Source organism: Sinohyriopsis cumingii, chromosome 10 (assembly GCF_028554795.1).
Source record: "Sinohyriopsis cumingii isolate HCF-2022 chromosome 10, ASM2855479v2, whole genome shotgun sequence".
In the NCBI taxonomy this organism is placed as follows: Eukaryota; Metazoa; Mollusca; class Bivalvia; order Unionida; family Unionidae; genus Sinohyriopsis; species Sinohyriopsis cumingii.
The window spans coordinates 86,747,363-86,869,258 of NC_142970.1; the positions used below are offsets into that span (position 1 = coordinate 86,747,363).

The window sequence follows — 121,896 nt, forward strand, 5'->3', positions numbered from 1 at the left end:
AGAGAAACCGTGTAAATTATCCTATACCATAATTTGGCAAGTAAAGTTCTCTTAATTATCTCGGGAATAATCAGTTAGAAGGAATTTACTAATCATATATGTCATTTCTTTTATGAATACATATGACCATGACGGTGATCTAGCATTTATACAAGTATCGTGTGTTTTCCCTATTTCACCTCTGTCCTTTTTTCCGAATCTTTGCTTGTTAAAGTTTTTGTGTGATTTTGATGCCTGTTCAATTTGCTATACTGATATTTTATTCCTGTTTGTGTTCTTCTTATTCATAGTTTTGTATTGAAGTATCGACTGTTTCACACACGATTTTCAAAGTTGCTTTGGATCCATTTAAGCAGTGTGAAATGAAACTATCGAAGTGGAATTTACTTAACATCCAGGACATAGTGATTACATTTACCTTTAAGATACAATTGATTAGAATCCGCTCACAGAAACATATCTAACGAAGGATTTGAAACTCGTGTATGTGCAGAGGATCAGTAAAAAGGTACCTAAAAAAGCCATATTAGTAGAGCAATAGAAATTATTCAGTGGTCAATTCGTGATTGCACAACATAATTGTATTACCAGGATGTTGACAAAGGTCTGATTTCTCAAACGAATAAACCTATTAAAATTATATGGGCTAAGCAAAATAAACGCAAAGATTTTAACAGAACTTCAAGTTGAACAAAGGAAGAACATAAGTTGACGTAAGTGGAAAATATCACCACATACATATCAGTTTACAACAACCTTCGAGCTTACTGTTTAAGCAAAACTAACAAATACAAATTCCAGGGAAATTAAAAATACAATGAATAATTAACATAAATGAACCTTGGAATATCAAGCAATGATGTATTAAATGACTATCCGAAAAGAATTGGAAGTCGACCAGCTTCTAGATTAAATACGTTGGAAGAAGAAAGGGAATAAAGTGGTTATGACGATGTAATGAATATAGCTGGATAAAACATAATAGCTATTATATCATCTGTTGACATATTACCAACATATACAACATATACTGGGGGATATCAAGACGGAAGCAAATGCAGCTAAGAAAAGATAAATTTTAAATATGTTTTAGAATACTGAAAACAGATCAGCACAAATTGTTAGACCTTAAATAAATTAAAATAACTTCATAGAACACGATTCACATAATGCATATCAGAGTTAGAGAATAGTTCCATCAGGCAAAATGTGAAAACAATTATTTAAAGAAATAAGAGTAATAAGAACAATTTTTACAACTAAAGATATAACATAACTTGGTATAACCATGGCACATTTTGTTAACCATTTAAGAGAAGGAAGCCGAGGAACTACCGGTAATGCAACTGATTTTGGTGACAAAGCTAAACAAGGAATGAAATATATTAGTTCTTTGTGTCAGCGAAAAAAAGCATCATCATTGCATAGTATTATTAGGGGTGTAATAAGCTGGCTTTAAATCATATGGATGAATTCTTTATGTATTACCTGACTATATTACTTTGCTTTGCGTAGGTGGTTGTATTGTTTTTCAATTTTGATCCTAAGCGTAAACACTACAACTAAACAAAACGAAAAAGGGCGGAAAGTAATGTAAGCCTTAAAAAGTGAATCACACCTGCTCTTGCAACGTTGCAGCAAATATTAATTTTTTGCCTGTTTGCAACGTGATTTATTCATTTTAAATCATTTGCTTGCAAGAATTACGAGACGTTAACCCCATTCATGTTCTTCTCGTCTACTTACGTTTTAATCACATATTCTTCTTTTGTATCAACTGATTTTTAACAGTCCATTTGCATCAGCTGATTTGTAATCGTTCTTCGTTAAAGACTAGTTATCAGCTGCTGAAATTCCATGTGTTACCACATTGACATTAATAGCAGAATTTATAACTAGATTAAATATATCTGATGAGTTTTGTAAATTTGTACAGTAGCCTTTTATGTTACCTATTTGCTTCACCATATCACAATGCAACAATATAAACCATTGCCAACAAGAATATTGTCTATACTAAATCCGAAATTTGACATATTGAAAACATGACCATGTTTACAAGTTTATGAAACCTTCCGTTTGAAACCTATTACGTCGCAGATGAATTGATAGTCGTATATAAAGATTTTTAGTGACCAATTATTAATTCCCATTTAAGTGATCAGTCTGTTGAACCATCTTTAGTTGCGTTCACATACATTCTGAGAGGAATTAATTATTTAAATTATTCATTAGCATTCGATTTGGTTGACCATTCGGTGCTCATTAAAAAACTTTCAGCCTACAAGTTTTCTCCAAACTCAGTTGCCTGGTTCACGTCGTATCTCACAAACAGAAACCAGGTTGTTTGCACAGGTAAACATATATCCGAACCAAGTCATATATTAATTGCTGTTCCTCAAGGATCTATATTAGGGCCTCTTCTTTTTTTACTATTTATCAATGACTTAGCCTTGTATCCAGCGCACGCTCACACATATCTTTTCGCTGACGATTCGACATTGCATTTATCATATAAATCTCTAGACTCTATTAAAAATAAACTTCAAACCGACCTCAACAATATATCAGTTTGGTGTCATCAAAACAAAATGCATATTAACATCTCTAAAGCGAAATGTATGACAATTGGAACAAGGCAGCGTCTATCTACTAACACGGATTTGCTTTTAACTCAAAATGGCTTAGACGTATCTATTGTCAAAAATCAAAAACTTCTTGGTATCTACATTGATCAACACCTCAGCTGGAATGCGCAGATCGTTCATTTATGTGCAATGGTAGTCAAAAGAATAACTCTATTAAAATTGTTTTCAAAATTTCTACCTCCACAGTCACTGAAATTTATTTTTCGGGTTATATACTACCACTGATAGATTATGGCTGTACCATATGGGGAAACGCATCAAATTATAATCTGTCCAGAATTGATAGACTCCAGAAAAGGGCAGCCCGAATAATACTGAAACTTTCTGTTATGACTCCCTCAAATGTTTTGTTTTAACGTCTGAAATGGCTACCTATACAAAAACGTATTCTTTATATTAAAGGAATCATGACATACAAGTCTTTAAACGGTCTTTCTCCAGATTATATCTCTAACATAATTGAACTAAGATCATCGAATACTGAGCGTAATCTCCGATCGACGACAAACAACGATCTCCAGATTCCTTGGTCGAAAACCAAGCATTACAAAAGCTCATTTTCTGTATCAGCACCTACTGTATGGAATTCCTTACCAATGAGGATACGTAATTCAACTTCCCTTGCTTCTTTTAAAATATCATTAAAGATATTCCTTCTAGACCAGCTGGAATGACATATTAAAAGCTCTGAATAGAAAACTTTAAAATCATATCCATAATTGATATATTATTGTATGTTTCCCAGTATAGTCACACATAGTCATTCATGTGAAATACGTACGAATGAGAGTGCGACGATACATGGTTATGTGCATGAACTTCTATTTTTATTTTTTATTACAAAAACTAAGGACCACATGGCAGATGGGTCAGCCATGACCAAATGTGTTATCCTCGTTAAAGATAGTTTATTATTATTATTATTATTATTATTATTATTATTATTATTGTAATTACAAACAACTAATTGACAATTTTGAAGAAAACACTACTTTAGGATTTCATTCACAATATTGGAAGTATCATTAAAATTTTCACTTTATATGATATGGAAATAAATTGTTTGTTAGTTTTCCTATATTTGAGGGTTCAGATTCTTTTATGTTATATATATCTATATATATATATATATATATATATATATATATATATATATATATATATATATATATATATATATATATATATATATATATATATATATATATATATATATATATATATATATATATATATATATATATATGTATGTATGTATATATATATATATATAGAGAGAGAGACAGACAGACAGAGACAGAGATACATAGATACACACACACACATAAATATAAAAAGCACACAACATACGTATACCACACGATCATGTGGTATAAAACTTATAAAATTCACCAGTATATGATGGTAGAAACACGTCTCATTGCTTAGATACAGTCATATTCGTAGAGGACACAGCACGAGTCATGATTATATAAACAGTATAATGTTATTGCAATCTCATAAGAAGATCATAAATTGCTCATCATTGAAAGCAGTGAATGTATTAAATAACGAAACTGCCAATATGGACATGAGAATAACAGTGAATATAAAAACATAACAATAACAGTAATAAAAATAAAGACAATGAAAAGACAATTCATGTTGTAACGGCTGAGTATTGAAAGATACTCTTCAGTAATAAGACTGCTTTCAAGTCAGCTGCTGTGGATGTCAGGTTGGCACCGTATTCATTCATTCATTTAAACCCTACATGCTATCATAAGAAGCCTTAAAAATGAAAACCACTTATAGATATGATATTCTCTTTTTCAAAAGACTAACGGTAACAAAAAAAAGATTTTCAAGCTGGTGGCAATGCTGATTTTCGAAAATATTTTTGGCACCATTGGAATATATTATGTGTATCGTAATAACTTATTTTTCAAGTGTAGATAAAATAACAAAACAGCTCATTATCCTAATGCAGAATCGATTCCGCTTTATTTTAATTTCTTGAACATAAACATCAATCAATACGTAAGATATATCTTTATCGTAAACATTTGGCAGACAAGTTGAATAACACAAGTTTCAAACAATATTGAATTTCCGTGGTTCAATTAAGTTTATTTGCTGTCAGATTTTCGGAACTTTGCGCAAAATTCAAGTTTCATTCTTTCCTCGTTTTTCTATGAATATACACAGACGGTCTTCACCAACTACCATGGGCACGTGTAAAATATTCTCACAATATTGGTCCAGGAAGCGAAACATCATTTTTAAAACTTATCTTTCTTTTCATTTACCTCATTAATTTTGACCTAACAATGTTAAAAGTGGATACAAAACAACTTTCATCCACCTTAATGAACGTTGTATTCGAAAATGTACTCTGGAGAACTTGGTTCTTTTTCGATTTCCAATAATGTGTGTGAGTAGAAGGTCTTTTGCTCGTTCAAATTAAGAGTACATGGACTTTCAGGACTATAGGATATTAAGTGAGTAGAGAGTCTATCACTGTATATATATATATATATATATATATATATATATATATATATATATATATATATATATATATATTATATATATATATATATATATATATATTCAAGTTGTATACTCACTGTTATTTGTTGTATATACTCTTGATGTGTTAATGGGCTATATATAACGTATATCACATTAATATAATGTGCGTTGGTAGATACTGATACAGACACATCCAGATACATACACTCTCTCGAGTATTATCTATTTTAAAATTTCAAATATATTAACCATGGGTTAGATTGCCAATTTTATGAGGACAGAACGAGGTATTCCGTTGCATTAAAGAGAGATAACTCTGCTGGAATTAAAGAAGGGTAAGAGATATCCAGTCAGAACAGATATGTTTCAATGATGTTTATCACATTATTAGAAAATCATGACAGATACCAAATATGTTAAGGTTACTCCCATATTTCCTTATATTTTTACATTGGCACATTTAGCAACGGGTTGACAAAATGTCAAAGGAATACAAAATCAATAATACGAATATTGTATCTCTCAGTGTGTATATATCGCATTTATTAATAAATCCTTAGAGCCTGTATATATCGCCTTTATTAATAAATCCTTAGAGCCTGCCATTGACCTCTTCTTTTACTATCCTAATTTTTTGACATAATATCAATATTGATAAAACTGACGTTACCTGGTTTGGAAGTAATGTTGAAAGGGATCGATTATGTCAGGTTTATCAAATAAACTCAAGGGACAGTGAGTTTTCATTACTGGTGTAATAGTTTCAGCTAAGCTTGCAAATTTAGTAAAACTCAATATGAAAATAAAGATTTGAGGAATTAGTGTATTAAATAATAAAGATATCATAATATTTGGCAGAATCAAATTTGTAAAACATTTAACATCATATAAAAGTAGCCATCTACTGATATCCTTACCGTCATCATGAAAACAAATTCTAATTGATTCTAACAATATATTTTAATAATTTATGTAGAAGCAGTCATTTAATCAATTCAGAATAATCATAGTTATTATCATTATCACGATCTAAAAGTTCTGAAAATGATAAATGTACTTGCATGTGTTGAAGCACAAAAATTGCTTGGACTAGATGTACAAACTGGAAGGTACATTGTATAGGCATCTTCCACAAATATCAGCAATATCCACATGTTTGGGAGTAGACTACCTAAAGAATCAAACTGAGTTACTAAATAGTTTTTGGATAGATATTTGTATGCTTGAATCAATTTTAACAATACATTTTCAGTTGATACACCTGCCTACTTATAACATAATTTTAGAGTAGGTGGTAAATCTGTTTTCATTTTCATACAAATGGTCTCGACACGCAGTTATGAAAATCGATGACTTAGTTAATGCTATTGAACTCTTGTCCGATCGATATAAACCAGTTTCCGCTTTTACAATAGAAACATATGTTTTAATATGCCAGATATCGCAAAATTAAAATTATGTGAATAGTGTTAATTTCACCTTACTTGTTTCTAAAATTGCATCACGAGCTGTTTCATGTACCCTATGATAATACGCTAGTAGTAAGGTGGGGCGCATTAGGGACAATGGGACTTACCATTAAAAACAGGGTCCCGGCCCTTTGGGGACTATGTAAATTTAACATGGGGAAAACTGGCCCGGCCCTTTAGGGACAATGGGAATTAACATGGGAATCTATTTTGGGTTAGTCTAGGGACAAGGGAAATTTAACATGGGAGAAAAAGCAAATCTAGGGACAAGGGGAATTTAACATGGGATTTTTTTTGTTTTTTTTAAAAAAAATAAAAATTAAAAAAAGGGTAGGCAATTGAAAGTCTATCTCTTTTCGAAAGATTGGAGTGGCCCTGAAAAGGGCCTTTGGGTTTCTTCTTCTAATTTCTTCTATTTCTCCACCAGCTTCTTATTTTCTGTACTACACTTTTTCTCTTCTTTACTTTCTTTTCTTCCTCCTTTTTCTTCTTTTTTTCTCTTCTTTCTGCTTCTCCTCCTCATTTTCTTCCTCTTCTCAATTTCTTCTTCTTTTTCAATTTTTTTCGTTCCATGCTCTCATCCTTATCCTTTCCTCTTCATCCTCCTTCTCCTCCTTTATTTCTTTCAACAGATCACTGATGATTTCCTTTAGTTTTCGTAAGTTGTTAATCTCCATCTTCACTCGATGGGGACTATGAGAATAGTGATCCTCGTTTAGGTTAACCAACATTTGCTCCATCATGCCCAAATTGTCCAGGACGTCTTGCAATTTTTTCATTTTATCAAGATGGTTCGAAGCCATCTTTTTTATTCTTTGTGGAATGGTGTGATTGACGAACGTTGTGGGTTCTTATACGAAAAGTTCGGACGTGAAGGAAAACATCCCTCTAAGACACAAAATTTATATTACCTAGATCATTACTTAAAACGCGCGGACGTGAAGGAAAACATCCCCTACTTTTCTCATTTCATATTATCCACTATCTACGTACGCGAAGCAGCAATAAACAAACCCCAAATCTACTATTCCCACACCTCAAACATCAAAAAACATTATCATTATCTACTATCCACACAAACTCTTTTTTGGGGGAGAGCAGAGGCGGAATGAGTGGCTTCAGAATCCCAATCTTCTGTCTCTGGGATTCTGATATTTCCTTCTTGTGGCTATGGTACAGCCATTCCTCTCCCCTTTTCCTCCTCTTCTTTTTTTCTTATCTCCTCCTCTTCTTTGTTTCTTCTCTCCTCCTCTTTCATCCTTCCCTCTTCGACGATGGCTCCGCGGCCAGTTCATTTAGTATGAGCCTGGCATATTCCAGGTGAACATGAAATTCCAACAGTTTCGCTAGCCTTCTGCTCATTCTCTAGTGTTGATCAATCAACAAGGGTAGCTAGACTGCCGAGCGATTTTCAATTTATCTTACCTAGATCATAACCAAACAACTCGCGGACCAAAAAGAAACACTCACTCACTTTTTTACTACCCATTACTATTTTAAAAATTTTCATTAAAAATAATATACTATCCACATACGCGGAGCAGCAATAAACAAACCCCAAATCTACTATTCCCACACGTCAAACATAAAAAAACAAAAAAAAAAACATTATCATTATCTACTATCCACACAAACGTACGTGAGTGCTTACAAACACAAACACATACAATCACACCAGAAAAGAGTTAGTGTTTATATTCACACTACTCTACATACACACATTGTCAAATTGATTGTTATTTCTTTTCTAGAGATTGGGGTAGCCCTGAAAAGGGCTGTTTTTTGTGTGCGAAGTTGAAGCTAGAGCGATCTTTTATATTCTAAGAATGCGACGTCCTCTGACGATAGACTTTCTGATGATAAGTCTGCTTCTTCGGAAAGAGAAGAAGAACTCTTTGGTGTCGATACAACAATCGACAAAGCCTCTGTCAGGTTCAGGTTGCTGCTGCTGTTGTTGTTGCTGTTCCTGCTCTCTCTGATGTTTCTGAAGTCTGTACTTATCTGTCCATTCTTCTTTCTCCCTGTTCACTTCTTCTCTGAAGAGCCCTTCTATCAGTTCTTCAGTGACTTTTAACATTCTCACATTCTCTATCTCTTCTGGCTTCGGTATCAGACTGTGTCTGACCCTATGCAAATTCACGTAGGCTTCGTTTAGCTTAGCTAGTCTGGAGCACATCTTCGTAGGAGGATGAGTCGACAGTGGATGGTTAGACTGGAGGCTACCCCGGCTTTAAAGTCAAAGCGCGGACGTGAAGGAAAACATCCCTATACTGTTTTCGAGCCGGAACGTTCAATGAGTGTCATGAGATTGATAGTAAGAAGTCAAAGAGCATGAATCAGGATTCCTATAGCAAAACAAACCACAAAGGCATTTTTTTTAAAACACAACATTTTTTATTCAAAATCACTTAACACTAACAAACAACTCTAACATTTTTTAACAATAATCAAACAATATAACATCAAATATTTTTTTCAAATCACAAACATTTTTTTTAACTAACACATTATTTTGGTCAGGGCTGACAACGTTATGAATGAAATTGTGATTTCACTGTTGGAAATCATTAGGCCATTGATGGACACTACGTTTCCTAGCTTGAGACAAAAGATAAGCATAATGGTCACAAAACCATTGATCTACTTTCACATCGTTTCTAGAAGAAGAACGAGGATCAAAATGAGTCACTAAATGTTCTAAGGAATAGCCCAGGCTGCTATGATGCAGAAAATACACACAGTACTGTCCACACACCAAGGAATTTGTGCCTTGTAATTTCACATTATTGAATCGGGTGGTTTGAGCATTTCTTCTCATAAAGTCAATGATATCGTCTTCCAAAGGAGGCAATCCATACGAATCGAAATATTCCACACATCCTTCTTGAGGAAAGTAGACGGCTACCCAACGGGTTCCTGGGAGATGACTGTCGTCCGTGTTGATCACATAAGCTAGATGGTCTTGAGGTTTGCGATGAGGGAATTCATCTTTAGCACAGACGACAGGATTCCAAGAAGCCGTGTACGAGCTGTGGTTCAAAAGGTAATAAAGTTCCCAGGTATCCATTGATTTGTGTGTTTTTTTTCTTCACAGGTAATAATAAGTGATCAATTCGATCCCGACTTTTTGTTTGAAAATGTCTGACAAATAACCGTTTCTTCGTTTCTGATTCAGGAGAGCTTCGATACGACTTCGTCCGAGATGAGACTCCAAGATTCGTCCAGATACTCGTCCAATTTTTCTTCTTGACTCAGCATCAGGCATTTATCGTGTTGAATTTGACTGGGATGGTCGTTTTGACATCCATAGCAATCTTTCTTGATCAGTTTCGTCATTTTTTCGACCAAGTGTTTGGCAAAACAGGAGACTAAATGCGCTTCTTGTTCTGGCCATCGGGACTTCATCATCATCATAACTTCGTTGTCTTTGTCTTGAGATTCTTCTTCTTCGGTCTCCTCACATTCCATGTCTAAAGTTTCTCCACTAGGTAAAGAGGGATAACAGTCTTCCATAGCTTCTAATAGTTTAGAATATCTTCTCTCAAACTGTTGATTTCTATGGTATTATCGAATTCTGCATACAGGATGACGTTCACTGTCTCTGGCAGCTCTTTTGCAAACTGAAGTTCCACACGAATCCGGCCAGATTTTATAGGGTAGAAATGTCCCTCTTCACTGCCTTGGTCTGGAGTGAAATCGAAAGCCAACAAAGCATAGCCTCCTGCGTAATCCTCGTACGTAATGCCGTGACTGATGTTGGTTCCTAACTGGCCGGTGGCTTCGTACAGGGAGAAGTACGATCTCAAGTAATTCATCTTCTCGTCACTAAAGTCAGGTTCGAAAGGTCTGGTACACAAGGTCTTGCCATCGCTACTGACTTCGATTTTCTTCACCTTAAAGTGTTTAAACTTAAAAGGATTTTTAGTGAAGTCTCCGTTGAAGGCTGAATTCTTGACCATACCAAGGATTAATCGTTTGGGTAACTGTCCTTGAAACAGATGATCTTGGATCATGGAATGATGGCTAGCTGGAATGGTGAAGGTTTTCACTTCCACGCGTCGTATTGGATACTTGGCGGTCGTTCTGCTCAACGTGTTACTGATGTCGTTTCCCACTTTAGGTAACACTTCCAAGCGTCGTACGTAGAGTTTGGCCTCCTCGATTTTGCTTTTAGGATTGCCACCAGTAGTAGCATCAGCATCAGCCAACAAATGGAAAGCAGCACTGCTACGATTCAGTCTCAAGCGAACATTTACACCGTTCAGCAAATATTTCTCTTGCAACCACATGTCCAAATGCAAACGATCCATCAGTTCTAAACTCTTTCCATTTAATATTTTGTTTCTGCGTTCTACAAATCCCTCATTGTGTGGTGTTTTGCTTGCATCCGGTTCGGCTGTGTCAAACTGGCCCGCATCGTCAGGTTCCCATAGTACGCAGGCATTGAGATGGGTGTTTTTGGAGTATATTCCGTACGTCAAGAGATTTTCCAGGTAGGCACGATAAGGGTAAGTATCCATGCTGCTGCTGACCAGTTTGTTATTCAAGTACAAATCAAATGAGCTGAACAAGGAATGCATGAAATTGTTGACGGGAGCTACTTTCTCGTCTACTATAGTATCTCCTCCATTATCTAGAACTTTGACTTTCAAGTACAAGTAACTGCTATTCAGATCGATGTAATCTTCGGGCTGTCCCTTGATTTCAAACTCGATGGGAGCGGAATCTGTCAATGAGGAGACAGGGTGAAATTCCACCCATTGGGATTCTTGTATGGTCATCATGGTGGGGGGCATGGCAAACAGATCCATTTCCGACTTGGAACAGGCGCATGACTCTCGGTGCATCATTTTGCCGTTTCTCAATAATCATAAACGTCTAAGTCTCGAAAGGTTCTTCTTTTCTTAGTCTTTCTAGCTTTAGACGTGTGATGTCTGGTAAAAGGGTGTTTTCTTCGTCGTCTCTTTCTGCCTTGTCCTTGCTGTGGAGTCAGGGAAGCGGGAATGCTTGACTCGGTAGCGTGCAGGGCATTTATAGGTGTTTCTCGTCGGCCCAAAATGTCTTTACCCGTTTGCAACAAGACATTTTTGCCTCCCCTGAAGAAGGCTTCTTTGGGGTTTTGTTTGCCGATGATGACATTTTGGAGAAATTCTTTGCCTTGCGTCAGTGCGGCATCTTTCAAGGCATGCAATCCGCGTGTCACCATCGGTTTCAATACCGGAGCCACCGAACGAAAGGCTGATTTCAACATATCTCCTTAACCGTGTCCTCGCCGTCGAGCAACCCCTCGGTACACTGGATATATGACTTACGAGTCGCTAGAGAACCGTTTTCGAAAATGGAGTTTCACCGTGACTTTTCCTCTGGTGAATGGAATATTTTGTCCCAAATCTCTTTTTATAGCAAAGTTGACCGTGTCCAAATACGACTTGCTGACAGGCAAATAATGAGGATGTACAAATTAGCGGTGAACGTGATAAGTGTTTCCACCTTCCTCGTCAGCGTTCGTGGCAGAATTCACTTCGAAAGGAATGACACGCAGTAACGGCACGGAGGTGTGTCCCACCACTTTGTATTCCACCACATCGGAGTACACAAAGATGAAATTCAGTCCCTCGTTCAGTTCTACCGGGAAACGAAAATACCTCGTAAAATGCCCATTGTTGTCAATGTCTGCGATATGAATCCTTTTGGTTTGTTTATCCGTGGCCATATTGAGGTCTCCACCCAAAATGTTATACAATCCAGGGCAAAATTTAATACGTATACTTTTTTCCTCACTTGCAAATTTGATTAGTAGACGATGAGACAATTTATGGTACTCAATGGTGACACGTTTTTTTAGTCCGGTCAGAACTTGGTCAAATGCTGCATGGAATTTGTCAGCGATTGCCTCCACCAGATGTTGACCACTAAAACAATGGCCTGAGTTAATTTTAAAGTGATAAACGTAAAAAGGAGGAGAAGTGTCACTGCTGCTACGGGGTACTGTGTCCTTCGGAAGTAATCTATGTTGATAAGTGGTAACCATGGTTTGCTGCATTGTTTGGTCCAGAATTTCGACGTCAAAAGTGTTTTAAGTTTCAGTGATGTTTTTGATTTGTGTTGGGTAAATCATTTCTACCAAAGCCACGTCCCAATGGGCTTCGTGATCTAATTGGATGGCCTGAGGTAATTTGGCCGTGTAACAGCACAACGTGTTGTTGGGAAACACCTCCATGGAACTGTCACTGGGTACGGTTAAGTAAAATTGGTTTTGGTGACTCATAATTCCAGAGTTCTGTGGCTGTCCGAGGGGTTACTGGACGGCAGAGGAGTGTCTCCGCCCAAAATGGGGTTGTTGTTGTTGTTGGAGTCGTGACTGACACTGGCACTGGACACAAGGTTCCCGTTGTTCCCGTTCGAAGAAAATTTCAGGGAGGGATTGGGAAGCAGGTAACCGATGCAACTGCTTAATAAAATGATCCACAATTGTTTGTCTCCTTGTTGCATACTCAAATTGGCAATGGCTGCCCCGATGACACAATACACCACGAAGATTTGGCAAAAAAGACGATTTGCTTTTAAGGCACAGGTTCTCCACACCACACCCACAAGGGTTGTTTTTATAAAACTTGCAGAGAAGAACTGGGTGAAGGAGTGGTAGCAGTAGTAGCTGCGTCTGTGTGAAAGGGCATGATGGTCACTTCTTTTTATAGTCGATGACTTACGAAGCGTCGATCCAAGAATCAAAACTGGGTGGATATCCTTTGCAACGTACTTTGACTTCTTTGACACGTCGTTTGCCTACTTTACAGGTTCTGCGTTCGAGAATGCTTTCAATATCGTACACGTCGTCTTCTTTTTTGGTGACACGTTGTAACTCGGGCAAATAAAACTTTCTTTTGAGCACTTCTCTGTTCATGTCTTCCAATTTATAGACGGCAGGATGACGGCCATGCACTCGTCCAGTGACACGAATCAATTCGGTCGTCCAGTTAGGTAAGTAACCTTTGTCGAAAGTGCGTTTGGTTTTGCCAATGCGTACCCAATTTCCTAAAGCCAACACTCCACTTTTCTTGGGGACAGCCCTCGTCTGGGACGTACCAAACAGGCGCTCAAACAGCAGCACTTCGTTCTAGGAAGTCATTTCTTGCGGGGCACGTCCAGTGTTTCGATGGTAAGATTGGTTGTACGCTTGCACCAGGTGCGGTAAGATGTCGATGTACTTCAGAGTGTGGTGATGCTTAAAATATTTCCACATGCGTTCTTTCAAAGTGCGTTGAAAACGTTCCACGATGCTGGCCTTGGTTTCGGCATTTTCGGTGGTAAAAAAAATGAATGTCACGTTTCTTTAATTCTTTTTGGAAGCATGGTTCAGAAATTCGGTGCCTTTGTCCGTTTGCCATCGAAGAGGGTGACGACCGCTTTGTTTCAACACTCGTTGCAGGGCTCGCACTAACTCGCTGCTCGATTTGGAAGTCAAGGGCACGACCCAGGCAAATTTGGAAAAGACGTCGGTGACACAAAACAAATATTTGTAGCAACGATTGTAGCTGGCCAAATGAGAGACATCGGTTAATCGGCTTGCCATTGATGATCGATGCCTTCCACTCGGGTGCGACTTCTGGAAAACTTGCCTCGAATGGGTTTGTGTAAAGTGTAAGTAGCTTGTTCTTGTAACCATCGTTGCACTTGAGGTAAACGGAGACTTTTCAGTCGAGTTTTGGCAGCACGATACAATTTTGGAACTCCTGCGTAACCTACAGGATGGGAGGGATCGTAGTAAATGCTGGCGAACACCTTCTCCATTTTTTTTTTTGTGTTAATAAGTCACCCACTCTTCGGTGATGCTACTTTGGGTGGGTCGAAAGGGTGGTTTGGAAACGGATTTCCGTGTCCGATGGGCTACGGGAGTAGAAGGTAGTGGTGATGGAGGTGGTAATGGAATGGCTTTGGTCTTCTTTTCTTTTTTCACTTCTGGTTTCCCTTCTTTCTTTTTCACTTCTGTCGAAGGAGGAGTGGACATCATCTTTTTAACCCAAGCTTTCATTTCTTCTCTTTGGGGTGTGGGGGACGGGGTCAACAAGGATGCTGCAATCTTACTTGAAATGGGAGCTGTTGACGGTGTTTGAAACACTTCTCGTATCTCTTCTTCCTCAGGTCTTCGTGTGGTAGCATCTCTGGTGACCCATGGGGATGGTAGTAGTGGTGGTGGTAGTGATGATGGTGCTGGACTTTACATCAAGGTCTTAAAATCTGTCAGAGTGGGTAGAACTGTTTCGTCTAAAGTTTTCTGGTGAAAGAGTTGCAGTCGTTGCAAGAGTTGACCGTACTTTTGCGATTTTTCTGTTTCGGACAAATCTTGGCGATCCATTAAGGACTGCAATGCGTGTTGTAACTGGGACATCTCGCTCAAATTGGGATTGGGAGGTATGCGGGGTGCGTTGTTCTTGCCACCGATGGTATTCCATCCATCGTTTGTAAGGCATTAAAGCTAGTTTTCGTCCTTCCATGGGATGTCAGGGGTCAATTCTGAGATCTTGGGACTCCATAGGGCCTTTTTATCTTGCTCCCACCAGTCCTCCCGGTACGGTTCCCAAGACTCCTTTCAGTAATGGGCCTAGCAAGAGGGGTAAAATTCCTCCACGTTGGACCAACATCTTCTTCTTTTGACGAATGGGAATTTTCTTTTGAACCATTTGGCGAAGAACGTGACGATGTTTGCCTAAGCATTGTTTCTGGTGTTTCGACAAAGGGATCGTGCCTTTCAAGACGTTCAAACAACATTCGCACACGGTATCGATGACCTCTTTGGAGGCCGTTTGAATGAGTTTTCTTCGCAGGGGTGGAGAAGCTTTGGACAGGACAGATAACATGTCCCCATGTTTGACTAAACGAGGAGGTAGTCCTTTCCTTTTCCTTCCTTGGGGTTGTTTAGAAAAGGGATGTTTTCTGGAGGGTGTCATCTTTGAGTCTTCAGGAGCACCATAAACACTGATACCCCTACTTGGTCACAGGCCTTTTTTATACTGGAACGCGTCGCCACTGATTGTCTTTCCGTCGTATCAACTTGAGGACAGGCATGACACGACGTGCAGGGGTACGTAACGGACTAAATCGAGCCAGTTCTTGCTTGGACAAATCCAGTAAACTTTGTAACATGCCCGATCTTTCTTGAACTTTGATTTTGGGAGAAGGTACTTTGTGAGCAGCGGCCACTGCCGCTAAATTGGAGGGACCTGCCACTGGAGAAGTTCTTGGGGTTATCAACGGAGAAGTTTTTGGTGTAATCAACGTCTCCAAGCACTCTTCAGTTCTTGGTGTCATCAATGGAGAGGTGAATGAACATGAGGATACCGGAGACTTGGTTACCGCCGTTGCTGGTCGTGGTTTGCGAGTGTAAGATTGCGTCCTGGCCGAAGTGCCTCTCTTGCAACTAGTTTTCTTCTGTGGGCTTCTCTTTTTCTGAGGACTTTTTCTCTGTTTCTTTTTATGGGGGCTTCTTTCCTTTTTCCGGGGTGGTGACTGGTAAGAGGAGGGTCCCGCCACTGGAGAAGTTCTTGGAGACACGGGTCTCCTTGGGGACTTGGTCTTGACACCGTGGCTCTTTTTCTTCTTCTTGGAGCTTCGTTTGACTTATTTCTTGGGGAGAAGTTTGGGAGCATTAGGATCCCATCTTAAGAGAGAGCGAATGATGACCCCTCCTAGAGTACCGCTCCCTCCAGGTTTCAAAATGATTTGTTTTTTGGTTTGAGTGTCGATGCGGGGATCGGCCAGTTGGGTCAAAGCGACTTTGTTTCGATCAAAAAAGCGTTTGGTTTGATAAGGAATCTGACTGATCCCTTGTAGTAATTGACGTGCTGTCACCGTGAACCATCGTAAGATTTCTTTGAGACTAGCTTCTAAGAAACGAGCCCGTATTTGTGGATTTTTTTTTCTCGACTGATGCCATACAAGGCACGAATCAATTTGACGGGAAGATGCGACTGAAGGGACGTCATGTTCAAACTGTGTGAGACAGACGAAAAGTGTCTGAGGTTTTTATAGATTTTTGTGTGGAGTGAAATTAAGTCGAGGACGGAGACGTGTACAGGACAGGTCCTCCGTCTTGGCAGCAGTGGTGAAACAAGTGGGCACGAAATCGCAAATCGTCGGGGGTCGTAGGTTTCAAATCGACGAGTAAATAGGCGTGTGGAGTTTGAGTGGCATCGTCGTACGCCTGAGTCAGCCAAGGCGTTCCTAACTGTTTGGCTAAGACTTACACTTGCGATTTATCTCGAGGGCTTTTAAACAAGACCACGTAATGCGCATTGAGACTGGTGGTGCGATGGGCTTTACTTTGTTGAAACAAATTTTGAGTGATGTAAACGGCACTGGTATTACGGTGATGCCCTTTGCGCGTGAACCACAGTTTAATTTCTTTTTCGTCTTCTCCTAACATGTCGTCGAAAATGACCAAATGGGTTTGACGGGAGTCAGAGACGATGCCGTCGTCTTCTTTAGGAATGCCTTCCACAAACACGATGAAATCGCCTTGACTTTCTCGCAAGAGGCTGTACACCAATTGCCACTCTTTGTAACACCACACGATGCGTTGAGGTGGTCGATCGATCAAATGATGTTTATGTTCGATCAAACGTTTGACAAATTCGGTTTTGCCTGAACCGCTAGGTCCAGCAATGAGCATGTTAAAGGTATGACGAAGATACAAAGCCTCCCAACTGGCACGATCTAAGTGTTCGTCGATGACTTTGACAGTGGAGGAAGAGGGAGCAGAGAGAGCAGAGGTAGCCATAGTGTTAGGAATGTCACTTGTGACACGAAAACAAACAAGATAAGAGTTTATATACTTTCTCCAGGACACGTTTATTGAATGTTTTAAACATGAACACGAAAGACAAAAATACATAAAAGCCAAAGGCTTAAGTACAACGATAAAAGGCACATGAAAACCATCAACGTGGAGTAAAAACAAGTGTCTGTACAACATGTTTTGGGTAATGTTCTGACCAGTTCTAAAGGGGGTAAGGTCACACAAGTGTCCTCCCGAAAGGGTCTTTCAGACATGTACACGACAGTTCTGTCCTGGGTGACGGGTTCTTCTTCTTCTGGTACCGTCACCAACACAGGTTGAAAAGTAACTTTTTTCTTTGAACACCTCTCGTGCATATTGGGCCACTTCTTGGGTCCAAGCTTCAAAACCCCCTTTTTTCCAGTCACGGAGATGTGTCTAATGGGGGTGTAAGTCACAAGCTACACACACATCGTCATACACGTCTTCGGTAGCTAAAAGTTGACGAATCATTTTCTCCTGGTGAGGTCGAGAAGTATCCAGGTGAAAACGCAAGGCTTTGAGTAAAAGGAGTCTTTCGTGACCATTTAAGGCCATTTGGGTGGTAAGTACTGTTCGTAAAGAGTCCACAAGGAATCGGTTGGTAAACGAAATCCCAGAAAACAAGTCACTAAGACACACACTATGCGTCGTCCCAAATTGAATGGATACAGTTCTTGTAATAATTGATGGTAATGATCCACGGTTTGAATATGGTCATTGAGTTCCTTCCACGGAATCTGTTCAATCACATGTGATAAAAGTCGTGACATGGATTCCAGTTTTTATACTCTCATTGTTTCGGAAGCAATACACGTACTTTCTAGCCAGAGATCTTCGTTCTCCAGTGTGGAATCTAAATCTTGCATACTGTAACCTAAACTTCAGAGTTCGATCAGAAGTTTCCTCTTCCTCTAAGTAGATTCCACGTAAAATATATTGGTAATCCTTTAACTCGTCTTCCTCAATGCGATCCACTAGGTGAATCTCGAAGTAACCAAAATGATGAACATTTTGTTCATTCACTAACTCAAAGTGTTGAACAAGGTCTGACCACTGAAACAATTTCTGACGAATCAGTTCTTTTATATTATTCAGGTACCAGTGGTTAAACATCTGGTGACGTAACGGATGCAACTGTTCTTTACGTTTCACTTGTATTTTGACCAGCTCTCAGTAAATGCGTTCTCTCAACTCCACAGGCAAACCACGAATGTTCTCTTGTAAAGTATCCATGAATAGGTCATACTAAATTCTCTTTCTGACGCAATAAATGTACCGTTTGCACAGACATGCTTTTAATTCATTGTCGAATCTAAATCGTTTAGTCACTAATCTACACAATAAAATTTGTTCACAAGTTTCCTCTTTCACTAAGTTGACATTGCGTAAAAGATGTTGGTAATTCGTTAACTCTTCCTCTGGAATCGGATCCAGTAAGTTTACAATGTAGTAGATAGAATCATCAATACCAAACCAATTCTTTTTAAAACCAGGGGGTCGTTGATCAATGTCTGTCCAATGTAACACTTTCAACTCAATCAGTCCTTGTATAGCATTCAGGTACCAGTGGTTCAAACACCGGTGACGTAATGGATGCAACTGTTCTTTACGTTTCACTTGTATTTTGACCAGCTCTCGGTAAATGCGTTCTCTCAACTCCACAGGCAAAGCACGAATGTTCTCTTGTAAAGTATCCATGAATAGGTCAGGCCGTACAATTCAGAATCTTCTCCTAGAGCAAAAGTAATCCACATAGTGAATAATTATTGACCACTGCCATTCAGGGTAACGTCCAAGAATGTCACTGAACTATTTTGATGTAAACGGTCTAGAGTAATATAATAGGACGAATGCACACTTGACCCAGAGACATCTAACACTTTGAGTGACTTTTTTCACTTTCCTCTTGTGAATTTCTCGGCACAAAAGTTCTACAGTCACCCATTGAGATTTCACTCTGGCAAACCCCTGCCAAACTTCCTTGTAAATCTTCTCTTGCAGTTCTTAAGTAATGATTCAATATCGCTTTTGAAATGAAGTTTAAATACTGGTCTCGGTAATGTCCAACATTTGACTCCTAACCAGTTTGGTTTCTTCTTCAACGACATGGTAAGTTACTTCAATGTCTCGGTCCCACTAAGGGTAAGTAATGACAATTCGTTGACCATCGAGCATGTTCTACGTAGGCCGAATCTTTTGGTTCCCAGTGGTGAAGTGACACACCGCAACTGAAGCACTTGACTTTATCCCCTTCGCCCAAGTAGAAATATCCGGCTCTGGCTAATTCTTCGGGGGACGGTCCTCCCAGATACTTAGGCCATTTTCATTTGAACGATTGAAGACGATTTTCAAAGTCGCAGTATTCCGACAAACGCACAGGAAACGAATATTCGTCTTTCACAGGTTCGTTTCGATGAGGGTTGGGTGACATCGACAGGAGTTTGCTCAGGGCTGGATGACATCCGTAGGGAGGTAGACGTGAAGGTGGACATTCACCTTTAAAACGAAACCCAGTAAAGTGTCCAAGAGGACGAGTGGCATCGCTTTCGCATCCCTCAGGTTTGACACGCACAGCATCACTTTCCATGATAGGGGTAGTGAGAACAAAGTTCCCATGATGCTTTACGGCATCGCTAAGGTCACAGCGTACAGCATCGTTCCCATCGCAAGGCTCACAATCGCATTCCACTTCAGAGGCCCCAAACTTGAATTGTGCCTGTCTGAACTTGTTTTGTGTTTCTCTGAAACTATTCATCTTATTCGCTTGGTCTTGGTAGTCACAATGAACTATCGATCTTGCCTAGGGTTCCTTTTTATACTAGTCGCAATGCAGTCTCAAGCTTGTACATCGTTCTTTTTTCATGTCTAGTTTTGGAAGGTACCGTTTCTAAGGTGCCGTCATAATTGTACCGTAGTGTAATGGGTGGAAAGGCCATAGAAAGGTAAGGGCAGTGCGGAGACCATCGAGTATGTTCCAGAATAGTTGAATCTTTATAGATACATAGATCCATTCGTAACTTCAGTCCGCAAGCGAAACACTGTACTTCGTATCCCAATCCTGACTCAGGTCCCAAGTAGACAAATCCTGTTCTAGCTAAAACATGCAAAGAAGGTAATCCTTCCCTATCCGTAGACCATTTCTGAAACGTGTCCAATCGACGTGCACAATCACAATAGTCAGGTAAGAAGACTGGAAAATGGTAGGGTTTGAACTTGGGAGTTCTCATCGGGTTTCTCACTCGATTCTTGCCGTGGCGAACTCACGCTTCTGGTGGGTGGCTATCCTCTTACAACCAATGTTTTGTACCAGCGTGTCCATACGGAAAGGTAAAATGATTGGGAAGTGGCACTCGCTTCTGCTACACGATTTGATAGACTTTTTCCAAGGGTCGACTGACGATGTGGTGAGTGGGTAAACGTACAATCTTGTTGGGTTGATAGGTGGTCACTTTAAAGTGTTCATCTTCTCTAGACTGCAAGGCTTCTTTCAATGCCTCAAAGTTGACCACTCGACTGGTACGATAATTCAGAGTCAATCCTTTCACTTTACACTGCGTGTGCACTTCTCCTTGTTTGTCCCGGTATTCGTACCCGTAATTTTTAGGACCACCACTGACGAAACTGAATATCTTGTCGTCGGGGTGCATGTCTGTCCAGGCTCCTAAACGGTCTCCTTCGATGTCAGGGTGATGTTGACTCGGGTGATGGATGTAAATGCAACGTTCCCCTAACAGTTTTAAAGCTTCATACATATTTAAGCAAGCATGAGCTGTCACGTAAGCCGCAATGATGACATTTCCAAAGGGGTCGTCTTGTACAAAGTCCAGATTTTCTTTGTAATTGACCAAGATCAAATTCTCGCGAACGACGTCCACGTGTTTGATGAATTTGGTTTTGTCGTGAGTCATCTGGAAACAGCGAGAAGGTTCGGTCAAATATTCCATCTTGGGTAAACACGGTCGTTGTGCCATTTTGCCCCACAAGCAATTTAACATCACTTTGGCAAACGATCGCCTGCCTTCGTTTTTCTCGATGTGATCTAAAGTGATGCCTTCTTGTGCCCAGTATTTCTCTTTGAATGTCTTTTTGTCTTTTTGTCTTCGGGAGTGTGACACCAGGACGGATAGCCACTGGCTTCTTGATTCAGTTTCAAAAAGGCATCCACGTAGTCTGCGAAAATGCCTTTCTGCGTGGGGTCACCCTTGAGGTATTGTTGTGTCTTGGGAAAGTGGCAAATTTCGTACACTTCTAACAGTTGGTAAGCCATGTCCAAAGCCAAAGCTTTGAACAATTCTACGCTGACCCACGTCGCCGTCAAGGCCCGTTCTTCCTGGGTGTGCTGACAAGGATGATCTTGGTTGCACGTTTCAGCACCAGTACGGCACAATGGAAACATCAGTTTGCCTTGGCAATGGTGAGGTAACACGGGATGGTACAAGTCCGTGGGAGGCAAAACTTTGCACTTGATCAAGCCTTCGTATTGTCGAATGTTTTTCAGGTCGATGTGTTCCGTGAACAATTGCGGGTGCCATGCTGGAAAGCGACACTATTTGCACACGTAGGGATACAGCGAACACACGTCCAAGTATTTGATTTCTTCTCCTTTCTCTTCGTCGGCTTGGTACAGCAAACAGGTGGCATTGGTCATTCCTCCGTACAAACTATCACTCGGGTTCAAGGGGTCCATGAACTGGTAGCTTTCCACGAGGAGTTTAAACTCGGGATCGGTTTTCAAACGGTGATCGTACTCGTGTTCTCACATTTCCACCACTTGGTATCCTTCCTGTTCTAACTTTAGGCGTCGCTGATAAGTGGCCTGGTACAAGTCTTCCATGGTTCGTTGTAAAAACTGATTTTTAGTGCCGCGGTTAGGGTAACAGACGGGGCATCCGTGAAATAAGCAACCGTTAAACTCGTACACGATCTTGGGGTTTTCTAAGTCCCAGCCATCGACCGAATGCGTTCCGATGGTCTTTTCGCCCCCTCCGTTGCGGGCATGCTGAATCCATTTCTCTTCCTTGTCGCACTAGTAACGTAACCAGCGTAGGGCTTTGACCGAGTATTGACGTTTGACATAGTTGGTCGTTTGAGGACTGATGACAGCAACGGTGTTTTCAGGCATGAATCATTGCCTGTACACTAAGGAACACGCTTTGGCAATTGTGCAAGCTTCTTTCAAAGGATCGACCCCTCCGTGTTCCATGAACAGTTCTCGAAAATTTCCACAGCAACGTAGTAAAATGTCCACGTCGTAACGACAAAACTTTAGCATTTCTTCCTGAAAGTCGAAAGGTTCCGAGGCATGAGCCTGGTACCAAGCGTAGAAATCTTCTCGTTGTTTGGTACTCATGTTGTCGGGGTCGTAATAATGAGCCTCGGGCAAATGGGGTAGAACGACATGTTGATTGGCTTCCGTATTGAAAAAGTGAGGAAAATAACCTTTAGCCATTTCTGTCATTCCAAACGTTTTAGGCATTCGACTTAAAGGCATGGCCAAGTAACTCATCGAATCTTTAAACTGCACTTGTCCCACTTGCATGAAAATGATTTTGGCTCCGTTCAAAGTGACTTTAGGACGTTGGGTGCTATGTTCCGTATAGTATCTGAGAAGAAACTGTCCATCGTATCCGGAGAAATTGTGAGCCATCACCGTGGCATGACGATGACAATCTCCGTAACGTTCGATGTCCTCTTGGCCCCATGTCTTGTCGATGGGGTGTAAGACCCATCGAGCGAAATCGGCTAGCGTGTTCGGTCCTCGAAAGATTTTTTCACGCCCTCCAGGAATCTTGTTGCAGTGAGGGCAATAACTGAAGATAGGTTTTTGAATGCACTTCTCGCACGCTCGATGAGCCACACAGAAATTAGGAATATGAATGCAGGTCTCATGCATGCATTCGAAATCGAAAAAGATGAAATTGCCTTTATTCTTGTGTCAATCTTCTTTCTCTGGTTGGGGTTGGTATTTTTGCACGTAGCATTCGTGTTCCAAGTCCACGATGTGGTGACAAATGTGACATTTTTTCTTTCCTGAACATACGTGTGCTTTGGCATTATTGGTACGTATGCCTTGTCCACAGGTAGGGCACAGTCTCAGCAGTTGACAAGCACATTTCTTCTGTGAACCTTGCGTCTTCAAATGTTGTTGGTAACAGGTAGGGCTGACAAACGTGCGCAGTCAAGCAGAACAATGCACTGGTTCTTGCCCTTCGCTCAGACAGGGTGGAGAGGCCAAACATCCTGAGCATTTCGATCCGCAATGTTTGTGTTGCTCTCGATTATTATAACCATAGTCACATTTCTCGCAATAATAAGCATATCCCAGGAATCCGGTGATAGTGGTAATGGTATCGAAATGGCCATCGTGATGATAGAGGTGAATGTATTTTCCATCCTTAAAGTCTTGACCTCGAAACAACAGAGGTCCTCGCACTTCTTGAGGGTGCACTTTCAAGGTGTAGCGTGGAGCTAGGACATCTTGCAATTGTTGCATCTCAGGAATTCCGCAGGGTGTGTCTTTGGACAGTCCGGCTTGTTGCAACAGGAGTTCTGCTTCGTTTCGTTGTTTGGCTCGGTTCGATTTTCGAATGTTCTCCCATGCTCTTTTCCATTCTGCCGTGTCGTTTTTGTTGGCATAGCTTCGTCCCACCACGATAGCCCAACAATTGACTATTGTAACTCAATTCTGTATGGTTCATCTCAATATCTGCTCTAGAAACTTCAAAAAGTTCAAAGCACAGCTGCTCGGATCATACTTAGAGTACCACCATCAGAGCACACCTCCCCGCTGCTCTGTAACCTACACTGGCTAACCATTCGATCCAGAATCAAACACAAAATTTGTTCTCTGTGCTACGTTTGACTCTCGGACTCTAGTCCAACATACCTCTCCGACCTCACCTATGTTTACACACCAGCAAGATACTTACGCTCCTCTTCTGACAATCGTATACTCATTATTCCCACTATGAAAACAAAGTCATATGGACAGCGTTCTTTTGCATACCAGGGCCCAGCAATGTGGAACGAATTGCCCACTGAACTTAGACACAAAGACACAGTAATCACATTCAAGAGGGCTCTCAAAACTCACTTATTTCGACTGCAAGAAAAAACCTAAAAGACTCAATAATGTTTCCTACCTTAAATATTCTCAGCATGTTTTTTTAATGTTTTCTAATTTCATGGTGTTTGTTTTTGCAATCATTTCATTATATGTTTTTTTATCTTATAGGTGTTGTCTAATGTTGTAAAACGATTAGAGCTTCTAAAGATTAGGCGCTATAGAAAGTCCTCATTATTATTATTATTAGTAGTAGTAGTAGTAGTATAATGCCGGATACAAAACGAGTCAAATTTTTCCGCTTCGGTGTTTGTTTCCAATTTCATGTACATATAGTACTTCCGTCTAAAATCGAATGGAAATTAGAATGTAAACTTGTAGCGGTCCAAAATCATAGGGTGAAAAAATTTGTAATTTATAATATCTTTTAACTTTCTCAATGTAAAATACAGGTTTTTAAAAACTTACAAGCATAATTCATGAAATTCTTAGGGGGAAAGTTTATGTGAGTGCCATGTCAGAAAATACGATATAGTGTTCTCCCTTTGATGCTCTCTGTACTTGAAATAAACATCTGAGAACAGTGGTGATCACTCGTATGTGGCGAACCAGAAAGAGTTTTACTGAAATCTAAAGACACCTGGGTATACTTTCACTTTAGCGATAATCAACACAAGTAGTAAATGGCACCACTATGAACATATAAAAATGTGAAGGTGAGTAGAAGGATACACGTATACGAAAATGGATATGACCTGTGTTGCCTGAAAAGTGTTAAGTTCTCGGTCCAGTAACTTTATGAATTACTTATGAGTCCTTGAGAATTCGACGTATTACAGCACTACATTTATTATTCAGAACGGATCTGTTCTTTAAAATGCGTAATAAGTGGCAATCATAGCATGATCATATAACTGGAGTACGATGCGGATAATGATTGAGAGACAGAAAAGAAGAAAAACCCAGTAGGAAATAAGAATATCTCATACTTTATACCACTGATTAACCATTGATGATGATGGTGATGTGTGTGTGTGTGTGAGAGAGAGAGAGAGAGAGAGAGAGAGAGAGAGAGAGAGAATAGTTGTGATGAATAAGATCAATAAGTAATACAATGCATTACAATAAAATGATGTTGTGTGAGAGAACAAAACGATTCTTGTATGATTTTTCGATGATGATAGAGAGCAAAGGAAGATGATGAATGAAAAAATTAATTACATTTAGCATGTATGGTAATACTGATGTTAGGTACAAATGTTACTTTACCTGGTAATAAAACCATTGAATGATGAGGTGAAAATCATGGTGGTGGTGAAGGATAACCATGAATGATACATTTATCATGTATGATGATGAGAAAAAAGAAACACTTGTGATTACAATATTGTTTACTAGAGATTTACCATCATTAATAATGACGACTACAGTGAACAAGGTGAAAGAAGATAAATGTTTCACTGTTTAAAACCTTGCTCATGCCAATGATAAAAAATTTGTACTGAAATTTTAATAGTTCATCTAATACCTGAATAATTTCTTTCAACGGTCTGGGAAGGTTGCAATATTCCATCTTCAAAACTACCCCATCAAATACACGTATGTATGTGCAGAGGGAGAGCATTTTATTTACAACTTTTGAAATAATAATGTAAATAACATTTTCATGGTGCATTCATTATTCTGAGCAAATTCATCTATTGAGAGCACATTATTAATTTTCCTAGTATTAAAAGATAACACAGATTCAGTGCCGTGTTCGGCACAATTAATAGACCCTAACACATATTTACTGCAGGGTAGAAGCTGGTCGAGTGGGCTACTTCTGTCTGGTAGATTCTGTGTGAAAGGGTTTGTGACCGTAATGGTGAAAATAAAGGTTAATTTGCCAGAATGGATTAATGACATGGTCATCTGAGAGTTATGCATTGTCCTTTAATGTACATATGTATATGTGTAGTTTTTCAGACTCCTTGCTATTCTGAAGCTATAAAAGATGCATGAGAAAAGTCTAATCAAGAGGAGGGTTGTGGTCTCTGTTGCACTCCTTGTGTTCATTTATATTGCCGATTTCATGTCAGAGATTTCGCCGTACTTTATTGATAAAATGTCAGACTCAAGTGAATTAGGCTATTGATTAGTCACACGACTTAAATTTCCTCATACCCACTTCTCTGGCAGCATGTTCCCTTTACATTTTTAAAACAAAAAGCATCAAGGATATTTTTTTAAATGCCACAAAATTAGTTATTTCATTCACTTATTTGAAATGTTTATAACTTGATTGTCTCCAAGTAGTCCCTAAGTTTTGTGCATTTTTGTTAATATCCTTGATGCTTTTTGTTTTAAAATTGGTAGGTAGGGTACAAGCTGCTGGGGGGAGGCAAAAACTCTAGAGAACTTTTGTATCTAATTTTCATTGACTTCTTTACTATGGTATTCAGCAGAGATCTTAGAAATGCTTAATTACGCGTATTTGGATGCAAATGTTTGATCTGAGATGTAGAAAATCACTCACACAGGAGTCATCTGTACGCACTTTTTTGCTGCAAATAGTAAAGTTTCGTGGCATTAATAGTAATTTGGATATCTTTACGATGAGACTGCACTTCACTTCTGCATTTTTTATAATGTGGATTAATCTGTGTGGGTATTAAACCTGTGATCTTTGGATTACAAGTTTAATACTATACCAATGGGGCTATCATGATGTCTCAAAAAATAGTGTATCATATTACAGTATCCTGAAAAATATGGCTCAAATTTTTCTCTCGGGCAGCTGTTTTTTTTTACATGTTACTTTTCTTAATCTGTACTGTATGCCACAGTGCTGTTGGAGTAAGAAAGAACTGCTGTGCATTTCTGAGGGTTTCAGTGTTGTATTTGTTTTATATACCATATTGAGCAAATGCAAATTTCACATACAGCTAAACTGCTTTTTCATATGTATAGCTGAAGTCTGCACTAAATTGATGATGGCTGGTTGATTAACAGCACCCAATTTACTTAGGTCTAATCCAACAAGTTTAATTTTTTGAACAAAAATAAATATTTAAAGGCAAATTTGCAACCACCTAGACTAAATAGACAACAAAGACTTCAATAAAGATTGCAGGTAAAAAAAAATATTTGATCTATAAGAAGCCTCATAATTTCCAACTGTACTTGATAATCCCCATTTATGCATTGGTCCCTTATTGTGGATAATCCATACCCATGAAATGTGAGGGTCAGCTCCAGACTTGGTTGAGGCATAGAATAGACCCCTTTGGCAATGCATGTTTTGGACCAGTTACTGTTCCTGATAACAGTTGCTAAAAATCAATACAAGGCTATCACTGTTGGATGAATATTTTTTTATATTGACTTGGAAGGTCTGAAGAATATCATGGCATCATGTACACTTACTTGTATCCTTGATAAACAAATATGAGCATTCAGAATATTTAGATCAATAATAATAATAATAATCAACCTGTCCCCCAATGATTTTTAAAATAAAAATTAACACATGGCCATGCAAGTGACAAATATCTCTTAAAAATTAATGTTATACTTAAAGTTTTATTTAGAATGTATTTTATCTTATCTTGCACTAAACCAATTTAAACAAGTTCTATTTAAATTTTAATAATATTTGTCAAATATTGTTTAGATGTATTAACAGTCTAGCTATCAAAGCACTGTAACTGCAATCAACGGAAAAACAATCACTATCCTTTACAGATTCAAAAGGCGCCTGCCCCCCCCCCATTTCAGTCGAACTTAAATTTGAAATACAAATTTCCTTAGTCCCATTAGACTAATACCAGTGTAGAAGATTTTGATCTGTAGTGAACGTTACTAGTCTCTGACTAATGGACTAATGTTAGTTTCAAACCCTGAAAATGTCTACATAGATCTATTTTCAGAATCCTGGTTCTTACTCTGACAGTTATTGAGGCAATTTTAATATAAAATAACCTTATTCTGTTGTTCTGGTATTTTAGTTAAAATAAAATTATTCTTTAGTTTTGGTATTTTAATTAAAATAACATAATTCTATAGTATTATTTTATTTTTGATGGAAACAATTGCTTTTCACGATCACAAATAGGGTCGATGTGCCTTGAAATTTTATTCTCGATGACTTGTCTTTCAATGAAAATGCAAAGGCAATTTATTTTTTTAATAACTTGTTCCTTTCATTGCTGTTTTTATTTTCTCTACTAAATACATGTAGTCATAAATATGATGGAAATTCATTTATAATAATTGTATTTAAAACATCTCCAGTTCGTTCAGCATTTTCAGAGAGTCGTTGCAGTCAATGAATTGTTGGATGTGACCATAACACGTACACCAATTTTATTAACTGGTGGTGTCCATTTTTCTGCAAATTAGGGTGTATGTACATGATATTAGCATGTCCATTTGTGTGCAGACGCTATCATTGTTCAGATTTTAAGATTTATTTTAATTGTTAAACATGGTAAATCCTTTACAATATAATCGATATGCTTCTCATGTTCTGATATTTTGTTTGTAAATCTCACAGCAGTGAGCACCTCGTTTTGGAATTTTGAGATTTAGCGAGATAACCAGAGATCATTATTTTCATGGAAATGGGATACTGATCCATTGTGTTATTCACAATAAAAAGTTACATGGCATCCTTTATAACAACCCTACGGCAGTTTCACATATGTTGCAGTGGTATTTATTGTTTTCGTGATACTGCAAGTGTAAAGTAAAGAATTATGTTTGATGCTTGATAGTTTTTTAACTAATGAAATTAATTAGTTGGCAAGATTCGGACAGGTAATTTGTTTGATGTTGTTTTCTGAATATTTTCTATCTTTTTGAAAAAAAGCATCAATGATATACATAAAGTGTATTGTTATAGCAATGCCAACACAATGAAGTGTATTGTTATAGCAATGCCAACACTATGAAGTGAAGATTGTGTGTGATGCCCAACATTGTGCAATATGCATATAGATGGGATCACTCAGGTGTGTGAATGTATAACGTATTCCACTTTGTTGTTGACAGTGTGGATTAGACAGCAATTAGGACTGATGGTTTGTTCAGATTGCCATCTCTTGATTGTTTTTGTGTCTTCTATGTGGCTTCAAATTTATTCAGTTTTACAGGTATGAAGTTATATACAATATAATAAAGAATGTCTTGGAAACGAATGTCAGAGAGGAGTCTTTTACAGTTGGTTCAGTATATCATTACAATCAGACTTGCCCAGCATATACAAGTGTTTCTGGAGGCTTATTACATACACATATACATGCATGCATGCATACACACACACACATACAAACACACACACACACACACATACATACAGACATATACACATACATACATACATACATACATACATACATACATACATACATACATACATACATACATACATACATTTAATTTGGTTAAACTTCTGATTTTTAATTTGTCATAGATTGTGTATTGTTTGGTGTGGTGAAACATAGGTAACAGTTTGGTGAGATTTAGTGATAGGTGTCATAGACATTTCAAGACAACCAGTGTTAAGTTTTTGCAAGTCGGATAAAAGGGGAATATACCATCTGTATGCTCATCAATCACATTTGAGGCATGTATATGCATTTATTTTACATTTGGTATGAATATTAAATGTGCTTTTGTATGCTTTTAGTTCTAACACTAAGTAATACCCTTAGTATTTTCATAAACACTACTAATTACATGGCTTGTAAGTATGCCAAATGAAATGCCTGTTGCATCTGGTGCCTGGCTTGAGAACTCCTAGTAGTGCACAGTTACAGGTGTGTAGCCAAATCAGAAATCATGTAACTACTACATTTAACTGATGTCATATAGTACAAGTCCTGTGAAATCTCATCTATTTATCTTGCCAGACAGGTATGAAGACATATGTGCAAATGCTGTCCTGTGCATTTATAGTGGTTCTTTCAGAAGTGTTGACAACCATCGGATTGGCACTATTTTGGACAAAATATGTGAAGTCTTCAAGTCAGAATTGCATGTTAATGTGACCAGTGATTTTTAGGATGGTTACTAGGGTGGCCATGCTGGATTTTTTTTGTACCATCTTCTTCTAGGTTCTAGTTAAGAGATGCATATAAGTGAAAATTCCATGTCAACCATTCAGGAGTAATAGCAAGATTTCCAGTATTGCTACAGTGGTGACATTAATATATGTCAGGTTGGCACCATTTTCATTTCAGACAAAATAGAGCTCATAAGATGCTGTTCTTTTTAAACCTTAATGTTGACATATTCATCTGTTTGATAAAATAATGACTAAAACATTTACCAGTAGCTACCGTGTTTGGGGGTCAGTTTGACACCATTTAAAACAAACACAAATTTTTAGTCAAAACCACATGTTAATACAACTGTCTGTTTAGATAGAGTAGCAATGGTCATTATGGCAGCCATTTTGGATATGTGGACCATTCACTGAACACCATATAAGCATACAATATGGATAAATCTCTGGTCAGCTGTTTCCAGCTGCTAGAAAGCTTAAGTAAACAAGAAAATATCACAAAAAGGAAATTGGTCCATTATCTATTACTTTTTGATCTCAAATGAATGACTAAATATGTGTATGTGTGTAAACGTATGTTACACTTCATCAGTGGACTGATGTTGATTTTTATATATCCAAATATATATATATATATATATATATATATATATATATATATATATATATATATATATATATATATATATATATATATATATATATATATATATATATATAACAAAAATTGGCAAAAGGTTTTGATTACGGAGTTTTTAGGGCAGCTACAGTACTTTGATGGGCAATAAGAAAATTCTTCTTGGCAAAAGGTTTTACATAGCTCATTCACATGGGACACCAATGGATTTTTAACATTCTTTTACTCTTTACTGGATATTATCTCTGATAATAATCTGACCATGTTCTTTTTCTTTTCGGCAAATGTATGAATCTTTTGATCCCTGGTCTTGTCAAGAGATTTATTGCTGTATATACTCAATTAAAATTCAAGTTCAACACAAAAAAAAGCATAGACCCTGATTTGTCATTGCATAATGCACCAGCAGATCTATGTTCTACTGTTTACCGTTCACATCAAACTGCATAGACCCGATCTTTTGCTGCATTATGTGCCAGCAGATCTGGCTCCATGCAGTTTGTAGTTGGACCTGACTTACAAGCAAGTCAAGATGGTACTGTATTCTTCTGCGCTTTTAAAATGTGTCAGCACTTTATTGGCTATATCATGCAAGGAAATGGGCACCACTGGTAAGCATTTTTCTCAAGGACACACTGAGGCTGGCCTGGAAGGTATTAAACCCTTGACATTCGGATTAGGAGTCAGTTGCTTTACCATCTTGGCTACTTCAACATATGCAGGGATTTTTAAAAAGATGCAGGTTTTGAAAATGGCTTTTTATTGTACATACAAAAGCCTCATGGTCACTCCATGTAGGTCATATTTGATTTGAAGAGATTCTGAAACAGTTATATTCGTGTCATTTGGGAAGAAGCACAGGTGTTTAAAATTTAAATGACACTTAGATTTTTGTGCATTTGTCTTGATTACTTAAAAAAAATAGTTGAACATTGTCTTGATGATTACATAAATCATATTTTATTACATGTCTTAATCCACCAATACCTGCACGGCTCATGGATGAATCAGCTTGTGCATACGGTACATTCATGAAGTGGTAGATGCCGTTAGAACTGTATGTATGATCCCAGTGAGCTGATGTTCCAATAAAATATTTTATTTTAGAATCAAGTATAATTTACAGTAATTTTGAGAATACAATAAAACCTGACTTGAGAGACCACCTGTTTTGAGAGGCATTGATCATCATGTACTGATTTATTGAATTTATTATGTAACCTTTTGTGAGAGACCACCTGTTTTGAGAGACCATTATTTTTTGGCAGAAGGGATTGTCTTTCAGGACAGGTTCTACTGTATTTTCTTTATTATTTGCAAACCATTTTATCTTCCTACTTCCAGTTGTTCCAAACTCATGTTTTTGAGGGTTTTTGTCTGCAAATTCTTTGGCTTAGACCACTCCAGAAACTTTCCTTTTAGTTTGTTTGTACTACCTTGTTTTCTTTGCACTGCATGTACAACTGCAGTTTGTACTGTATTTAAATATTTGCTAACATATTTTCAGATGTAGAAGAGATAGCTCAGGCAACTTACAGTATTGCCCATGTATTTGTTCACTTTACTTGAAACTTAATTTGCTACCTTAAATTTGTTACACACAATTTGTATTGTGTGCTTGACCTTTGTCTATAGTTGAGGGTAGAGGTTTGCCTACCTGACTATTGTCGTGTTTTTTGTCATATCTATAAAGTGTTAATAAGTTGTTTACTAATATTTAAGTTCAAGGTCTAGCATTATTTACAAACATGGAATGTTCTGGAAGGTAACTAATGTAACCTTTTCAGTTGTCTTCAGATAATGGAATTTTTGATGTAACAAAATGATCATTTACTTTCTGGGTTAAAACAAATTGGTATTATTGTGAATCTGCTGAAAGGCATTCTGGATTATATTAATGGGATACATTGAGACTCGCTACTATGGATTGTCCTGGTCTTTGCTAATGCCACAAATTGCAATTCTTATCTTTTTTATTGGGAACAAAATATACCATCTGGCGATTTTTTTGCAGCAACCTTTTTGGCTGTTTAATTTGTACATACAGTCATGGATTTGGAATGGAGACATTCAAAGGGACTACTAAAGGAAGCCACAAACCTGGATACACAATGCACTGCAATCTATCTGTTACATAAGCAAATCCTTTGTTCATATTGACAAACCCGTCTTTAAAGTGTATTGTTGCATCATAATCCGCTTATGTTGACATCTGGCCTGAGTACTGTGTGCTGTGATGCACTCAGTCATGCTAATGGACGATGCATACAATCAAAAGACCTCTGAAGACACGAATAGAAACAGCTACAATTAATTGAACGATGGTTATTCCTTCTGTTGTTTTCTTCTCAAATGTAACAATAAATGTAACAATAAAATAGTTTGATTATTTTTGAAGTACCAATTGCTGTGTATAAATACAAAGCAAATGGAACAATCGCAATCAGAAATGTATACTATCAACAATGTAACTTTATCACGGGATAATGAAAGTTTACCATTCCGTGTTCATCATCTCATTTTAGGAGTAAGTTCACAAAATTAACAGTATCTGTATTTAGTGCAAATTCATCAGACAACACAGTCACTGAACCTTATGTTAAACCTGACAGTCCAACATTATCTACATGTAGTGATGGTAGTAATACTTCAAGTGAAACACCTCATCATGATGAACGGGTCAGAAGTTCCCAAAAATGTCTTGACAGCTGAAAACTTAGGCTTCCATGGCTGCAATATGATACAAAGTTAAAGCAGATGTTCTGTGATTGCAAAATTTCTTCTACCACCTAACCGCATTCCACACACATATTTTGATAATTAAACACTACCCATTTCAAAAATTGTTTTAGAAAAATAAACACCCCCCAAGTAATATGAAATTTGCCAACGCCACAAAACATCCCACGACCTGCAAAAAAGACTTAATACAAAATTCCCAGGAAATAACCACTTGCAGTTGCACTCCTCAGCAACACCCACACCCACAATAACATATAAATGGTTTTCTTTGGCGAACATTCTACGGTTAAATTTAAAATATGACTAGACAAATTGTGTTTGAAGCTAAAAAAAGAAAATATAATAAACGAATAACAAGGTTTGATCTACGTAGATATGTTAGACTCCAGTGATAAGAAAGAAATAGCTGAGTCATGCTCATTTGTGTTGCGAAGCAACGCAATACATTAGTAAATAAAACGTTCATAAACAATTCTTTATTTAGTTTAGCTATAGCAATGTTGTGACAAATAATGGAAATGAGACTAGTGAAAGTTACAAGCAAGCTGCTATAAAATTTCCTGATGCTCAGTTTAATTCTCTAGCTAATAAACATATCATACAAATCTTTAAAGAGATAAAAAATATACTAAATATAAAATAGCTTTTCCACATTTATAAGCACTTGAACATTTGTGATAAATACAATTTGACAGCGACGTTTCAATCAATATATACAGAGCGCAGACTGATATAACGTTATAGCAAAATCAACTAAACAAGCAAGTTAGGAAAGCAATATGCCATTCGCATTCACCAAATGCAAACACATCATGGTAAGTAAAATCAATCGATATATATGTTTCGTGTTTTTTTTCTTAACAAAGAAAAAGTGTTGTTGAAATGGTAAATATTATTACATGATGATAAAATGTGTCACCTTTATCAGAAAGTAAAATATTGTATCTAGAAAACAATAATACGGAAAATATACACCAACTAGAATGCTTGTTCATAAATTTCAAGCAGCTGTAGACCGTGTGTGGCTACCAACCCACACACATCATTCAAGAACTCTATTGCAACTCAGAATGTGCAGTAATTATAGATGGTGCAGTGAAGTCGTTATCAACAAGTGTGGGCTTACTTCTAGACTGCATACTATCTCTATTACTATTGTTATGTATATATATATATATATATATATATATATATATATATATATATATATATATATATATATATATATAGTATGTTTCATATTTGTTTATGATTGTAGGTTGCATGGGTCACTTTCTAAACAATATTACACAGCCCCATTATTGTGGGTTGCGCCTTAATATTTGGGAAAAATCTGTTTACGTGACCAAGGCAAGGATCACCTTTGATCATTACATATCCCCATGTATGTACTGACGTTTGGGTACAACTGTTTACATGACCTTTTGACCTTGTGTATAGTTGGAAATGAGCTTATGACCCCCATCCTTGTTCGTTTATCGTGTCTCAGTTCTTTTACATCTGGGTTCGGATAAATATAATTAATTATTCCTGACATAAATATATGTAGACCAGTCAGTCTTTTGATTGTGCTCAGCTGTTGTTTTAGAGGATCCTTTATGTCAAGTATTAATTGGAATTACGAAGTGCTCATTGATATTTGGATCAAACCACTCTTTTATGATTATTATGAATTCTAGATTTTATTACTGTGATACAGTAATACTATTGACACATAATCATATTCAAGGCTACTTGTACATCATCACATTCGGATTGGACTTCGTTGTGAAATTTAATTCACAATATCGTAAGTTCTTTTAAAACTATCAATTTGAATTTTACGGCATTACATTTTGTTATTGAATATTACAAACCATGTTACTTATTTTAAGATTACTGATTCTCAGTATTGGATATTATTCTAGTAGTATTGAAAGTTTTTTCATGGTGACCTTACTTCATACAGTTGTAATGAACATTACATGCAATTACAAGCATTATCGTAAAAATACAGAATATCAGAATACCTTCAAAAAAGTAAGTTATCTATTCTTACATTATACATTTTAGATATGTTGTTCTCTTTGTAGACATGGGGAAAAACATTTTTCAGAGATCCAAGTAATTTTGCTATGAGTCACAAGATATAATACTTGAAAATAATGTTGATGAAGATTGCGAAAGGTCAAATCAATTAACCATGACTTAAACTTGAACACTATATTTAATGATCGGGCAAAATCAATTCACTCCGCCACTAGTCGGTTTATGCAAGTAGGGGTTGAGCCACAAGTACGTAAAATTTAGGACAATAATTTGACAGCTGTAAAAGAAACCAGCGCAACATACAGACAAATAATTTATTATGTGTGGAACAGAGTGGAAATGAAATAGATACTGAAATGGAAGAATTACAAAAGTTTATGGACGATGACATGGGATGACATAGGAATCTATAGTACTTTATAATCACGGTTAGAACAGGTAAAAGAGACTTATGAATGAAAAAGCCAAACGTATCAAGAAATTGTTGTTGTTTATTTGATATTCAATGCCATTTCTCAAGACAATATAGACTATATATGACTACCAGTATAACATGGTGGAGGAAGAAACCATGGTAAACCTTAGTAAGAACCACCGGCTCGAGAGAAGCAGCCTTCTCTCATACCCACTTTGACCGAGCCTGAAACTCGAACCCTCTGTGACAAAATTGAGATGGCAAAGATCGGTAAGGGCGAGCGTTTTAGACATAGGGCCTAGTATTAAGAGAAATATTATTTTAAACGTGCTCTAATATTATTTTAAACTATGCTGTAATAAAACTGGAAGATTAAAAAATAGTTTACACTATGTTGTCGCCATTTCACAAGATAAATGGTTTAGCCGAAACAAAACACGATTGTTGACAACAAAAACAAAACCAATGCTTAAATATGAAAATGAGCCAAAATGTACTTATTTAGCCGACACGAACAAAAATTATAAATGAACAGATTTTATCAACCTTTGGAACTGAACTATCTACTGCAATAGAAAATCAAAAACAGATCCAAAAGCTACTTACTGATCAAGAAATGGTTAAAACGATCTAATTCGTACATATTGGAGAATGAGTGAGATGAAGCCAGTAAAAAAAAGAATAATGAAATGGGACATAAGCTTATAATCGTAATAGAGTGGTTTAGAGCTCTCGCGGATAAGAAGACTCTGGCATGAAACGGAGGAAATAGATTCGGAAATAAAAGGAGATATTCAAAACTAAACTAAAAAAATTTAGAGTATTGCAAATAATATAACAAGTGATGATATTAAAACATCTTGAATAAATTTGTCAGGTCAAGTAAATGTGAAATTGTAAACACTTGAAACGTGCTTTTACTCATGGTTGTAGATTTTTAAGTTTTTTATTTTCTTAATTTATCTGAATTAGATGGACTCCAAATGTAAGTTTTTATTATGAAATCATTCATTTATGATCATTTTGTGCACATGCAGTTTCATAACTAGATGATGTATTTTTCCAGTTTTAATTTTTGGAACAGGAGGGAATTATTTTATTATTGGTATAGTGCGTAACCGAATGGTATGCTGCCTATGTTAGCTTGTTTGGGAGGCGATTCTGGTTTTAGGTTAGGTGATTATCTTGTACAAGTATGCGAACGCATCAGTCTGACATTAAAAAAGCAGGTTGGACTGTACGTAATCAAAAATGGGCAATTATGCTAGATATATAAATATCCTATATATGCAACGTGTCTAATGATTTTATCAATTTCATTGTTTAGTATTGTTTTCTTGGCAAATATTAATCGTTTTGCTATTTTATTTCAAAAGGCGGGAATTAGCAATGACCAACTCTCCATCGCCTTAGAGCCAGAGGCAGCTGCCGTATGGTGTCAACGACTAGAATATTTGAAGACATCTGAGCCAAGCACAACCCCCGTGGAAAGGCTATTCCGTCCAGGAATGAGATACATGGTTGTAGATATGGGAGGCATGTACTACATAAATTGAATATATAGTATCCCTGAACCAAATCAGAAAGGAATAAAATGCTATTGACGTTTGTGCTGTGAAGGCACCATTTGCCACTGGTGCTTCTCTTTACCTTTTTCTGTTGTTGCTATTATTTCTGTTGATGTTGTTTTTATTTGCTAACAATGGTGGGACCAGTCCTATTCATGTTATTTATATTAATTCTACTCTTTTTTACACTAGGACCCCTTCTGTGCTTGGTCAAAATCATTATGGTGCAAGTTGCCTTAAAAATGAGTGCGTTGTTGGTTTACAAGCGCTGAGCTTTCGCTTCACTGGGACGTCAACTGTGTTTAGTTGCTGACTATGGTTTATCCTTAGCAAACGGCACTTAGATAATATGCCTGAGGTTTTGATTTCTTCGAAAGAGACTATTTGACAATAAAGAATTAATCACGACCCATGTCAATATATTATTGTGGCAGTTTGCAATTCCGCATCCCCTTGGTTTGTGGCGTTACTTTACACAATAATTCAGTATGATTTGTGTGCTTAATCGGTTGATTGCAAGGCAGTCCCTTGTACCAAAACTTTCATATTTGACTTGTGAAATGTATCGCTTTAGTTCGCCACTACTACGTGTTTTACTTTAACCAGTTGTATGAATTCTTTGTATTCACAATTGATAGATGCTAGATGTAAAGATGTCCACTATCATATAGCAATTATACTAAACTCCCTAAGTGTGCTTCTAATTACATTGTCTGCTGGATGGTATTACTTTGTCAGAGTTTGGCTTTATTACTACCCAATATAAAACAACATTGCAAAGAGTAAGGCCTGTGTTGCCATGGACCTACTCGCCCCTGAGCGTACGTATGCAAACCAATTCCAGATTTAATGATGGCAGTACAAATAATGCATACACGAAAAGCATAGTTTAAAATAATTAAAATAGGAATATATTATCAAATACAAACAAATGATCTTATTGTTTTATTACAATTATTAGCATTGGTTAGAAAATACAATTTCAATGTAAGTAGTTGGCGGGTGACGATATGGGGCGTCACTTCAGTCAAAAAGAGAAGTTTACATAGGGGTACTAACATCACAGGAAATATTAACATGGGGTAAGGGGGACACTATAACTACAATGGAAATTTATCTTGGAAGGAGGGGCACTATACTTACAAAGGAAAAGCATTATCAAGTCAACTATGGTCACAAGGGAAATTTGAACATTGGGCTACTATAGCCAAAGTGATGGGAGTGGTGACTGATATACATTCTCACCACTATCCACACTGATCAACACCCATACTAACTGACCACTACTCACATTTACCTACCTTCACACACTCCTACAAACTGATGTGTAACGGGAATGTAAAATAGAAGGTATATTGTTAAAAAGTTGTACCAATTCATCCAACTCCTCGATCCAATAACTACATTTATAGACACAACACAGGAGGGGAATAGAAGTGATGGGATTGTTGCCCACACTTATATATACTATCACACATGCCATTTCACAAACATACTATTATGCGTTCAATAAGAAAGATGGGTAGCTCAAGTACGCATACTAACTTACTATGTAAAACTTCATGACACAGAATGTCATACAGACTCAAGGACGGATGGGTGAGGGTGTTTTCATATTTCGGTAAGAAAGAGTGGTATTCCGTGTCAGGAAAGTTGGGTGCTTTGAACAGAACCGTTGAGTTAACAATGTGAAGTGGCTTGTTAACTGCCAACGTAATTGGGTAATCACGACCCACACCTATTGACTTATCTTTGTCTTAAACATCTCTTCTTCAGACGTCATGGACTCTTCACATGATTGCATCCAATACAAGTGCTTATGTAATAGCTTTAATTATGCAGCAAGCTTTCACACGTAACCAGTACTCTGGTTCAAACAGCATCGTAGCGATAATCATCAAATATTACATATACGCCCACATATTTTAGATTGGTTCGAGAACGAATGATATGGCGGATGAAAGGACGTTACAACGGATCAAAAATAATTATGTTTTATTCCCTGCCAATCATAATAAGTTTTAAAAATGTTCCGATATCGCATTGTTCTGTTCACCAATAAAACATAGGATAACTTGTAGCATGATGTAGTCCATGTACAGCAGTTTGTTGATGCAATTAACATTGTCGAAGCTGATGGAGAAGACTTCATGTTTTTGTGGACCTTCTGTGGATTCCTGTATCCGGTATGACAATAATATTGCCGCAGATATTAATCATATTATTCCATCAATGGTATTCGTTTACTCCACCTAGTGTATCGAACATGGACTTGACATTCTGCAATATTGTATTGTCATCGCATGAATATATGATTTTTAAGAGAATATGTTCGTCTTTTCCTGAAACCTCATCTTTTGTGACGTTCCGTAACAGGCCGAGATCTATTTCATATTACGTGGCTCACACAACATTCATCTTTATATTTTATCTGGACCTGGTTTCCCTTTCTTAACTGGTTCCGTTTATTTGACGCGTGTGCATTATTTTACCCAGTGTTATGTCTTTTGACAGACATAACAGGTGTGTTCATATTTATCCCCAGCGTGATGTTGAGTCTCTTCACAGATTTTTTTATACGTCGTGTATGTTTAATCACTCTCTGTCTATTTCTGGAAAGAAATATCATCTTTTGTTGCTCTACTATATTTTCTGTTGAGTGTCTAATTGGATTTGAACGATAAGCATGTGTGTGTATGTGTATGTGTGTGCATGTGTGTGCGTGTGTGTCTGTGTGTGTGTGTTAGAGAGAGAGAGAGGGAGAGAGAGAGAGTACATGGTACCAATTGCGAGTAGTCAACGATCATGGTAAATCTCAACACTTTAAGAATAAGATAGAAACAAAGACAAATACGAAGTCCTTTCTCACCGACAATATCATAGACGTTTTAGAAAAAGATCATTCTAGGTATACTCGATGAGGAGATGATTAATCCGTATCCATTCTCATCATCATTATCCCCCATAGAAAGTGAACCCAGATCGTCCAAGACGGAACGTTTGTTAGTAGGCCCTAAATATTGTTTTCATATCTAGCTGCCCACTAAGGAGACTTTCAGAAAAATTGTAACCACCGTTTATACTCACACAATCAAATTTAAAGAGTTTCATTCCAAAGTCCCTTAAGATAAATTAGTCCTATATTTAGTACTTATCGTATTCGATGTTGGCATAGTTATAACAACTGCCAGACTGAAGTGAAAGTTCGCTTGCGACATATTGTCGATCACGACAGTTTCAAATTTCCCGTCTGGATATAATTCAGTATACCTAATGAATTAATGGCTTCCAAGATTATCTACAAAATTCAACACGTACACCAAACTTTCGAAGCTTTTGACATTACTGATGGAAAACAAATACGGTCTATATTGATCACGTTTTACCACCTACCATTTTAAAATCGTATCCCTGAATCAGATTTTGACAACAAAATGTCATCAATATCAGCTAGGATAAAGATCATATTTTTAGCCCATGCCATCGTGGGCACTTGGGTTGACGCAGAGAAAACTGATACAGATCCACTAACAAAGAATCAAATCAGACAAATGCGGGAACCCTTTTGAAACAAAATGTGATTTCGAAAGAGACTGTGTGAAGACCCCACGGGATGCATACATTTTAAGACACAGTGGTCGCTCGCTATACCCTGAAAGTTTACCGCCAGATCTCTTCGATTATCAACAAAATGATTTCGTCCTAATTACCAGTATCAAAATATATCTTGTATACATTCATGTCTGCGAAACATCTGACCAAGCCTTGAAGGAAACGGTCGCAACATTTACATTATGGAGAGATGTCATTACAGTTTAGTGGCTAAATCTTGCGTCCCCGTAGGACGGGAAATAATTTCCTATTCCACCTGCAGACAGAAATATTATTCCATGCACAATTAATTATATCACTTCCAAAAGAAGAAAATTGCTTGTGAATATCTGTAGATGTGACCAAAATGTTGATAGAAAAAGTGTACCAATTAAAACGACTCACATATCTGTCCAGGACAGAAACGATGTTCTGCTCACAATTGTTACATTCAGCAAACTAATGAAGGAACTTGTTTTTCGAGACAGACAAATCTTAAAGAGATCAATCAAAATATATTGATCTATGTTGGATATAGTCGTATTATGAACAGATGCTCGATTTCCCAAAAGCAGTGACAAAACTGTGAAGGAACAAATCAACGTCTGACACATTCGCCAGCTTGAAGGACTAATCAAATACCTTCCAACTCCAGACTTGTACCGTTGCGTATTGTCTCATAAATGCAACGCAAAAATTATATGTCGATTATGTTGTACGTGTGCTTAAACGTGTAAAGACCAATCCTGTAATCATGACGTCGAGGAGCAAACCTCAACAGGAACGTTGTTTGGTATGAAACTTTGCATCATTCGTGGATCATCAGCATGATCATCAAACCCTTAACACAAAAGGTCGTTGGGGCACCACAGTTGACTTTACAAGCATCTACTGCGATGTTGAAATCTCCAAATCCCATGCCTGTCCACTCTTTGATGTTGTCTTTCCACCTCTTTTTCTGTCTGTTTCTTCTAGCTTTCTAGTATTGTCGATCAACTTAACATATTGTTGTTGATCCATCACTTATTCATATTTGGGCATCATCGAGCGCTGAGCTTGTGTACCCCATAAATTGAACATGACTTATTAAAAATCCCGTCTGCTTTGTTCATTACTAGATAATACTACAAAACTCATCAAACATATCGAATGCAAAGGGCAAGGACTGACCATAAGCTAACCTTTCAGTCAAGTCATCAACTTTGATATATTAAAAGACGCGTTAATGTCAGGGCACAATATAAAAAATTCCTAGCAAGATGCAGGAACAATATACGATATTTGTATCACTATCTTCTTCCTATGTATGTATGTATGTATGTATGTATGTATGTATGTATGTATGTATGTATGTATGTATGTATGTATGTATGTATGTATGTATGTATGTATGTATATATGTATGTATGTATGCATGCATGCATGCATGCATGTATGTATGTATGCATGTGTGCATTTGTGTGGACTTATGTATGTTTTATCACTTTGTTTTAGGACAACAAATCTTAAATCTCCCTGCCTTCTGTCATCGGGAATGTGGAACAGTGTAGTAAATAAAAGCATATGAGCCACTCCTCTTCCTTGTTGTATATAGTGTGGTATGGTAGTGAAATGGTATGTGCGATAGACAATAGCTATTGAGTAATCATCCCATCACTCCACTTTAGCTCCGTGTGGTTTTAATTGACGGTGTTAAGTTGTTAAGATGGGAGGTGGATGTTATATATGTGTTATTTTTCATCACTCCATTCCCCAGTTTGCAAATGCGGTATCGGTGAGTAGAGGTGAGCCTTTATCAGTAAGTATGTGTGTTGGTCAGCAATTAGGGCTTTGATTGGTAAGCTATGGTGTTCTTAGTAAGGCTGTGCGTTTGCTCTTACTCTCATTACTGGCTATTGTTGCGCGCGATAATGTTCCATGTTCCCTGCAAATGTTAAATAGACAAGGACTCGCATACATACAGGATATATTACGGTAGAACATGGGTTATAATGAAAGAAAACAAATCTATGAATGACTTGTACATAAAAATACATGTTTCTTGAATACGCAAAAAAAAGAGACAAACATAAAATCAAATTCATCATATAAATTGTTACGAAGTCAATGTTTTTCTTTTTTATTGTGATTTGTCGGGTTTACCAAACTATCATTTCCAATTGTTCAAGTCGATACGAGGATTCTCTCGCTTATTAAGGTAGAACTCTAAACTTCGAAGGTTTAGTGATATTTTAGTAGGGTTGTAAAGAAAAGCTTGTAATTTAGTTCGAATCGTTCATTCCTGAATTACATATCAAAATACCGTTGGTATTTCTTTCATTTGTACAATTTTAGGTGGAACAGTTGACATTGCTGTCCATGAAGTGAAGCAAGACGAATCTTTGGTAGAACTGTACAAAGCATCTGGTGGTCATTGGGGAGGAACTTGTGTCGACAAGAATTTCCTCGCCTATATCGGCAAGATCATTGGTCAAGATTTTCTTGGGGAATTCGCGAGAAGGGAGATGGCGGATTACATGGATCTCCTTCGAGAATTCGAAACGAAGAAGAGAACCATAAAGAGCTGTACGGAAAGAAATATTACATGTAGGATGCCATATTCAATGATTAAAATGTTTGAAGAAAAAGGGGGTGTAATAGAGGTATTGAGGGTGATGTTACTTGGGTTGGAGAAAGGTTGAGAATCGATTCATGTATTTGGGTAAAATTGTTTGATGCGTCAATACAAAGCACGATAAAACATGTACGAAAGTTGTTATCCGATTATGCATTGAACCATTTAAGCACTATTATCTTGGTTGGCGGATTCGCTGAGAGTGAACTGGTTCAGAAGGCATTCAAATGTAATTTTGGACGTCAGAAGATCATCATTCCTGAAGAAGGAGGACTTGCAATCCTGAAAGGCGCAGTAATATCTGGACATGTCAGTCAATCAATATCCTCAAGAATAACACGGTATAGGTACGGAATCGATCGATCAGAGAAATTCAATCCCGACATTCATCCAAAAGAGAAAAGAATAATTTGTGACGGTATAGCTAGATGCACAGACGTATTTACTAAATTAGTAGAAATTGGTGAAGTTTTGGAAGTTGGCCATACTGTTTCTAGAACAGGACGTCCTGCAACAATAAACCAGAATAAGGCAAGCTATAAACTGTGCACCTCTTCTGATAAATCTCCTCAATTTGTGGCCGACCCATCATGTCGTTTACTTGGAACATTTTCTATTCCATTGCCAGCTGGAAAAACAAGAGATGAAAATAAATTTGAGATGTTCATGATATTCGGAGACACGGAAATAATTTTTAATGTGAAATGTGTTATAACTGGAAAAGAATTTAAAACCTAGTTTACATATGAATGAAACAATTTTTCACATATTTAAAAACAAAAAGCAAATTTAGAATGTGTCCATTTTGTCTAATACGGTAATACATACAAAGATAATTTCAACATTTGTTTCAGCTTTTCAAGCGATGTATATAAGCACATAAAGTACTAAAATATGCATTAACATTTCCTTCTTGTGGTAATTAAGATATAAAACCAAATACAATGGTCTTTCTTAAATGGAAAACCGGAGTACTATTAATGCAAAATTGAAAGTTTTAATTTTCTTCTTCACCTTCACTTGGAAAGAGTTATTGGTAACTTTCTGCAGAGACATCGGTGAACAATTGCAAAAGTAGAATATCTAATTTATTCACAGAATATCATCTGTATGAACTATAAAACATAGCTATACAAATAGTAGGTGTTTTTATTGAAATTATTGAAATTAATAATCCTTTTTGTTTTCAACCTTAAGCGATAGCACTAGACATGAGCATGCATCCCAAATTTGAGTTTAACAGAAGATCGCGCGCATTCCATATTAGGCTCTAGTAACTTGTAATTGTTGTTTTGTTTTGTTTCTTCTCCGATGCACATGTTCACATTTTCCCCGTGTGTGAAACTGCATATTTCTTTTTGAAGATGACTTTGTTGTGAACTATCCAATTAATAATATATCACGTTTTTTATTGTCCCCATTCTCAACCTCCTATCTTTGAGAAAATGTTTGAGATAGAGTCAGATTATCTTCCAACTGTGTTACATAAAATCTGAAGAGAGACATAAGTAAAACTGCCTTGTATTTTTTTATTTTACACAGTGGATTTGACTAGAGTGAAATAATGGCTTATAAATCTGGCTACATAATTCAAATATGTTCTGAGTTCATAAAAATGTTTAGTCTTAATATCAATAATTATTTCATGATGTATTCTTAATGTTCTGCTAGAATGAATCAATATGCATTCTTTTTGCTTTTATCTGGTGAATAACACATATATGTTATTATGCGGTTCAAAATACTTGATCTTTTTCCCACGAGATAAAATAAGTCCACTTTAAACTCGTAGAAAATGCATTATATTATTATATTATGCTCTAACGTGCTGGCTCACTTAAGTGTATATCATAATGAACTAGCGGATTCGTATAATGTTATCTGTTATCCGTTTGTGTTTCGTTATGGTTTGTGTATATTCGCATATAAGCTTTAATAATTACATAAAACTTTCTCTCCTCAAATAACGAAATAGAAAGAGAAAATAAGATCATAGTGTGATTAGAACTGAGTTCTATTGTATTACCATTCTATATTCTACCACTTAATAGGCGACTGACGACATCCATTTAGCATTATGTGCATGTCACAATAATCGGAATATGAAATTTAAAACAAATAAATTTAAACCCACTCTCAAAAAAAAAATTAACAGGAGAGATAAAAGCAAAATAATAGAGTGTTGTAAGTAATGCTGTGATGTATGTGTGTTGTTTCAATTTGGGAAGAACACTGTTTTAAAATGTAATCTGGGTTTGGAACTTTGATTGGATTTATCGCCAAAAAATATATGATGGAATATTTTATAAAGGAATTGTTTCTAATACCACAATAAAACATTGTTCGTAGATGTATTCATCATATATTTATGCAAGGTATGAATATGTTCCTAGAGGTAACCATTATGCAATTATATCAGGTCTATCAAGATATATGTTAATAAAATGCATGGTTAGGTTTAATTACAATTGTTATGTATATTTGATTTAAATATATCTGACATAATATATATTTAATTCAAATTAATTATTTGTCAGTTTTAATTTTTTTTTTGTTTTCATTACATGATAACGTAATGTAAACTTATTGACTAGAGATTATACTTGTTTTTAGAAAATAGTTTCACCTTTACCGTTAGTTTATAAACACCAGGTGTTGATCTAAATCCTGACCTTGTTTCAGAATTTGTGGCAAACTTCGTAAACATGTTCTGTTTTATTTTAAAATGATTGGTTGTTTCCAAAGTCATGATAGGACATTGTCTTTAAGATTTATACAATTTTTTTATATTTTTTATTTCTCAGTTAAAATGATTGGCTTTCGTCAGAGTCACACTAGGTAAACGTAAGCTGTAACAAGTACTTGCTTCTATAAACTACTTGCTATATTATGCAGTAATGTTTGGGATGCTTGACTTGTCAGACTTTAAAGTGATTTGGTTAGTTGATTGACTGTAGCCTTTGTTGTCATAATATGTTACAAGTACAAACTGATAATGTTATAACTTCACATTATTTATCCAACGTTTGTAAACATTTCCCTAATGTCCATATGTTACTTTTTAATTAAGCGGCCAAACATTCAACAGAAAATCTTCGATTTCAAAGAAAATGTTAATTAGTAGATGCGCTATTATTTGTTGATTTGTCAGTTGTATATAAACTGCTAAACTCTGAATTACAGTCCATAACTGTCCATAACTGTATAAAAACGTACATCTATATCCAGTCTCATGGTGATGTGTTAGATGTTGATAAACTAGAACACAGTGAGGAACATTGCCCAACAATGCATCTGTATCTAGTGCAATTGTTTGAAGGTACTTATTGCATTGTAAGGTTTATTTTGCTTTGTCCCTAGTATTTTGTGCATATATATATATATATATATATATATATATAGCAACAATATCGGTACATATTGATAATAATACTATTGTCGTATACTGATAGTAATGTCATTGGTGCAGATTAATAATAATGCTAGTGGTGCACATTAATAATAATGCTATTGGTGACTATTGAAAATAATGAGCTTGGTGCATATTGAACATAATGCTATTGGTGCATATTGATAATGATGTTCTTGGTGCATATTGATGCTAATGTTATTGGTGACTATTAATAATATGTTATTGGTGCATATTGATACTAATGCTATTGGTGCATATTGATAATAATACTGTTGGTGACTATTAATAATATGCTATAGGTGCAATTGAAGCTGATGCTATTGGTGATTATTAATAATATGTTATTGGTGCATATTGATGCTAATGCTATTGGTGCATGTTGATAATAATGCTATTCATACATATTAATAATTATGTTATTTATGCATGCTGATAATATTGCTATGTTATTTGTGCATATTGATAATTATACTATTGTAGCACATTGATACTAATGCTATTGGCCACTATTGATAATAATGTTTTTGGTTACTATTGATACGAATACTATTGGTGCATGTTGGTAATAATGATATTCATACATATTGATAATACAGATATTCGTGTATATTGAAAAAAAGTGTTTTTCGATCATTATTTGGAGTCTAAGTTCTTAAAGTAAGTAACATATAAGAGCGCAAACCAACAAGTTTTATAAAATTCAAAAAACAATTTTTTCCTTAGAAAACGAAGTGAAACTTTACAACAAACGTACAACATAGAGAATCAAATCTCAAATAATCCAAAACGTTCTATCTCGAGTCCTAATAAATAAATAAATAAAGCTCTAATTGAACTCCTGCGTTGTTTTAAATAATATCGAACACTGCAAGTGTTGATGGGCCAATATTCCTGAATTTAATAATGTATAAGTGGCCTGAAAAGTGCCGAAGTACTAACAGTCAAATAATATTATCCAAGATGTCTTTATCTGAATTCACTATCGTATAATTAATGTTTCTACCCAAGAATATTATTGAGCACTTTATAATTCCAGCGTTATTTGAATAAATAACTCCACACAGAAACGTAACACTACAACACATTTGATTCTGCTTCTTTTGTTTTGGCAAAAATGAACATTTTATCAAGTTGTTGTTGTTGTTTTGGGGTTTAACACCATTTTTCAGCACATGATAGGCTATATATGGCGGCCAGTATTATCGGCCACTCGGGGCCCCCCATTTTATCAAGTAAACAAGATTATAATCCCTACTACATGACCTAGGTCGCAGTTACTATTTTCCCAAAATACTTTGTCACTTAAGGGACCCTTCCATTATAGAACATTCTTAGTTGTAAACAAGACAAAATTGGTGACAAATGTTATAATAAAGAACGAGGTAAACACAAGGTACAACGCTTAGTTCATGTGCTTCTGGTGTTACGTTTGACACAATACTGAATCTATAGCCTTTGGGACGTTTGATCAATGTTTCTTAACCTAATCTTTTTGTTTGAGGAATCTTGTTTTATTTTAGAATCATCACCTGATTGCAGCCGAAATACAGCTGGGTAACGCATGCTGTTAATTACTCCAGCTTGAATTTTGATAAACTACTTAAAGAAGTGATTGATGTTTCCTCAGTGATATCCACATGCTCGATTGCAGAGCCAGGAATGAAGCAAATTGATAGAATCTGTGTTTGGTTCCACATCTCAAGTTTTCGCGTTTTTCTGCCTCTTTTTATAGTTTAGTTTCTAAAGTTCCCAGCTCTGTGATCTAAAGAAAATTTTCAGGATGTTTTCAGCGCTGCTTATACAATATAAATCACACTACTTTTGAGTATATTGTACATGTATCGCTAGCATAATGTAATAAATGACAGATTTTGGACCGATACATTGATGTAAAAAAAAGGTTTGGGACTATATAACTTCTGGGATACAGGAACTTATCGTTTCAAGTTACTGGGAAAATCAGACCAATGAAACACTGTATAAGTCCAAAGAATTCGGATTTTAGTGCAATATCAACATTTATATTATGTGAACTTATTTTCAAAATTAAGTTGTCTCATTTTGCTAATACCAGTGTATCCTAGTATTAGGTGAGCATAAAAGTATAGTTATGTCGACTTAACATATAAATTGGCTGACATGTCTAGTCTTGAGACGAATTACTTCTACCTAAATAAGCAACGTCTAACAATTACGTTGGCTTATTTAAGTTAATACATGTCAAGTGGATGGGAGAAACATGACACAATACTCTGATCCCCTTATAGTCACGTGCTTGAGATTCTAAGCTATTACGCCAACTCATACACGAAAAGCAGATGGTTATTAGACTTTTCAATACTGTTCTTTATGTATGGACAACCAGTTGTGCTAGTTATAGAGAAAGCTGATAATGGCACCGTTATGATGTAAGATCTTAAAATTGGTAACATAATGGAAGTGAAATTAAATCTTTAATTAAAATCAATTAATAATTAATTTCCATAAAATACAAGGTGAAAACTTACAAGACACTTGAAGTTTTGTGAACTAAATTCCAAACAAATCTAAATATCCTGTCACAATGTCTTAGAATATAGAATTTCAGAATGAAATACAATAATCTTGAATGTCCTGATATGCTAGTAGGATTTAATGTCATGATATGTCAATGATTTTTAACGCCTTCATATACCAATGATGCAATCGAGAATGTCTTTGAATGAATTCACAAACATCCAAGTAATGTATTAAGCCGAATGTTGATGAACATTTGAGTACTTCTAGTGAATGATTTAAATCAAATCATCGTCCTGAATTATTTCTGATTCAATACAACTTTATACATAATAGTTTCTCGGATATTGATCCATGACAGGAATGAAAACATTGTTGTCAAACTAGCTCTATATTCACATCCCCACTTGCTCTGCGGCGCTAATCTACATGTGCTATGTACATTTAGTTCACATTGTGTGCTTATAGATTGTCCTTGACTGAGGACACAATTTGCGTACCTGACTACTGTAAGACTTTAAAAAGAAGTATTTAATAGTATTGTAGTTCAAGGTCTAACATTGTGTACGACCTTAGAATACTCTGGAAGCGAACATGCTGTCAAATCGGTGAATTTTCTAACGGACGTTTTGGAATTTCAATGCAGATATTGCCTCATAGGCCAAATAAAATATGCATATGACTGTCAGCATTATACCAGCTGTGCTTTAACATCTAGCACTGTAATTTGTGTTATGTTGTGACCAGTTTGGGCTGAATTTTCTTTTCTTCAAGTTATTGAATTCAGGTGATTATTTTCTAGAAAAACAAAAGTGCTCTGACAAAATAATTTGATAACGACATTCACTGGAATTTACACTGAATTCAAGCCTGGAATAATATATATGCGATTCAATAATGTTGACACATCAGCAATTCGCTGACTATAATAAACGTCATCACCTTCAAATTTTGATCTTATCGGGAATTGAACTCAGTTTTATTCAGGACTTTTTATTACAAGTACATGTGTCTTTAATTCTTGGATTATTTTTGGATTTAATTCGCAAAACTGTTAGTTCTTTTTTTCTCATTTTTCACTTTTTTTTCTAGGGAAAGAAAACTATTTGTTAAATTTTACAAAACTTGTTTTCGTCACTCTTTTCTGTTACTCATTTTAAGAGCATAGACTCGTAAGAAATGTAAGACTTGCTGTTTAATAATAATAATAATAATAATAATAATAATAATAATAATAATAATAATAATAATAATAATAACAATAATGATGATAATAATAATAATAGTAATTTTAGTTCACACTAAAAGTTATTGGCAGAAACAAGATTTTTCGAACAAGACATAACAATCGATTTTATTGTTAATTATGACAACATGCAAAATAAAATGCTTCTTTAATTATTCTGTAATTAGTATTTCTAAATCAAAACACTTTTTCTAAGTAAAGTGCAAATGATGTTAATATTTATATTGACACACATTCCCAAACTACTGTGGTGCCTATCACAATATTATCTGAGTTGGTGTTTTGAGCGTATTCTGAACACATTTGGAAAATAGTTCTCCTGGTCTTCTTGGTTACTTTAGATTCCATGTCTTATCATAATAATACAGACATTCTTATTCATATCATAATAATACAGACATTCTTATTCATGTCATAATAATACAGACATTCTTATTCATGTCATAATAATACAGACATTCTTATTCATATCATAATAACACAGACATTCTTATTCATGTCATAATAATACAGACATTCTTATTCATGTCATAATAATACAGACATTCTTATTCATGTCATAATAATACATACATTCTTATTCATGTCATAATAATACAGACATTCTTATTCATGTCATAATAATACAGACATTCTTATTCATGTCATAATAATACAGACATTCTTATTCATGTTATAATGATACAGTCATTCTTATTCATATCATAATAATACAGACATTCTTATTCATATCATAATAATACAGACATTCTTATTCATGTCTGATGTGGAACGTTGCATGGACTCTACGTTGGATCAATAAAATTAAATGGAAACAATTAATAGTGTCCTAATTCATACTGTTTTATCAACGCCGGGTTTGCATACTTGCTATTAGAGAAACTAATGCGACAGCTCCGATTAGGATATAAGCTGTATTGTTGATTTTTTGTTTGTTTCCTTTTGGGAAGGAAACCAATGAAATATGGATGTTAAAGTTTTGCACGTATCCTTAATCATACTTCACCAATACGTATTATTTTTACACCCTAGATCCTGTATCATGATTCCTATTATGTTGGCCGTATTATATTTTTTTTTTTCGTTTGCAGGATTCTTATTGATGCCTTATGATCTGTTATCCGTGGTCTCTTGTTTTATTAAAGTTGCTCTTTATTTCAAATGCGTAAGTACTATCCACCTACATAAATGTAGTTTGCTGAAGAAGTATACAATTATGTAAGTACAATATTTAGGCGGTAAGGGAGTTTTGGTTTACAAATAAGTTCAATATGCCAATTAAGTTATTATCAAAATCAATTCTCATAAACTATAAGTATATATGATTGTTATACTGTATTAGATAAGACGAGTCAGGACTCCCCAAGCATAATATCCTAATTGCTTTTCGTAGTTAAATACATTAATGCATGTACAATAAGTATATATAAATAACACGTACTATCCTCATACATTGATACATCACTGATCATAAATTGAGAGGTCTAGTGAACTAGGATGTTTTAAAATCTCAATAGAGCTAGCACAGAGTAGTAAATGTATGTGTCAGAAGAAACGTTTGAGTTTATGCAGTTTTTTAAAATTGTTATGGAGGGTTATATAGAGTGGTTGATTTGGCTGAGGGTTAACAATCCAGATCTAGAATTGTTATGGAAACAGGAACAAAGAGTTCTTGAAACACTTCAGGGAAGTTCTGAACAGACCACCACCTGAAAAATAAGCGGACTTCCAAGAAGATGAGGAAGACCTAGATATTGCTTCACCAGATAAAGAAGACATCTTTTGATCTCTCAGCCATGGCACAGTTCCAGGATATGATAACCTGAATACGGAAACTTTCAAAACCGATCCAGAACTTGTAGCATCCTTTCTCCAGCCATTGTTTACAGGACAATAGAAAGGATAACAATTAACGAAAACTTTACCAAAGGAGTTATCGTCAAGATTCCAAGGAAAGGAACACTCAGCTCTCTAACAATTGGCGTTGCATAATTCCACTATCCATATCTAGCATGATACTTACCAAGGATGTCATCAAGCAGATCTCAGATGATGTCGGCAAATCTCTGAGGAAGGAACAAGACGGATTTCGAAACGGAAGAGATGTATAGCTCACTTTGTGAAATATCATAGCACACTGCACCGAGTGGCAGATACAGCTGTACATTAATTTTGTTGATTTTGAACATACACAGAGGGAGCTTTTGGCGTATTGCGAAATAGTACGGAATCCCCATACAAACGGCCCAGATCATCAAGAGTTTTTACACCAACTTCGCATGCAGCGTGGGATTTTGCTAATGTGTTCAAAAGTCAAGACTAATTCCAACAAGATTCGTCATGTCTATAGTACTCTCCAACCTAATAATCTACTGGGTCATGTGGATAGCAGCAGAAGATGCGTCAAGTGGCATCAGCTGGACTCTGCTTTCTACATTGGAAGTCATAGACTTTGCAGATGATCTTGCGTTACTTTCTAACACCCATCTGCAAATGCAAGATAAAACGTAACGCATCTTGACTTTTGCCCACCAATTAGAACTAAGAATAAACCAGAGGACAGAGATTTTGTATCTCATCATAGCCACCAACACCAGTCAGGATAGATGCTAGAGTCTTACCCTGTACTAACCGCTTTACATCACTGGGCAGAAACATCTGATATGATGAAGGTACCTAGAGGGACAGACTAAGCAAGGCCAGAAATATATTCAGAAATATGATTAGTGTATTGAGACCAGCACAGTATGGAATCCACACCAGGTTTAAGTTGTAAACTGCATGGTTCCAAGTGCTGGCGTATGACAGAGTTAAATCTTGCCATGTTCTTGTCCTTCCATACCACTAGCTGCCGCAAGATATTTCATATCCTTTGGCTCTTGACAATTTCCAACTATGATCTGCTTGTGCGATTTCACCAAGGAAACATGGCCGCTATTATCAAGAGAAGACGCTGGAGATGGATTGGGCATGTGATGAGAAGGCGGGCACGCAATGAAAAGGCGGCAGAGGCAGTTATAATGACAGCACTGCACTGGACATCTGAGTGACGACGGAAGCCTGGGAGGCCAAGGACCACATGCCATCATACTGTTGCGGCTGATACGGCTGAGATGAAGACTCTTCTCGACTGCTGGGGTACACTAGACAAAATAGGCAAAGACATATAGAAGTATAACTTCGCTGTTGCCCTAAAAGCCAATTGGCATAATGGGCAGTAAGTACGTAAGCATATACTGTGTAGTAATGGTAGGTGGCCCAGACCATTTAATAAAATTCTAAAGATTAGTGAACAAGCATTCTTTATAAAAAATGGTATATATGTCCAATACTAGTTTATGTGTGTTAATAATACCTAAATTATAACCAATTTAAAGACGACATACTGTTAGTGCAGTTCAGTGGCCCAGGTCGTAGACATTTACTGCTGATAGTGAAGAGAACCATCGATACGTATTGACGCATCGTAGATCTGGATCATGTTGCATGACCCCCTTTGCTAGACAGATTGATATTAAAAAATAAGACAGTTGTGGGAGGGTTTTCTGAAAATCAGAATTGCAGTTAAGATCGGTTGATAGATAGATAAAGTGATAGATAGATAGGTAGATATAAATAGGTAGGTAGATAGATAGTTAGGTAGATAGATAGATAAATATAGGGACATATACGGACGGATAGAGGGATGGATGGATCGATGGATGGATACGTGGATGGATTGGAATGTGGGTGGGTGGATGAGTAAATGGGTAGATAGCTAGTTAGATTGATGAATGTATAGATAGATGGATGGGTGGGTGGGAGAATAGGTGGGTTGATGGGTGGGTAGGTAGATAGCTAGATGGATGGATGGATGGATGAATGGATGGATGGATGGGTGGATGGATGGATAAATAGCTGGCTGGCTGGCTGGATATATATACTGGAATATATAGAGTGGTGCAGTAATAAGCTATCGTTAATTTAGACCATTTATGCAAATATTTGAGCTACTACTGGGAATTGTGAAGTGGGAACCTATCCATATGCTGAGTTTTTTAAAGCTGTTAGGGATTGTAACTGATGTTCGTTTTACAAGGATTTTGACTACATTACTTGAAACAAACTTTTCTTTTCAAGAGCGAACGTTGCACGTTTTGTTTTGTTCGATTGCTAAGTTTAAACTAAATTTTCGACGATTAGAATCATGTTCTTTATGAATATTTACTTTAATATGACCTGTATAATTGGCAAAGTAATGGAAACGAAATAAATATCTGAAAGGATGTCTTGAGGTAACGCCTTTATCTGTATAGTTGTATTTCGTTGATATTATGAATCTGATGATATATTTCGGGAAACTGTGGTAACCTCTTTGCACCACCGAAATTCCAGTACCATTATATGCTATAGTTTGCTTGCAATAAATAAACGCCTGATGATAGAAGAAGGACACGATAAATGGTTGCTGACATTCTTTACTGCCCTACATTACATTCTTCTGATTCCTGGAGGACAGAGATATACAAAAATATACTGACGTAGAGAGAAGAAAAGTGAGAAAGACAGCTGGGTTTTTTCTTAAGTCGTTCAGGAAGCAAAGAATCGAGACGACACGAATAGTGTGCAGTATACTGAATTAGGAATCATGTATATCGTGAACATGATCCAAATTAAAATTTTGAATTCCAATGAAAAGCAAAGAAAACACAGTGCACTAACGTAATGATACGAACCAGAATTGATCACGTATGGATTTCAATATCTCTAAGTTAAATTTTATTAAACACAAAGGAGCACAGTTATACCTGTTGAATAAATGCAACGTGAGTAAGCTTCACCCAAACAACTATGACTTGCTAATCTTGAAATATTATATCCTACAATATAATAAGAATCCTAAGTACCAACAGGAAGAAAAACTTCTCGATACTTAACTTTATCTTAGGATAAAAAAAGTATTTATTGTCAAAATGTTCTTTCTTGGAATGTATTCTCATCTCTTTTGTATGTGCATTGTATATCTTTTCTTCATCCACATACGCTTCTCCAAGTATAATGCATTAATATCTTATTTACTCTCTTGATTGTGGAACTGAATTGGAGTTGACTGACGCCAGCCTTGTGTGACCCTCGTAAATGACAGAAATGTTCAGCAAGATGTTTACAGGTTGGTATTATATTTTAGCAGACCTCCCACACATATACACACAAAAGTAAACAAAAAGTAAAACAAAACACCTCTTTATTCTAATGTTGTATCATAAATGATTTTTCTTTAACGGACCACACGTTTGAAGAAAGATAATAAGATTAATGATGGCTGTGAAGTTGATGAATACAGTTAGGAAGAGCTTTCTCCAGTTGTTAATGATCAATTTTTTTTTCTTTGCATTTTTTTTTAATTATCTTTTTTTCTTCAGGACCGTGATTGTTGTGACGTGCCAGGTATATACATATTTCCTTCTTATCTACACGTCAAGCTCTCCTACATTCTCCGGAAATTTTTTGTTTTATCATAATTAATTAGCAAAATGCTAAGAACTAGGTTTTGCAATTAAAATGAATGCGGCTAAAGTTTATAGATGCATATATGTTAATTCAAATATATCAGGAAGTTAATTTCATAAATGCAAATACAATTCCCGGTCTTATTTTTTGTTTTATCATAATTAATTAGCAAAATGCTAAGAACTAGGTTTTGCAATTAAAATGAATGCGGCTAAAGTTTATAGATGCATATATGTTAATTCAAATATATCAGGAAGTTAATTTCATAAATGCAAATACAATTCCCGGTCTTATTTTTAATGATGTTTGAACAAAAATAAAAAACAATTTAATTTTCCTCACAATCTGTTCATGAATGCAATACGTCCATGTTACCTATACGTGATATATTTTGAAACGTTTGTAAATTAATTTTGTGGTCATTTTTGACAATGCTCTTCTGAACCTAGTCCTTTTTACATTTAGTGATGAAATCGAGTGTGTTTGGTATAGGTTCAAACGCGCCAGGGAAAAACTTTCTTTCCTTCGACACAACATTGTAAAATAATAACATAGGTTAAGTTGCATCACCGAAAGGGTGCCCGTTCGAATCCTACCATTAGACCAGCCTGGATCAGAACCATGGTGTGTCCTTGATCAAGGAGTTTTACTCCAATTGCTTCGGCACTAAATAATCTACTTGTCTTGTTGTGCCGTAAAGCACCAAAGAAACCAAAAACCTTTCAGACATCGCTCGAAACACTCCAGGTGCAGTTGTTATTCATGCAAAAGTCCAGGGGCTTTATTTCCGATTCAAGCTTTAATGCTATTTTCTACACTAGGTATTAAATATGCGGGAAAGGTCGAGAACAAATATTACTGATTTTTAATGGCATACAATATTATGCGAAAAAGAATGAGTGAAGTAAAAGCTAGACGAGATGACATCACGTCGTTTCACATATTTTATCACTTTGTAGCAAAACTGAATAACTGTGAAATGCGCATAATTTATAACCTCAGATGAAAAAACAAGTAATAAGTAATAAGTAAAATAACTTATATAATGTTGGATACAGACTATCCAACAATATCCATGTAATACGTTGCATATTCATGAAGTAATTGCATTTGAATAAACACATTGAAATGTTTATTGGAAGAAACCTTTCAGAAACATGCCGAATAACATCTTGTCTGCTTTGTTATCCTACAAGTTAACGATCTCAATAAATATGCTTTTCAAAATATATTTTGGGCTTTAATGCTGTTCTGTATTGAGATTTCCTCATTAATTATCAAATCTCCGGAGAGTACAATACGTTTCTAGTTTTCTATGAAATTATCTTATATTAATAGAGGACATGCAGGTTGTAGCTGAAATAAATATATATTGAAATGAATACATAAATCAATAAAAATGCCAATGTTTTCAATTTACAATTAAAATGGTACTTACATTTTACTATTAGACTACTATTCTACACTTAAATAGTACTTCTATTCTACTATTGGACTACTATTTTATGCTTATAACATGGTACTCCTATTCTACTATTGTACTACTAATTAAATGCTTAAATTGGTTCTTCAGTTTAATTAATAAATGGATCTGATGAAAGTACACCACGTGTGTGCTTCTTAGGTTAAATATAGCAAATTCTGAGATCTTTGGATATGAGATCATTGGGATATTAGATAATTGGGCTGTTAGATCACTGGGCTATCATATCATTGGGCTATTTCCAAACACACTACATAGCATAGTTGACTCAGCATGGGCATACCTACTTTAAATCAAAAGCAGTATCATACATCCATTTGTATGTTGCTTTCTAATTCTCAGAAGAGTATAAAATGATGAAAATTATGAATTTCAGAATGTGTTGCCTTCAGAGCAAGTAAGGCCTGAAAGAGATTTACAATAGTCAATCAGATTGAAATAACCATCTCAAATACACGTGTCTGATTCGCACTGTAGCAGCTTGACATGAGAGGAGAAAACACGTTATAGTTACTACTGTGCAAAAACGTTTTGCTTGCATCCTTATAACGTTTCACATACGTTCAAATGTATGCAACCATGTGTAAAATAGTGCTTACATTTTTTTGCTTCCCAAAATGAAAAATGAAATATATATATATTTTCTAGCATTTGTTCTCTTCAGATACATATTTGCTCTCGATAAATTATTTATTTAGTTCTTTAATTTGCACGCATAAAATAATTAGGTATCTTTTCATTTTTAATGCTTATTTATCAACAATATTTTCCATTGAATTTCCCTTTTGTATTGTGGGGGTATCATTGCACCAATTAGTCATTATATATTCACTGTTTATAATGAAATCCAGTGAATAAATTAAAAGTTTGGATGTACATATACTAAGATTATCTTACTTATGTCAGACACAAAGTTAGACACAGCATAGCAAAACATCAGGGTGGGTTATAATGCATGCTCTAGAAATCAAGTTGCATTTGAATAAAATTAATTAACTTTCACATAATGTACGCTTCCTGAAGCCAAAAAATTACACCCGTTTTATTTATTTTCTATGCAAAAGTTGAAATGCTGAACTCTACAGATGCAAAACTCTAAACTAAATATTTTAAAAAATCAATAAGTGAAAACACTTATTAAGCAAATACAAAATATATACAAAAGAGTGCTGAAATAATACCAAATAAGAATACATTTTGAATAGTGTATTATGGAGCATAATAAAAAGTGGACAGAGGAAAAAAGAAAGTACAAGGAAAAATGAAAGAAGCAAGTTATTGATTCATCTTTTTTGAGGATTCTCTGCTAACAGCATCTAATGAGTATCAAAATCAGATTTCTTTATATGCAGGGAGGTGAAATTTACTAATATTTTAATGACATAAATTCAACGAAATCTTCTTAGTTATTCAGACATTACCTTTGTGTATGGAAATATATTTTTCTACTGGCATGATGCAGTTAAGTGAAATATTTTTACTTTTGTCTAATATTTCTTTTTCCAAAAAAATTTAATTTCAGTCAATGTTATTATTGATTAAGCTGCTGAGCAGATCCATGGCATTACTTCTTTCAGAGATTGGTTCACCCTTTCGCAATCCTAGAACAAGTGATGTATAATTTTTTCCACAGTCCCGTAAAAAGAACAATATTTGCAATCAACTATATAAGTTTTTATTTTATTGACATAATGTTTGGGTGGAATGGTATGTATAATTCTAAACTTAAACCAGTGGAACCTGTTATATTTAATAATTGCATAAAGTGACAGATTAAATTTTCTGCTGTTACGTTGTACAAATATCTAAATTTCGTGAACTTTCCCATCTCGTCTCACTCTTAGACTTTGTGTTTGATTTTATGGACTTTGTGTTTGATTTTATGGACTTTGTGTTTGATTTTATGAATATATTGTAAAGATCCCTACATTGTCTTCCTGCCTTGAGTATAGCACATAATGTATAAGTAATGAAAGGTCTGAAGAGAAAAATAAATTGAAATATTGCAAAGTCTGTATTTTGTTCTCCTTGCTCTAATAATTCACCGACACATTGAATATCTCTTGAAGATTCTGAATACTCAGATAGACCAGCCTCATCAATTGAATCACAAATGCTTTTCACATTCCTATATCTCCATTCTTACAAAGTCTTGGCCTTGTATTCACCCATTTCATGCATATGTTGGTGAACAATATATATTCTTCATTAAGTCATGTTTTCTGTACCTTAAACTTATAACAACCAATGATTATTAGTTGCTATTAGGAATGTATTTCCAATGTAGTCATTGGAATGTTTTATAAATTCATTTCCTTAACATATCCTTTTCTTGCAAAATTCTAACAAAGTTTGAAATTCTCTGATAAAGACAACGACTCAATGTAATGTTAAAGGTTATGAATACACTTAGAAATGCCAAACACTTTTAGTCCACTCAAAGATACTTTTCTATTTTTGTTTCTTACAAATGAATTAAACTGTACTTTCACATTGTTTTGTATCATTTGACCTGCTTAATCTGACAGGGATAAAACTGAATGCTTTAAAACAAGGTGTCTAATACTTTTGTTGTTCTTGCTGGTACAGGGTTCAAGTAAGTGACTTTGTCGCCAAAATAATGTAAATTTCACATTATTCAATTGGGAAAGCGAAAACAACTTCACCTTTTCATTTTGTTGCTGCATATTGCGTGAGCGTAGTTTAGAGCTTTTGAAATGGTCCCTCAATCTTGCGAAGTAGTTAGTGTAACAGATGTAGCCGCAGGTGAAATGCATTACATGAGGGATTCGCAGGTGGTCAATTGTGCCGACAAAACAAACTATTGCAAATTCACAAGTACGTGTTTAATAGCCGATACTGCTGTCCGATTTCCGCAAATTATCATTTGATGATGAAAACTTACTAATGAAAGGATTGCTGTAACGAAGCTTACATATGATTAGTCGTATTAGGAAAACCACTATTTCTAAAAATAGACGTATTAAGATGGCATGCATGGTGCCAAATTTCCATATGTGTTTGTGGCTGTCTGCCTATTCAGTCACTTTAATGCTTCAGATTCATCGTCGATGAATAAATAATGTTTCTTGAAAAACAATGGAATTAAGTATCAACCTTTTGATGTTATTCAATGGTCGGTCTCTTAAGGTTTATGTTAGTATGTGCCCTTCTTCTTCTCTACATCATGTAGTTTTGCACATATGACTTCATCCCAGTACATCACAACCTATACATTGTAATTACTTGTAACTGATAGGAGTGCCTAGATTACATCAGAGTGATTACAGGTACTGTAGGTATAATTTGGTAAGCAACTGCTACCAGAGCAAGCAATATAAAGAGACATGTGCATGTGTTCTCACTAGCCTGTTTGTGTAGGTTCTTTCAAACTAGTATTACATTCATTTTAGACCATATATTTAACATTTTCCCACATTCTACTATTTACCATAATGTTTTCTTTTTCTCATTTTTCAGAATTAACTGGAAATGTGATTCATTGTAATTTAAACTCTGTTGCCTACAATAATTTTAGTCCATGATGGAAAGTTGATCATTGAATTTTCTATCATCAATCAAAACTGATTTTGCTTCGGTACAAATAAAAAGAAACAAATTTTAAGGAAGAAAAGAATAAAAATATATCATACACTATACTGTTCTAACTTTTTGTAGAATACACTGATTGATTCAGTACCTCTAGGCTGTACTTTGAAACCTTTAAATGCCTCCCAAATCTCTACAGCTATCACTGGACAAAATTAATAAATATTTTTCTTACCATGTTAGGTACGACTTACTGAGGCTAGAATCGACATAACAGCATATTTTGTGCCAGTGGCTGTTAAAAATTACGAAACATTTAAATGCAGGAGATTATTAAAGTAACCATTTTGTTGCGAGCGAGAGAGAGAGAGAGAGAGAGAGTTCTACTATGCACTGATTATTTGAACATCTAGTTCAGGAAGTAAAGAACACTTTGAATGGAGTAGAGGCGCATTGTGTATAGAGTACCTTACTGTAAGACGGGCGGCGGAAAGGGAGACTCACGTTTATTTGATCGTATGATTAACGGAATCGTATAGAATGAAAGTTCGGAATTCGGCAAGATGATCTATGCAGTATCAGTGTTCTTGTGTTCGAGCCAATATTTCTCCTTCTCAGGGGTCCTGACTGAGGTAGAACCTGGTCTGTTCGGGCACGTTAATTCACAGGTGTGCAAGGTAGCCATTGTTGGAAAGATGACGCTGACGTATATGTTCCGCTCCGCTCAACAGGTAGCAGGTTAAATCTACAACTACGGTAAATATGAGAACTGATTAAAACATGGTTTGTTGGATGAGCGAGGGGAGATAAGTTCCTACGTTGTTGTATTAAATGACCTATCGCCTGTTGGAATCTAGACATCAATGTTATATCAACAGGTGTTATTACCTTAACTATTCTAAGTACTTGATTAGTTCATTATAAAATTGGTCCATAATTGATCACCAAGAAGTGTTATCATCTCTAAGTCGTAATCTCATGTAAAACGGCAATAGACACGATGAGAAAATTGCACATCTACATTAACATGAATATGTATATCTAAGAGGTGACGTTATACGGTCAGCTATGATTTTCACATATTCATTTATTCTTTAATTGTCAAGATTATCAATATGTAAATTAATAAATAAAATAACAAATACATGAAATGTGACTAGCCCGAAAATCTTTGTTGAATTAATTCACCCCCAAAAAATAACATAAAAACATAATTAGTAGTTATGCACACAAAGATATTTTATCAACTTCTGTGCCCTTTGATCAGAAAGTGATATTAGAAAAAATTATTTTAATTGCATTTGTACTGAGCCTGGGAAATTAAATAAACCCCAAATCTTCTCTTCCTTTCTTGTTTTGGAGTTGGGGTGGTGGTGACTAGATAAACTATCACCTAGTTCTGAGGACATCTTGAGATTTGACCGAATTAATACTGCCTTGGACAGTTATAATATAGTGTGGAACTTTACAATTAAGAATTATTAATTGGAACAGAAGATGTTGGGGATATGTGCAAATTACAGGTAACGCGTCCAATACAGTTCGATGTAATTGCAGTAATCGATAATCAATACAATTGTACCCTGCAAAAATGATCACCCAAGTTCCATATGATACTAATGCGTTGAGTATGAACTATGTAGTAAAGGACTTGCTTATAACTTGCATGACTGTTCTAGAATATAATGTAGTTTCATCAAAAAGGAAAGATAAAATAAATAATCCATATGTCACTATTTCTGAAAATAATCTTGTAATTTTTTGTAATCACTACGTTTGCATTGAATTGTATTTCGTATATGAGGTTCCGTCAGATAATTTAATTTTGTTATATTTGAAGAAGGAATCGTGTGATGTAATTTTGACATGAATAAGATGTATCGTAACAACTACTAAATATATGTTCAATTTCGTAAAGATTGTTTAATAGAAATCTTCAACCTGAATTTGAACTATTAGCCAGGTTTTTCCTTGCATAGTTTTGACAGCTATTTTAAAACAAATTTATCAGATGCATATTGGTAACTTCAGAATTTGCGAGAAACAAATAAAGGAAAGGATAACAGGATTTGATTTTATAGGAACAAACATGATTATTAAATATATAACAAACTGATCTGTATAAACGGAAATAAGTGAGTGAATCAGGAGATGCGATATGAAATTTTCGCCAAACTTTCTTAGAATTATATTAATAGTTCATGCCGAGTATTTCATGCAAATTTAAATGAAGATAAAAAATAGAAAAAGAAAAGAAATGACTATATCATTGTCAAAGATTAGGATGATTTATAAAATTGAACTCTGTTATTAGATGAGTAGGAAATGACCGATTTTGATCGTTGCAAAATCAAAATTAAAGGTTATTACCTTTCTTGTGAATGATTAAGTTAGACTTATCCCCCTTGATTATAGGATTACCACATGACAGGCCAAGTTGGTCCAGTATGATATAGATGTGGTTGGAACTTTGTTTTAGTTACGGGTAGGTACATGTAACTGATAATTAAATTTTAATGTTTCTTCAGTTTGTAGAATGGCTTCAAACATAGGAAAAATATTCTACAATACTTGTTAGCAAACATTACAAACATCAAAATAGTTAATGTTACTAGATACCAATTGCCTAGTTACAACCAGGAAGAAAATTATTAATTATTTTTTACTTTGTTTCTTTCTTTATTTTTTATTTATTTGTTGTCTCATTGTTGATATCTGTTTATCTGCCTGTTTTATCACTAATTTATATACCTACCTTTCTAAAGTGTACTGCTAATTTATGTTTCTTATTGTCTTATATTTTTTCGAGAAGTTCATTGTATCAGATTTGGCAATAGGCCATTTTGAGTATATACATATGTAGACGCTGCAATAACAATTGATTTAATGTTATGTCATGTAATTTTATGCTATCTGTTTCATCCTCTGTATTTTATACCAGGAGGTCTCCAGTATATCGATAACTCAACATTGTATGCAATGAGCACAAAATCATATTAATATATTTTGTAATGGATATGTTTCAAGCTTTTAAAATGAATTGTGTTCTTACTATTAAGCAGTGCTAGGATAGAGAGAAAAAAATCCTTTTATTGTTTTTAACTCTATTTTTCATTCCATAAAAAAGATCTTTGATCTCATCTAGAGCTGATATTATTTATGTTAAGTTTCCGAACACATTTCGTATTTAATTGTTTAAAGATCAACGCTTTAAAGGACGATGAACTGCAAACATAACGTTATTTACATAAACTGTTCAATATGTCAACATATATAAGTAGTAATATGAAGCTATTGGAGGTCAGAAAAGTATTTGGGGGCACTTGTGTGTGATACGAGAAATGAACGTGGGAAAATCACTTGGGGACATGGGTTTAAAGGGTCAAAAAGGCAATATGGGGTCAGAAAAAGACACTATGGTGTCATAAGAGAAATTAACATGGAAAAGACACTAGATGGTCAAAAGGGTTGATGGAGTCAAATATGTATATAGGGTCAAAAGGGTTTATTGGGTCAAGGGGTGACGGTAACGAGTTTTAAGTTTAACATAGACAAACAAACGAACAGACTCATACAACACAGGCAAAACAGCTATTTATAGCATTATTGTGATGACGCTACAAATAGCTATAATCAAGGAAAAACCTAAACTAAAATGGATGTGACTGCTAAAATAACCAAATTGTCACATCATTTAACAGAGACTAAAATATCCCGTAGCATTATATTAAACTGACCTAGACTAAAAGTAGTACTAAACTATGAAAAGCTCCTGGACTCTACCGCAGGGTGACAAAATCTGGAACATTAATATTAAAATCGCAGAGACTAAACGTAATTCTAAAATTCCGAAATTGTACCCGACTATAACGGAGACTTATTATGATCCAGAATTTGTTTTTTAAAAATTCGTTATTAAATTTGCCAAGACCAAAAGTAGTACTGAAATTCCTAATCTACACCGGACTTTAAAAATATCCGTAATTTTAAAAAATTAGATGACACTAATGGAGCTTTAGAAGTACTAAATGTCCCAGACACTAATGTAGGTTGAAAAAACTCCAGATGATTTTATTCAAATTGCATTGATTTCAGAAAATTACACTAAAATTGCGAACATTTAGAAGACTTGAATTGAATCTGATAAATATCTCGATTTTTGTTGTAGTTAGAAATGACCAAGACAAAGATTATCACCGGACTTTCGCAGAGACTGAAAAAATCCGGACAAAAAATGTATAAAAATATTATAATGTATAAAAATATTATAGGACTAAAAGTATTACTTAAATTCCGAAAAATCTACCGACTTTAGTGGAAACTGAAAAAGTAGTCCTAACAATTAAAATACGGTTGAGACAGAAAGTAAAACTACATTTATAATCCAGCACCTGCTTTTATGACTACCCAAGCACTCAGGATATACAAGCTAACTCCAACTATTTTAATAAAATCCAGCAGCTACCTTTGATTACGATCCAACACATCATGTATAATATTCAGCACGCCATCTTATTTCTCCAACATCCCATACACAAAATCTAAAAAAGCATAGTGTAGAGCATATAATCCCACAATGACTACCAGAAGAAAAGAGTATTGTGTAACATAAGGAGATGAAATCTCACAAACGTTCTATCCGAACATAGATATACCATCTAACACCCTATGAAGACTATCCAAAAAGGATTGTGTTAATGATGAGCTTCTGTGTTAACATATAATTTATCAAAATAGATGAAATCTCACAAACATACTATCACATACCAACTACACCATCCGACACCCAATACATACTATCCAAAAACGTCTTGTGTTAACTTAGAGTTTACAAGAAGGAGATGAAATCTCACAAACATACTATCCATTACAACACCTACACTATCCAATACCTCATACACACTATACAAATTCTCATTACCCCATCATGATTCATTGTGTACATACAGTATAAAAAACCAAGACAGACACCTATGTTCCCTTTAGTATAATCCCTTTTTGAATCACAACGAAAATTTCACAACACATCTCAAAAGTCCATTATTGTCTTTCACTGTCTTATGTTACTTATTTAGGCTCTAATAAACAGCAACACAAGAAAGAGTGAAAACAACAAGCTTTGAAAAATGTAACAAATAATTTATTTCCCTGGAAAAACACTAAAAATTGAAAAAAAAGAACTTACGGTTTTAAGAGCTAAAACTAATAATAATCCAAGAATAATCCACGAATTAAACTTTAGAAATCCTAATAACGAAATGTTCTAATGAATTTAAGTTTAAGTCCCGACTAAAAATCCAAAATGGAAGGAGATGACTATACTGTAGCCTTTGTGGCGCTGTAGTGTCTACAATTATGTGTTATTCCACAGACAACAACATTCCGGTGTTTGATTTTCCGAATAAAATTTATATAAATATCTTAATCCAAGAATTCTGTATGAGCACTCAAATATTACCAGGAAAAAGAGTTTATCTTTTAAAATCCAAGTAATCTGGATAAAAATTAAAAAATAACTCCAAACTGTCACAACAAAAGGAACACTTTTACGTCCCAGTGTTTAAAAGAACAACTTCCTAATTTCTCTATAAGCAAAGGTTATACGGTAACTTGAGACGCAAAACAGATTCCCGGGTGACGGTCACGTGATCACATTCTAGAATGGTTTAGAAGGTATCTACATGTATAATGGCTATAATGGCACGTAGTCCAGTACAGCCACGATTTCACTATTATCATTCACACATTAGAAATCAATTTAAAAAAAGTTGTATAATTGATTCACAATCAAGGCTAGGAACTAGGTCAGCATAAGATACAAAGTTCGCTGTTTACAACTAACAGTCAGGTCAAACTAATTTCTGGAAAATATCAAGTTCCTAGTAAACAAAATTACATTACTTTGACATATAATGAAATTAAAAATAAAAAGATTTTAAAACCTACAAACATTCAAATTAAATCAAATATAAATTGAATCAAATATACATAACAACTGTCTTTCCTTTTTTAAATTTCTTCATTGGCATAGGCTCTTAATCGTTTTCAATTTCTTCCTTAGGTCTGCATTTCTTGAATTTCATGGCGGGGATGATACATTCATTTTTTGAAGACCTCTCCTCTTCCTTCTCTTGATTCTTTTGTTTGTTCTCTTTTTCCCTAGGGCACTCTAAAGACCAGTGTCCTTTCTCCTGACAGTGATACCAGGTACCTTGACCTTTGTCTCTCAGTTCTCCTATCGTTCCATTGCTTTGACAATGTGGGCATTATGGGGTCTATGTCCTTTCTCCTGACTGACAGAGCAAGTATCTTGACTTTTATATTAAGAGGATGAGTCGTCCGTTGTCTTTTCTGAAGTAAAATTTCCACTTCCTCTCTCTAAACTGTTTATGGCAACCGCTATCGGTTGTGCTAAATCCCTAACCTGAATGGTAAGCTGTTTTAATTCTTATATCGTGATCTTTTGATTGTTGAATGAATACTCTGACTCTAAGACACTCGCTATATATAAATGGAACATGTGTGTGTAAAAGTTATCCAAAACGTTTTGTAATCAAGATGAAACAATCACACTTTTTCAAGGAGATAGCAGAAACCAAGTGACTAAGGCGACTTGTGTTACCCAACTCTCCGCAGAAACGTGTTTGCAGAAGTGTACGCTAGCGATCTTGAGGAAAATATGAATGTCTCATATCCAAAACAATCATCCTCGAAATCGCTGGCATTGATTTGAGCTAACACTTCAGCTCGTGTGCGAGGCGATACGGCACTAGGATCATTTCATCTTGATTACAAAATTCCATTTAACTCCATTTTACACCAAGCGGGTCCCTATATATATGGTGAGTGTCTTAGATAGTGTGTATGGGGTATTGGATAGTGTAGGTGGTGTGATGGATGGTATGTTTGTACGGCTTTGCCTCGTATTTTTTTAAACTCTAAGCTAACAAAAAACGTTTTGGATAGTGTGTATGAGATGTTATATGGCGTAGGTAGTGTATGATAGGATGTTTGAGAGATATCATCCAACGTTTTAAAACTCTATTCTAACACAAAATTCTACGCTTACAAGGCGTTTTGAATAGAGTATATGGTGTGTTGGAAGGTAGAGGTGATGCAATAAAAATCATGTTTGTTGCATTACATGTAGTTTGCTTAAAGACCTTCCCATTTTGGTCTCATAGTTGGTGTGTGAGTTTGTGTAGATGGGTTGTTAGATAGTATATTTGGAGTGATGCTGTGATGGATAGTGTATTTGTTTGACCTCATATCCTTGTATTCAACCCTTACCCGTTTGGTCTGATAGTCGATGTGTGGAGACTACACGAGGCGCTTTGGATTTTGTGTATGTAAGGAATTGTTGGATGGTATAGATGGCGGAATGAAGTGATGGATAGTATGTTTGTTGGTTTTCTTCTTCTTGGATTCAACTCCATTTATTCTGATGGTTGGTGTGCGGAGACAATCACAAGGCGTTTTGAATGGTGTATGTGTGTATATTGATTATCGGATGGTAGAGGTGACGTGATGGATATTATGTCTGTGGGATTTAGATTTCTTCAAATTCCAAGCTAAGAGTTTTGGATGGTGTGTATTTTGTATTGGATGGTATATGTATTTTTGGCTAGAATGTTATTAAGATTGCATATCTTTATTTAAATCTCTACTTAACAGAATTTGTTTGCATATCTTTATTTAAAACTCTAATTAACAGAATTTGTTTTGGATAGTGTGTATAACGCGTTGGATGATGTGTAATAGTATGTTTGTGAGATGTCATCTATTTTTTATTAACTCGATTCTAACACGGAACCTCTACGATTACACAAGACGTTTTGGATAGTATGTATGAGGTGTTAGATGGTGTAGTTGGTGTGTGATAGCATAGGAATTCTTCTAATTTTTTAAAATTTCTACACTCACGCAAAATATCTACGCTAACACAAAGCGTTTTCGAAAGTTTGTATGGGGTTTTGGATGGTAGAGGTGGTGTGATGGAAAGTATGTTTGCTGCATTACATGCAGTTTGTTTTAAGACCTTCCTAATGTGGTCGGATAGTTAGTGTATGTGTTTGTGTGGATGGGTTGTTGGAGGATATAGATGGTGTGATTGATAATGTATTTGTTGGACTTCATCCTCTTGGCTTCAACCCTTCCCTGTTTGGTCTGATGGGTAATATGTGGAGACTACACATGGCGTTTTGGACGGTGTCTATGGGATTACGTAGGTGAGTGTTGGATGATATCGATGGTGTGATGGATAATATGTTCGTTTGATTTTATTTCCTTGATTTCAACCCTTTTCTGTTTAGTCTAATAGTTGGTGTGTGGAGACTACACAAGGCGTTTTGGGTGGCGTTTGTGTCTGCGTGAGTGGAGGTTAGGGTTGGTTAGTTGGATGGTATAGATGTTGTGATAGAGAAAATGTTTGCCGATTTCATCTCCTTGGTTTCAACCCTTCCCAGTTTCGTCTGGTATTTTAAGACAAAAAATTTTAGATGCTGCGTCTGGGGTATCGGATGGTGTATGTATGTTTGGATAGTATGTTTGTTAGATTTATTCTCCTTCATTTAAACTCTAAACTAACGTAAGACTTTCTGGATAGTGTGTATGATAGTATGTTTGTGATATATCATCTTTTTTCTAACTCGATGCTAGCATAAACGCTACGCTAACACAATGCGTTTTGAGGGGCCCCGAGTGGCCGAGTGGTCTAAAGCGCTCTCCGTTACGGATCACTGCCATCTCACCTCTGTCTGCGTGGGTTCGAGTCTTGGATTCGGCCAATGTTGGTATGTGAGAAAGCTTGCCAGTAGCTTCTCGTGGGTCAGTGGTTCTTTGAGGGGTTTTCCCGGTTTCTTCCTCCACCATTAATACTGACCGCCATGTATAGCCTATCGTGAGCTGAAAAATGGCGTTAAACCCCACAACAACAACAACAACAACATGCGTTTTGATAGGGTGTATGGAGGTGTTGGATGGTATATGTATGCCTGGATACTATATTTTTGAGATGTCATCTTATTGCTACGTTTTGTCTCGGTCATTTCTGAAAACAACAAAACATCTGAATAGTTATTAGTTTCCATTTATATCAGCTTAATTTTCAGACGTTTAGTTCAATTTTCTTAATTCACGGGACATTTTGGTAATTTTAGTACTTGTTTTAGTGTCGACCAATTTTTGAATATTAAGGATTTTTTAAAATCCCGCATAGATTAATTTTATTAGTATTACTTTTAGTCTTAGCCAAATTTAAAACGAAATGAAAAAATCCCATATTTTTCAGTCTCCTTGAAACTCTGATACAATTTCGGAGTTGTAGTGCTACTTTTAGAATCGGCAATTAGAGTATTAATGTTTCAGATTTTTTCAGTCTCCTCTAGAGTCAGGGACATTTTTATAACTTGAATACAACGATCAGACTGAGACAGTTTAATCTAATAGTCAGGGTTCTTTTTAGTTTTCGTTCAATCTTGAACAGTTTGGTAATTTTAGTATTACTTTGATTATAGCTAATTATATAGTATTTAAAATAATGGTATAAATATCTGTATTCTGTGTATGTGCTGTGTATGTGCTGTGTATGTGCTGTGTTTTGTGCTTGTGTGTGTTGACAAAAACTAAAATTCAACCACAAATGTGCATTGTGTGTGTGTTTTGTAACTCAGACTTAAAACTCATTACTATCACCCTTTTGACCCTCAAGTGTCTTTCCCATGCTAATTTATCGTATGATCTCATAGTGTTTTTTCTGACTCTATAATGCCTTTGTGACCCTATAAACCCTTGACCCCAAGTGCTTTCCCATGTTAATTTCTTGTATGACCCCATGTGCCTTTTTAAACCCCAATCGCCCGTTTTTACTACTTATACTTCGACATCTGAACAAACTGCACGTGTTTATATTAATAGATGCGTAACTGATGCAGACAAGGCAGTAGTTCAAATGCATTATGTCCATTTTTAAAAAATCTGCAATCTGTAAACCTTTTTGAAAAATTAGCTGACTCTTTGAGGGAATTTGACCATATTAGATATACTAGTTTCTACATAAATTTATTATGTAAAATACACTTTTAAATTCGGATACAACAGTTGACCCTTATAAACTGGAGAATATTGTCAATTTAAGACAAATACTGTTGACTTTGTCTTTGAATCCTGAAATTAGGTACTTTCTAGAACTCCCTTGATAAAAAGATGGCAGCAGAGTAATGTTAACACTATATGCATGGGATGTCCTTGACCTCAGCTTGTCTACGCTGACTTTATGTTCTCGCCATAACACATGTAATGTACAAAGTACAACGAATACAAATCGTTCACTTAAATGCGTTACGGTAAACTGATAAAATTCAGTCATTTTTATAAGTCCCTACAGCTTTTTTGGGTCTAATGGGCCAACAATAGAAGTCGTTTTCTATTCTGAAATGAAGTCCTATACTGCCCAAACTTCAAATCAATACATTATATTTGTAAAACCATCAATTACTTGTGATTACTACTTAGAATTGGTAAACAACAAAGAAACTTCATGACACATGTAATTTATTAACCACATGTTATGTCAGAAGTGTAAACGATTCCATCCCAGTGAATGTATTTAATTATTAGCATACCTGTTCGCTAGTAGCCAAAACAGACATTAATTATGCAATCGCTGGTTACAATACAGCCATGCTAAGTTTGGTTCATCCACACACATGATTATGTGATCAATTAACAATGTGCTTAAAACTGGACCAAACAGGGATTGATAAATTGACACACCTACATATCTGAGAAGACAAATCTGTGTTGTCCAACTGTTCGAATTTTCTTATTTTTTGACAATGTTTTTTCTTCGGATTATCGAAGTAAGTTTTATAGCAATTAAAGACATTTCCGGTGCGGAAAGCGGATTTCTGGATTAACGGAGCGAATGAACGTTTAGGAATATCTTTGTCCGGATTGAGAGGTATCCGGATTGAGAGGTTTCCGGATAAAAGGTATCCGGGCTAACGAGGCTCCTATGTATGGATGGATGTATGTATGTATGTATGTATGTATGTATGTAAATTGTAAACTTATATACCACAGGAACAATATGAGCTTGATTTTGGACAAGGCCAAGTACAAAAAAAATTATACATAGCATATATTCATGACGGAAAGGCAACTGATAATAAAAATTAAACATAAGCAACATAATATATATATATATATATATATATATATATATATATATATATATATATATATATATATATATATATATATATATATATATATATATATATATATAATTTATACTGTTTTTACTTAAGATTGTTAATTGTATTCTTGGATAGTAAAATAGCAGATAAATATCCCAGGATTAGATGCACTAATCATGACAATACAGCACAATAAAATCTTCGGCAATTTGCGATAGAAAATCAGTGCGCCGTTTCGGTCTTTAGAAACACAAGCTGATGCAAATATTACCTATCCAAAGGAAAAAAAAAACGTAGCTGGTTACTTGCGTAATACAATCAAAATCATTTAATACCTATATGAATGTTTGCTTAATTCGATACTACAGTCTGATAATCATACGTTAATTTTGCTAAATATAAGTCAAGTTTATTTCATTAAGAAACCCTAAGAAATGTATCACCTAATTTCTTATTCATCCAATTAGTTTTGAGCAGCCCAATGCAAATTCAGTCTGGAATTTCAGTTTATGAAGTAAATTTAAGCAGTTCTACAAGAAAATGAATTTCTGTGTCCTATACTGGTGGAAACAAAATACATGATTTCCACTTGATCACCAATGAAAGCATGATCAGTCGTCTACTTATTTGCTTTCCTTTTATTAATTGATATGGAAATGACGAACGATAATTGTATGTTATAGTATTTGCATACGTATTATAAACCCTTACGCGTGTTTATTATTTGCAACTCTGAAAAATGTATCTTTGTGAATATCTTATTTGAAATGTGTTTAAGGCAAACTGGAGTGGTACGCGAAATGTATATCACTTTAGTAGTTAAATATAACTTCATACTTCGCAGATTCAGAGATTTAATTTGGAAAATATTTTTGATGGAGAACTAATGACATATCTGGACCTTTACTTACATTCCTAGGGCTAATCTTACACATATATCTTTACACACACACACACACATATGTATATATGTGTATATATATATATATATATATATATATATATATATATATATATATATATATATATATATATATATATATATATATATATATATATATATATATAGATCCGGAAACTGACCGACCCAAGATGGCAGTTAAATCAGAATGTGGGCGAATTCTGGTTGCTGCGATGGACTTTGGAACATCTTTCAGCGGATATGCATTTTCCTTCAGTATCGATCCAATGCAGGTACAAACTAACCAGGCTTGGGTAGCGGGATCTACACAGTTGATTTCAATGAAGACTGCGACATGTATTCTTCTTACCCCACGGCAGGAGTTTAATTCTTTTGGTTATGAGGCTGAGAACAGGTACGTCGACCTGGCCATTGACGGAGTACATAAAGACTGGTACTTCTTCAAGAAATTCAAAATGCTTCTCCACAACACAGAGGTATGCCAATTCCTATCCAGCATTTTAAGAGTAGTGGAAATGATTCCCTGTGATCTGGGAATGTGTGCCATTATCTCCGTATATGCAAAGAGTTAAAATGATATTCTACATTTTTGAAAGAAATGCTCTTAATCTCCGTCAGTATAATGACTAACTATTTGAACTATATCAATAATAACTAAAAGCTTATAATCTTAATTTTTGAAACGATTCTGTGCGAAATTTTCTAATCACGATTCATCAATTTAAATTCCATTCTGTTTTCCATTAACCCCATAAATTTAATATTTAATACTAGACCTCTGTAATTAACATTAATTTTCTTTGTGCGACTCTGTGTATTTTCCAATATATATATATATATATATATATATATATATATATATATATATATATATATATATATATATATATAAACTGGTCTAAAGTGCTAGACTTTACTGATTAATGTCACCTCAGATCTGTCCGCGTGGGTTTCTAGTTTCGGGTTCGGCAAATATGTATATTTGAGAAAGCTTTCCAGCAGCTTCCCGTGGGTCAGGGGTGTTCACTGGGGTTTTCTGGGATGATTCTCCGCCAGTTATACTTGCCGCCATATAGGGGCAGTTGTATGATGAAAAATGGCGTTAAGCCTACACAACAACCGTCATTTCTTACAAGCAGGACAGCGATAATATCTTGACTCTGTTTTAAATGCAAGTATGTGTATTTGTCTATATATATATATATATATATATATATATATATATATATATATATATATATATATATATATATATATATATATATATATATATATATATATAATATGAACGCTTCATCTTTTATATTCGACTCATTGTATATATTTTCCATTTAAAAGAAACAAGCTAAGCCTCATTTCCTCTTGATGAAAACTTTATACATATCGTGATATATCGTTGATGCACCGTAGCTCAGTTGGTGGAACATCGGGCTCGTGATCAAAGGATTGCAGGTTCAATGCCCATCTAGCCCGTCTGCTTCTTCGGTGTGTCTCTGGAAAATGCACTTAGATTCCAGTTCCTTGGCATGATAACGCTGTTATTGTCTTAAAAGTGCCATTAAAACCTTGAAAGAACAAAACTTTCAGTATTCTCCGATCAAACGGTTTTCAAGACAACATATGTTTGTCGCGTGTAACTATCTTCTGACTACCCCGTTTGAAATATTTGCCATCCCGTCTCGACTTTTGTACAACAAATGAATATCGAGTGATTACATTACCTGACAAAAAACAGTCAAAGGCTGAGTAAGCATAAGAGTACATTTGATATTCCATTTTAATAGATGACTTTATATGATTCATATCACAAATTCATGTTGCATTCCATTGGCCTCATGCTATAACTATTTTTTCCTACAAAATCTTTACATTTGTTTCTTAGCACTGAACATTCAAGTGTGTACCAATCCTAGCATATCATATGTTGATCTAAGGTATCTTCGAAGATGAACGCACGGTGAAGGTCTTGCCATAGGTTAACAGGTCTTTATGTGAGATGCTGGACTGTAAACAAAGCAACGTGCAGTGGGTCACAGATTTCAGGTCTGGATCAGCACCACTGTCACATTACTGATTATGCACTTTCGTCAAATGTGCACTGACAACCACACCATAATTATCTTATTCTAGCTAATGAAAAATTTCCTTTGTATCAATACCATGAATGCATAAATCTAGCTCTTGTATCACCACCAAAATGAGAGAGGAAAAATGCTATGCAACTAGACTGGGGCCACATCCACAGATACTGAAGCGGACATGATAATTATGATCTGAGTCTGGTTGTGTGGTTGTGCTTGATTCGCGGAACATTTAGAATGCTCACCAATCAGCACTTTGTTTATAAGTATATGTCCACTTGTCATCTTTGTTTGTAAACTAATGGTGGCGTCCAGAATTCTGTACTTGTCAGATTTAACCCATTGTGTAAATATCGTTGGAGAAAGGTTCAAAATTTCAAAACCATTAAAAAATTAGAGCAATATTTGAAAATGAAATGCCTTCCTCCAGATTTTAATTACGTGCAACAAGTTATAATTTAGGAAAATTATAGTTAAATTAAATAATTTGGATTACAAACTTCTCGTTCCTTTAGTAAACGAACTTACCATCACCGTTGTTTTCGATGTTTGGACATAAAATGTAGCCATTAATTTCAAAATATACAATGTGCCCCCCCCCATTACTAAATGTTTACAAACGAATTGAGTCTCTATATGCTATTTCTCCAATCAAAATTACCAAATGTGGAGATAATCCTAAACTTTCCGTGTGAACTGGGTAATATTGAGCCTATATATTACAAAAGAGAATATTTCTCCTAATTCTTATCATTATTTTAATAAAGTAATAATTAACAATTGTTGAAGAAATCAATCCAAATTGTATTATACTTCGTTCGATAATTTCTTCAAAGTCAGTTGTACCCATTTGTAACTTCAATTTCTTATTAATTGTAAGAAAAGTGAGGTTATAAATTTGGTGTCAGAAGTGGGATCATACAAAAAATCGTAAAGAAAAAACGCAAAAGATTTGACAATGTGAATAGCAATAACAAACATTTTCTTTTTTCAAAAGTGGTTCATCAGGTGTTACAAAAGTATGAAAAATAAACCTTTTTGAGTGTGGAAGAGACAAATAGGAAATCTCAATCTACAAATCTGCAAATTAGTGCGACAATATGAAAAAATGATAGCAGTTATGCGACAAGGTCAAGGGACTCAAGCTCCTATAATAAGCTAAGGAATAATTTAGAAGAAGAAAGAAATGTTTAAAAAAATCAACAGAACAAATCATAAATTTAGATTGAAAAGTTAAATATTTAAGTGCTCTCCCTTGGAGACAACACGAAAGCAAGCAACAGTTAAAATTACATTATTTACAGCCGTGGGCACATCTTATTGAAATATAAGGGACAGGTCAAAGAAACAGCTATTATTGAACTTTAAAAACACAACTATCTTTATGGAAAAGAAGTTCACAGTGAGAATTGACCATAACAGTCTGAGATAACTGAAATATGTCAAAATAGATACCATATACAATGCTGGCAGGCTATACTCTAATTTAGATGCCTCATTCAAACACCCCTGTGTCGATGTGAACTACACTTTAATGAGAAAGGTGTAAAGTGAAACATATAGAAACCCTGACGTTATGGTTCTAGTTCCCAAACGAAATAAAGCCATTGTCTCCTTCGAGCAATCCAAACTCAGACAAAAGTGAAATACACAGGGAAGAATATTTTACCATCCCTTGTCACAGCATTTAGACAATGCATAGTCTCAATAGCACCGAAATCTTTGATCTGTCTCATATTTAGAATATCTTCCCTGGTAAACGGATAGCTTTGTTTTGATGACAATATTTTAGTTAGAAACTTATCAGAGATTCTAGAAAATGAAGTAAAACACAATGAATATTGACTGAACACAGTAACCATCTGCAGAATAGTGTTGGGACCTTAAATAATGTTATAAAAGAGGTTAGGCAATAATACCCATCTCTTAACCGTGGGACAAGTACAAATAATTCTCTGACTTCCCAGTCGGAAGATAATGTAGATAACTTGTATATATTCCAATTATCCTATTGTAAAACAGTGTTTTAATTCTAAACGTTGTTAAAAGGATGTTAAGAGTAAAAATAAATTTGAAAGGGCAGATGTTTGAAACTGCTTTCCTGCAATAAAATGCTATTAGAAACGGGTTGTTTCTTTTGTAGTAGAGAATGGGAAAGCGATAATGGGCAGAAAGTAACCATGCAGACTAGTCTTCCAAAATGTTTTCAAACAAAATCATTCTCACAAAATTACATAACAGTTTCACAGGTTCATCCTTAAGAGTCACTAACGCTTGAAAAAAGTGTTAAATATCTTCCTTATGTATGGGCTGAATAAAATTAGAGAAAATTAATGCAAGAAACGCGCAATGTGCGCGAGAACGAAATCATTGCTTTCAAAATAAAATCATCCATGTAACATACAATGAAGGAGACTTATGAAAAGGATTCCTATCGATTTTAAAGGTCCACTGTTCAGGACTAAACAGGGAAACATATATTTTGGTCCTTCCAATTTTCAGTATGTACAACATTTTGTATGTTATAATATTTGAGACCACACATTTTGGCAAAGAATTTGGATGGCAAACATCAAATTCCATAATACATAATATGCAATGTTTGCTTTGAATATTTGGACGTAGGATGTGACAAATTATTTAAAAATATAACATTTGGCGAAATTACTAAAGTGTTGAGTTAATGCACGAAATAAAGATTTATCTAACCGATCTTCGAAATGAGGGGAAAATCACAGAAAGAAAGATAGGTGAGTTCTGAAAATGGTTTATGTTAAATGTGTGACTGAAAGATTATAAGATTTTGCTCTTTCTTGCATTTTCTTGGTGCTTAAGTGTCACACCTTCTATAGTTTTCAGCTAAATTGTTGATAATGCTTTCTGTGGTGTCCAAGGGGGATCTCATCACAAGGTAAGATATTTCTGTTTTCTTACTTCATTGGTTTAACAACACCATTTAGTGTGTTCAACATGTTCAGAAAATATGTATAAGAACCGAAACTAGGTGCACTAGTCAATCCAGGTTACTCATGAGAAGTGTGTGTGTGTGTGTGTGTGTGTGTGTTAAGGCTGCCGTAACTATTTCATCGCATATGTTTATAAAGCTTACAAATGGAAATTGTCTTGACTGTCTTGACTGTTGGAATTTGCCAGAATTCACTTTTGAATTTGGAAAAGAAAGATATTGTTATCAACGAATTTATTTTTAGGGCTTGAAACAAGATACCATGATAGAGGACGCATCTGGTCGCAAGATGAAGGCAATGACGATTTTTTCATTGTCAATCAAATACCTTAAAGACCACTTGATGAATACAATTCATAACCGCGTCCCAGAAATAGTACAGAAGGATGTTCACTTCGTTATTACCGTACCCGCCATATGGGACGACAAGGCTAAACAATTCATGAGAGATGCTGCAGTAAAGGTAACATATGCTATTTTAAGTTTTCAGATGGTGAAATGCACAAGTAGAAGTAACAATTACACCATACATGCACACATCCTATATACCTAGTCTCCATGAACTATTTTCGGACCAAACCTACACTCCAACCAACCAAACCATAAAACACTTCAGAGCAGCAGTCCACTCCGATAGTTGCAAATAAAAGTTTGGAATACAACATCATATTCCCCCCAAATAAGCGCAGAAAATAAATAGTATAAAATCTACTCTATTAACTATGAACAACTTGCCACCAGTAATTATATGTAGAAAGCAGTTCTCGATAATAATATGACTACCTCAAGATTGCAACACTCCCTTACTCTGTCTAACATCCTCCTGGAGAAGATCATGACAGAGGCCATATTTTACCACAATGGAACAGTCACTGTTGGACATCTTATCTTAGCAAACCTCCGTTTTGCAAATGAGATCAGTACTGACTCAGCAAATGAGCTAACAGAGCTGCCAACCTGCATAAATAAAGCTTTCTCAAAATCTGGGACTAACCTAAGTGTTTACCCACCCACCCACCCCAAAAAAATAAAAATAAAAAAAATACGTCAGAACAAATTAGTCAACATTCTTACAGCATTCCATTGTCAAATCTGAAACTCGAGATTGAATACACCTCCGTATACCTTCGATCTACTATCGCAAACGAAGAATGTATATTAATAGAAGTATACCTTAAGGTCACCCTAGTTTCAGCTGACCTCTTCAACCTGAAACATGCGTGGAAAGACAAGGATCACAGACAAACCTAAAGTTAAACTACTAAGGGCACTGACACGGTTAAAGTTTCAATATGGCTGTAAAGGAGGGCCTCTAAAAAGCACACTATAAAAAGAATAAAAACTTGAAACGCTATAGTTAGTTCTTAGACATTCCCTATACCTGCTGCAAGACAAACTACGAAGTGCTCAACATAATCCAACTAGCCGTTCATGGCCATGTTCACCTCCTAACAATAGTCATGCGATCATCGGGAATGGCCAAATTCTTCGTACAAGGCACTGTATTTGGCAACGGTAAAGTGGATACCAAAGCAAGAATTATTTTGAAACACCAAGGAATGTACGGGCATGACATTCAACACGCCTCACTGGTCATGAGGGACCACAGTTTATTCGGAACTGCTATTGGAATTACATCGGAAGTGGAGTCCCAACGATCTCAACGATCAGGTGATAAATTAGGTGACATAAGAACTGTTTAATACTGGAGAAGTTGCCTGCCAAATAAATTAATTAGCAATAGCGGTAAAGACAGAGGAAAACTCGGCAAGATAAAAAGGCATATGATGCAGAAATATTTACATTAAATCAAACTTTCTGGTTTTACATAGAACATCTATTTTGCGTCAGTTTCCACTGTTCCAAAACACTATATAAAAAAAACATTGAAGACAAAATTTAGGCTAGCAAAGAAATAACTAGGATGAAAACTCTTCAAAAAGATTTCAACATTATATTTCAGACTAAACTATGCTATTGACGGTGATAGTACATTTTTGTTGCCCGGTGATATGGTGATGAGAACTGGCATTACTATTGCATACATAAATTTCAAAGGTTATCAGATACATATAATCTGGGAATAATTACTGCCATAAATGCCGACCTGGTAACTAATACACTGCCACCAGCTAATAAACAGTCGGCAACAATTAGCGAAAATATAGAGAACGGCATTCAAGGAAACCCAGAATGACAACTATTCTTTAGGAGTCGTTTTATTGTATTTATCAAAATAGAGTATTACTTTTCTACTCCTCTTGCCGTTATTCTATGCATACTTGTAGTTCCTAATATTAAAACATTAGCTACAGTTGCATAGAAGCTGTTAATTAATGGTAGAATAAACAATTAGATATTAAACTAACTTGTCTATCTAAATTTAGAATCCAGGTTATTGCAGTATTACACTCCAAAAATACCAATGAATGTTTATCATTATTATAACTAGCTCAAACGATTAATTGGCAATAGTTTGCGCACCTCTTTCAACTTTGTCAGTAAATGACTATGTGCAAACATTATTACCAATACCATTACTGCTGTTACCAGTATCTGTATTAGCACCACCTGTTTCTCTGCCTCTTGTTGTACCTTTTACAAAATTTACCAAGAGTTATCACTGACACCCCATGACAATTGTTATGCCTTTTCTTTAAACAAATGTTTAACCATTTGCCTAATGGTAACTTTGCTGTAAATTTCGAGTCAATGTAATTAATATTTTCTAAAAGTTTCCCTAAATTTGTTAAAGGACTATCTGCATATGCTAGCTAACGTGCATTAGAGTGCAAAATATTTCGCATTTTATCGGTTTTGCGATTTGCATATTGCGCTTTAATAATACAAATTTTATTGCCTCAAAATATTTGTTATAAAATATCTGATTAAATTACAAAAGCATTTGCATAACCTTTTAATTCTTTGTCTTTCTGTTTCTGGATAAAATCATCTGCCAATATGTCTTTCTTCTTGATGACTGCTGCTTAAACCTTTTTAAAGTTTTTCTTTTAATTTCATTTAATAATTTAATAGATCATTTGTTAAAATTACTATGCATTTCATTCGTATGATCTAATATCTCATTCGAATCTATACTAGCATAAATCTGTATTGCGTAATTTATATATTTGATGCTTCATTTGGTTTTAATGTTTTCATGTCTATCTTCCCAGAATTGTTTATATGACTGACAGGTATGTTGCTATAAACCTGAGGTGAGCCACTTGCTGGTTTATACATGTTTTACGTTAAAGTTAAAATAAAAACAAGATGAAGTTTACGTGATACATGGCATAATTGTTGTAATAGGACTTTAGTTATTTAATCGATCCGTTAAAATTATTCTAAAAGTTTTCTTTAAGAAACATTTAAATTATTTAAAGAGCAGGCACATTCAATTCCAGAAAAGCTGAGATCAGGATGACTGTTTCAGTAATTAATAGCCACTGGTACATATAATATACTTACAACTCTTTGCCATATAACATTTTCATTCAACAGAGAGAACATTACCGCATTAGTTGGAAGAATATATTTGACACGTCAATAGATTCACCAACAAATATCAGTTTTGAAAAAGTCATGCAATTAATTATTCCACTTTCGTTGAATCAGTTTACAAACGGTTTTCTGACAGTACACGGGATACTATCAGGGAACATAATTAAAAAAAATAAAGAAAAATATGAGTCCTTGTGCACATTAGAGTTTACAATATACTACTAATCTTTGGTCTTGAATTAGGTAACATAAAAAAGCGAAAGCCAACAATTTTTGACGAACTCAACAAATAATTTATTTTCCTAACATATAAAGTGAAAATTTATAAAGAACTTACACTGTTTTGAATCACATCCCAAATAGTCCTCAAAGTTATATCACACGTCCAGACATATGTAGCTGCAATGATGTTCCAAATAAATTCCAATATTGAATGTGTCGATGTGCCTGTAGTCTCCAACGTTTTAAAGTGCCAGAGGTCTGGAGTGTGGGAATATGTTAACACTCGTTTGATATATGAGAATAATATAATCCAAAATGTCTTCGTGTGAATTCACGATGATTTCAAATTAATGATTTAGTCCAAGAATATTATTGTGCACGTTGTATTTCTAGTGAATAAATGAAATAAATAAATCTACACAAATTAAAAACTGACAAAACTAAAAGACCGATTCTGCTTTAGATGTTAAAGCACGAATGAATAAGTTATTTAAGAATAAAACATTATATTACAATGTAAGGTCCACCAATAGAGCCAGGATGTAGATCTGTCTCCTCCCTAAAACATTCAGATTTGTCAGCAAGTTTAGGAAATTGCAAGTGAAAACTAATATCCTACATTCAGACAAAAGTGAACATACCCAGTTCCTTTGATAATGATCTGAATATGTATTCTATACTTACTGAGAATTAGTAACAACAGATGGGTGCTTAATATATTTTTTGTCATTTATCCGATCTATGTGGTTATATCACTTGCTGTATTACATCCTTTTCTTTGTATAACCCAAACATCTGAGGAAGTCACTTCCACGTGTTTATAAAGCTACATAGATGCTAACAGTATATCTTCGCTACCACTGTTGAAATTTGTATTGACTTTTCTAAACATTTGTATTAACAAATTTTCGCTAACGTTTTAATATAGGTTAGTGATGTTGTGTTGTATTTTATTTATGTTTACACTATGAGCAATATTTTGTTTATACTGGTCAGGTCAAGTTGTATATACTTGCTGATGCTTTTATAACTGCATTGAATAATTTCTGAACAAAGGTTTCGCCAATCATTATACCTGTATATTGTTCCTCACTGCGATCTTCATCATAAATATGATTATCAAATGTACGATCCAAATCACTTTCGCCCACGTCTGTGATTGTAATGTTTTACACTAAAAATATTGTTGAAAAGTCAATTTGAAAAAATAGTATTCCTTAGAAGATAAAAGTAACATAGAAGGTTATAAACGCGAAATAATAAATTACTATAACTAATGGGACATTTTAAGAAATAGCTTGAATAAAATCACTCTTGTTTGACGACGAGTTAAATTATTTGGCAGGAAATTAAATTAAGAAAACAGGAAATATTTGTAAATACAAGAACAGCAAAAATATGACAGTTGCTGCAAAGCATATTATTTGTCATTATTAATTGCATGATAGTATGAATTTTCAAAATGATTAAACAAAATGATTTTTCCCTCCTTTTTAACACGATTAAAATGATTCCAACACCTTGAAAAGGAGGTTTGGTGGTGGTAATGAAATAAGCGTGAGAAGCCACGAATAAGAACAAATAACAGTAATGAAAATTTAATATTGGACATGGGAATACCAGAAGATACGTATACAAATATTTATCTGACAATGATCGGAAGCATTGGATGACAGCAAATAAAACCTATATCAATTATTTGCAAATGCATTAAGACCTAAAATTCAAAACTCATTTTCAGATACTAGGTGTAACAAGAGAACCGGGTTGGATTTCGAATTTATAACAGAACACTTTGGTAGTGACACAAATACAATGATTATTGATGAACGATTTGAATGTATAAGATCCAAATATTGAACAAAACTAACACAATCCGCACAAACCTAATAATGCAACTTAAATGTGAATACAAGTAAGTGACCTTACATAGTACAATGACAAAGGTTAATGATTCACAGTAATTTCACAGGACGAAAAGAATAAAGTATTTTACTTAAATAGTAAACATGATGTACTTTACTCATGTAGTATAACGATATATTCACTCAAATACTGACAAATGTTGTACTTTGCTCAGATAGTAACATGATGTAATAATGGGACAGATATCATAAAAGTATATCTTTACAGTCCGAAAACACTGGGTATAACAAACCCCAAAATTAGCCCACGGCTATAAGAATACATGTTTGGAGTTACACAAACCACTCCGTCACTAGAATACTTGGCTACCAGCCACACTGGTCAATCACGCAGTCAGCATTACAGGTATCCACCAAAAACTATTTAGTCACTGGGTCAATCAAGCAGTCAGCGCCCACCAATCGGTTCACAACATCCGATCACCTGCTACTCAACCAGCAAGCCACTGTTCAGTCAGCTCTACGGCTGCTATGGTCAGATTTACAGTTGTTATGGTCAACTTCTGTGGTCAGCTCTACAGCTGGTATCCCGTCAACTCTGATCAGCTCTACAGCTGAAGATGTGCAAGTCCTTAAGTAGACTGCTCAATGACAAGACTTTTCCGTAGTAATGATTTCGACCTACGGTGAGGTATTTATACACAGACGATGTAGCCCTACATTGTCTGTGCGCTTGATGAATATCGGGTTTTCCCATCGAAACACTTCGCACGTGCGGCACAAGATGAACCAAACTCACTGTTTCAAAATATTGTACAATATACATATATCACCATCGGGTATCATTGTACACAAATAAGAAACCTGAGTACGTGTATTTAATAAATAAAGGGATTTATACAATTCCGTGACACTAGGGACGACGACGTTAAAGAGGGACATTAATGACACTGGATAAATTACTGGGTTTATTATCACGTGGAATGAGTGTTGCTTGATAAAATAGCTTGAACATTTAAACAAATCAAAGGAAGAAGTAAAAAGCACAACGTCGAAAACTGTGCAAAGCATATAGCTGAAATTTATGTGAAACATTGGATGAGCCTGCACTTCATGATGCATACACAATCTTTGTAATTTATGTACTTTCTCCATGGACTTTGGATTGAGGTGTACAAAACTAGAAATATATCAATTTGATTTTGCACCGGTCTGCGATTGATTAGTTTCTAAGCCAACTGAAACTGCTATAAGGAAAAACCTCATGCTATCTTCGCACCGACTTTGAGCAAATAACGAAGTGTTGCACTGGTTTCACAGTGTTTCACGTCCTCCAGTTAGGCGGCCTTCCTTATACAGATTATGGGTACACGTATCTGAAAATGGCAGCGTTATATTCCCGGATGCATATGCTCCCTGCCTTCACGCCGAGCAATGAACAATATTTGTCGGATGTCTTGATGTCATGACTAGTTACTTGGTTGCTATTTTGCATCTTATAAACTTGAATCAAAATCAGTAATATTGGTCTTTCAGCTCCCACAATATATATAAATGGCAAACAGGCACTCCAGATCATCTCACTTGTTATTATATTGACAAATTTGTTCCCGCCTCTCCCCCATAAAAAACCAAAAAAGAAGCAAACAACCGTAACAAACTGTCAAAATACTGTACCTACGTCACCTTCGCTAAACCGCAAAAATCATGACTTGAACATTTGAAAATCACTGTATAACTTTCCACATAAAATTGTTCTTTTAACTTTCAGTGGCTTTAATGTTTGTTTTCGTTCATAAATCATATTCCTGCATCTGATAGACATTAAAGTAAGTAGACACGGATAAGTGTAATTTAGTTCTTACCTCACCTAAATATGTTATGTGAATGGTATAATATTTGAAAGGCGACAAACAGTATTAACGTACAATCTGTTTTGTCATGTTGCGATATCTTTATTGCAAATTCTTGAGATATTGTTCCAAGATTGTGATGTATTTCCTAGATTATTACCCGACAAAGAGCCATACATTCATCAATCTAAAAGAAAAGAAGAAAAAAAGAATCAACTATCGGTATCCTTTACAGGTCACACTGATGGATGTATAAATGAAATTGTTTTTTGTTTCTTCAATATGGAGCCAAAATATATAATTCATAGCTAACTGCTCTATATATTAAACTAAGTAGTTTTAAAGAAAATACATCAAAAGTGTTATTTACTCTTTTTGTGCCATTCTACTTTTTTTACTTTACTCTTTTTATCTCTCCAACTCACCATATGATATATTCTGTTTGCCCGATGATCTCTCCATCTCACCTTCTTCCACTGGCTCTCGATATAAACTGTTCTAACATGGTTCCTTTTTGTTCCTGAATTTTGATTGACTTGACTGACTTGTCGTTAAATACTTATTAATTAATTTCAGCAAAACTCCCTCGTTGCTATTGCTACAGAAAGCTAATCGAAGGGTATTTAACAACTTTGTCTAGAACTCACGCCTTGCAGGCTGGTAATGATGAGAATAGTAATATCCTCTTGTTTCGCCTCTTTGGCATTAAAATATGTAAAAATAAAGAAGGAAAACCATTGGCTTGAAACTATTATTTTTATTTCCCTAAAATGCAAAGTGAAAGGTACAAACAACTTACAGTATTGTAAATGAAATCCTAAAGTCTTAAATGTTCTATCAATTCCAGAAGTATCGAGTTATCGAGTTATCTGAATGAGTTCTAGAGATAATCCAAATGATGTTCTCTATTGTAATGATCTATCATCAGTACAGAAGAATCGCTATGATTCAAAATGTCTTTTAAATGATTTCACAGTAATTCCGTAACAGTTATAGATATCCAAATAGTCTTTGAATAAATTCAAAGTATTTCCGTGGCTACTACTATTCCAATTAATCTGAAATATTTCGAGCACTGTAATTCCAACAAAAGAATAAATTAAATAAATGAATTCCGATCAATATAACTGATTAGTTTCCAAGACTGGTGGCACTACAAAAATGCCTAATTCTATGTAATCTATATGGATTACTGAAAAGCGAGATAGATAGCGACTCACATTTATAATCTAGACCGCAATCATTAGGACAGCTTAGCCTTTAGAAAAGCTTGACCTCCATTCACATCACGTGATGTTTACCTGGATTCAACCTTTTAACATTATCAATGAATGCACTCATTATATTCAAAATAATACCTCTTCTAAGAGTACAAACTCATTCACAAACAAATATTAGCATTTAAAATATCATTAACTAAATAAAATTTACAAACTATATTCATTAAAATAATCCACATAATGTAGGTATACATAATACTGCATATATGGCAGATTTTAATGATTCAATAAATTTTGTCTTTTGATATTTTATTTTCGACAAATATAAATTGTTGATTTTTATTACAAAAGGCCGAAATCAGTAATGATCAACTTTCTGTTGCATTGGAGCCTGAGGCAGCATCCATTTGGTGCCAGAGAATAGAGTCGTTGAAGACCTATCAACCGGGCCCATCCTCCATGCAAGAGCTATTTCGTCCAGGAATGAGATACATGGTTGTGGATTTGGGAGGCAAGTAATACATAAATTGAATACTCTATCCCTATTCCAACTTTGTAGTGAATACATTTTCATCTTTTTTTCTGTTGCTGTCACTATTTATGTTGTTGTTGTTATTTATTGATTATAATGTGACAACTCCTATTATTCTTATTTATTAAACTTCTACATCAGCATGCATTCTGTCTTCTGTCAAAGTCATTATGGTGATACTTGCTGTAAAATAACGATGGTGTACTATTGTTAAGACGTCGACTCAGTGGAGGGTCACCTGTATTTGTTACAATATATTGACAGTAGGGCATAAGCCTAGAAATGGAAAAATGTGATAGGTCTGAGGGGTTCGCTTTCCCTCCAAAAGACTCGTAGTCAACAAGATTGTAACCGTGTCCCAAGTCAATCGATTTGCCTGGTCTTCCCGAACCTCAAATCATTCCTGTACTCGAAATTCACTTGTTGGTGGATATAATACAGTGTGACTTTGCACTATATTTTAGATATTTGTATGCTTTACCAATGGGTAAAAGGCATTACTTTGCCTCAGACCTTTCAAATTTGGAGGAGAAAGGAATCCATTTAGTCCCCTATATTACGACAGTTGCGAGTGAACCGAGAAATTGGTTTGGTGGTGTTAGTGCTATATTAACACATGAAAGATTATATCTTGCCGAGGCTATATAGGAATAAACTGCTCTTCACGGAGACACACCAAGGCGGCCTACCTGGCTGCCTGTTGGCAGGATTTATATTTCCACTGACCTGATAGCGACTCCAGAAAGCATACCATTGAAGAACCGCGGTTAAATTGCTTTTAGAAGCAAATGAATCGGTCTTTTATACAGACATGCACACACACACACACACACACACACACACATATATATATATATATATATATATATATATATATATATATATATATATATATATATATATATATATATATATATATATATATATATATATATATATACATATATATATATATATATATACATACATATATACATATATATATATATATATATATATATATATATATATATATATATATATATATATATATATATATATATATATATATATATATATATATATATATATATATATATATATATATATATATATATATATATATATATATATATATATATATATATATATATATATATTGGCATAGCTTAAGAAGTGCTTGTGACAGAATTAAAAGTATCTAGTCGTCTCGTGATATTGTTATTTTATATAGGTGTTAACTGGACTTGAATACAATTATAATTCGACTTGATCGATCTTGTAGGGCGGAGTGTATTGTTAAACCACTCTGCGATCTTTTACTCCTATTACATCTTCTAAGGTGAAAAGTTTAATTGTAATTTCACGATATCACCATTTTGTGGTCGCTAGACCATTTGTCGAGAAAACTAATGCATTAGAAGGGACACAAATTTGAAGACTTTTTGCCAAACTGACAGAGTAACTCACATAACAGAGGGAAGTATGATTTCAAAAGAGACTGTGTGAAGGCCGTAAGATACAGAAAATTCAAGAAGTGATATTCCATCCTTATCAAATGTTTCTGCCAAATGATTCGTGGAAATCATCTCTTTCGAGTACATATTTCGTCAGTCAGATTTTGAATGTGCTCCAGGCACTGGCATTCACATGCCAACTTTTTCTGTTGTTCGTCAAGCTTGTCATGAATGTATTCAGGAACGTTTCTTTATAACTGTCCAAATTGTATCGTTCTCCATGATAAACACGAAAGGATAGTTTGCTGGTATAATTCTTATTTCCATTTTTGCACTATGGTGTTTGTTCTTGGATGGTGAAGAGGTCAATCGTTAAGAAAACGTCACCAATACGCCACACTGATCGTTCACGATTTGTCGGGATACGACGGCAATTTATTTTGAAGCAATGCTCAGAAGAAAAAATGAAGGATTGGCCAGAAGTCACCACGAAAGGAAGCAATATCGTTCACAAGGAAGTGGTAACCGTACAATTTAACGATCATGTCCGCCTTGGAGGAAAATGCCTAAAGCATATAGAATGAATGAAATTGCTAAAAGATATTGTCATCATTTTCTTCACCGAAGCAAATCTACATATCGTAACTCTAATTGACCGGAGTCACGAAACCAAAACCTGAGATATATGCCAAGGAACAATCAAAGCTCTCATTGCATGCTACCATGCCCTCTGTTTGGAACCTTTTGACTTCGACTTTGAGGAAGAAATCCTTAAATATTGGTGGTCCATATAGATATTGTATGACGTTGATGTGCATCATTTTAAAAGTTATTTCTCAAGCAAGCATGGGGCTATCGATCCATTCAAGGACGTGTCTGTTATTGTCCCAAAATGTGAATTGTTGTATTTTAACTAATATCATACCCGAGAACAGGTTAACTAGTGTGTCAAAAAAATCATATAAATCAGTAAGTCGTCTGCATTAGACCAAGTATTTGCCTCTGCTTCATGCCAGGAACGGTGTAGAAATAAGATATATAAGACCGGTTCTTGTATGAGGCATAATAGTTTTTAGAGGAATAAAAGAAATGTATCGATATGTGTTCGTTGAACTCTTGTTTATGCAAACCTGCTCGCGTTGACACACGTCATCCCAAACCTTTGACACAGCAACGTTCAAGATATTCGCCAATACGAGGGACTGACCAGGTGCAAGGTGCTTCCGCCTACGAACTTGTAACGCCATATATTGACTAATCATTACAATGGAAAACTGATGGTTTCTTATGTAATTAGTGTGCTGAAATGTGGAACTAATATCAACTTTGTTGTCAAGGCGACGAAAAGTGGGTTTTGATAGGAACGCGGTTACGTGTGGAATTGTTTCTCTGTAAAACAATTGTATACGGTATATGGATTTTGACACCTTCCTACGATGAAACAGTATCAACGGAACAGATGAAGTTTAAAGATTTGTTTTGGGATATGTCAGCGAAGTTCTCACATTGAAATGACAGGCGAGCTGCTATCTCACCTGTTATTACATGCACGAAGATTCTAATTAGAACACATCAAGCTGAACGAAGAAAGATCAGATTTTACTAATGGCAATCCCTAATTTATAGGGTAGTCTAGCTCAGCTATAAATGATGCCAAGAACACTGGATAAAAGCCAATACATTTAGTTAATCGGCAATAGAAGGAACCACTTCTAAAACATCTAATGCAAAGTAACACTACTGACACTGAACTATCGTGTCAGTCAAGTCTTCAACATTGATCTACTGAAAGTATTAAAAAAGCATTAAATTCAGATCAAACCGTAAGAACCACACAAGATTATACATTTGGCAGATCATCAAGGGGAGACTCACCCACTGGAGAATGCACATAAGGTTATTGACTAGAAATAATTGCGACTTCCATATCACAAGGCTTTACTCTACTGGTATGCGCTGTAGTATAAAAGGGGATTGTTACATGGAAAACAAGATCATTTTGTTGAGGGACGAAGAAGATTCTTGCGCGACACAAGCATATTTGATTATGTGATCTTTGAAACGTAATGCTGTGTATCCAAACAAATGTTATACAAAGTTTTCTACCTTATGAAGTGAACTCTAAGGTTCCTCATATGTATTGTATCCGTAACAGCCTAAGTTTTACACCGCTAGCGAGAGTGATAAAAAGCGTGCCGTAATTACCTCATGATAGAGCATAGAATCATAAATTAACGAAGGTTAGATTCGTGTTGTGGCCCTGAATGTTTATCGTCATTTTGCTGGTCTGATGGATACGTTAAAGGTTAAAATGCCAGAATATCTGACAAGACCCACACCCAAAGCTTTGTCTATAGACGGACTTGAATAATTGGGTAAAGGCGCCAAAGAATAGTGTTTCAGTTGTGGCCTGAATCCTACGAAGCGATGCATAGGTATTTGGTCTTCGATGGCTATGCCGACTGTATCCGGTCTGTTACCACATTCATCAGCTGGTATCTGGTTATAATTCCCACGCGTACAGTAAAAGTGCTGAGTCATTGTTTATCTCACAAGCTGAAATAACGCACTCACAATTATTTTCTATAGGTTCAACTTATGACGGCGACCCCTATTTGACACATATATATTTATTAATTTAAAACCCACCCTTCTTGCGTTATTGGACATTTCGTATGGGTTAGTTTCATGATCTGAGTCACGAAGCGATTCCAGTCATCTACACATCGCTTTCCTATATCTAAAATAAGAGAACACTGAATTGACCAGCTGCATATATGACATTATACGAATAATCTTCTTTCTATCATAATATCCTACCAAACTGTTTCGTGCACTGTAATATATCCAACGAGAAAAAGACTAGAAGTGTTTTCGCATTCATTGTAAACAAGACTTAAGCAGTGTTGGGGTTTTTCGTTGACATTTCTCATCAAAAACAGACGAAGAAACAATGTATCAAATGCACTTGCCAAGACTAAAAGCCCAACACCCCAAACAAAAACAAATGCCTTAGAAGAGAGGTGTGACTTATATAACACCCTAAATCATTTCCCAAGAAGGCCAAGAAGATAACGGGGAAGACTTGGTGAACTGAGACATATCTCATGAAAGAGACCCAATGCTGCTAGAAAGCACAGATAACCAGGGAAACAACGTCTTGAGTCACGCAATGATCCGCAGTCTACTCTTGTTTTCATTCTCATTGAATATGCCAGTCAAACCTAATTTACGAAACATGTTTCCCAATCTTTCGTAGATGCTTCCCATATGGACAAGTTTCTAAAGCTATACCTCCGTCTCCTTGGTCGTCCTATTCTTCAGTTGTTGAGGCTGCTGCTGCCGAAATGAATAGCTCAATCTAGTCAAATGTAAAAGGTAGAACAATCATGTTCTAAAAAGTTCTTGGATCTTTCCAACCCAGATCTCGGACGAATGCGTCCTTTGAAACATATTCGGTGTCGCCTTGTCCATTCTCCATAGTCAAGTGTATATGAGTTTCTGTATAAGAAACAATGGTTAAACATGACTGCCGTCAGTTCTATAAACAATATATCCTCCCCCAACGCCTCATAGCATTATCATCGTCATCCTCCGCACAACTTTTTGTCAAAAGATTCGTCCAAACAAGGGAAAAGTTACATTTCAACTGAGTAACTCAGACTTTGCAATATGATGTCGGTCTCACCAAAGCGACTGCCCCTATGCGAAAACCTGGATTAAAATGATGTGGACATCCACTTCATGGGAACTTGAATAGTATATGTGTAAAGCCCACATTTTGTCCTGATGTCCAATTTTTCAGGTGATATTATTGCTTAACATAAGGAAAATACTGCCCTTTTGTGATGCAAAAGTCACTTCACCACAAACATAGCAGAAGTTATCTGCATTGCACACATAAATACGAGGCATATTTATTCACTTTGGGTAAAAAGAAATGTGTCCGTTTGGAAACTCCAACACTGACAAATAATGTATATATATGGCAATGTGTTCAGCAGAGTGATGTAAGCTTAGTCATGGTTGCATCATCCATGACCTCTAGGAATAACTTGATGCAATTCATATCATGTATGACGCAATACCAGCTTCAGATTTCATCATTCATTGTTTTTGCTAATAGCAAGTACTGTCCAAACCCAGTCATAGATTTATTCAGAGATCCAGTCAAAGATGTATTTTAATAATTTCTAATTTAAACTGAGATCTCTTCCCTTTATAACTCACTTATCCTCTGCCATTCCCAAGTCAGGGGTCGTAAATACTGGCCCAGTATTATATCTTTAAAAATAGAGCCAATCAATAATTTTAAGCATCAGTTTCATTCTCGGTGACCCAGAATTAGTAAAGTTCGACTACATTTAGCTGGTAAGCATTTTTGATGTAGACCAGTGTAATTAAAGAAAGAAGTGAACTTATCACAGTTTTTTAGGTTTCATGATCTACACTCGATGTTCGTCGGACAATGGAAGCGTTGCAGCATAAATTAAAACACAAAGGGAAAACCATCTGAATTTGGTTTACTTAATTACCAATTTCCAGGAAGTCTGATTAATGTTTCCCACTGACTTCCGAATAGTCGAGGTTAATATATGCGTTATTGATTTTATTTTTATATGCTATTGTGCGCTCAGACTTCCCAAAGAGGCTTTGCATTAGCGAGAGCATTAAAATGCTTGTCTAAAATTCTTGTTCAAATAAACTGCTCGACGCCATCTGCAATGATACATGGAAACATATTCAGAATCTTTCAATCAATAGTTTCAAAAATAAATAGTTCAACTACACATTAATCTTTTTCGAGAATGAACATCCTGATCTTTTCAAAGAAACTCAAAAGAAATGACGTGGAAATATTGCACAAGTCAACATACTCTGAAATAAATCTACGTGTTGCGATTCTGGCTAAAAAAAACAATCAATATATCTATCACAGTAGTGAATGTGCGCCAGAACATGCGACTCCCAAAAACGAGTAGCAGTATTTGGTCGATTTGCTTGAAATCCCAGAGGAGATGACAGTTCTTGGCGTCATCCTCCTCCTTCCTTGATGGACGGGAAATTGGGTTAGCATAGGAAAAAGCACACACTTTTTATCAAACTGAAGGACAAAACTAGTTCGTGTTAACTAGACGCATCCTCTAACCTAAACCGCATGTCTATCGATTGGTAATATTGAAAGGTTGACTGCTTAAACGGTTACAACGGCGACCTGCACGATATGGAGAATATTATAGACCAAAGAACACACAAAATGGGAAAATGTTGTATCAAAGAAATGAACGTACGTTTGAAAGGATATCCACTTAATTTTGTGTCTTAGCCTAACAAATGTTCTATCATTAAAATGGAAATTCATAAAGATGACTTTAAACACTTACACCATCTCCTCTTTCTCTACTTCATTCCTCCAAGAGTTCCAGAAGAAAACACAATAGTGGCGTGGATCAGTGTAGAGACCGTTTCCCAAAAACTGAAATCCTATTTTTCTGCAACACCTCGCAACATGCTTTGTGATTATAGCTGTTATTAGAAGCTTCAGTTTGAAATAAGGTGATAAGCAACTTTGTATCAGTTTACTGTGTGCTTTTAGTGGTGTGCTCTTTCTTAATCCTTTGTAGCAACTTCAACAATCGTGATCATAAGAGTTAAAGTTACAGAAATCAATGTACATCGTCATTTTCATTTTCAAAAACAACTTGACAGTGAGTTATAAGTAGCTCCACAAAAAGGCCATACTTTGAGCACTGTAGCAAGAGTGGTAAAGTATTTTGTTCTTCAAAGATTGCATGCCTTGTAAAGTCCTACACTGTCGAAAGTAAAACAATTAATTTATGAAATCCTGGTTAGCTGCTAAAGGACTGAACTTGTTGACTAGTAGAATATTCTGGAACTGATTATTTGACCCTTGTTCTGGTTCTGAAACTTCGTCTCAGTTTTCATATAAGGGATGTTTGCTTGGGAATTAGTTATTCTCGTTTTAAACATCGTTTTTAGTGGAGTCATTTTCTTGCGTTCAGTTAAGAGCATTTTATTTATTTATTTATTTCAGATAGTGGTTACAATTGCTGATAAGACTGGATTAAGAATTTGTGTTGAAATTGCTGCGAATTCATTTCACGACAGTTTGGATTATATTATTGCGATACATTTAGACTGTAAGAGTATCAGACTATTCAAGACTATTGACACATCAGCACAATAGATTTGATTTCATTCAGAACACTAGTGGAATTCATTGGAGTACTGGATACTTTTGTCTTGTCATATAACTATTATGACTATTTAGAATTGTATTCACTATACCATAAGTTATATTTAATTTCTCACTTTCTGTTCCAGAGAAATAAATTATTTGATACATTAAACGAACCTTGTTTTACACTCTTTTCTGTTACTTAGTTTAGGACCACAGAGTCATAGCATACTTAAAAATGAAAGTCGTCAATATATTGTCAACATGTTCATGCATTCTTTATATAGTAAATTGGATTTTTACCTGAACAACAAACTAGTCAGCATGGACGCTTATCCTAACTGAGCTTACCTAAAAAAATCTGCTGAATCACTTAAAAGAAGCCAAGAACATGCGCTTAGTTGTTTCTGTGATGGCAAGTTCAACGATAACGTTTTAATTGTTGATCATGACGCAGACCAAAATGTAATATTTTCGTTTGGACATGTGTTGCAGGACAAGTAGTAGTCAGTTGAAGTTGATGTGCATATCCTACAAAATCGAAATAGTAAGTTTTATCATTTGATGGTTATTGCTAATTACAAAATCACATCCAAAGACGCTGCACTCTACGTACGATGTGTTGATGTCTTACCTAGAGTATGAAACAAGATCAACCAGACCCTCCTCAGATAACCAATACCACGAGCAGTTGTCAAAATATTTAATATGGAGGCTGGAATCATCAATTCAACAAAACAATAGCGCTATTGATTCAAATCCTGTCGACTGCGACTATACAAAATTTCTTAGATATAAGTCACTCAAGATGGAAGGTCGCTGTATACCCGACCCTTTAAACCTAATTTTGTTCAGGAGAATTACTTGATATTTTGCTTGAATATTTGAAACCACATAAGGCACAAACAGTTCAGTACGGCTTTTGAGTATACACGACATTTCGTACTATAACGATTTCAGTATATTATCAATGGGGGCGTTTAGCTTCACTCAAGAAAAAGGCAGTGACTTGAGATATTTCAACCCTATAAGATCATTACAATTCCTTCAGTCTCTGAACAACATAGTGAATGCGGGCCTGTTTGTAGAATTAGGCAAAACATTTGAAATCAAAAGTCACCGAAGTGTTCATAGACTCTTGCCATATTTACACATCAAACAAGTAGCCATGGACATTGACGATCAAAAACGGTAACCACGGCAGTCATGGTCACCCAATCTATGAGGCGAAGAAGAAAATGTAATTAAAGAGAAGAAAAAATGAACAGTATGAGTACGATGACCTGAACAATAAAGACACTTTATATCCTTTCTTCGGGACGGTTGGCTTAAAAAGAAGATAAAACAATGTTATTGTTGTAGAATCGATTAAGTACAACACAATAATTGTGTAATGACGATTCAAGTGGAAATGTTGGAGGATTGTCTGACAGAAGCATGAATTATCATCCAAGAAAAGAAAATCTTTTATTAATGACATACAGATTTGTTAGACCATTTGAAACCTCAACAAGTAATCCCAACACTAATATGTACCTGCGAAACCTGGGCACTGTAACAGAGCCATGCGAAGAAGTTGAACTACTTCTATACAACTTGCTTCAGAAGTGTCCTCAGCATCACGGCGTAACACAGTATCCTGGATACTGAGATAATTTCCCTGTATCCACTACATCGTGATACAATCATAGTTACGATAGGTAGGCTATGTATCACGTATACCATACCACCGACTTCAGAAAATACTCTTTTATGGCAAGCTAGAAGAACAAAAAAAAAAAAAAAACGCTCCAAAGGACGCGAGAGGAAACACTACAAGGACACTTTCAACAAGTCATTGAAGGACTTTGGCATAAGCACTTACACGTGGAACAGCCTGCTCAGGACAGGGACGTTTGGCGCTCATCCATCGGAAAATGCCAGAACAATAGGGCAGACGCAGCAGAACAACAGAGGTAGGCCAGGAAAGCCCGAACCAGTGAGCCAACGATCTGCGTTGCTGCAATCCCCTGTCCACACTGCCATGGAATATTCAGGGCTCTTCCGCCCCCTGCGCACCTGCCGACCTTTCGATCCCTCAAACATTGAATGACTAATGTGGTCTTCGTCTTATTGACGGAAGAGCACCCATATGTATGTATGTATGTATGTATGTATGTATGTATGTATGTATGTATGTATATGTGTATGTATGTATGTATGTATGTATGTATGTATGTATGTATGTATGTATGTATCTATGTATGTATGTAGTATGTATGTATGTATATATGTATGATTGTATGCATGTATGTATGTATGTATGTATGTATGTATGTGTGTGTGTTAATCTATAAATGAAGTACAATTCGTTATAAGACGAAGACTCGTCGTCGTAAGGGACAGAGTAAATCAGATTATGAATATTCATGGAAGAAAGAAAAATCATGTCACTTGAAATACTGTCTTATTTCTATGTATGATTGCTTTGTTGATATAAATACGAGCTCGCTGTATGTTTTCTTCATTCGAGTATTTGAACAGTTATAAGAATATGTGCAGAATGTACTTGTGTGTCGCTTTTTCCGCAAATAAAAAGACTAGAAAAGTATAAAATTAAATATATCTTCAGAAATATTAAAAGGTTCTATTTTCTATTTTCGCTATTGTCAGTTTTGCCATATAAAAGTTTCAATTTCAAATCGTTTTGGCAATAATCACACGTTTTATGAGGAACTCTAATTGTTTGAATCATTAATGCTACTTATATAAGGCTGAAAAGAAACCACTTCAAATTATTGTATATCAGTCAATCTTCAACTCCATCTCAAATGAGCATTTTTTTGTATTTCAATATTTGTATAATTTTAGGTGGAACAGTTGACATTGCAGTCCATGAAATTAAGCAAGATGGATCTTTGGGGGAACTGCACAAGGCATCCGGTGGCCCTTGGGGAGGAACGTGTGTCGACAAGAGTTTCCTTGACTTTATTGGCAAGATCGTGGGTCATGACTTTCTTGCGGAATTTGCGAGAAGAGAGATGTCGGATTACATAGATCTCCTCAGAGAATTAGAGACCAAGAAGAGGACAATAAGGAGCAATATGGACGGAAAGATTACTTTTAGGATGCCATATTCGATGTTTAAGGAAAAAGTTGGTGACATAAAAAGCGCTATCTCGCATTCTGGTTTTGATGGTAAGGTTTGTTGGGTAGGAGAAAAGTTGAGAGTCGATTCATGCCTTGTGGTAAAGAGTTTTGATGAGTCAATAAACAACACATTAAATCATGTTCGAAAGTTGTTGTGCGACCCTTCCTTGGACAATGTAAGCACAATTCTCTTGGTTGGCGGATTCTCTGAGTGTAAACTGGTTCAGGATGCATTCAAAAGTAATTTCGGACGTGAGAAAATTATAATTCCTGATGAAGGAGGACTTACAATCCTGAAAGGCGCAGTGCTTTTAGGGCATGTCCCTAAATCAATAACCACAAGAATAGCACGGTTCACGTATGGAACCTCTGCTGTATCGAAATTCGACCCCAAAATTCATCCAGCGGAGAAACGAGAAATCTTAAACGGAAAAGCTGTATGCCGAGGTACTTTTGAAAAGTATGTAGAAATTGGTGAAGCCTTGGGAGTTGACCATACAATTTCTAAACAAGGATTTCCTTCGGATTTATCGAGCAAAGTACTAGACTTTTCTTTGTACATCTCTACTGATTTGTCTCCTCGACTTGTGACCGATTCATCATGTCGTTTACTTGGAACATTGCCTGCTCCTTTGCCAGACGGAGAATCAATATATGAAAAAAAAGTTCAGTCGTCCATGACATTCGGAGACACGGAATTAATTTTTAAAGTGAAACATCCTAACACCGGAGTAGAATTTAAAGCCTACTTTAAGTATGAATGAACAATTTATCACAGTGCTAAACAGAACAAATTCTAAACAAAACTCTAAAACGTTTGCGTGCATTTTGACTAAAACGCTAACATATATGAAGATAAATTCAGCCGTTGATTCAACTTTTGCTGCACTAAATATAGGCATGTAAAATTCAGAGAAATGCATTCAGTTCCTTCTGTTGTTATAGGTATGTTTGTTATAGGTTTGTTCACAAACTGGCACTTCAGAAACAACACTAAATGCGCTATCTTAAATGAAAAAATAGATATGTTAATGCAAATTAAAAGTGAACTTTCACCTTTCCCCTTCCACCCCGCCCGACCCCCAGAAAAAAGTACACAAATCTTACAGTTTGGTACAGCAGTGAATTAAATCATCATCAGAATCTGATTCATACAAAAAATGTAATATAATGAAATAAATATGTTAATCACTCAAAAGAAGGTAATTGTCTCTAACGTTATGCTCCAATCCGTTTGACATACTGAAGTAGCGGATTCTTATGATAATGTTGACTGCTATATGTATATGTTATGCTGTGTTTGTGTAAATTTGCACGTAAACATAGTAGCATAAGTCTTTTCATAGTTTAAAGAAAGAAAGGACTTAAATAGAAATACAATTTTTGAAAAAGTCATAGTTGGATTCGAACATGGTTATTTTGCATTGTAGGTGAATATGCTACTACTGAGCAGGCGATTGAAAAAATGCATCTAGTGTTATGTGCATTTGAAGAACATTGTACTGATATGAGAGAATTCAAATATGAGAATCATCCTCTTCGTGTGTCTAAAAGTTATTTCATTATAGTTTTTACTCTTCTTCCTTTCTCTTTTGTTTCTTATGTAGACATCACAGCCACACATTGTGTAGAAGTTATCTCTTTTTTGTAAATTAACAGAGATATCCATCTAGCAGTAATGTTCCAGCTCATTTAGCCTCTTAAACAATGTGTGTGTATGTGTGTGTGTGAAGATTGACAAGTTATATCTGTAGTTACCATTGCTCCATGTTCTAACTAATAAGCCTTTATTTCATGCAACAGTATGTTATCGCTTATGCTCGAATGTAACATTTTTCGACGATCGTTATTGAGATTAGCTCCGTACAGTTGTAACCGAGAAAGCAAATGTATTCATTGTGTTATATTTCGCAATTACATCGTATTAGATGCAAAAGAAGGATCGTCAATAAAGATGAAAAACAACTAAATAAATGTGTCCGAATGAGGACCTGCTTCCACAGACAAAGTACTAAACGTAGCATTGAATATAAAAGCACACGACTTCACTTGCTAGAATAGGACCTTGTCCTGTTCTTATGGCTATTATCAGATATAATTGTCGACCTTTGTAGAGCATATTGTATGGTATTTAACAACGGTATTTAGGGTATATTAATTAAAGTTAGTGCAAGTATCAATTGTCTTTAGATGCTTCAAAGAACGTACGAGAAAATTAAGTGTTGTATCACAGAAATATTTTATCATTCCGATTATTGTGACAGCAAAAATGATACAAAGCATCGAGAATTACTATAACCCTTGCTTTTAATGTATCAATGATTTAACGATATTTTTTATAAAATGTTCTTTTATAATGTTTGATCGTAAAACACAGATTTTTCAAATGTTGCCTCTAATGGTGAACTTGTATGGTATCCATTAAAAGCGATAATACTGCAAGGTATTACAATGATCCAGTACACATTTATTAATAATTACGGTTAGTACTTCGTTTTCACAATTAAACATAACTTGCCTAGAACTTTTTTGCAATTCTCACTTTAATCTGTCCATTTTGTTTCAATCGTATATTTTTAAGTTTGCTTGAATAATATTAAACTGACATCCTATACCATTTTTTGTCAAGTAATGTTCTCTTTACTTATCTCGGTAGTTTGTATACAGTAATAAATTAGAAACCTATTACTAATCATATATGTCATTTTCTGTATTAATATCTGACAATGACGTTGATTCAGCATTTATACAAGTATCGTGTGTTTTCTCTATTTAACCTCTGTCCCTTTTACCAACTCTTTGCTTGTTAAATTGTTTGTGTGATTTCTTTGCTTGTTCCATTTGCTATACTGATATTTTATTCCTGCTTGTATTCTTCTAATTCATATCTTTGTATTGTCGTATCGACTGTTTCTCACACGATTTTCAAGCTGGCTTAGTTCAATTTAAGCTGTGTGAAATGACATATACCGTCGAAGTGGAATTTACTTACCATCCAGTTCATAGTAATGACATTTACCTATAAGATACAATTTATTAGAATCCGATCACAGAAACATATCTAATGAAGGATTTGAAACTCGTGTATGTGTAGTGGATCAGTAAAAGGAACTTAAAAAAGATATTAGTAGAGCAATATAAATTAATCAGTGGTCAATTAATGATTACAAAACATAGTTGTATTACCAGGATGTTGGCAAAGATATGATTTCTCAAAAGAATAAACCTAACAAGATTATATGGGCTAATTAGCTAAGGAAGAGAAACAAAAATATTTTCTCAGAACATTACGTTGGACAAAGGAAGAACATACGTGGACATAAGTGGAAAGTATCACCACATGTATATAGGTTTACAACAACTTACTGTTTAAGCAAAGCTAATAAATAAAAATTCCATTGAAATTTGAATTGCAATGAATAATTAACATAAATGAATCTTGGCATAGCGAGCAATATGAGAAATGATGTAATAAAGGACTGTCATGAAAGATTTGGAACTCAACCAGCTTCTAGGTTATATACATTGGAAGAAGAACTGGAATAAAGTGGTTATGACGATGTACTGAAAGTAGCTGGATAAAACATAATAGCCGTTACATCATCTTTTGATATATATTACCAACATATACAACAGATGCCGGGTGGATATCAAGAAGGAAGCAAATGCAAGTAGGAAAAGATAAATTGTAACATATGTAATATAATACTGAAAAAAATCAGCACAAATTGTTAGACCTTAAAAAAATTTAAAAATAACTTCATAAAAAAATATTAACATAATACATATCAGAGTTAGAGAATAGTTCCATTAGGTAAAAGATTAAAACAATTATTTAAATAAATATGAGTAATAAAAACAACTGTTTTTACAACTAAGGATATTATAGCTCGGTAAAACCATGGCACATTTTGTTAACGGTTTAAGAGAAGGAGGCGGAGGATCTACCGATAGTGCAACTTGTGGTGGTGACAGAGCTAAACAAGGAATGAAATATATTGCCAACTAGATTTTTGTGTCAGCTAAAAAAGCATCATCATTGCATAGTATTATTAGCAGTGTAATAAGCTGGCTTGAAATCTGCTCAATGAATTCTTTATGTATTAGCTGATTATATTACTTTGCTTTGCGTATCTGTTTTTTTTGTGTGCAGTTTTGATCCTAAGCGTAAACACTACCATTAAACAAAACGAAAAAGAGCCCCAAGTAAAGTCCGTCTAAAAACCGTTGCAGTAAATATAAATTCTTGCCTGTCTGCTACGTGAGTTTATTATTTTAAATCATTTGCATGCAAGGGTTACACTACTTAAACCATTTTTGTTTTTCTCCTCTACTTAATTCGTACTCACATATTTTTCTTTTGCATCAACTGATTTTTAATAGTCCATTTGCATCAGCTGATTTGTAATCTTTCTTCGACAATATGTTACAGATTATTTATCAGCTGCTGAATTCCCTGTTTAACCACACTGGCATTCATAGCAGAATTTGTAACTAGATTAAACACATCTGATGAGTTTTGTAACTTTTTATCGTAGCCTTTTTCTGTTACCTATTTGCTTCAGCATATCACAGTGCAACAAAATATACACCATTGCCAACAAGAATATAGTTTATACTAAATCCTAAATTTGAAATATTGAAGACATGATCATGTTTACGAATTTATGGAACCTTCCGTTTGAAACCTATTACGTCGTAGGTCAATTGATAGTCGTCTCTAAAGATTTTTGGTAACCATTTATTCATTCCCATTTAAGTGATCAGTCTGTTGGATCTACTTTAGTTGCGTTCAGATATATTCTTAGAGGAATTAATTATTTAAAATATTCATTGGAATTGCAAAGAACCAATTCACATTTTTGACGGAAACACTACTTTAGGATTTGATTCACAATATTGTAAGTATCATTCAAATTTTCACTTTACATGATACGGAAATAAATTGTTTGTTAGGTTTCCTAACTTTGATGGTTCCTTTTCTTTTCTATAATATAGTTTAACACACACACACACACACACACATACACACACACGCACGCACGCACGCACACACACACACACACACACACACACACACACACACACACACATATATATATATATATATATATATATATATATATATATATATATATATATATATATATATATATATATAATGGGACAGAGACAGAGTAAGAGACAGAACAGAACGCAACATACGTATACCACACGTTCATGTGTAACTTATAAAATTCACCAGTATATGATGGTAGAATAACGTCTCATTGCTTAGATACAGTCATATTAGGAGAGGACACAGCACGAGTTATGATTATTTAAACAGTATAATGTTCTAGCTGTCTAATAAGAACATTATTTATTATTCATCATTGACAGCAATGAATGTATTAAATAACGAAACTGCGAATAATGATATGAGAATAACATTGAATATAATAACATAATAATAATAGTAATAATAATAATGATAATAATAAGACCTGTTTTAACGGTTGACTACTGAAACCATGTCTGATATTCTTCAGTAAAAAGAATACTTTCAAGTCAGCTGCTGTGGATGTCAGGTTGGCACCATATTCATTCATTTAGACCCTACATGACATCATAAGAAGTCTTATAGTGAAAACCACTTATAGATTAAACTTCTCTTTTTCTGAAGACTAACGGTAACAAGAAAAAGATTTTCAAGCTGGTGGCCATGCTGATTTTCGAACATAGTTTTGGTACTATTGTATTATATTATGTGTATCGTAAGAAGTTCTTTCTCAAGTATAGACAGAAGAACAAAGCAACTCATTATACAAATGTAGAAACGATTCCGCTGTGTTTTAATTTATTGAACATAAACATCAAGCTGAAACTCAAACATCAAATTCAGATTTGATACGTAAGAATATCTTCATTGTAAACGTTTGACAGTCAAGTAGAATAACATACGTTTCAAACAATACTGACGTTTCCGTTGTCCAATTAAATTTAATTACTGTCACTTTTCTTTCTTTCCTCGTATTTCTATGAATATACACAGACGTACATCGCCAACTACAGTGGGCAGGTGTAAAATATTCTCACAATATTGGTCCATGAAGCGAAGGAATCATTTTCTAAACTTATGCTTACATTATCTTTTATATTTATCGTCATTAATTTTGACCTTAAAATGTTAAGAATGAAAAGAAAACAACTTTCGTTTACCTCAGTGTACGTTGTATTCGAAAATGTACTCTGGAGTACTTGGCACTTTTTCCATTTCCAATTATGAGTATGAGTAGAAGGTCTTTTGTTCGTTCAAATTAAGAGTACACGAACTTTCAGGACTCTGTGGTATTAAGTGAGTAGAAGGCCTGTCACTCTATATATAGCTGCATATATTCCACTTTAAATTTCCGTTTCATAAGAGCTAAAAGTAAAGGCATATATGTGGCTGACATATGTATATAACTAAAAGACCTAGTCATATTCCTCACCTAACCTTGTTTATGAGTATACCCCCGTATCTTCACCTGTTACTTGCAGTATTAAAAATTCATAAGAAGAATAACCAATATATTTAATAACGATTACCTGGATACGGCAGAAAATGGAAATTATTCATTTTTTCACATTCATTTATCCAATGCATTTATTTTTCTTCATACTTTTCATGCATACATTTTTCTTAAAGAATACTCCAGAATTTGTTTTACATTCTGAATACCCGCATAAAATATTTTTTTTCGTAAAATTCCGTAAAAAATACTTGTCATTGATATTTATACGTTATAAGCGCTTTCTTATTTTCACTAGTAAAGGTTCGTTTTTTAATTGTTTTCCATTTTAATTTCATTTTTACACATTTTTACTTTTGTATATATATTTCATATAGAATACATTATGTCCTTTATTAGTATATGCATATAGATCATATTAGAAACTCTGAGAAACATGTCAAGGTAATACATTATGTGCAAAGTAATTAGAGCAAAACTAAAGTATCCCCTGAATATATTTCTGTCATCCATTAAGCAAGGAATATCAAATTTCTTTTCTTTAAAGGTTACACTAGCTCTGAAGCTTGCTTACATAGATTGGCGACTGAAAATATGGAACAGAACAATGGAAAAAACACATGCAAGCATTTGTGATCAAAGTGTTTTTTAACATTTCTATTATAAAATCGAGTCATGCGACAATGTTTCTGGTTTTATGAAAGATGGTAAAATTTGCAGACAAACCGACCTGCGGAAAAAGGAACGAGATATAATCCTGCAACAGAGATAGAGACAATACCAAGTAAGGTATATCACGGTGAAGGAGAGAAACGAAATTGTCGTTAGAAGACAAATATCATTTAATAATAAAGATATAAGATAATACAATACTGTTCTATACTTTTCATCTTTGTAGGTAACTAACTCTATTTAAATCGTTATTTTTGTATTATTGTTGTTTAATTTCTCATGAAAAGGTGAATTATACGGTAGAGGACGGCACACACAATTAAGATATTTTGTCCAAAAAGTACAGTAAAAATTCTTGAATTAAATTATATAATAGGGTAATTTTCCTGATAATAATCGGTTTAGGTTTATGAACAGTGGAAAAAAAAAATCGATATGTTTCGTTTCTGTATGATGTTCATCTGTCTTCCTTTAACTCGCGACTTGTATGCATCCGATGTCTTCGGATGGCAGCTCCAAATCACAAATTTTCCTTCTAACAGTACAAAATACAGTTAGAAGCAAAATGACTTTCTTTTCCTTTCCTGCTAAAAAAGAATAAACAATTGTATAAAGGTTTGAGTATGTTTCCCGTAGGAAGAAACAATTGTTCTTCGAATTCAATCATTATTATTAATGATATCCTAAGATTTGGAATTAATTGTTAAATAGAACAAACCTGCTACTAATCATAAGACGAACGTTTAAAAACAGTTATAGTATCTACCAGCATAAAAACGCTCTTTTCTTGCAAATTCTCACAGATTTTAAAAGACATGCCGTTGTATGTGCAAATAGAAATATCCCTATTTGACACACAAGTCTCTGAAATGCAATGATTACGTACCTTCTGGACTGAATCATCAGGACACATGTCCAAATTTAGTAAAGCTCAATACGAAAATACAGATTTGAGAAATTAATAGTGTACGAAATAAATAAGATCTCATAATATTTGACAGAATCAAATTTGTAAAACATTTAACATCATATAAAAGTTTCCATCTACTGATATCCTTACCGTCATCATAAAAACAAATTCTAATTGATTCTAACAATATATTTTAATAATTTATGTAGAAGCAGCCATTTGATAATTTCAGAATAATTATAGTTATTATAATTATCACGATCTAAGAGTTCTGAAAATGATAAATGTACTTGCATGTGTTGAAGCACAGAAATTGCTTGGACTAGATGTACAAAATGGAAGGTACATTTTATAGGCATCTTACACCAATATCAGCAATATCCATTTGTTTGGGAGTAGACTACCTAAAGAATCAAACTGAGTTACTAAATAGTTTTTGGATAGTTATTTATATGCTTGGATCAGTTTTAACAATACTTTTTCAGTTGATACACCTGCCTACTTATAACATAATTTTAGAGTAGGTGGTAAATCTGTTTTTATTTTCATGCAAATGTCTCGTCACGCAGTTATAAAAATCGATGACTCAGTTAATGCAAGTGAACTCTTGTCCGATCGATATAAACCAGTTTCCGGTTTTACAATTGAAACAATTATTTTGATATGCCAGGGCTTAATAAGGGTAATAATTGAACATCATATAAAAGTTGGTATTACAGAGAAGAGAAAAATACGAGTGTAAACTACATCATTTTGTGGGGGACAAGCTGGGTTGAAAATTATTGATAAATGGGGACGAACAATGGGGAAATTCCTAACTCAATAGGCCAGTGGCACATCTAATATGCTGAGCAGAAAACGCTGATAGGCAAAATATATTTTCGTATATTCATACTCATTAAACATCGACAATGAAGGTTGTATCAGATAAAGACTCTGCACTGAAATATTGCTACAATTAATTTACTTTTACAAGTATTTTAAAAAGCGGGTTTAATAAATAGTTAAACGTGATCTTTATGTGGGCTGTTTCCTAAATCCGTATTCAATCATTTTGGGGAATGTAGCATTATCGAGGTGGACGTATGCAATGTGTATGACGTCTGAAATTGAATTTCTTTGGATGAACCCATCATCACACATAGCACTATAAGTTCCAAACAGCTTTGGAAAGAACATTTCATTGGATAAAAGTACTTATTTTGATATCAGCTGCTGAACTGGATCCTATATGTTCTTTTCTTATATAAGGTAGAACATTATATGAAGCAGTTATGCAAATAATTGACATTTCATTTGGATCTTTTGAGACTTCTTCGGAAAAGATTATAACAATAATAGTTATAAATTTGTGGACATCAGCTCTAATGTTTGAGGATCGTAAACAAGCTAAATCAAATTTTCAAAATACTGAACGGAATACGAGTTATCAGTTTCACTAGGCACATTGATTAATCTGATTCTGTCGATCATATCTTGGAAGGAAAGCGAAATATGCATACAATAGACCAAATTCAAATTAAATGTTAGTCAGGGAAACTCTCTCTCTCTCTCTCTCTCTCTCTCTCTCTCAATAATAGGCAGATAAAGAGATATACCAACATATAATACAAAACAATTAAAATAACATGTTACAAATAGTGACATATATATTTTAGAATCTCAATTTCATAATAAATATTTTTAAAATGATGCATTTGAAAATGAAATACAGAACATGTTCCTCAATCACAGAGTTTATCAAGATAATGAATCTGACGACTTGAATAAGCATTTGCATCAAGTGGAAATTTTAAGTATGATATCTATAAAAAAAAAGGACTCCAAAGACTGATAAATTAAAGACCTATAGCTGTGAAAGCTGTGAAAACTTTGATTCGACCTTCTTGGCAAAACTCTTTAAAGGCATTCATACAAATTGCATATGCACTGATGAGTGGTCTAAAACGAAGTAGTTCCTGTTCCCTGGAAGATATTATGAATAAGTTTCGGTTTGGATTTTAGCAAAGCAGATTATCATTTTGTTTATATTCGTTCTTCGTTCTGTTAAAAATAACATGTTATCTTGATAGCAAAATTGTATGAAGCTCTCGTCGACACTTTTAAAAAGCAGTTGACATGCTATTGCTCAAAGGCATTTGCTGTAAATTATTACAATCCCTGTCAATACAAAATATGCTCGGATGTATACAAGACTTTACGAACAAGTCATATCTTGAGTCATATTTGTATTAATGTATTATCGTTTTCACGGCAATAATGGTATAAAGCAGGTATAATTACTATAATCCTTGCTTTGTTCATTATGGGTCAGTATTGAAGAACTTTTAAACAATGCAGATGCTAGTATTATTGACATCTATCACACTACTAAATTTATTTTATTGTATGCCTATGGTATTGTATTATATCATAGTCCCCTAAAATGTATATGAATCAAAGTCATCACAGCGATAAATTACAGAAAATACCTGGCTAAACAAGAGTTGGAATTTTTTAAAAAACGAAAAGTAACATGCAATTTGATAAAATGGTGTTCTACCAATTGAAAATGTTAAAAATGGTCAAACCTTAGAGGCTCGAAATGGTTAATAAAAAGAATGTAGGCATCGATTCCGATATGCATGAACTGGTGGGGGATGTATGCATCACATTGTTTTAACAATTTTTGTTATGTAACAGGTTCAGGTCCAGAACTAGTCCTATAGTGTAAAACATCGACCATGACATTTATGATTGGAACTGGTCCATATCTTACCGCTATAACAAGCGGTACTGTGATGCATTTTCCAGGTCAATAGACTGAACCAAAAGCCAGATTTCAATATATTATACATTTGGTGACCGATATTAACACCGTGTTACCCAAATTAAAGTGTGGTTGCTTTAGTCTTTTTTCAGACGCTGAATATCCATTTTATTGCTAGATGAAACTATTTTCTGCAAAAGGTGTTTTCTTTCAGCAAATGAATGAAATTACATGTTGTTTTGCGATGTAGTGAAACAGTCATCACGGCAATAACATCTTTTCCCTCACATTATACCAACAAAATGAAACATTTTCCTCGTCTACAGTTGTAAATGTATTCATGTGTTCTTTAGTTATTTTTTTCAATCAGTCAGTAATTCTTTGTTTCATTCAGAGAACGTACCTGTGCAGATGTATTTTAGTTCTAGGAATGCAAACCTGCCAAACTGGTATTATCCTTTCTTATATCTCACGTTGAAGCTTTACTAACACCAGAGTATTTCATTGCTGTTAAGAAGAAAGGATTTTTTGTCATCCTTTCCCTCACATTTACCAACAAAATTATACATTTGCATCTTTTTGAGATTTTCTACATGTTTTGAAAGGAAGATTTGTTTCACGTTGTACCCGGCTACGGATAACCAAGACTTGCCTAGAGAAGACCGGCAGCACGTGGGTGAACTTAACTTTGGTGATATCGAACTTCCCGTGCAAATAACCAAAAGCCCCACTAAACAAATTTTAAACACTTAACCCTTTGATCGCATTTAATGTATTAACTTTAGACCATTTCTTTTATCCGCTTTCGTTTTCTCCACATGGGCAATATAGACGAACCCTGATTTTATCTGTTGTTGCTAAGCAGCAGGGAGGGTGAACAGACCATTTGCTGCAAAGTCCATTGATGAAAAATAAGGCTTCCTACGAAAATGAAAAAAAAAGGTCAATAACGTCGAAACGAAGCATCTAACTACACTGGACAACAAATTTTTACAAAAGTCATGTTACTGAAATAAAATTAGTAAATTCTTATCAATTTTTATGTGCTGAACACGAATATGACAGTCAAATTGCAAAATTGGCTCTAGTTTTTTTGTAATCTGCAAGAAATTAATGTTTACATAACGAAATGCATTCCAATAGTAAAAGGTCAACTGTAATAGCCTACCTATAAAAAATCAAGTCATTGACTACATCTTAGATTTCTTCGCCTGTCTCTTGTACAGCTGTTCGGGAGCATCTCTGAGGAGTGTCCAGCAGTAGTCAGCCAGCATTGTAGTGGACCATTTTCCCTGGTATCTTTGTTCCATTGTTGCGATATCTTGATGAAAACGTTCGCCGTGTTCATCACTAACAATACCACAGTTGCTAGGAAAGAAATCCAAATGGGAATGAAGGAAGTGAATCTTTAGAGACATATTGCAGCCAAGTTTCTTATACTTCATCAACATGTCTTCTACTAGTTCCTTATAGTTTTCTGCCCTAACATTTCCGAGGAAGTTTGTAGAAACTAGGCGAAAAGCATTCCATGCTTGTTTCGCATCACCTTCCAGCAAGTTGTTGAACCGGTCATCTTTGAAAAGCTCTCGAATCTGAGGACCCACAAAAACTCCCTCTTTAATCTTTGCTTCGCTGAGTCGAGGGAATTTTTCATGCAGGTATCGGAATGCTGGCAAAGTCCGGTCAATGGCTTTCACGAAGTTCTTCATCAAACCTAGTTTGATGTGAAGGGGTGGTAGCAAGATTTTCTGAGCCTCAACCAGAGCTGGCTGTTGGATATTCTTCTCTCCAATGGCTACATTCTGCCTGTGAGTCCATTCCTTCCTCATGTAGTGCATTTCCCTTGCTCGGCTATCCCACTCGCATAAGAAACACATGTATTTTGTATATCCTTGCTGCAGTCCCATTAAAAGGGCAACTACCTTCAAATCACCACAGAGGTGCCAGCTGTACTTGTTATACTCAATGGAATTCAGTAGCTGCCTTAAGTTATCGTATGTCTCTTTCATGTGGACAGCATACGCTACTGGAATAGATGGAAGAATGTTTCCATTGTGCAAAAGCACAGCCTTGAGACTCAGTTTCGAAGAGTCCACAAATAGTCTCCATTCTTGTGGGTCATGAGTGATTTTTAAAGCATTCATGAGGCCCTCAATATCGCAACAGAATATCAGATTACTTTCCTTTCTGAAGAAAGGCTCCAATTGCTGGTGGCGCTTTCGATATGCAGTAATTGTGACATCTTCTTCTAGAAGATTCCATTGTTGGAGTCTTGATCCTAGCAATTCTGCCTTGTTCTTTGATAAGTCCAAATCACGAATCAGGTCATTTAGTTCTTCCTGTGTTATTCTGTGTGGGGTTGATGATGCACCACAGTGAAAATCTGGATCACTGCATGCTGATGGACCAGGAGAAGAACAGGTCGACTCACCTTTGTCTTCGTCAGATGAATCAAGAGAATATTCTGCTGGAGGTTCTGGAATAGGAAGTCCCTCACCATGTGGAACTGGTCTCAATGCAGACGGAATGTTTGGGTAGACTATTCTCGACTTCTTTCGCTTCGTTATTCCGCCGGAAAGAGGAAGAACCAAGCAGAAGTAACAGTCATTTAGGTGGTTGCTTGGCTCTCTCCACACCATTGGGACTGCAAACGGCATTGATGACCTTTTGCAATTCAACCACTGTGAAAGCTGTGTTGTACATGTAGCACAGCATATATGCGGAGCCCAAGGCTTGTCTTGGTCACCAACCTTGCATCCGAAGTAAAGATGATATGCCTTCTTCACTTGAGAATTGATACTTTTCTTCTGGTTGGCAAATGTCACTTCCCCACAAATATAGCAAAAATTGTCCGCGGTATTAACACACTTTCGAGGCATTACTGTTCTTTATTGTACGTAAATGGATAAAATAATAAGTTTTATGTAACAGTAGCTTGAACTGTCTCGCACAACGTCTAAAATATTTTAAATGCTGAACCTATCTGATTGGGCTTTATATAGTACACTGCTTACGTCAGCTTCAGCAGCCGCCTGGCATTAGTATAATAGGCCTACACATGTATAGTACATTGCTGATGTCAACTTACTTCAGCAGCCGCATGGCATTAGTATTGCATTGCATCAGAAAATGATGCAATCAACTGTGGATGATGTGAGCATGATGGTATTATGCAATGTTACATCATTATTCCGGATGTTGCTGCAGTCCTACTGGAGAAATTTACACAGTGAAACATAGAAAATGAGGTATATGAATATCTTCAAAACGAGAGCCAATACAAATTTTTCACGGTTATATTCGTGTTCGGCACACCAAAATACTACAGATTAGGGCCTTTTCAAGTCAGTAATGATTCCACTGTTGACCAGTGCTATCGAGAGTTTCTCAAATTGGGTTAGCTCATTTTGTTACTTTATCTTTTGTCGTTTGTTTTCAACAAGTACGTATGTTTTGTGTACACTTCGGACAATCATTTGTGGTTGCACCCTCCTTGCTGCTGTAGTGTGTGAGTAATTACATCATTATTATATCTGTCTCTCAACCAAAGATTTTATCAAGACCTATACGATATCGTAATCGAGGATCATGTAAATGTATTGTTATAAATCCGTGTGGGGTAGTTTGTGCTTTTGAAAAGAAGTTTTTGAAATTAATCGTGTCCATATCCCCACTACACCAAGTCTGATGAATGTTTTGCAGAGTACGTGTATCAACTCCGTTAAACACAAAATATTACAGTTATCTCTGATCACTTTAGGTATTTGTGTATATCGCTGAGTAACATAAATCACGACTGTGTTTTATGCCTGACTCGAGAAAATATTCTAGCTGGATTTGAATGTCCAGCATATAGTCGTCATATGCTACGACATTATTAATAAATCCGTCGAGGTCACCTACAGATGGGGCTTCATCAAGATCGGGGATGAAATTAATAATATCATTGCCGTCCTCGTCCAACCATTTTGCATTTTCATTAAAATCTTGAAGTGCATTGTAACATTTCTGATCATCAACTGACGGAGCTACTAAATACAACTTATCCATTTGAGCCATCTCATTATTAAATTAAGTAACAATTGCGTCTTACCAGACCCAGATGGACATATGATAATTGCTCTGATAGAATTTGGTAGCGGTGAATGATGTTTTACTGGCTCTTGCTTTCAGGTCGCTAAGAAATCAATGATATCCATGTTGTAGAAATGTAATAAATACTATGGATTTATATTGTGTTCGATGCAGAGCATCTACCCTCACCGGTGGATTGACAATAATTATAACCAAGAAAAGATTGCACTTACAGGCAAGTGAGCGAAATATGTAGAAGCAAATCTATATTTATCTCCAGGCACAAAGTGTCTGGTGGTGATATCGCTGCTTCACTGGGAATAGTCAAAGAGGATATTGGAAAGGTAGAGCAGCGATTAGTAAACTCGAAGATGCTGCAAATGTCACACGTTCTATTGTTGCAAATTGGTTAGCACGACAAGAAATATAACAAAATTATCTGTAACCACCCAAACGAATTCAGTATGCACATTTTGATGTCAGCGCTCGAAATGAAGTTCATCACGCAGATATTTTGTTTTGACCTCACGTTAAAATTGGAAGACGTCAATCACGCACATACAAATACGCATTGACTGTCGTTGACGTTTCAAGTTGATACAAAGAAGCAGAACCACAGTCAACTAAAACAGCAGCTGAAGTTGTATCTGCTTTTGAACGAATTTATCAACGACCACACGGTGGTCTACGATAGCCACAGTTGCTACAGGTTGATCCTGGCAAAGGACTGCGTGGTGCAGTATCATTTCTGATGGGAAAACATAACGTCAAAATCAGACGAGAACATACCGCAATTCATCGCGATCAGGCATTGCTGAACGATTTAATAAAAGACTTGCTGAGCGGTTCTTTGGATATCAGTATGCGAAGGAAATAATTCAGAAAGACGAGATCTCGTCAATGGGTTGCAAGACTGCGAAGTGTGATAGCTTCGTGAAATAATGAAATTACTCGTGCGATTTCTATGAAAACCATGAATACAATTACAAAAAGAACCCACATGCCAATACAACGACATGACTTTTCAAAACAACCAGTACTAGGTAATGTGACTATAAGATATTAATATGAACTTGGTGAACCTGAAGGTAGTAAAAAAGAGCGACTGATCCTATTTGGAGTATTACGAAACTTAACATCTCCAGTGTGGTAAGATCAACGTGTAGACCTGCAATGTACAGATTAGATTCAACTGCTCTTCAACGTGGATTTGTACGTGACTGATTACAAGCAATTCCTGAAGATACACAATTATCACCTCATTCACTTTTGTGAACTAGCGATAGGGTACCAGCAGCCTTACGTCGAATACACTCAAGACAGGTCAGCATCACATTTTCGCGTGTGTGACCAAGACTACTATTAACTCTTTCAACGGTAAACTGGCTTGGATTATCATTTGAATATTGCCACAACATTACTGTGTTACAGCTCGCACAATGATTATTATGTTGTTGTTTTGATGTCATGATAAATTCAGCATCGAGATTAAAGTCGCGCTTATTTTTTTTCACGCTGTTAATGACTAATTTTTTCTTACTACATTACCGCGATTGCCAGCAATGGTTTCCTGAGTTTGATTATTATTGTCTGTGAAAATGATAACCTTCCGCAGCTGAGATATTCTTCTAACACGAGACACTGCGAGATAAAACTAAATTTGACAACTCAGTACGATCGATAATCCAAATTGTAGTATCAGATATATTTAATCCTTGTGACGAAGGAATCGTTATTGCATATCCTAGCGTCCATGGAGTTCTTTTCATTCCTAATTCGCTGTCAACTACGCTGAAATGAACTAAAACAATATCATTTAATACAAGATTTTGTTTTCTTGACGGCAAGGAACCTGGAATATCAACGTCCATAGTTTGCCGTCGCGTATCTACTGGGCGATAACACAATGGTACATGTAGTTTGAAATTTTTCTTTTGTGCAACAGACGTAATTGTTGTTGAAGTGTATCACGAACTATCTTTCTACTTGCAACGTTCAAATCATCTGGTCTCCAAACTTGCAAAAGAATCGTTCATAGAAGTATTTAAAATTATCTCGCGCATTATTTCACATTGAATTTTATTTGGTTGTAGTCTGATTAATTTCTTAAACTCTCTTAATTCTGGATGAAGATATATATGATCATCAGTTATTTCCTCATAATAATCTACAAACGTTTTTAGCCATTATTGTGGAGACAATTCAACAAAAGGTGGTGGTTGGCCATGATCGCCACACATTATCACAGCAGCATTTTTCAACAATAGCCAATCAAGAAATATTTTTAGTGTTTCTATTGACTCTGTACATATTTCAACCTAAATAATCCTTGGAATATATTTCTCACCAATTCGTTTAGGAGTCCATGCGTCTCCCGTCCGTCGAAAGAAGCTGTGATAAGTATTAGATTGTACTCCTCCTTTGTTCATTTCTATGGCGAGTCTATGTGTAGTTGTTAAAACGATCATAACAACAGAATTCTTCGAACTCTGACAAAATAATTCGAGCTCGCGTGTTGTCGTTCCTGATCCCCTGGTCCGTTTAGATAAACAGTCGCATGTCTGGTCACAGGATCATATATAGATGATGCTGATGATAATTTTGATTCTTTTATTAGTTTTGTAATAAATAATTTTCTATTTCAACGTCGGCGGATTCAGAATAACTAAGTATTTTTTCTTGTTTTATTCTCTATTCGCACCATGATGCGTCAGCGCCTATATGTAGTTCTAGCAATCCTGTATTTTTTATTGATACAAAAGGAATCTGAAGCGATTCTAACTGCAACAATAGATTTATCGAAACGTACGCAAGCATTGAATATCTTAAATGAGTAAACTACGGTGACTCACCATCAATATAACTCACAAATGTGCATAATTTAGTTCCATTTGGTAAGAAAACTGTTTCGCTACTTATAAACGTATTTTTCTTCGCTGTATCAGGAATTATAAAATCTAGTTCAGCATCATTTATAATTGATCTTGTGCAATGTCGTTTATGATCATATGATCCTGCATGGGTAAATTTACGAATTATTTTTCTGCCAAGATCTTTTGTTATTTTATTCTCAAAGTAAGTGTTATCAGGATTTTCATCATCACACTATTTCTTTTGCTGCGGTAACCAAACTTGTTTCTGCGAACTATATGATTTAATTGCTTCACTTGCAACCAACGATATCAATATTTTTTAATCCATCATAAATCGTATTACTACTATTGGTGCCCACATTTTCTCTGAAAAGTGTTTGCCAAACCAGACATAACAAATCATACGGAGATCTTCGGCAAGCTTAAATGGCTCGATACAATCAAATCCAGTCAAGTCAAAATTTGGTAATGGTCCGTTTATCAATACTCTAGTCAGTTCATGTGTTGGATGTGCAAATCTTTTAAAATATTTCGAACATCCTCCCATACCAAGAAAACGTCCGGGATAACAATCTTATCCACCGAGATAATATCTTGATAACTGTATCTGTATTCCATAGTCCACCGTGTCCGTATTCGACACAACTCGATATTATGTCATTGAGAAAGTCAAACCTCGTAGGATTCCACTAATTGTACTTTCTAGCAAAGTGAGCCGCGACAGATGAAATCATAAAACAATTACTGAGCAACTTTTCATGCATGACATCGTCATGGGTGTATTTTGGCGCAAGATCTTTCATTTCTTCGTGGAGGGATTCCGTACGACAAAATATTTCCTCTTGGTCGTAAATACTGATCATAGTTTCTGTCATCGGAACTCTGAAATAACCATACTGACAAAGGGTGATTCTTACTTATTTCGTTAAAAAAGTCAAATATATCACCGTTATAAAATTTCACAGTTCGATTTCGTGGAAATGTTCTTATAGCATTAGTCCACGCATGCGCATTATGATCAAAACTATTTATGGGAGCTCCCTTCGATAAATATTTTAACCCGTATAATACTTTTCCTGTTATTGTTTGTGCAAATTATTGGGAATCTTAGTTTCTCTCCTAGTTCAGCAACATCACTTATTGTATCTCCATTATCTTGACTGATTCTGCCCACTTATTTATTTTTTCGCGCCGTAGATCTGTTACTTGATTTGCACGTATCGCATTTGTGAAATCTTCTGTAATTCGCTCGGCTTCACATTTTAGCCTTGCCAAAGTCAAGGACGAAACTTTCACTGGTTTGAGATCATTAACGGTAGGTTTGTCATTCAGCGGATATATTGCATAAATAACTGCGGTAACAGGATACGCTCGTTCATAATGCGGTTTGTCAATACCAGTCAACATTGCTGGTTTAGAATTTTTATTCAACGTAATAATATTTCCAGTGTGAACACGGACAGGGTCACATTTGTCACAGATAATCCAAATATCGTCTTCCGCGGCAACTACCCCTACAATAATTTTTACTCGAAAAAAATATCTTTGATTGTCGAGATAATTAATAATCGTCGCTGCTCGTTGGTCATTCATTGTATCATCGATAGCACCTTCAGAGACACCTTTGGTGTTACACATGAGATGCGCCATCTCTACTAAATTCTTCCTTGGCGTAATGAATACTTTTAATCAGAGTTTGCGTCCGATCAACCAGAGCTCTCCTCGGCAAGTCAGGGGTTGTTCTGTCAAGATCGAATCAAGCTTTAGAAGGTTTGATTGTAGATAATCTCTCAAATGTTTCCATTATTATAATTAAGACAAATATATATTTAAATTGAAACATTATATATATATATATATATATATATATATATATATATATATATATATATATATATATATATATATATATATATATATATATACAATGATTCAAACAAAGAATAACTGTAGATGGCTAATGATAGGTTCTACAACACCCTGTAACAAAGCATGCGTAAATAAATTACGTGGACTTCACTTACAAAGTGTACGATGAGGGAGTTTAGGACCAAAATCGTGTTTACGTTGTGGTGTTTGGATTAGAGGAGAAACGCAGCTGTGTGTGCAATGTGTTGGTAAAAAATACAGACAGCTGGAAAGATATTATGATAAAAAATGTCACCGGCAATGATGAGGATATAAGAAACGCTGAAGACTGTCTCGCCATATTTTCAAGATAATGATTCAGAAAAAAAAATGCTATTATATAAAATGGAGGAAAATGAGTTTGTAAAGCATCCCATCATCAAGGATTATGAGGCATCTCGTGATAGTATCATCAGGAACTGTCGACTAGAAAAACCAGTCGCTTCTGTCGTTAATACTGGTTATCTCGAATTCGTGCTGGGTATACAATGTATCTTTGTCCCAGATTTGTATATTAATGTTTTCTAGAGTAATTGAACATGGACTTGTAATTGATCATATCAACGGCAGGAAACTCGATAATTCCTTGTGTAATTTACGAACTATTACACAGAGTCGAAATAGCAAATTTGGTGAAACGTATGCACAAAACAAGTGCAAGGAGGGCGGTTAAATCTGTGAATGTAGAGACTGATGAAGAAATAATATTTCAATCAATGAATGCATCTGGAAAATATTTTGATATTTCAATGTGTTCTATACAGTATGTCGCAGATAATATTACCAGATTGGCTTTTTCAAAGAAATACAAGCAAAAAATAGCATTTCAGTGTTGCATATAGCAAAGAATTTGTGAAGTGAGATAACTATGTCAAAGATACGTAGAGCGGTTAAAGAATTATCTCGCCCGTATTTAATAATAATATTCGCTTTTAAATAAATTATATTTTTTGGTTGTTTTTATTTTCTCCTTCAGTACAACAAACCAAATCGGCGTTACAAGCAACTAATATTTTCAGTATTTCACTCCTGAAGTAAAATAGGGAACACTCCTATGGTAAGACAGATTAATTTAATGTTTTATGAATTATAAATAAAACTATTATTTCATAAGAATGAAGTAACCCTGTTATTAATCTCAATACCCAGAGAGTGGTTATCTTTTTCTGTGGAGAGATAATCTGCATGCTAATAGGACTGATTTTTTTTATTTACCAAATATCTTGCTTATAAAATTAATATCATTGATGTTTACTAATTCAATCGAAAAATTATATCCCGGTTGGAAGTAGGCTAGGGAAGCTCGATTTGATAATCTTGCTTACATAATGTTTTGCTGTTTTGGTTTACACACAAAAAATACTAAGTGTATTTATGTTGTTTATTTTTCTGCCCGATATACTGCCATGGGAGATAACAATATGCAGCGTCGAGTGGTATCAGGTACAGATTTTAAACTGAGTTATCTTTTTGAGCAAGATTGATTACCTCTTTTACGCGCCCTTGGATCATAATAATGACGTCATGAAATATAAACTCCTTCTTCACAATGATATGGCTTTTTTCATAGGAAAGAATGTATAATTTAATTCTAAGCATATACCTTGAAAGTAAAATTATTTTGACCCTCTCCTCATACCAGTGAACGGAATGAAACTGTATACATGAGGTGATATTTGGGGCAAACATTCGGTGATACCTAAGAGAAATAACAGAGAACTCAGCTAATAGAATGAAAAAAGCAGAGAGGCCCCTAAGGTGGCCATAATTAGGTAATCAGTGATTTCACGGTTGTTGAGAAACACTTGTTGTGCAAGAGCAAATGAAACTGATGAAACCTATATGGTTATAGAGCAATCAGTTAAAGCCAACTTCGAAAAAGTAGAAAGATCTAAGTAGAGTTGAACTTCAGTGACTACCTGGAAAAGAGTCTGAAGAATTTGACAAGATCAAAGCCGAGAAATTAAAACAAGAACAAAATGAAAGATGTCAATATGAAATAAGTAATTCAATGATCGTGTATTACTTTACATGGTGTAGTCGTTGTAAGAGATTTGGTATTAATGTATTCAAAGAAATATATTTATAGAAGAAGCAAATGTTGCTTCAAAATTCACAATCAAAACTTAAAGACGAGAACAATAAGAAAGATGAAGAGATTAAAACGTAATTTAATGGTTTTGTAGCAAGACTGATTAAGTTTGAAAATAAACTACTGCAAACACTAGTAGTTAAGTGGGATACATTAGGGACAATGGGACTTAGCATTAAAAAGACCCCTGGGACACTTTAGGGACAATGGAAATTTAACATGGAGAAAAATCGTGGGTCACTTTAGGGACAATGGGAATTTAACATAGAGTTTGGGTCTGTCTAGGGACAAGGGAAATTAACATGGGAATAGAGTTTGGGTTTGTCTAGGGACAAGGGGAATTGAATATGGGATTTTTTTTTTTTTTTAAAAAGTTTTTCTTAAATTTAAATTTAAATTTAAATTTAGAAAAGGGGTAGGCAATGGAAAGGCTATCTCTTTTCGAGAAATATGGCTGGCCCTGAAAAGGGCCTTTGGGTTTATGTTAATATTAATATTAACATAGATGGCATCTGTCACATCTTCTTCTTCTTCTTCTTAAACTCCTTCTAACTACCGGTCCATACACAAGTACCCTCTTGAGACATCCTTGTCTTTCTATGTAAACTCTCCTCATCCATTGACTAGTATCTGTCCTATCAACAACAGTCCACTTTGACCTGACATACATGAGCATGTCCGTCCTAAACATCATGGAAGACACAAGGGTGGATGACTCAACTGTGGTCCACATCTTGAAGCGATGAGAATAGGTGAATCAATGCAGTGAACTGTGCTTATTTATAGGTACAGGAAGGATTGAAACGGATTGAATTCATTCACCAATCCGAACACGCGTTACAAAATTCAGTCAGCTCGCATCCAATCCGAAGAGAGCAGTCTGTGACGTCACGTGGTCTATATAGATTCGTTAGCGCTTGTGTGCAGTCAATCTATGCGACAGTGATTCAACATGACGGAAGCTCAGAAAACGATCCATTGGGGTGCACCAGCAGGGGAGACTGCCCAAGGGAACCCGGACTTACTTTCAGAAGAGGTGCACTGGGATTTTGTGGATTTTCTTACCTCGCAAGAATTTGTTCCAGAAGCTTCGTTACCTTCTTCATTACCGCAAGTGGAGAATTTTAGACAGAGGCAGAAAGAAGAATTGGAGAAATTTATGCAACGA

At 35.2% G+C, this 121,896-nt stretch overlaps 2 protein-coding genes across 2 annotated transcripts; both read left to right on the forward strand.

Moving 5' to 3' along the window:
• Positions 1-34,717: 34,717 nt before the first annotated feature.
• LOC149790530 (heat shock 70 kDa protein 12B-like) lies at positions 34,718-44,221 on the forward strand. The gene is made up of 3 exons (XM_089973236.1): positions 34,718-34,753; positions 37,758-37,917; positions 43,875-44,221. The coding sequence occupies exons 1-3, from the start codon at positions 34,718-34,720 to the stop codon at positions 44,219-44,221; spliced, it is 543 nt and encodes a 180-aa protein (XP_089829362.1).
• Positions 44,222-64,266: 20,045 nt separating this feature from the next.
• Positions 64,267-99,720, forward strand: LOC149790531 (heat shock 70 kDa protein 12B-like). Its single transcript, XM_089973237.1, has 6 exons — positions 64,267-64,315; positions 67,994-68,037; positions 74,098-74,426; positions 79,241-79,459; positions 88,012-88,171; positions 98,678-99,720. The coding sequence occupies exons 3-6, from the start codon at positions 74,121-74,123 to the stop codon at positions 99,718-99,720; spliced, it is 1,728 nt and encodes a 575-aa protein (XP_089829363.1). The 5' UTR covers positions 64,267-64,315; positions 67,994-68,037; positions 74,098-74,120.
• The last annotated feature ends 22,176 nt before the right edge of the window (positions 99,721-121,896 follow it).

Excerpts from the sequence above, each read along its gene's own strand:
- LOC149790530 (XM_089973236.1), top strand. The coding sequence starts at position 34,718 with ATGCCATTCGCATTCACCAAATGCAAACACATCATG. Across the intron at positions 34,754-37,757 it reads CCAAATGCAAACACATCATG|GCGGGAATTAGCAATGACCA; the intron begins GTAAGTAAAATC and ends TTATTTCAAAAG. Across the intron at positions 37,918-43,874 it reads CATGGTTGTAGATATGGGAG|GTGGAACAGTTGACATTGCT; the intron begins GCATGTACTACA and ends GTACAATTTTAG.
- LOC149790531 (XM_089973237.1), top strand. The coding sequence starts at position 74,121 with ATGGCAGTTAAATCAGAATGTGGGCGAATTCTGGTTGCTGCGATGGAC. Across the intron at positions 74,427-79,240 it reads TGCTTCTCCACAACACAGAG|GGCTTGAAACAAGATACCAT; the intron begins GTATGCCAATTC and ends ATTTATTTTTAG. Across the intron at positions 79,460-88,011 it reads TGAGAGATGCTGCAGTAAAG|GCCGAAATCAGTAATGATCA; the intron begins GTAACATATGCT and ends TTATTACAAAAG.